The sequence below is a fragment of the Stegodyphus dumicola genome, chromosome 12, assembly GCF_044657685.1.
Source record: "Stegodyphus dumicola isolate Sdum_Otavi_A_Nest chromosome 12, ASM4465768v1".
In the NCBI taxonomy this organism is placed as follows: Eukaryota; Metazoa; Arthropoda; class Arachnida; order Araneae; family Eresidae; genus Stegodyphus; species Stegodyphus dumicola.
This window is the reverse complement of record NC_140779.1, coordinates 2,690,007-2,834,185: the sequence shown is the minus strand read 5'-3', so window position 1 is coordinate 2,834,185 and position 144,179 is coordinate 2,690,007. Positions and strand designations below refer to the sequence as shown.

The window sequence follows — 144,179 nt, the reverse complement described above, 5'->3', positions numbered from 1 at the left end:
CGGCGTATGAAATAGCGGACTGTTGACAGTTTGGGGTGATTTAAGGAAAAACGTTTCCAGGCAAAAACTGAGTGCAAAACAGAGATAAAAGAACTGCGCACAATGCCTCTTCTGGCCTGAAAAGGAGGAAAAGAATCTCGGGATATTTTATTTTATTTCCCACTTTATATATATATAATGTCGAGCTGATGCAACTGGCAAGAGAAAACTTGCAATTTCGCTTGAGAAACCCGTGAACAAGACAATATATTTTTGTTACTTGATTTTTCCCGATTCTTAGAACGATTTAAGTAGGCTTTTATTTCAGCAGAAGAAGGCAGGGAGGAATAGCCTTATGTCTGGTCGATGAAAAATAAATATGTGTTTAAGACTTTGAGCCGGGTTGTTCAATAGGTGGGGATTTTTATTTATTTGAAGCCCATTCCCATATCTGTCAAAGGCAGTGCTGCCGAAGTGGCTACCTTTAATGTAATTTCTATATACTTTAACGGTTTATGGAAGCTCTTAGGGGGATTCAGTTTTATAAAATGTATAAAAAAGTTACATCAAGAACTGATGACGATAGTTATTTTCTAACAAAGGTACACGTAGCTCTAATTTCGTTTACTGTTTGTTTCGGATCTTAGAACAGAAATGATTCTTAGAACATATTCAACAGAGTTGAAGTCATGCTCACCGTTTATAAATAAAAAGTCATTAGAAAGTTAAAAATATTTACGAATGGAAAATCACTAGCCATAAAGAGAAAAACCACATCATTTTAATCTTAATTTATTAAAAGCTTGAGCGTTTTAGAATTTTTGTTCTAATAATTATCACGGTTTATATTTAATTTCATTACATTTATCCCATTTATTGAATAGTTAAAAGCGGATAAAGTGTAGTCAAGTATCTCTCATTGAGGATGATTAAAAAAATGATATATTATGCGGTGTGAGTTTTAAAGTGGAGTTGAAATGGTAAAAGGTATTTCTCCCACTTCCCTAGCGTGCCTTCGTTGTGTAATGGTAGTACGCTGGGCCAGTATTCCAGAGATCTGTGGTTCGCTTTCCGGCGAAGGCGGTTGTTAATTTTATATCTCTCCGGCTTCTCCCCCACCCGAAAAAACCTAATGACTCTACAAGTGGCGCCCGAACTAAGAGGGTTGTTGATGATGATTCTCCGCACTCAGGATTTGACGACTAGGTTCCCTAAAACCCGAGTCACCCTTTATAAAGGGGAGTATATAAGGTATTTCTCCCACTTTCCTAGCGTCCTTCGTGGTGTAGTGGTTCTGCACGCTGGGCCGGTATTCCAGAGATCCGTGGTTCGATTCCCGGCGAAAGCGTTTGCTCTTTTTCATCTTTCCTGCTTCCAATTAGCCTAATGTGTCTACAATGGTTTAAAATTATTTTTATAATTTACTGACTGATATCAAATATTAATTTGCATAAAGAAATCCTTTTCGATTTCAGTTACAAGTAGAATCAAGTACCACATCTTTGTTCACGGGAGTGATAATTCTAATCTATCACTTCAATTAGTGATGAAATATTAATTCTTAAAATATAAATATGAATAAATGCTACATAAAAGCAGTTCAAACCCTAATCTAATAGCGTGCTGAAAGCAGGCACAATGCAACAAAATAAAAATACTAATTAAATACGCTTAATATCCATCCCATATTCTATTGGGAGCAAACTATATGCAAAGGGCAAGAAAACAGAAGCATTGTCACAAATTGCACGATAGGCGAGAAAAATGACAAAGCCATAAATAAAGAATAAAAAAGAAATTTATATCTTTAGCTGAACCTTTATCAGAGAGTAACGTGCAACGGAAAAAGTACATACATTTGTCTGTTTCTGAATCAACAATGATACAAATTAAAGTTCACTACTTAAAATAATCTCAGAAAATTAAATAAAGTATTCTGTGTCTTTATCAGTCTAATCCCTACAGCCCGTAGAAAGTAAAGGAAAACATATCAAGATCGTAGCCTCAAAATTTAAACAGCTTAAAAATGCTTAAATTTTATTTTTTATTTTGAGCAGACCTAGTTCAAAAAACAAAGATGTAAATACAAACAATCCAACCCATGACAGAATAATAATATTAAACCATACAGGCCGAAGCATTTTTTTCAATCTTATAGCATCAAAATCATAAATATCAAAAAGGCTTAAAATATAATGAAATTAATTTTTATTAAAACGCACAAAAACTAAGGAAAAAATGTTATCACAAGCAATCCAACATGTGAAGAAAAACAACAGCCAATGAAAATTTGATCCAAAAATCATAAAATGAAAATAGATGAAAAGAGAAATTAGTTCTTAAAATCTGTAGCAACAAAATTAGAGCAACAAAAGTTTTGAAATAAAAAAAAAAAAAATATTCGATCAGCCTAGTAACAAAAGATTGGTATTAAGCCCAGCACGTGCTAAGTAACGAAATGAGATTTACTACAAATTTAAACTGTTGTTGTAACTTTTCTCACTGTCACTTAACATCAGAATGATCTCTCATGGAAAAGTAGTTGCCATTTCCTTAAGAAGTTCACAGAAAATATTGCTTTCAAACATGATATCTAAACTGTCTTTCAAGAGCCTAACCTGCCCTCTTACATCCCCATTAACATCAAAATAAATCTCGATATCTTGCAACATTTTACAAAAAAGGAAAATATAGATGAACCTGTTAAAAACTGAACCTGTTATCAAGGCAAAAGGTACTTGAACTATTAAGTCCTTTTTCGGGAGCTGATTTGGTAAAAATTTACACGGATGGTTCATCATATGAGACTATCCAACAGGGTGGAGCCGGTATTTACATCACTCTACCAAATGGAGAGCTTATACTCCAAAGCCATGGAGCAGGCATTATCGCCTCCAACTTCACATGTGAATTAAGAACAATACAAAAAGCCCTGAGAAATTAAATCGACTTAAATTATAATGATAAAGCCAGAGGACTTTTAATTTACTGTGATTCTAAAGCTGCCCTAGAGGATATACTACAATGACATTCAACACTCACTCAGAATGTGCATCAACACCTAGAAACTATCAAGCAAATGGGAAAGACATGCACTATGCAATGGATGCCGGCCCACGTTGGAATCTATCAAACAAAGAGGCAGCAGATGAACTGGCTAAAAAAGGCAAGAAATCTCAACAACTCAATCCTTGTGACTCTTGAAGATGCTAGTGCCGTTGTCAGATATAGACTCAAAGAGAAATCTATAAGAAAGACCATCAGATATGTGAGATTGACGCAAACAGATAAATTACAGAGATCATTACTAGACTGAGAATCTGCCATTTTACATGAATGAAAATTAATGAATATGGTACCAGATCATAAAATACTATTAGAAACTGCTCCGAAACGGAGCTTTCGCCAAAATACACCTTCACTTGTCAGCCAATATTTACAAGCTCTGCAAAGCTTTGGCGAATTTCGTTTCCAGGGAGAGCTGTATAGTGTAAAGATTGTAGAATTCGCAAAAGCTGTGACTTCCACGTATGGATCCATTTGATTTCTCAAAGGACACGACACCACCAACCAATCAACTCTACATCAGAACAAGCCCACAAAATACACTCATGTCCATAAATTAAGGATAATGCAAAATCAGGCAAAGGAAGAGTTAGAAGCAAAACAAATTTGACTTATTTGTAAAGCTTATTTATTAAACAAAAGGTAAAGAGCAAAAAAAAGATGCTATATGTTTGATATTATTAAAAAAAAAATTAGCGATTTTTTCTCCCTGAAACAAATTACAAAAAAAACCTATTTACAAAAAACCAATATTACATGGTTGGTATGATTGTTAATACATTGTATGTCTTCCATACGATGCATTACAGTCCGTACAACGCCTAGGCATGATGAGTAGCAAATTATCGATCTGATCTTGGGGGATGTTACACCACTCAAAAAGCAATGCTCTCCGAAGTTCCAGTAGACATATAGGAGGAGGCTGACAGGCTGCAACTCGTCGGCCAAGCATGTCCCACACGTGCTCTACTAGATTCAACTCCGGTCAGAATGCTGGCTAGTCCATACGGGTGATATCTTCCGATTGAAGGCATTCGCTTACGATGTTTGCACGGTGAGGACGGGCGTTGTCATCTATAAACACAAATTGTGCGCCCATGGCACCCCGAAACAAACGTACATGTTGTTCCGGAATGACGTCGCGATAGATTTCGCTTGTCATGGTTCCAATTTGAACATGTAGGTCAGTTCTGGAACCCAGAATAATTCCACCCCAAACGAGCACTTCTGCACCACCGTAACGGTGTCGTTCAATGATGTTTTCTTGGTGGTAACGGGTACCTGGAGCTCTCCATATGAAAGTCCGGCGAGAATCAGACTGCAAGCTAAACCTGGACTCGTCGGAAAACATCACACAAGCCCACTGTTGAGGTGTCCACAATGCATGCTCTTTACTCCAGGCTAACCGCAGGCGACAGTGAGTTGCAGTAAGTGGAATGTATCTGACAGGTCTACGAGCATATAGACCAATCTGCCCTAAGCATCTGTACACGGTCTGCCTTGACGTCGTACCTGTGGCTGAAGAGAGCTGACGAGACAGGTCTGAGGCTGTGCTCCGCCTGTTTCTTTTGGCAGTAACTGTCAAATACCGGTCCTCATTCGGCGTAGTAACTCTGGGGCGATCTGTGCTGACGTCTACTCACATTACCATCATCTTGGAATCGTTTCCAAAGCCTGGAGATGACACTCTGGGCAATTCCAAGTTCTTCTGATACTTCCAGTTGGGTACGCCCACATTCCAGACGGCCGATAATTCTACCACGTAAAAAATCATCCAAATGCGTCCTTTGTGTCATAACTATTCGGTTATTGAACTGAAATGCTTATAAAGCGCCTGCGAACAATTTTACTTCTTTGCCTGTATTCCTTGTATATCACTCTCTCTTACACTCTCGTCATTGTGACGTACCATCGGTGTCATCTGGTTACTTCCTGAAATTTGCATATGATTCTTTAAGATGTGTGTAGTGATTTTACAGGTGATATATTTATTTTAGAGTTCGATTTCCGCGTGACTCCGAATTATCCTTAATTTATGGACATGAGTGTATATTGTGACAAGGATTGCAAGACTGTGCCTGCCGTTTAAAATAGCCTTGAGTACTACGACTTTGCTGAGTTCCGCCCCTCAGTTCTGATGGAAAGCCACCCAGGTAGGTAGGTAGATGAGGAAGGACGCAGACGCCTGATGTATAACATAGGTAAACAGGCATGTGCCCCGCGTCCTCTTAGGGCCGAATCGGGAGTTTTTATTAGTTTTAAAAGAAAATGCATACATTGTCATACAAGGGCGCGATTGACATATTCGTTGTACATTGCTATATTTTTTACATACGTTCAGATGATGGTGCACATATACATACATAAATACATAAAATGTATACAGAACATATAAATAATAGACATACAATTAAGCATATAAATAAATAGGAAGAACAGATACAATAATATAATAGCATAAAATTAACTAATTATATATAAAATAACTAATTTAAATAGAAATCACGCATAAATAGTCATATAAGGCTTTCAGCAAAATATCGAAAACCAGAGTATAATTATTATAAACGCAAATGACATGATGTGTGTATACTAACGATTAACTGTGTAATTTTAATTCTAAAATTTATATTTTTTTTAATTTGTTTTCAAATCCAATAAAATTAGAGAATGTACAGAATAAGTTTTAGAGTAGTTAATATTGTTAATTTTAGGTTTAGGGATTCTGTATTTTATCAGACCTTTAGCCAGGTCAGTGGAAATTTTATAGTCAAAAGGGCTGTTGTTTATGATATTGTCAAGTGAAAGTGTTCAGGATTTGTTTTTTAATGTGAAGATCACCTTCAATTCCGTTAACTAAGTTACTGCTACTGAATATGTTAATAATTTTATTGAATAAGGCAAACGAAGCAAAAGCATTTTTACTTTATTCACTTCCTCGGCAACCGCTTTTGGTCTTAGTTCTGAAAAACTGCAGATTTTCATAAATGCTGGTACTACTGTGCTGTAAATGGAAGTTAGTGTCTCGTCAAAACGGTTACATTGTTTTGAATTTCATCAAGCAATAAATTTCTTAAGTTTTCTGTAGCGTTGGGAATTATCTCTAAGATTTCAATTTTAAAATTGTTCAAAATATGCTGTAAACAGCCGTGTGCTGTGCGTTTTTGAAGTGTAGTAATTCAGCATTGCGGTATGCATTTTTTTTATTAATTTATAATGAGTTATATTCTTTAATTAAGGATGTCCCGTTATGGATTCTAAGACTTAGAAACCCTTTGGTGTTTCCAATGTATTTTAAGTTACAGACATTGAAAATGATGGCATAAATGCAGTTACGACACTCTGGCCCTAGGTTTATTTAACAGTATTATATTTCATTCATATTATAACTCAAAATGCACAAAATGTATATCATTTAAAGAACTATCTAATCGTTGCCACATGTTCTATTCAAATACTATAATAAAGCTAGAATTATGTGTAAAAGAAATTAAGCAAACAAAACGAAAAAGAAACAGTTTTTCACAGACGATTGAGTATTTCTCATTTAATTAATTCAGTTCTCACTTCGCGAGAAGGCAAAAATACATAAAAACTCAAAATATCTATATTAAAAATTACGAAACAGATTTCAAACGCTTATTTCCTCGAAAAAATTTCAGAAAGGATTAAGCATGATTTAATTGGCAATAATAAATGAATGCGTTATGTTTGTTGTTGCGAAGCTAAGTTTCTCTAGATTGGCAACAAATCCGCTAGTCTCCTGTTTCAAATGTAAATATCAATGGCTGCCATTCAAAACAGACTTAGCGGCAATTAAACAACTTTAAAATTGCTGATAATTCTAAAAATATTGCACACAGATTTACTAAAGGCATAAAATCCTTAACGGGAAGATAAAAACAACATAATTCAATCATTTTTAAAGTAAAAATGTACAATTAACAAACATATAAGAGTAAAGAAACCGAGATCACTGAGCCGGGTAATAGAGTGGATATATATATAAATATATTTATATACGTTTGGTGCTGCCGATTGCAACCAAAATACGAGGTGCACATCTACATGTTATAGCAGTCCTATATACAAAATTTCAACGTTCTGAGGCTACTCGTTTTTGAGTTATGCGAGGTACGAACATACGCACGAACGTACATACGTGCGTACAGACGCCACGAAAAATTCTCTTCAGAATTAATTTTAAAGCAGTTTTATAATTTTTTTGAAGTAAAAGAATATTTTATTTTGTCCTTACGTACAGATATGATGCAAAAACATCGTTAAATTGCATTCGATATCGGTCAAAATGGATATTTTCGTTGAAATATGCTGCCTGAAACATTTCGCGATTACAATACTTCCTTTTTACTTCTTACAAGGAAGTAAAAACAGCAATATTTACAGTAAATTAGAAACACTGTGTTAAAAAAAGTATAATGCGTTTTCACATTTTGTAAAATGCAAACCCATCATAATGATATTCTCAAGGAGCTAGTCTATTATTTTGAAGCTATAAAGTTATTTAATTTTTTTAGGCTAGAATGTGTAATATAACAAAGAGAAGTATATTTTCTCATTAAAATTCATGTTTAACACATAAAAACTTTATAAAAAATGCATTTATCAATTATTAAATAGTCCGTCTCCTTACTTGAAGTGTTCTAAACATTTATGTCAAATTGCACAAGATTTCAATGATAAGTTTTAAAAATATTGTATATTTTGTTAGCATTAAAACACGAAAAATTGAAAACAAGATAAACGCATTTAAAGAATTGAAATATTCGATTACCTACTTTTAATCAATTTTTAAACTTAAAATTCCACTGATTTATAACTAATGCTCTCTTCTTTTTCAGAATTTACATTTTTGTTTGCTTTTTCGCAGCTTTTAAAATTTTTCTGTGCTTTTTAAAACCAAATCAGGGAATGTTGTTTTGCATTGTCGATATGATTACCGTCAAACCTTTCATACTCGTTTGCAGTGTAGTAACCAATAGCTATACCTAATTTACCATATCTATACCTAATCTATACCAATATCTATCTATACATATAAAAATTAATGAATATTACTCAGTAATAAATAAAAAACGCTTATCAGCAACGGAAACACAGAATCAAAACGCGAGCGAAAATGCGTTAGTGAATTCATAGAACACAGCTTGAAAATATGATAGAACTTTGTTTTGTTGCTATCATAAAAATACTTTTTGGTCTTTAAAATACAATTAAATAAAGTTTGAAACCCCGAAAATAAAGGTAAACAACTCTGACACACCCACTTTGGCCTTTTTAATATTTACGTCTTGTGCACTTCCGGTATGCTTTTCGAAGACAAGGTGTCAAATATAGTATCATAACTCCGGTTTAAATGAACAAAGGAACAAAATTCAAACAGTTTTGGAAACATTAAAAATATTTTCACGAAAGTAAGAACAAAAGAAGGAGTTTTTGACCAAAATCTCGGTTTCTAAGATATACAGCCCTTTTAACGGTTTGTCATCAGAATTTACAGATTGTTGCTGTAATGTTGGGAATAATTTGTAACGCTTCAGTTTTAATCGTATACAGGGAATGATCTGCTTTAATATATATACAAGGAATGATATGCATGTCTTATTTCCTTTTTGGTTTTGACATGCTTTGCCCCCCTTTTTTTGCAGTTTGCCAGTGTACTTCTGCAAAAACCATCAGAAAGGATCTATTTATATATACTAAAGCACTTAAATAAATTTAATTAATTATTTTTTCTGAAAATTAATTTTTGATATTGTAGTTAGTTCGAAAATTAAATCTTTTATATGTTTGCACATTTTTTTTAATGTTTTTAACTTTAAATTTACCTTTTACGTAGTTACATGTTTGTTAAAATCTAAATTAATTTTTTCTGAAAATTAATTTAAAAAAAATTAATTTATTACTAAACTTTACATTATTTATTTTTCTCAAAATACTTCATTATTGGTATTTTCCTTTTAGACCTTTAATTTTTAATTGCTAATTTCTCAGGATACCACTTTATTGGTATTTCTTTTTGGACATTCTTCACTATGTATTTACTTTTGGTTTTGACTTTTACCCTTGCGAATAACAAAACACGAATTGATTGATTGAAGAGTTAGGTTTGGAGGCAACTTCCCCTTCATAAGTCTGTCTCCTGCCTGCTCAACAGTCATTCACTTATGCATTTAAAAAAAAAATAAAAAAAAAAAAATAAAATAAAATAAAAAAAAAATCGATTAATTTTAATTTGCTAAATTGGTGAATTTATTTTCATTGTTTGTTTTTGCACTTGATTTACTTATGCTATCTGAATTTAAATAATATTGTAGATTAATTCAAAAATTTAATCTTTTATATGTTTGCACATTTTTTAATTATTCTTTAAATTTGCTTTTTACGTACTTGCATGTTTATTAAAGCATATATATATATATATATATATAGCTACGGTTTTTGTATTTTAAAATAGAATTTATTAAAACTGTTTTATATTACCGTGCAGTCAGCACGAGACTTATTTGAAGAGAAAGCTATGAGGAAAAATTAAAAATACAGGATCAATCACACGCACTTAATGAGTAGATATCCCAAAATTGTACTATTTAAATTGTACAATTGTAAATACTATTTAAATTAAATGTAAATTATTTAAATTGTACTATTTTGCTATCCAGAAAAGTCGAGAAAATTCTCGTGAATTTAAAAAGCTTATAAAAAGCGGGAGGAAAACATCTCAGTTCAGTTATTTATTTATTGCTGCTAATGACTGTAGCAAATTCGCGGTGAAAACATACTAGCTTTCTCTGTTTTGAAATAAGTTCTGTTGAGCGTCTAGTAGTTTAAAATATAACTACTGTGAGATATTGCAATATTGTGCGAATATCTGAAGAAATTTAAGCTTTTTGCTTCATTTGTTGTGATAGTTATAAATTTAAGCACTATTCCGTTTTGAGGACCGTAAAAAAGTTGCATCGAAATGTATGCGCAAAAGCACCAAATCTAGCGTAAGCGCCGATTTCAGATTGCGTAAGTTTATATAGTTCTATATTTCTTAAGACGCCATTGAAATACTAGTTTAATTTTTAAATCATTTTTTGATATCCTATGGATTTAACAATTTGGGAATTGCCCATGGCGAAAAGTCTGCAATAGAATTTTTAGTAAAGCGCAGAATCACTCACTGCTTGACGCGTTTTTAAGAATTGCACATACTCGGTATCCATGTACACATCGACCTATTTTCACTTAAAAAAAATCGCACAATTGCACAAAAATGGCACTTAGCACACCCTTGACTTTATTTATGTCCGCATCGATCTATTTTTACTTAAGAAGTAAAAGAAAATTGACAAAATCCAATTGTTTTTACCCTTGTAAAAAGCGGCAAACAAATAAGTGGGCGATTCTGCATTTTACCGAGAAGCAGAAGCTAAAAAGCATCGTTCATTACAGAAAATTATGTTTGAACAACCAACGAGATGAAATTATGCTTTATCGATAACTCGTTATCGAAATAGCGATTCAGGCATCCATTCAGTTACGTTTAGCAATTTTTATATAAATTATAATAATGATCTGAAATAGTTACTTACTCTTATGCTTCCATTCAGTCATGTTTAGCCTTTTTTATATAAATTATAATAATAAAAAAGTATTATATGAAATTAACCTTTCATCTAAATTAAAACATCAATCTTAGATAGTTATTTACTATTATACTTCCTTTCTTGCCTAAGGGTTGCAGCAATTATGTTTGGCAGCACTGGCATCAACAATAATTTGGCGATTTTTTACGGCCCTCAAAACCGAATAGTACCAAATTTTATTCTCTTTTCATCGGACTTGTGCATTCAATTCATAACGAACCCGTACGCACGTAACAATATATTAGAGCAAAAGAAAAAATGTCTCTATATAAGAGCCCTTTTATTATTATTATTATTATTTTTTGTATTTTTCAAGTATTTTTCAATACCGTTATTCAATTTAAAAATGAAAGAATTCTTTCTTCTTAAACGTGGGCCTACTACCTTGGGTATTAGGGGTACTGAGCTAAGGAAAATAAGAACTTGCTTTCAGCCTTTGATAACTTCATTTATTTGATTTAACGTTACGTTCCGATTATTGATTTTCCAAAATATCATTGTGAAAGCTCGTCGATCTTAAACTGTTAACGCCTTTGCTTTAAAATAATTTCTTGCCTGAAATGTTTTACTATATTTCTGCGTTCATAACGACATTTATGATGCAATGAAAACACTCAGAAACGATTTCTGTATAAAAGTGTTATTTAGCGAGTTGAACTCGAACGGTAAACAGGGGCAGGAAAATGGACTACGCTAAATATACGACTAACGGAGACAACTGAGGATTTCGAAGATGTGATGTGATAAGTGGAGTAATCTATCCTCCAAATGACGGATCCTGAATAAGAGATTTGATTGGATAATCATCGCATGTAGCAGTAATTCCTAACCTGTAGTGCGGCATTCATTATAATGTATTCTGCAGAAGCGTTATTGTTCTATTAATTATCATTGGTCCAATCGGTTTACTACATTTCGTATTAGCCGCGGTCTGATTTTGCTCTCATTTTCCAGATTTTGCGGTCTGATTTTGCTCTCATTTTTCAGATTTTGTGGTCTGATTTTGCAGAGTATCTTTATTTTAAATCTTTTATTTTAGCAGCTCAGTATTGCGTATCTTCTGTATGCTATATTTCACTCAAAGTCTTAATATTTCCCGAAGTTACAATTTTTGCTTTCTTGTACGAAACAAAGTAAATATTGTAACCACGAAAAATTCCGCATATCGTATTTCATCCAAAATATCCATTTTCCCTAAACGAATTATTAAAATTGATTTAAAAAGGATTCAGGAGGGATTTTTTTTTTCGTGACGTTTGTACGTATGTCACGTAACTCAAAACCGAATAGCCTCAGAACGTGTATAGGACTGCTATAACTTGTAGTTGGGCACCTCTCAAGTTGATTGCAATCGGTCACACCAAAAGGTATACATACATATGTTACGGTGAAACTCTAGAAATCTGGAGAATATCGACTTTCACCGGTGAATGTCAACATTCACACAGTCGCTTAGTGTATGTCCGAAATATTTTTTAAATACTGTTATTTCTTACTTACACCGGTAAATGTCGACATTCACCATATACTAATGGTGAATGTTGAACATATAAGAATATTACATTTTCTTCTCCGTAATTCAGTCGTGAAAAAACGCATTGCACTTGAGACTTAAGGAGGGTCATACACCTTAAAACCCTTATGATCTTCGAATGACTGTTGCAAGAGTTGGGATAACTTATTTATTTTACAAGCAATTACTTCCATTGTTTTACAGCTGACTACTTAATATAGCTGCTTTGGGAATAAGTAACCAGAAAGTTTGTGTTGCCACAAATATTTTTGTAATTTAATCCGCTTTATGACAAAATGTTTCGTTATGTTTCCACTTTGCGCGCATGATATTTTAAAAATGGCTAGTACATACTTGAAATTTGTTGGGCTTCTTTATATAGGCACTATTCTATAACTGAACCAAAAATCTAATAAATATTTTAATATTAAAAAATTGTATGCAAGAAAACATTACAGATTTATTTAATAAAATACATTTTGTAAACGCAACTCCAAATAAAATAAAAATTTAACACGGAATTCTTAGAATTTTTGGTTCACAGTAGTTTCCAAATGTTATAAAAGCTATATATTAAATATGGAATTAAATTATGCAACAGAATATTTTTAACTGTGCGCGCAAGATGGAAACATGACGAAAATTTTGTCACAAAGCGGATTAAATTATAAAATATTTGCGGCAACACAAAATTTCTGATTACTATTTCAAAAAGCAGCTATATTATGTAGCCAGCTGTAAAAAGTTAGAAGTAATTTCTGTTAAAATAAATAAGTTATTCCAATTCTTGTAGCAGTCACATATTCGAAGATCTTATGGGTTTTATGGTGTATGAGTCCCCTTAAAATAAGAACTTAGGAACATAAGAACTTAAAAAACACAGTACATTCAAAATGAGAAAGGACAATAATAGAAGTTAAAAACTTACTAAATTATGTGATTACGCAATATTTGGTGATAATTCTTTGCAAGACTTATAAAAATCAATTGGATGTATTGTGCCTATCAGTTAATTTTATTATTAAGTATAATAAGATTTAAATTATTAAGAAGCATATTTAATATCTCATTTGGTTAAACAATAACAAATCGATTAAATTTGAAAGATAATTTAGAAACATTTTTTTGGGCGAATAAACGCTTCTACACGCGTATGTACGAGGATGATAAACTAAACTTTCAAGTCGAGTAATGACAGCAGCTTTTAACTATTTGACTACGGATTAAAACAAATTACCCCGTTTTCTATCAAAATAAACAAAATATACCATAAAATAAGGTAAATTTAGCATTTGGGATTTTAGTCAAAGCGTTAAACGGATCAGTTTGTTAATCAGTAATATAATAAGTAGATCTAAAATAAAAATTAAAAGTTTTATGTTTTGTGGAATGACAAAATTTCGAAACTATATATTCGCGAAAGCGAATGAAAGGCAAGTTTTACCTTAAAAAGAGAACTTGGAAGAGCTTTTCTTTTAAGCTCTTTTATTTCGTCAATTTTCAAGACATAGGGGTACCTAGGAATTTTATTTTGTCAGGAAGCTACTTCATATAATAACAGCAAAAAGTATATTCCTCGAGATGTTAAAACAAAATTACCTTCTCTACCTCAAAATGTATAGACATTTGAAACGTATGGAAATTTGAAAAATTTATTTACGACATTCGCAATATATAAAAATATATAAAATTTACAACATATACAAAAATTGATATTGTTTTTAATGTTACAAATTTCTTTACCTTAAGGTTTCAAATTTCTTTACCTTAAGGTTTCAAATTTCTTTACCTTAAGGTTTCAAATTTCTTTACCTTAAGGTTTCAAATTTCTTTACCTTAAGGTTTCAAATTTCTTTATCTTAAGGTTTCAAATTTCTTTACCTTAAGGTTTCAAATTTCTTTACCTTAATGTTACAAATTTCTTTACCTTAAAGTTTAGAATTTCTTTACCTTAAGGTTTCAAATTTCTTTACCTTAAGGTTTCAAATTTCTTTACCTTAAGGTTTCAAATTTCTGGACAGTTACGTTCCCACAAATGTTTCATAATCGGGATTCAGGTTAAGCTTTAAGCGTTGGCATCGTCTGCAAGGTAAGACTCCCAATTCGACGCTATCTTCCACACTCGATGCTAGAATAAACCAGTTTTTAGAATGTTGCCATTCGGTACCAAATAAAATCTTAAAATCTGCACTTTTCAAATAAAATCTTAAAATCTGCACTTTTAATTATGCATGCAATGCATAGAAAATAGAAAATAATTTTTTTTCTCAAGGTATTAATCTGGAAAGCTAATAAACATTTTTAAATTAAAATACCCCCCAAACATTCATAAACTTATCAAGTAAGTTATAAATGAAATACATTTTTAATTAACGTGAATTAGAATTATCATTAATAAAACAAATATTAGCATTGTTGGGAAACGCATTTATTAATTTTAAATCATTTAATTTGTCATGTAATAATAGTTGACAATACGCTTCTTCCGGTGCCAAAGCGAAGGGGTTATGGGCACTTGATAGCGTAATATAATACAACGAAAGTAACAATCCGAAATTTTTAAGAAAATTTCACTGTGAACGTTTTTATAATGTCGAATACTTTGTGTCACACTTATACCATACAGTGTCATTAGCCTTCCTTTTAAGTTTTTAAATATAGTTTAAATATAGTACAGACATTAGGTTAATTGGAAAAGCCGGAGAGATTAAAAATTAGCAACCGCCTTCGCCGGGAATCGAACCACGGAACTCTGAAATACCAGCTCAGTGCGCTGATTACTACACCACGAAGGCACGCTAGAAAAACGGCATAAATCTCTTACATACTCCCCCTTTTAAAGGGCGACTGCGGTTTTTAGGAGACCCAATCGTTAAATCCTAAGTGTGGAGAGTTATCATTCACAACCCGTTTTAGTTCGGGCGCCACTGTAGAGACATTAGGTTAATTGGTAAAGCCGGAGATATTAAAAATTAGCAACCGCATTCGCTGGGAATCGAACTACGGACCTCTGAAATACCGGCTCAGTGTGCTGACTACTACATCACGAAGGCACGCTAGGAAGGCGGAAGAAATACCTTACATAGTGCGCCCGTAAATTCATGGTGCACTTTTGATCGGTCACAGGAAAGCAACAAAACAAGATAGAAATGTGAAATCTTCACCAAACAAAAGAAAACCTCTTAAGTTTCATACCTATTCGGTGCACTTCGATGTGGGCTCCATCCATGCCGTTACAGTGTATTCCGCAAAGAAAAAAGGTCCTATCACTTTATCATGCAACAGGCCACACCACACGTTCCCTTTAGGGCTGTTAAGTTCGTACTCTACGTAGCCATGAGGATTTTCAGCAGGCTATATTCGGATGTTATAGCTACGAACATGTCCACAAACACGGAATGTCGCCTCAATGCTAAACATAATCTCCTTCAGAAATCGGTTATCATTGCCGATCTTATGAAGCATGTCTGTAACAAACGTGAACCATTGGGTCAATCCGCCGTTTTGATAGCGTGGAACAGCTGCAGTTAGTAACCCGTTAAACGTAGGAGTTTCTTTAACACCTTATGAACTCTTGTCTTGCTTAAGTGTGATCGTCGAGTACACACACGCGCTGGTTTTTTTAAGGGGCTTCTTAGGTAACTCTCCCGTTATAGCCTCTATAGAGTCGTCACTGACAGATGGCCTGCCAGAACGAAGTTTGTCCAACAAACTGCCGGTATCCTTCAACTGCTTATCCCACCGATACACAGAACATACTGAACTTTCCTCTATACGGTCCACTACTATAAAATTAATTGCAGCAATTATCGCTTCTGTCTATATGTAATTGTGCCTGTATGTCCTTGTTTATATGTAATTGTACCCAAGTATCTACTAGTATTATCACATATCTTGGCACTGTATAGTTAATATACATCTATTACGCACTGAATACCGTATTTGATGGCATATTTTTTCCTAAATTTGGTCTCAAAAGTTACCTGCGTCTTATACGTGAAGGACACAGATTAACTTTCAATACTGAACGCTATTTTTATCCCGGATAAAGGTCTAGGCACACATAACTTTATCTACATCTGCCATAATTATTTTGCGCATGCGTGAGATATCTGTCGCCTAAAAGCGCCAAAGCTCGAAGCTGATGTCGAAGTTCAAACAGGTCCGACAGTCACATTACGTCTATGGAGCCTTTCCTTCTTTACATAGACTTTCTTTGACTCAGCCGACACACGTGTCGGTATCGGTGCTACTCTGTATAAACATGTCGGTATCGGTTCTTAAAACTATTTGTTAAAAAAAAAAAATACCTTGAAAATATGACTACAAGAAACAAGAGATTAAGCTATACAATTCAGTATAAACTAGAAGTGTTAAACTATGCCAAAGTGCATGTTTCTGTTTTGTTTCTTCATCTTCTGCATGTTTCTGCTTTATTTTGTATTATGTTTGATTGCTTGCCGTTCATTCATTTATTCATTATTGAAATTTACATATCATGTTCAAAACAGCTTGCTGTTTGTTAATTTTTCTTAATAAAAGTATGTTTCGTAATTGCATTCAATGATTGTTTCAGACTATTGAATTTTTTTTTTTCCTTGTGTGCGGCCTTCTAAATAAGGGTGCGTCTGATATGCCAATGGCGTCTTATATGCCGTCAAATACGGTAATCATGTACCTAATGTGTCTGTATATATTTATATGAATTTATGTTCTGTATATATACGATAATGTAACTACGCATCTGCACATTTTATCCTGTAACGTGGCTCCATATCGCAAAAATCAAACTAGAGTCCCACTCTAAAATTAATTGCACAAATTATTTGTTCAGCATTGTATTAAGGACCTATTGTTAATGTGCGTTAGAGTAGCACTTACCTAACGCTTGGGTACCCACTGATTACTGTGTACCTAATACACGTGTTTTAATATCTTTGTACATCTATATAATAATAAAAGCAAGTGTAATGTGTCTGTCTGTCTGTCTGTCTGACCGAGCTCTCCAGCCACCCGATTTTCGATTTTTGAATTAGAAAAATTTTAAAAAAATTATTTATAATTAATTAATCACGGTTTTTTGACTCACTGATATTATTATTTGTTTTCAAATAACGTTCGATTGTAACAATTGATTTCTTTATTCTAGCGTTAGTTTGCTGTTTTGACGATACATTAAATCGATTAATTACAATTCATTTCTTTTTTGTAGCTTGTGGGGGGGGGAAGAGAGAGAGACAGTCTACATGTCCTACACTACTATTCCTGCGCTATTCACTTATCTGCATTTTCTAAATGCACGGGCAACGCCGGGCGGGTACAGCTAGTTGGTTAATATACTTAGGAAACAGCACAAATAATCCAATAGCAAGACACTGTACCACACAGTACTAATCTAGTGTCTAACTTTTAATTCACTGTATTAATTACTTATTCCAGCATAACACTGCGCACCTAATATTTCAGTAAGTATATGTCTTGTGTATCTAATGATAATGCTTCAAAGAATCGTAGTGTACTCAAAATATGAGTACACACGTTATGTATATATGCTATCGTATCCATGCTTTTGCATATACCTTGTAACATGGCAATGTATTATCTACTGTCTAACATTAATTAGCTTTAACGCTACGATAAGTGACGGAGGACGCGAGCACCACCCCTCTACCATAGCGGTTAATTGGTATAGCGCCGCGTTCCTCTTGTCTAGAGCACCCCAAGATGGTATGGGAAAGGTGAGGGGCCACATGAACCCCTGAACCAGTCACCAGTTTAATATACAGTGCCATACAAGGGCTTTGGCAGATAGTACATTGCCATACAATAATATTTTGGTTCATACAGCATGTTACAATTGAGGTACATATTACGTATGATGGCATATTACAAATAAGGTACATAGTACATAATCTTACATATACAAAGACAAATACATTTAAAATATGCATATTATATTACATTAATTTGATTTTGTGCATGGGAATATTTTAGATATAGGAAATTATATCAAGATTTACATGTGATCCAAGGGCAACATCGTGTTGCAATGGTTCGTATGTCTTACATCAGAACTTATGACATGTAAATTATGCATACATTATACGTTATATGCACTATACTAATACATTATACATTATACACTATACTGTTACATTATACACTATGCTGCTATATGCATTATTCTATATATTATATACACTATACTGATATGTACATAATACTGATATATTATACATTTAGCTGAGATACATAGCACAGTTGAATTTTTATTATATATACATGGTTTTATACTGACCATTTATACACCAATATACTCACAATAACTCAATGTGTACTCAATATATGTACATTGTAATAATTGCGCATGTTAGAAATAGCACGAAATATACTCTCTTGTTATATTAAGTACCAAATTTATATGTATGTTTATGTATTAGTGTATTAGCACAATGATCGCGTATGGTTATCTAGATAAAGGTGGACGTGGCGCTATACCGATTAACCGTATTGGTAGAGAGGTGATGCCCACGTCCTCCGTCGCATGACTATACGGTCCACATTTCGACTGGCGTGGGCATGGGTGGGCTGATCTGCTGGTTGGCAGTTCGCGTTGTTGCGTCATCACCTGTGTGCACACACGATTGCACATCATACTACGGAAATTTGGAGAGATCTCCTTTTGTTTGGTGAAGATTTCACATTGCTATCTTGTTTTGTTGCTTTCCTGTGACCGATCAAATGTGCACCATCAAATGATTGTGCACCATCAAAAATTGTGATCAAATGTGCATGACTTTACGGACGCAATGTATATATAAGACATCTGAAATGATCGAAGCATTTTATTTTAGATAATATTTGTGATAATTATATAAAAATATACATATTATGAGGTATTTTCTTCCTCCTTCCTCTATGTCTTCGTGGTGTAAATGTTAGCACACTCGGCAGGTATTCGAGAGGTCCAGATTCGAGTCCCGGCGAGGGAATTGCTCATTTTTCGTATCTCCTGCTTCAAAAAAACCTAATGACTCTGCAGTGGCGGCCGAATTGAAAGGTGGTGGATGATGATTCTTCAACACCAGGATTTGGCGATTGGGTCCTCTTAATACCCAGTCGCCAGAGGTGAGGTATTTTCTCCTTCCTTTCTGCATGTCTTTGTGGTGTAACGGTTAGCACACTCGGCGCGTATTCGAGAGGTCCAGATTCGAGTCCCGGCAAGATCATTGCTCAGTTTTCACGTTTCCTGCTATTAAAAATCCTAATGACCCTACAATATATATATATCAAACGAAAAGCCTCTAATTTTCCAAATTTATATACTTTTTCTTTCTGTAATTTTACAAAAGAGCTATCTATAAATAAACGAATTCAGAGTAAATCCGCTGGGATCAAATTATTGTGAATAAATGGATTAAAGACAAATAAATTACTTCTTCGAAGTAACTTCTAATAGTCTTGTTACGTTATAGACTTCACCAGAAACGCTTTTAACAATTCAGAGTTAACAAAAATTTTATAATACATTTGCATGGTATTTTAAACGTTTATTTATGCTATTACAGAAATTAAGACCGCAGTATAAAATCTCGAAGAGACAAACCACATTCGAACCTAAATTTAACTGTTTTATAATTTTATGCAGTAAATTCCAAGAGGAGAGATTATGGTTGCTCATTTACGGCACCCGAAAATTCCTCTGCGCTTAATTTTCGATTACAAAAGAGACCTAAATTTCTAAATTGTTGTCAATAATCTACCTGAAATGAGGGCTTATACGTAAAAGTTTGGAGCTTGTTAAGCTGAAGGGAACGATGGAATAACGAGCAATTAGTGACAAATTGTTGCCGTAAACTAAATTTTCAGCAAACTCCGTGAACTGTATATGCATTCTTTAAAGTTTATTTAATTGGCCTCGTCTCCTACGAGGATGATTCATTATTTATTTGGTAATAATTGCCCTTCAAATTAATACTCTTATTTAAAATTCTAGAAATGTTTTCAAAAGAGATTATCAACAATAAATGAAAACTGAATGAAAATACATTAATGAGTTCTTTACGTTTCTAAAATTAATATAAAAAGAAATGAAATGACGGTTATCTCGGTAGTAAAAATTATTTCAGTTTTTTTTTTTTTCTGGATTTCGTATATGCTAATTAATCGAATAAATATGAATGTTTTTGTGAAAATATTTAAAGACAAATGCATTTTCGTGTCAAGTCTTTCTGAGGAAACCATGTCTAAGCAGTACCCAAATAATAAACGAAAATAATTACTTAATTTCGTTTTTTAAAAATTAACTACGTGTGTATACTGAGTGTCAGTTGTTCCGATTTTATTTTTGTTGAAAAGCTATGTGACAATCAGATGGATTTAAGAAACGCAAGAAATTTTCGTTGCCAAGTATCTAGGAACAAATCCATCCTCTAAAAGTTGTATTCCAAGTGTCATTCTGATTCCAAAATGGCGTCAAATTACGTTTTAGAAACATTAGGTAGTTTGGAAGCAGGATAGATGAAAAATGAGCAACGCCTTTCCGGGGAATCGAACCAAGAACCTCTGGAATACACATTCAGCATGCAGACCACTACAGTGACAGGTGACGGACGATGGGGACGCCTGGTGTTTAACAGAGGTAAATAGGTATATATCCCGCGTCTTCCACTATCCTGAAGTAACAACTGTTTAAGGCAAGGCAAGAGCGTCCATGGTAAGAGAATTGGTTATTCTACAACATTTAACAATATGCCACCAAATGGAAATTTTGACGACAGAAATAACATTGAACCTAATGGCCTTAAACAAATTAATATAGTTAAGAAAAAAGCACTCAGATTTTCTATACATTTTTACACGCATTTCCTTTTATCCATCAGGAAGAGTCGAGGTTCTTCACATCATATAATCGTAATTGAGCCATCATTGCAATTTTGATTTGGTGCTTACAGAGATAACACAAACTTGAATCAAGAAATTTGAAACTCTTTCTAGGCTCGTTATACGAGCCTGAAGATGATCGAACTAGAAATTAATCGGAGCTAATGTTTCCAGTCATCTCTATATATAATAAAAAAAAGTGTTCGTCTGTGTGCGCTTCTTTCGTTTGTGCTGCGCGTAAGCTAATAGACCCAGGGCTAGGAAATGTGGTACATACAGTGTCTCACAAAAGTGATGGGACACTTGTGCTTTACAAAAGAAACTGTAATAAAATAAATTTAAAAAAACATGTAAAAATTTTTTGTAGGTGTGTTTCAAACTTAAATTTAGTGATAATTATTACATAACATACATTTTCTCAAAATATTAAAATATTAATTTAATAAAAATACAATTGTTTAGAACGGAGCAAAAAATGGCTCACATAAGTGATGGGACACCATTAGATACTACTACGTACTACAATAAAAATATCTTTTGGGATTTTTATTTTTACTTCAAAAGCAATTGGCAATAATTTATAAAATCGTCTTCAGTATTTCTCTCCAGTTTGTTTTGGAATTTTTGTGTTTTTTAGCTCTGTGCAGCCATGAATGCTACACGAAAAGAAACTTTGCCTGAAATTCGAAAATTAGTTATTAATTTGCATATTTAACGTGGAAAATCTATTAGAGAAACTGCTGAAACAGTTAACTTGAGTCATTCAACAGTTTTCAATATTATTAAACGATATAAAAAGAATCATATGATTCAGGATAAAAGAAGACCTGGCCGACCATCAAAGCTATCCAATGGAATAAAGCGAATTATCGTTCGAAATATTAAAACAAATCCAAAAATGAGTGTTTCTAAAGTTGCTGCTGATTTACAAGCATTATATGGAGTAATTGTTAATCCTGAGACTATTAGAAGAGCAATTCGATCTGCTGGATATCACGGTAGAACAGCCAGGAAAAAAATTCTTCGTAAGTGAAAAGAATAGAAAACTCAGACTAGTCGCAAAATCCAATATAAATAAGAATTCTGATTACTGGAATGAAGTTATATTTGCTGATGAGAGTAAATTTAATATATTTGGTTCTGACGGTAGAATCTTGGTATGGAGAAAACCTAGGGCGGAATTTCGCAAACAGAACTTGGTGCCAACAGTAAAACATGGTGGAGAAGGAGTTATGGTATGGAGGTGTATGTCGTCCGCTGGAGTTGGTAATCTCGTTTTTATTGACAGTATAATGGATCAATACAAGTATATTGACACTTTAAATCAAAATTTAAAATCTTCAGCACGAAAATTGAACCTTCATAACGATTTTAAATTCTACCACGACAATGGCCCCAAGCACACTGCTTTGAACGTTAGACTCTGGCTGCTGTATAACTGTCCTGAAATAATAAAAACACCACCACAATCTCCAGACTTAAATCCCAGAGAGAATATTTGGCAAGAATTGGAATCAAGGATTCGCAAACACACCATTTCTTCAAAGCAACAATTAAAATCGGTGCTTCAAGAAGAATGGAGTAAAATCGCTCCAGAAATCATAAAAAAATTAGTCGAATCCATACCAAGAAGATTAAATCATGTTTTAAAAGTAAAAGAAAATCCAACAAAATATTAAAACCTTTTAAAAAGTAAAATTTTTGGATAAATATTTTATGGAAAAGTAAGTGTCCCATCACTTATGTGAGCCATTTTTTGCTCCGTTCTAAACAATTGTATTTTTTTAAATTAATATTTTAATATTTTGAGAAAATGTATGTTATGTAATAATTGTTACTAAATTTAAGTATGAAACACACCCACAAAAAATTTTTACATGTTTTTTTTTTTTTTTTTAATTTATTTTACTACAGTTTCCTTTTGTAAAGCACAAGTGTCCCATCACTTTTGTGAGACACTGTAGGCGCATTTAGACAGAAGCCAGTGCACCTCAAAGCGTTTTTTTCAAAATTTGAACGAGTTTTATTTTTATTTTAGGTTCTTTGATGAAATCGCATCAGATCGATAATTCCCTCACATTTATATCGACAACATTGGCACGCAGCCATTATTGCTGACAGAACACTGTTGCCATTGTTGCTGATAACAGCACTGTTGCCACTCCCTAAAATGTTTTAAGAGTTTTTAGTTGATATTCCTGATTTTAGCTAATTTTGGTTTTGAAAAAAGGTTGACGTTTACCAGGACCCAGGAAAGAACTATAGAAAGTTTGGTGACGATAGCTATAGTAGTGACTGAGTTATTAGCAAAAACACAGATTTTCTTTATACTATTTGAATTCTTAGGCTTTTGAACGGAAGTTGGTTTATTAGGATAATTAATATTTGTATTAAGGAATATTGCCTATTTCTATTTCATTGTTAGTCCAAAGGGATTTGAATCCCGAAGGACTATTAGTTTCATTTTGGCATTTTGCGTCGGACTCATAAATGTCGGTTCACTTTTCAAACTGTTGCCACAAAATGTTAGAGTCCTGCATTATATTTGAAGAAATTAAATAATGAAAAATCTGCATCAATGTATGTATATTTCTCGTATTGTGATAAAACAACGGTACACAGAGTCATCGAATTTTGAATAACGTAATCCTCCAACGAATATGAGCATGTGGAAGACCAAATTTGAAATTTGAAATTTGTTTTATGATCGATTTCCTATTTTTTAAAACTTTGACGAATTTTTGATTAACAAACTCAAGGATTTCAAAGCGAGCAATGGCAACGTTGTGCAGAAAAAACATTTTTATCTCCAGCGCGTGAGTCTGTATCGGAAATTCTAAAGATATGCTCGTTTTAAAACTATTTTGCGATATTGCTGTTGCACTGGATCTTATGGTTTAAGTGCGAGGAACATGATATTTAATAAAGAAAGGTAACACACAAAATGTTAAAAAACGCCCCTTTGGACGTAATTTAAAATCTAAAACATTTCAGATTTTGTTTTTTTTTATTTTTATATTATGTTTTAATTACATATCATTTTAATCATATAGAAAATTTGGCATGTTTTTATTAGGAAACAAATTTCTTAGCTTCATTTACAGTATTTGAATTCATAAGATCTTGCAACGAGAAGTTGCTTTATCAGGATAATTAATATTTGCATTAAGGGATATTGCTTAGTTCATTGTAATCTTTTTCTATTTATTGAAATTTGTGTTTTTTCTTTTTCGTTGTTATTGTTGTTTGTTTGTTAGTCCAAAGTGGCAATTTGCCAAGAAGGACTATTAATTTCGTTTCGGCTTTTTGTGTCGATTCACTAAAAGCGTTGGTTCACTTTTCAAACTGTTGCCACCCAATATTAGAGCACTGTCTTATATTTAAAGAAATTAAATAATGAAGAATCTGCATAAATTTAGGTATCTTTCTCGCATTGTAATAAAACAACGGTACATAGAACCATCTAATTTTGAATATTGAAAGTTTCTACCCGAATATGGGCATCTGGAAGCCCAAATTTGGAATTTGTTTTATTATCGATTTCATATTTTGTAATCCTTTAACGAATGTTTCATTAACCACCTCAACGATTTCAAAGGGAGCAATGGCAACACTGTACGGGAAAAAAAAATTTATCTCCAGAGAGACCGTGTATCGGAGATTCTAAAGATATGCTCATTTTAAAATTATTTTGCGATATTGCTGTCAAAGTGAATTTTATGGTTTAAGTGTGGAAAACATGATATTTAATAATTTAAGGTAGCACACAAAACGATAAAGAAACGTCCCTTTGGGCGTAATGTAAAATCTAAAAGCTTTCAGATATTTTGATTTTTTTTATAAAGTTGTTTCGCAGAGTTAAATTCTGTGCAGTTTTTAAATTTAATGTTTGGTGTTTCCTTTAGACATCTTTCTGGAACATTAAAAAAGCCAGACGAAGACTAGTGCGTGTAGCGACTAGTGCATTTTAAAGGAGAACAAATATGTACATGTCCTTTATCAATATTTATATTATTATACGCTTTGAAGCCATGGTCCAAATATCGTTCATCCAAATACCGTCTGACATATCGTCTGTTATTGCTGTTGCATACATCCATCTTCTACGATGTAGTCGCAAAACTTAGTGCTCCAACTTCAGTATGTTATTAAATATACGACTGAAGTTTATCTTCGGATTTGATAATCATGTGACTGACTGAGCTATTTAATATTTGAAACCAAAACTCTACAATTTATTTCAAGTAATCAACCAGTCATAAATTTTGACATTTTATTCGGCTAAAATGCTTTATTATGCTAAATTTAGGAATAAAATATATATGTCATGAGAACTCATATTTGAAGTAAAATATACGCTAAATATTTTATTCTGTAATCGCATTTATTTTATCCTGATAAAAGATGAAATGAGACATACATTTGTTAAATTTTAAGTATGTTCTTACGAATTTTATTCAGCAGAATTCTCAAAAATTTTAATTTGTTTACTGAGAACGATTTGACATAAATTAAGAACTTCTGTTCCTTATGTAAGTTTCATTTCCATGTATGAATAGCCGAGATCTCTCTTTATTACTCTTCTCGAAGCATGGAAATGAACTTTATGGAAACGAATTCACAAAGTTTAGCTTTCAGTAAGTAACTTTAGAATCTGACGCCACGATCGTTACGTTCTCTGTTCAAACAGAGCAGTTTGTTTAGAATGTGTCTATAGCTGAATTTGAAGACTTAACAAGTAGCAGGTCACAGATTTCGAAAGGCGAATGATGGTGTTGATTTTAGGAGCAGCGAGATGTATTGAATTGCTTGCACATGCAGCTGCATTTCGTCCCTTCCCTTTCAAGATGCTGGAGAATATAGGGGTATTTGGCTAGCCTATTAAGCAACACAGAAATCATGAGTTGCTTTAGGGGACTCGGAACAAACTAACTGCTAAAACACGATTACTCTGACATGAAAATGCGAGTGGAATAGCAAGGTAAAGAGTAAAAGAAATAAATAGGTTTTGTGATTTTCCTTTACATCATTTGAAATACTGGCTGCTAACAAAATCGTAACAAAGATATCTTTGCTGCGTAACTGTTCAAAGGTTTCCAAAAAAATTGGACATACTATTTGAAATCGCGAAATCTACGAATGCATTAAAGTTGGAGTGTAATAATAGTAGCCAGAAGTACTACTATTTTCTCTACATAATAATAAAAGAAAGAGTCTCTGTGTGTGTGTGTGTCTTTCGTTCGCGCTGCGCGTAAGCTAATATAATAGACCCACGGCTAGGAAATTTGGTACATAGGAGCATCCAGACAAGAGCCAGTGCACCTCGAAGCGATTTTTTCGAAATTCGAATCGGAATTGTTTTTATTTTATGTTTTGGGACGAAATCGCGTCATTTTAAGACATAATGGGGTATAAGAAAGCAAAATTTTACTCTACACGCTCCATTTTCACATCGTCATGAAACGTAGGAACTTAGCTATTTTACGAACTTAAAATAAATTTCGTGTTTCAATAAATCGATTCAATACGAATTTATTTAACAAAGTGATCTTAATACCTTTTCAACGGGATTTTTCTAAAATATTTACTTTTAAAAATGTACAGTTTATTTTTCTTCGATTTTTGGACATGTTAAACTTTCCTCTTTGCGACTGCTTTTACAAAAGGAATTTTGGAAAAATGATAATATTTTGTATTTTTAAAATTATTTTTAAATGAAGCTGCCGAGTACAATTCTCACATCTTAAAAATGTGATTTTGGTAACAATTTTCATTTCTTATTTCTGTTGATAGATTTTTGATGAAATCGCATCATTTTGAATAGTTTAATTCTTTTAGAAATATGGGTTTGGCAACAATTTTTCATCGTATTTCTAATGTCACTGTTTTTCACTGTCAGCAAATATTGGGCACACGTTATTTTAATTTGATACTTGTAAGTATCCAGTTAAATAGGGATTGTCACCACAACACAACACCTATCCAAGTAAAAAATTGATAACAATATTCTAAAATCATTCCAAACGGTTATAATTTTTTCTTATAATATGCCTAAAATAAAACAAATATAAGAGCTATGAAATTCAAGAAGTTCAATGCACTAACAAACTTTCCTGCCTTGAAAGTTTGCATTTCATAACTATCAAAACCTCAGAATCCATGCAAAACCGCTGAACACTGATAGTTCAGTCCAACTTTCGAATACCCGTGGAAGGGCTGTCTGCATGGGTATTTTCCTGATTTTACGCATGTGTATCGTGTACGCAGTATCTTCTAGATGCATATATGAATAAAGCGGGCGCAGCCCGCGCAAAACTGCTGAACACTGATAGTTCAGTCCAACTTTCGAATACCCGTGAAAGGGCTGTCTGCATGGGTATTTTCCTGATTTTACGCATGTGTATGGTGTATGCAGTATCTTCTGGATGCATACTAGAAGAGAGCGGGCGAAGCCCGCGCAAATCCGCTGAACGGTGGTAGTTCGATCCAACTTTCGAATCCCGGCGAACAGGCTGCCTCCATGTATGTTTTCATGAATTTCCGCATGTGTAACGTGTATGCAGTATCTTTTGGATGCTCAAGATTATATTTGGTACAACCGCCCATTATCGGCTGAGCGGTAAAGTCGCTGAACACTGGTAGTTCGGTCCAAATTTCAAATCCCGGCAAATGGGCTGGCTGCATGGATGTTTTCGTGATTTTCCACATGTGTATCGTGTATGCAGTATCTTCTAAATGCATACGTGAATAAAGCGGGCGCAGCCCGCACAAAACCACTGAACACTGGTAGTTCGGTCCAGTTTTTGAATAACGGCGAACGGGCTGGCTGCATGGGTACTTTCGTGATTTTACGCATGTGTGTCGTATATGCAGTATATTCTCAGGATGCATACTTTAATAAAGCGGGCGCAGCCTGCGCAAAACCGCTGAACACTGGTAGTTCGATCCAACTTTCGAATCCCGGCCAGCCGGCTGGGTGCATGGGTGTTTTCGTGATTTTCCGCATGTGTAACGTGTATGCAGTATCTTCTCGATGCATACGTGTATAAAGCGGGAGAAGTCCGCGCAAAACCGCTGAACACTGGTAGTTCGGTCCAACTTTCTAATACCGGCTAAATTACAATGGGAAATTATGAAGATTAAGCAATGAAAAGCGGGCTTCAGCCCGCTCAGCTGGCGGGCTTGCCCGCTAGTACATATTTAAAATTTGATGGAATTCTTTATATGGGCAGTATCTTCTAACTGAACCAAAAATCGGATGAATATTATAATATTAAAAAAATTTATGCGCGAAATCATCACAGATTTTTTAATAAAATAGATTTTATAAACACAATTCCAAATAAGCATTTAACATGAAATTCTTAGAATTTTGGGTTCACAGTAGTTTACAAATGTTATAAAAGCTATATATTAAATATGGAATTAAATTATGCAACAGAATGTTTTAAACTGTGCACGCAAGGTGTAAACACGACGAAACATTTTGTCACAAAGCGGATTAAATTATAAAAATATTTGTGGCAACACAAGCGTTCTGATTATTATTTCAGAAAGCAGCTATATTATGTAGTCAGCTGTAAAATGTTGGAAGTAAAGGCTTTTAAAATAAATAAATTATCCCAGTTCTTGCAACACTCACATATTCGAAGATCTTCTGGATTTTAAGGTGTACGAGTCCCCTTAAACTATTTATTATCTAGTAAAATTATTTAGATACCTATATTCCTCAAACAATTTTAATTCTTTTCGTGAAAAATCATTTTGATTGACACGGGATTTATAATTAATGTGACCTTATTCAGACCCTGTAGAGCCCGTTCTGCCTATCGGACTTCGATGAAATTGGTATATACGCTAAATGGACTATCATGGAAAAAATTCTGCAATAGAATAATAGTTCAAATTTTGACCACTAGCTGGCAATTTTCAAACATTATTTATACAAATTAGTCAAACCTATAAAGAGACATGCAGTTAGAGCTTAGACAATCATTCTGCATGCCTTTGCCATCGTCAATCATGCCCCTACAGAAAAAAGATCGAGCTCTACTTGTAAAACTCTTTTATCAGAACGGCAGCAATAGCTTAGTTGCATTGCCTGAATATCGTCGTTTAAAGGGATTGCGAAAAGGGCCCATGTAGCAGAATGGTTTGAAGAAGGTAATTATGGAAATTTTTTATTGCAGAAAACGTTTCCATATAGTCCATATAACATATATACCACATTTCCTCAAAATTCAGCAAACAGAACAGGTTCTAGAGGGGTCTGAATAGGGGCACTTTAATTATAACCACCCTGTATAAGGTAGAGAAAAAGAAAACATAATTATGTGAATTATAGTATTACATTTATATTTGCATTGTCGTCCCATTGCCATGTTTACTTTACTAAACATCCAAGACTCGTAAACCCTGATCAAATTTTAAGTATCACTGCGAGCCTCGATAAATTCCGTACTTTTGTTTAATTTTCTTGAAGTTGAGTCGAAAATAAGCCAATAAAATGAGAAAATTAATTTATTTCTTAAGTTCGTTTTATGTTGGAGCATAAATTTCAAAGCCACTGAAAATATTGCTGCAGTCACAAAACATTAAAATTTTTATTTGCCACTACTATCTAAACCCCGAAGCATCATGTATAAACTTTATTTGTGTGATTCGCAAATTTGATAATACATAATATTGTAACGCCTGTTCGCATTTTAATTTTCTGCGTTACTCTACGAAGATGGGAAGTCTTAAACAGAATATGCATCGTTTATTCCGGCGTATAACACGCACTTTTAATACAAAAAATTAGATCCAAATTTAAGGGTGTGCGTTGTATGCCGAATATAAAAATTATAGATTAAAAATAAGGAGAATAAAAGCAGAAGCAAGATAAAAAATCTGAAAGTTTTCAGATTTTAAAATACATCTATAGGTTTTTTTTAACGTTTTGTGTATTACCTTTATTTATTAAATATCATGTTCTTTGCGCTTAAACCATAAAAATCATTTCAACAGTGTCGCAAAACAATTTTTATATAAGCATATCTTTAGAATTTCCGATACACAATTCCGCGCGCTGAACATGAAAAGGTTGCCCCCCCGTAAGGTTCCGCCCCCGTAGAGTGTTGCCATTGCTCGCTTTTAAATCGTTGAGTTTGGTAATAAAAAATTCGTTAAAGTTTTACAAAATATGAAATCGATTAAAAAGAAATTCCAAATTTCGGCTTTCAGATGCCTTAAAATTACGTCATTCAAAATTGGATGGCTCTAGGTACCGTTGTTTCTATCACAATGCGAGAAACATACATACATTTATGCAGATTCTTCATTATTTAATTTCTTTAAATATAATACAGGGGGATAATACTTGGTGGCAACGATTTGAAAAGTGTTACAGCCTTTTGGATTACGTCATTCAAAATTGGATGGCTCTAGGTACCGTTGTTTTGTCACAATGCGAGAAACATACATACATTTATGCAGTTCTTCATTATTTTATTTCTTTAAATATAATACAGGGCGATAATACGTACTTGGTGGCAACGCTTTGAAAAGTGATACAGCCTTTTAAATTTTCAACGCAAAATCGTAAAACGAAAACAATAGTACTTCATGGACAAAGCCCCTTTGGACTAAAAATCAGCATGCAAAATTTAGATTTTTATGTGTACCGAAATGCTTTTTATTTAAACGAAATGACATTGGCGTCATGTTCATCCATCTTTATATCTTTAAGCACATTACCTAATTCTGTTCCATCTTCACCATCATTGTCCCGCTGATAGATAAATAAATAGTCATAATCCGTTTCATCTTCCCCAACACCAAACTTCCGGGCAGCAATGTGGGGCACTTGAAGCCATGAGATTATTCATCGACTGATATCAAGCGTATTAACTGGCCTTTAGGAATCGTCATTGAAGTCTTTTCTCCAAAACGCAAATACAAAAGGGCCTGCGAGATCAATCCCTGAAACTTCAAAAACTGCAGCAGCCTTTATTCTGTTCTTAGGAAGAGACTTCAATGACGATTCCTAAAGGCCAGTTGATACGCTTGCCATCAGTCGATGAATAATCTCATGGCTTCCGGGAAACAATATGGGGCACATGAAACCATGAGATTATTCATCGACTGATGTCAAGAATAGAAACTGGCCTTTAGGAATCGTCATTTAAGTCTTTTCGCCAGAACACAAATGCAAAAGAACCTGCGAGATCAATCCCTGAAACTTCAAAAACTGCAGCAGTCTTTATTCTGTTCTTAAGAAGAGACTTCAATGACGATTTCTAAAGGCCAGTTGATACGCTTGCCATCAGTCGATGAATAACCTCATGGCTTCCAAGCCTTTTAACTACTTCTTACGTATTTTCTAATATTTAAAACTAGATTGCTGAGCATAATAAAACCTTCCTCCCTCCCAAGAAATATTACGTTAAAAATATTTCCCACATTTTCATAAAGACACATAGAGGCAATTTTGTCTTCTCAGTTCAGTTTCTATCGAAGCAATCGAGCATATTTTGTTCCTATTGGATATTAAAATTAAGCGGCGAGAAACCAGAATCGCGCGTCCACATACCAGTCATTTCTATCACTTCATTTCACTGCCCATAAGAGATTCCACAATACTGCAATTCTCATAGCATTCCACCCCTTCTCTTCTTTGGGAACCCTCCCATCTTTTCTGTTTACCCCCAGAAACTTTCCGGGAAAGTAATAAAGTGCTTCCTGTCACTCAAAGTGGGTCCCCTTTGGGGTTTCCCGGCTGTTGACTTTATCCAGGGAAGTGGCGGATAGGGGAGTGGGTGCGACTTATTTTAACAACGCCACTGTAATGTCTGGAAGAATTTCGCAGCCTCAGGAAAAGGGGGGTCCAATTCCCCCTATTCTGTATTCCGATAAAAGAGTTATGCTCTGAGGATTTGAAAGTGAAATTGTTTGCCACCTCCTTTTTTGTTTTAGACCTTTTCTTATAGTGTGGGAATTGTGAAATTTTCCAACGATGGTAAAAGGCTGGGGCAGGAATAGTTTGAATAATAGTGAAATTCAATAACATTAATATTAAATTCAAATTTACAAACCGGAAAGGTTATATCTCTGCTGGAAGTAAATTTCGTATACTTACAATTAAGAAAAACTTTCCAACTTTCTCCAGAAAGGATTTTATTTTGTGATAAATCACATAACTGTCATTCAAATGTAAAACGTCGCAATTTCTAATTTTTTGGTGTACAAATATCAGTCAAAAGACGATTAACAAATCTGAAAGAAAAAATTCACTCAATAGTTGTAAGAGGTCAATCTTTCCAAGTTAATTTTAACAGTAGGATCGCATGTCTAGCTGTCGTGAAATATTTCAGTTGCCACCGAAATTTTCTGTAAACTTGAAAATAAATGAAAGAAGATTCAGTGAAAGCAGTTTAAGATTTGTTACTTTTACGTTATACTCTATAGAATTGTATTATATATTTAAATGTATAATACAATTATACACAGTTTTAAGCTAAAATATGAACAAATAAAATTCTTTCCTTTGGTAATTTTAAGAACAAAAAAAAAAAAAAAAAAAAAAAAAGCAATGAAGGGCCTTCACATAAAAAAATTTTCTTTTTTTTTCCGCTAAAATAACTATTTCTTAACATAATTTTTGAATTTCTTAACATAACTTTTGAATAAGACTGAAATAACAACATATCATAAAATCATTCATTAGTTCCTGGTTATTAATAATTATCAGTGTTCAGAAATATTATATTTGATCATGTGCATTTTTGTTTCTCAATAAAATTTTAAAAACGTACCGAAAATGAGAGTATACAATCCATAATTTAATCCATAAGTACAATTTTCCCAATATTCTTCGGTTATCATCATCATCATTGTTCATTAATAGCTATAAGGAAATCGCTGCTTTTTACTTCCTTGTACGAAGTAAAAGGGAAGTATTGTAATCGCGAAAAGTTTCAGGCAGCATCGAAAATATCCCATTTTGACCTCTTTCAAATGCAATTTAACGATGTATTTCCATGATATCTGTATGTAAGGACAGAATAAAACACTCTTTTCCTCCCAAAAAAAATTATAAAACTACTTTAAAATGAATTCTGAAGAGAATTTTTCGTGGCATCTGTACGAACGTATGTACGTACGTACGTATCTCGCATAACTCAAAAACGAGTAGCCTCAGAACGTTGAAATTTTGTATATAGGACGGCTATAACATGTAGATGTGCACCTCGTATTTTGGTTGCAATCGATCGCACCAAACATATATAAATATATTTATAAATATATCCATTCTGTTACCCGGCTCAGCGATCTCAGTCTCTTTACTCTTATATGTTTGTCAGTTGTACATTTTTGGCTTTAAAAATGATTGAATTATGTTTTTTTTATCTTCCGGTTAAAGCTTTTATGCCTTTCGTAATTCTGGAAGCAATATTTGTACAATTATCAACAATTTAAAAGCTGTTTAAGTGCGGTTAAGTTTTAAATGACATGGCGGACATATTTGTTTACATTTGAAACAGCAGAATTGTAGATTTGTTGCCAATCTAGAGAGACTAAGCTTCGCAACACAAAAATAACGCCTTCATTTATTATTGCGAATTAAATCATGCTTAATCCTTTCTGGAATTTTTTCGAGGAAATAAGTGTTTGAGATTTACTTCGTAATTTTTAATGCAGATATTTTGAGTTTTTATGTATTTTTGCCTTGTCGCGAAGCGAAAACTAAATTAATTGAATGAGAAATACTCAATCGTCTGTGAAAAACTGTTTCATTTTTGTTTTGTTTGCTTAATTTCTTTTATACATCGTTCTATCTTTGTTAAAGTATTTGAATAGAACGATTAGATAATACTTTAAATGATATAAATTTTGTGCATTCTGAGTTATAATATGAACGAAATATAATACTGTTAAGTAAACCTAGCGCCAGAGTGTCGCTATGGTAAACAAAGAGAATTTTAAAGAATGCATTTATTCTATTGTGGTTTATGCGCTGTCGGTAGGTTTAATTCAATCTGATAAGTTTAAAGGAAATACAAGAAAAAATGCGTATAATTTAATATTCCGTACAAGGAAGTCATGTGGTGTACACATCATATTTTTTATAAATGCACTAAAGAATGTATTACTGAAAGAAACAAATATTCTTTTCAAATGATTTTTCGTTTACGAAAATTATAGTTTTGTGATTTAAAACCAATACATTGTCTCTCGTTATGCACCATAGAAAAGGTATTTTTCATTTAATTAAAAGTGGTTGAGGTAAATAACAGATAGAACTAGATTACACATCTTAAATTCTTTTTTTGAATTCTTTTTTTTTTAAACACCGTAATCTGCCTTTCAATACATCCATTATAATAATGAGGGATTTCACATAATTAAAGCTTATGTTATTGTAAAGACATTAGGATTTTTGGAAGCAGGAAAGATCAAAGATAGCAAACGTCTTCGTCGGGAATCGACTCTGAAATACCAGCTCAGTGTGCTGACTACTACACCACGAAGGCACGCTGGAAAGGCTGGAGAAATGCCTTATATTATACAAAATAAGAAAACTCTGATTTGATTAAATGTCAACATAAAATTTTAGTATTGTAGGATACTTATGCGTATATGCACGAAGCAAAATATGCGAACAATTAAAATCAGCTTACAAGGGAGTTTTTGCAGTATTTTATTTTATCATTTCAGAGAGAGACAACAAAACTAATTAATTAAACGCAATTTCAGCTAACTAAATGAAGTAACTACACGAAATGATTTCTGTACATTAGTCCTTAAAGAGATAATTAACAGTCAAATTCAAAGCAGCATAAAGCATCGTTAGGTCACATTTTTGCAATAACTGAAAAGAATTCCTGTTAATGATCCTGACTATTCCTTTTAGACATTTTTTGGAAATACGTGCGCTACGAACGTATTTCCAAAAATAACGAAATATAGTTCGTATACAAAGTCTCTTAGCTTCAATTTAAAAAAATAATGTATAAATATTAATATAATTCATATTTGATTTCAAATTTCCTCAAATGTACAACAAACCTCAACTACAACATGAATTATTTTATAAAATTTTTATTTATTCTCATTTGTAGCCCAAAGAGGCGTTAGACCCAGGGGACTATTAGCCACAAAACGGCATTCTGCTTCGTTTCACTTTCTGCGTTGGTCCACTTTTCAAACTTTTGCCACCAAATATTATCACCCCGTATTATATTTAAAGAAAGTAAATAATGAAGAATCAGCATGAATGTTTCTCGCATTGTGAAAAAGCAACGGTACCTAGAGCCATCCAATTTTGAATAAAACAGTCCTCCAACCGAACATGGGCACTTGGAAGCCCAAATTTTCGATTCGAAATTTGTTTTATTATCTCTTTCAAATTTTGTAAAACTTTAATGAATTTTTGATTAACAAACTCAACGACTTCAAAGCGAGCAATGGCAACACGGTAAGGGAAAAATATTTTTACCTCCTGCGTGCGAGACTGTGTATCGGAAATCCTAAAGCTACGTCATTTTTAAATATTTTTTGGTATTGATGTTCAATTGAATTTTATGCGGTTTACATGCGAAGAACGCGATATTTAATAAATGAAGGTAACACGCAAAACATTAAAAAATCGCCCTTTTTGCGTACTAAAAAATCTGAAAGCTTTCAGATTTTCTTTTTAGTCCAAAGGGACTTTTTGTCCCTGAAGGACTATTGTTTTCGTTTTGCTATTGTTCACTACAAATGTCCGTTTCACTTTTCAAATTGTTGCCACCAAATGTTAGAGTCCTGCACTATATTTGAAGAAATTAAATAATGAAGAATCTGCATAAATGTATACATATTTCTCGCATAGTGATAAAACGACGGTACATAGAGCCATCCAATTTTGAATAAAGTACGTTTCCACCCGAATATAGACATCTGGAAGCCCAAATTTGGAATTTGTTTTATTATCGATTTCATATTTTGTAAATCTTTAACGAATTTTTGATTAACAAACTCAAGGATTTTCAAAGCGAGCCATGGCATCTTTGTACAGAAAAAACATTTTTATCTCCACCGCGCGAGACTCTGTACCGGAAATTCTAAAGATATGCTCAATTTAAAACTGTTTTGCGATATTACTGTTGAACTGAATTTTATGGTTTAATTGCGAAGAACATGATATTTAATAAGTAAATCTAACACAAGAAATGTTAAAAAATGTCCCTTTGGAAGTAATTTAAAATCTGAAATATTTCAGATTTTTTTTATTTATTTTTTCCCCACACTTTATTTTATTTTATGGAAAGCGATATACTAAAACAACGCTACTTTATCGTAGCCGATTAACTTTTTTTGAAAATGCACGTGGAAACGTAATTATTTAAAACCACAGAAAAAAAAAAAAAAAAAAAAAAAAAAAAACTAATCAAGAAGTTACAAAAATTTACAAAAAAAAAAAAAAATATCCATATTTGGGCTAGTATTTTTGACGTTTTGAAACATCCTTTTCAGAGCGTCAAAAATCGTTCATCTTTCATCGAATCAAATCGTCAAAGATGGTTTATCGAAATATCTTTCGAATGAAAAAAGTTAAGATACGTTTAAATCTGGACAGTAAATTGCTTGGAAACAGTAAAATATTCAGTTTCTCGTACTGGAAATTAAGATGTTGCTTTAATTGCTTGTTATCGCGGCCCTTCAGTTTTCGTAATTAATTATTCTTCCTATCTTTTTGTTCTAATTTCTTTCCATTTATTTTCTTCACTCGTCAGGTTTCCCTGTCATTATCGTTAATATTCGAATACTCATTTTAAGTTTCGTTTTTCCTGCATTTTCTAAACATTCAATATTTAATGAGTCAACTTTGAAGGTCTGGGAGACATTTCATTTATGGTTTATGACTCGTTTTAAGAGCTAACAAATGAACTCTCCTTCTTTTGTTGCCCATTCATCTTATTTAGAAGCACCAATCAAATTTTCTCGACTCTCCGGAAACGAATCTTCTATTTTAAAGTCTTGAAACTATCAATTTCAAACATATTTCCATTTATTTATAATCTCTTTCAACTGCTACTCCTTTTAATTCTGTGTCTGCAGTACGTTCGAGAGACAGTTGTTAAAAATGCTTTGCATTTAAATGTCTTTGTATGCTTTGTATGTTTTTTTTTTTTTTTTTTTTTTTTTTTTTTTTTTGTAAGATGTGGCTTTTGTATTTAAGCTCCTATTAATTTAACTCAGTTTTATAAGCATTAAAAGTTCTTTAATGGTGAATATCAGTAATATTAGCCTTTTACCTACAATAAATCCAAACTTTACAAAATTTGCGTCCAGTCCGTAAAGGAAATGGCGTTCCATTTATTTATAATCTCTTTCAACTGCTACTGCTTTTCATTCTGTGTCTTCTGTACTTTCGAGAGACAGTTGTTAAAGAATACTTTGCATTTAAATGTATTTGTATGCTTTGTACGTGTTTGTAAGATGTGTCTTTTGTATTTAAACTCCTATTAATTTAACTCAGTTTTATAAGCATTAAAAGTTCTTTAATGTCGAATATCAGTAATATTAGCCTTTTACCTACATACAATAAATACAAACCTTACAAAATTTCCTTCCAGTCCGTAGAGGATATGGTGGAGAACTCCGTTCATTCAGAATATTTGAAAATTTTAAGAACTGGTTTAATACATTGGACAAAATATTTTATGGAGCAACTATAAAAACGTTTTGTGTAAATTAAGTGAAATGCAGTGAAAGCTAGTTGGTAGCAAAAGTCAACGTTATTACGTAATCCAATGAAATTCACATTCGTTGCGCAGAAATATGAAGACCGTTCTTTCGTCACGAGTGAAAAATAGTGTTCTAAATTCTAATGAATTGTACAAGTACACGGATAAAATTTTACATATGGAAAAAATGGAACATATCGCTGTGATCTGAATTGTGAGTAATAATATGCTACTGGGAGAATGGAAACGAAACAGACACTGACACAGGTCTACAAAAACCTAAATATAACCACAAATTTTACCCAAAATTTGTCAAGAATCTAGAAAGGTTTTAAAGACACTCGTGATTGATGTAAGAAGATAACAAAGTCAGTTTCCAAAACGTGTCACAATAGAATCTCAGGAAATTTTATACTGTTTAAAAAGTCCATTCTAATGCACATTAACAAATTTTATTTTACCTCGGCATTTGTCCTATACAGAATGTTTAAGAAAGTCAAACTATGGCAACATTTTATTGTTTTGTCCTTTTATTTCATCAATGCTTCGTAAAATAAAAAATATATATATATTTAGAATGTACTGATGTTTAGAATGTCTCCTGATGAATTTTGAAGTATTTTTTAAAAATCTGATTGTATAGCATACTTAATATTATGAGCTATAATGCCAACAAATTATGTTATTAGTACGGAAGGCAAAAGTAACGATAGGACTGGATAAGGGGAAAGCACTCAAGTCCTATATGCCTACGCAAACAGATGTTTTCGAGGTGGAATTTCTAAGGAAATTCGGCTTGAATTCTTGTTAAACACTAGGTTGTGAGTGAGTGTGATTATGGCAAAGCCTCCAGGGCTATTGCCTAAGGGGAGGGATGCTTCGTGAAGGACTAAGGGTTTGGTTTGGTTTATTAGAATACGGCAAAGCACTCGAGGGCTATTTGTCTTAAGGGAGGGATGCCTTCGTGGAGGACTTTTTAAGGGAAACTGGCTCGTATACACGTTACACATGGGGAAAACCACGAAAACGCCCATGCAGGCAGCCCGTTCGCAAGATTCGAACCTCGGACCGAAATATCAGTGTTCAGTGACTTTACCGCTTGGCCAAAAGGTGGGCTCTGTTAAGCACTAGAAAAACCACGAAATCTTTCATGCAACCAGGCGGAACGGAACTCTGATTTAATGATCAGCGTTCATCATTTCCAGTCTCCAGTTCCTAAAAAATTAGGAAATCAAAATTGAAATTAAAAAATCCTCTTCATTTTAAAATTTAGGTACTTTTATGTGTAAATTTAAATTACTTGTTATGGACTTTATTAGTTAGAATGAGAAAAGATAAGAGTTTAAATTTTTTTTCTTAATGAATATTTGTTTTCATTTGAAAACCATTTTCCATTTTGATTTGTTTCTGAACACTGTTACAGCCGACGTAGAACTGTTCAAGTATACTATTCATAAAGTTTGAAATGAACTTTTAAATCTTGAAGAAATATGCAGGAATATTTATGGAAGGTAATATGATTTGAGGAAAACATTTACAATTTTTCTGCAGATAATAACTGTTTAAAAATATACCAGTGATAATACTGACATTTTTTAAGAACGTTATTTCAGCAATTTCCTAATGAAACGTATGTGACATTACAACTTTTAGTACATATTGCTTTGGAATGACATCTTGGAATTTAGAAATTTTTAAAATAAAGATAGCCATGTGTCTATGTTAATATTACTAGTGATTTAAAAAATATAATGGCTTCCGTGTAATACATTTTCAGAAGTAAAATTCTAATTAACTTGTAACTTCATGGCACAGGAGTTACGAAACAATAATATTCTTTCATTATATCTGGCATCCAAATTAAATTAATGAGTTTTTCTTCTGCTAGAAATCTAGGAATCTTTTGTTTATAAAAAAGTTAATTCCAGCGCAAAGTACGGTCTTAACCGAAATACAGACATCGACACACACTGGTGTCAGAATGATTACTTCAATGGGCAGAAAATGTTCACCCCTTGCATTAGGGAAACAGTTTTTTAGCCTAATTTCATGGGGCAGACTTGATTAATGGTCGCTACAAACATTCCGTGGCGCCTGTTTAACAACAGGACTTAAAGGATTAGGTTTATGTCACGCGTAATTATTAATTGTTCTTTTTTTGGAAAATTTACAAGATACGTGCTTTGGATTTAAGAATTAATAGTCTTTTTGTGTTCTTTTTACTTCTCTTGCTAAGTAATTTCTTTTTGCTTCGCTTTGAAGAAAGTCTGTGAAGCTTTTACAAGAAAAACTGGTATTAAATAGAAAGGTTTGAACAAGAAACTGGAAAATTTTATGCTTCAAAAGTAAAGAATAATTTCTGTTATTTTCCTCTTAACTTCCTTTCAACATCAATCGCTTTTCAAGGCAGTTTTGAAAGACTTAGCCATTAAAGAGATTAAACAAATTCAGAATGAGATTAAGTTGGTAATTGAACATCTACGCTTCCGTCCTTATTATAATGGCATGAATGTGTTTTATGGATTACTTTCAATCAAAGATTCAAATAAAAAGAATAATTCACATAAACAGTTTTATAAAGTAATGAATCTATTATGCGGTTTATAAAATATTACATAGGAAAAAAATCTTCAGATTTCCTGTTACGCCCAAAGGGGCTTTTTTATAACGTTTTGTGTGTTACCTTTAGTTATTAAATACCATGTTCTTCGCTCAATATCACAAAATAATTTTAAAAGAGCATATCTTTAGAATTTCTGATACACAGTCTCGCGCGCTAGAAATAAAAATGTTTTTTTTTTTTTCGTAGTGTTGCCATTGCTCGCTTTGAAATCGTTGAATTTGTTAATAAAAATTCGTTAAAGTTTTAAAAAGCATGAAATAGATAATGAAACAAATTCCAAATTAGGGCTTCCAGATGCCCATATTCGGGTGGAGGAATACATTATTCAATATTAGATGGCAACAGGTACCGTTGTTTTATCAGAATGCGAGAAACATACTTACATTTATGCAGATTCTTCATTATTTAATTTCTTTAAATAGAATACAGGGCGATAATATTTGGAACAATTTGAAAGTGATACGCCGTTTATATTTGTAGTTATTCCATGCAAAATGCCGAAACGGAATCAATAGCCCTTTGGGCTAAAAATGAAAACTGGTTTAGATAATTTAAAGTGAAAAACATCTTTTTTACATTTAAATTTAAAATAAAAGAATTTTGCTAAACATTTGAAGTATTTTGAATACGAAATTATGATTAGTATATTTATCTTAAAAGTATATCGTGAAAAATTGCAAATAATAAAAATGCTTTTTCTCTCTATATTGAATCCTTTTATTCGTATTATGGATCTACTGACCTCTTACCTTTTAGTGCACTTTGGGATAGTAGTATACATAATATGTTACGGGAAGTATGGGTAATTTACTCAGTTAATAATGTGTCTCATTATATGCCCGAACATGTAGCCAATATAAGGCAATAAACTCTGCAAATTTCCTGTGATAACAATATGGACAGAGCCGTGCGTGATATAATTTGTTTGTTTATTCTCTCATGCTCTACATGATCGAAGGCGTAGCAGACACTTTAACCCCCTAGAATATTTTGGAAATTTACACGCTTGAGCCTTCTATTAATCATCTTGATCAATTTGCATTTAATCTTCACGAAAGCTAAACATATCAAAAGTTTAAGATGACAGTAGCAGTGCAAGCTTGACTTTTCAATAATCTGTGTAAGGACAAAGCGCCTTAATTTTTTTCTGCGAAATATACGAAGATTAGTTAAAATAGCATTTTTAATGAAATTAAAATCTTCTCTGATACAAAATATTTTTCTTCAAAAATTAATTCAATGAACACGGAAAATAATGCAAACATATTGCTTAATCTCACATCATTCAGAGTTCTTCCACGTATGGATGGTATGTCAAGGCATAAACCCCACTATTAAGAAAGTAAAACCTAACATATTGTTTTAAAAAATCAGTCGATATACATTGTGACCCCCTTAACAATTTCAGTCAAAATATATTTGTTTGTTTCAACTGACTTGATTTTTTTTATGTACTCTTGGTAATTATCACCAAAGAATTGAAAAATATTTTAAGTATTTTATTTTAAAATAGGGGTGGTAATGGTGGGATATATGCATCACATTAGTATTAAATTATTGACACATAAAAGAAAATATCAAAAGAAACTATTTATATTTTTGCAACTTATGTGAGATAAGAAGTAAAACAGCTTTTGCATAGTGATAGATTGCATGCCACGCAAATTATTTTAGTTCTTTTCTCTTGTTTTTTATTGGTACAACTGTACCACTTTCTTCTAGGGGGGCCTTCGATGGATAAGTTGTAGAGACATAGGTATTTTTTCGAGACCTGAGAGATGAAAAATGAGCAATCGCCTTCGACGGGGATCGAACCATGGACCTCTGAAATACCGGTCCAGGGTGCAGAAGCACTACACCATGAAGGCACGCCCAGAAGGTGAGAGAAATGTCTTATATATCCCCCCTTTTAAAGGGCGACTTTTTATAGGACCCAATCGCCAAATCCTGGGTGTGGAGAGTCATCATCCATCTTCTTTTTCGTTCGGGCGCGCCCCTGTAGAGACATTAGGTATTTTTTTTGAGGCCGGAGATGAAAAATGAGCAACAGCCTTCGCCGGGCATCGAACCATGAACCTCTGGAATACCGGCCCAGCATGCAGAACCACTACACCACGAAGGCACCCCAAGAAGGAGAAGGTTAGAGAAATACCTTATAAAGTGATCTCCTATATTCTACAACTTGGAACTGGATGATAGTCTACCATATTGTAGTTGTATGGCACCATATTGTAGTGGTGGTCTACCGTATTGTAGTGGTAGTGTATGATCTATCATATACAATTTTGTAGTGGGGATGTTAGAAATGATGCCTACTACCAGTGGCACATCAACTACGCAGTACATTAATGCATGTAATGCCCTCTAGGCTTCTTTAAACATCGACTGGGACTTATATAACCCAATGGGATTGAAAGGGTTAAAGCTACTTCAGTATATTTAACTGTACTAAGCGGTAGTACTGGGATTCCCTGAAATCCCAAGCGGTAGCAGTACTGTTGAATCGGTTTAGGATTTAAAGCTGTAAAAGATCGTTTAATAGTTTTACTACGTGGTTATGATAAAGGAGACTTTATCAAGCTAAAGCAACTGCTTGTTTATTATTCCAAAAGCGATTGAAATCCTTTTTAATAGTAATTTTGGAGTTAAAAAAATCACTATAAAAATTTTCGAGAACTAGTTTATTAAATATTTTTGCATGAATTAAAAAAACAACAGAGCATAAAGCTTTATTATTGATAATGCTTCAAACTATTCAAACAAACCCAAATTCGGTAATCCAGCCAATGGATCAAGGCGTAATTTCAATGCGGCGCACATTCCGACAATTAATTGACAAAACCGGTGGAGAAAATATATAATTCACTAGAGATTTCTTCAAGAAACTACAAACAATATCCGGATATATTAGACAACATCAGCCTTTTTTGCAATGAGGTGACCGAGAAATGTATGCAAGGACTAGGCAAGAATGCATGGTCGGTGTTGACATAGGATAATTGATATGATCGTTGATATCGACGAAATTGTGAAACTAGCTTATGAAACCGAAATGGATAACATAAATGCGCAGGATATTGAAGAATTTTTGAAAGTTACAACTAGTGAAAATCTTTTCAATGACGATCATAGAAATTTAGTTGCACAACTGCAAGAACATGACGAAATTACAGTTTCCGAAGATGAGGAATTTTCAACGCATTTTTTAAAAAACGTTTAACCAACATAAAGAAAATAATGGACCAGTTTACACAAAAGCATTTAAATTCTGATGGAAATTCAAAAGCAAGTCGATATGCATCAATGATGCATGTCGGCAATTAATTCCTGAATGAAGCAGAAAGAAGGAAAGCGCGCTAAGGTAACTTCTTTACAAAAGGAAAAAAAATGTCGAATGGAGAAGTATATTCCTCAACATAAACATAAATTCTTTACTCGAATTTTCCAATCTTGGGGAAAAAAAACAAACACCTTCATTTCTTTTGCGTGAACGTGTCGAATAGAGAAGTATGTTCCTCATCACAAACATAACTTCTTCACTCGAACTTTTGTTCGATTTTCATGAACATTTTACAAATTAAAATCAATATTAGCAATTACCAGCTCTATAATTGATGTAATAAAAGATTATTTATTAACAAATGCTACAAATAAAGCAAACAATAGCTGATAAATTCATTTTTCTCTCTTCTGTTTCACTTATTCTTTATGTAAAAATGATCTCGTTTAATGCTGGATCTTATCGAACGTATCTCGAGTTAAGCGAGATCTTATTCTAGTATAGTGCAGAAAGAGTAACCTTTAAAACATTTCAAACTAATGTCACAACTTATCTATAAATTCCCTTACTTTTTTGTTTTATCATCAAATTAAACTGAAATAAATCCAACCTTTTTGTTCTAATTTTATAGCCTTTAAATTTAAGTTTATTTTATTCTGTTCACCTTCAATGCCTGTCAGTTTAAGCTATAATCCTTAAATGCGAGTTATAGGACATTTTCAGAAAAATTAAAAAAATATCCAAGTACATTTAAATAAAAAATGCATTAGCCACAACCTACGCGGTTATGAACTAAATATAATAATAGCCGAAAAATGAAATGCTGAGACGCTAAAATTTAGAATACTGGAATGTAGCCATGATAAAATTTCACTCAGCAAGGCATATGTGCCTCGTAACTCTAACTAATTAAACTCAGAGCTACACTTATTAAATGTACCAGTCACAGATCTATGGCTGTGCGGGAAGAAAGTGAATTTAGAATTGTAAACTTTTTCAACAAATGAGCTGGATGCATGGATATTTTAGGTACTTTCCCCATGCTTTGCTACAAACAGTGTTTCTTAAACTGGGGATGGCGGGACCTGCTGCAGGCGGTCACCAAAAACTTTAGCAGTTTCGATATTTCTTATTATAATAATTGTACAATTACCAAACATTTTTACACAATGTATCTGAAAATACATAATGATAAGAAAATACAGACCCCAAAAAAAAAAAAACAAAAAAAAAACAAAACAAAACAAAACAAAACAAAAACGTTTCGACGCATTCTTTTATAAAATAAACGTTCCTTGCTTTGCACGTGACGCTGTCATTTCGTCTGTTACTTTGTAGAGACATTAGGTATACTTTTGGAAGGACGATAATTGAAAAATTAGGAAACACCTTCGCCGGGAATCGAACTACGGACCTCTGGAATAGTGGCCCAGGGTGCAGAACCACTACACCACGAAGGCACACTATGAAAGTGGGAGAAATACCTTATAACTTATTTAAAATTTTTACATTGTTCTATGTCTTAAAATTAGAAATTAAAGTTAATGATCTAAAACTGCAATAGTATATTACAGTACAAGTGAAAACAATTGGCGGTTCCACTCACGCGTGTGTCGGATTTGCACAATAATTATGGGGTCCCACAAAATTTTTGTAAATATTATGAGGTCCTGGGGATCAAGAAAAAATCTCAGGGATAAAAGGAAGGTCGCGACTGAAAAAAGGTTTAAGAAACCCTGCAAGCAATACATAAGGAGAGCAAACTATGCTGAATTCGTTCTTGAAGTTGGTGCTTTAAGAACTGAACCGAATACTTTAACTTAAATGAAAAAAAAAATGACACAAATGTGTTGATGTTGATGTATTTAATTATGGCAAAGCACACTAGGGCTATCTGCCTAAGGGGAGGGATGCCTTCGTGGAGGACTTTCTAAGGGAAATCGTATACACGTTACACATGGGGAAAACCACGAAAACACCCATGCAGCCAGCCCGTTCGCAGGATTCGAACCTCGGACAGAACTACCAGTGTTCAGCGACTTTACCGCTCGGCCGTTGGTGCGCTGACACAAATGTGAACTTCTGTAATAGATGCATCATTTTGGTAGGATGAACAGCTGTGAAATTCTGAAAATTGTTTAAAGCAGGGGTCGGCAAACATTTTGGGAAAGACTCGGTGGGCCCTTCCCCCCCCCAGAAAAAAAGAATAAAGTATCTTTATTTAACATAATAAACAATTGTAGAACACGTCAAATTTTGTACTAATGCCATGAATGCATTTGTTTTCTGAGATAATATTTCATAGTACGAAAGTTCGAAGTTAGTATTTCTTGTCATTAACGCTGTCTGTAAATGATGATCTGTTAATAACGATTTGTATTGTGACTTATAATACTCCGTTTTCGAAAATGTCCTTTCCCATTTAAATCCTAGTATATCTGATTTTAATTGACGGCATTTATCTTCCGAATAATATTTATATAATTGATTTCGATTAATTTCTTTGAACATCATTTTCTGCATATTTGTATTTCTCAGATCAATCACTTCCAGCTGAAGGTCTGACGGAAGTTCCTCGGTTGTTCAATCAAATGGATTTTAAAATATAGAAATGGTTTTTGTACTTGCATAAAGATTCTAAAAACGCTTTTGTAAATTTGTTTGAAGTTTAAGAAATATATCTGCCACTAATGCTTTAGGGAATGGGAAGTTTGCTGATATTTGAACAAACTTGTTTAATGGGATATGTTTTTCAACAAATAACAATTTTTTTACGATAGAATACGTTTCACACAGGAGCACTCTTTCCCCTGTAGGTTTAAGCTAAATTCGTTAAAATACCTTGCGATGCCTGCGATAAATGCTAATTTCCAATGCCATTCCTTGTTCGAAGATAGTGTTTGTGAGCAGTTTTGCTCAGTCAGAAAATTTCTATTATTTTTCCGAGTTCTAAAAATCTCAATAAAACTTTTCCATTTCTGAGTAAAGTTTTGTGTGGTATATTCCAGTGGTTCTCAATCTTGAATACACGTACCAGTACCGGTGCGTAGACAATCAGCTACCGGTACGCGAATGATTTTAAAATTTAAAATGAAAAACTGTTAAAAATCTGTATTACGAAAAAAACGAAAAGACTATAAAAACTAAAACTAAAAATGAGAAAATCTGAAAGGTTTAAAATTTTAAATTACGTGCAAAGGGGCGTTTTTTAACATTTTGTGTGTTACCTTTATTTATTAAATATCGTGTTCTTCGCACTAAAACCATAAAATTCAGTTCAAGAGCCATATCGCAAAATAATTTTAAATTGAGCATACCTTTTGAATTTCCGATACACAGTCTCACGCGCTAGAGATTAAAATGTGTTTTCTGTGCAACGTTGAAATTGCTCGCTTTCAAATCTTTGAGTTTGTTAATGAAGAATTTGTTAAACATTTACAAAATATATGAAATAGATCATAAAACAAATTCCAAATTTCAAATTTGGGCTTCCAGATGCCCATATTCGCAGCAGGATTACATCATTCAAAATTCGATAACTTTAGATATCTTTGTTTTATTACAATGCGATATACATACATACATTTATGCAGATTCTTCATTATTTAATTTCTTCAAATATAATACAGGGCTCTAATATTTTGTGGCAACAGTTTGAAAAGTGAAACGGACATTCACAGTGATTCGACGCAAAATCGCAAAACGAAAACAGTAGATCCTCAGAGGCAAAGCCACTTTGGACTAATAAATAAATAAGTGAAAATTAAAAAAAACAACATAAAATAAACTTGAAAGGTTTCAGATGTTAAATTACGTCCAAAGGCGCCTTTTTTTAACGTTTGGTATGTTATATTTATTTATTAAATATCATGTTCTACATACTCAACTATAAAATTAACTTCAATAGCAATATCGCAAATTAATTTTAAATGAGCGTATCTTTAAAATTTCCAATACAGATTCTCGAGCGCTAGAGATAATTTTTTTTTCGTACAGTGTTGCCATTGCTCGCTTTGAAATCGTTTTCTTAATCAAAAACTCATAATTGCTTTACAAAATCTGAGATCGATAATAAAACAAATTTAAAATTCAAATTAGGGCTTCTACATGCCCATATTCTATGGAAGATTATATTCAAATTTTGATTTCTCTAGGTACGGTTGTTTTATCAAAATGCGAGAAACATACATACATTTATGCAGATTCTTCATTATTTAATTTCTTTAAATATAATACAGGACTCTTATATTTGGTGGCAACAATTTGAAAAGTGGTGACAAAACAATTTGAAAATTTTCAACGCAAAATGCCAAAACGAAATTAATAGTCCTTCAGGGCAAATTGGGCCTTCGGACTAATAATCCATACTGTTTACTATTTTAGTTTACCTTTTAATATTTTAGTTTTTTACTGTTACGTTTTTGTAACAGTTGACTTATGTACTATTTTTTCAGCACCCCGTTACAATGAAGATATATTTAGAGCAATCTGGAAATTCTAATTTCAACCTAAAAGAAGATCAATCACGAGAATTGAGCAATGACGAAGAATCAGAATTACAGAAGCGAACTTGCATCAGGAAGTATGATCTTGATTATCCGAAGTATGGGTTCGCAATGAAATGCGGAACAGAAGCTGAATCTATTCCGCAGCGAGTGCCTATCAAACGAGGCTATGAAGCCAGCTGTTTTAAAAAAGCATTTATATAGCAAACATTCAAGTGTAAAAGACAAAACTCTTGATTATTGTTTTAAAAGAAAACATTCAGAGGTTTTTTTTTTTTTTTTTTTTTTTTTTTTGAGAGCAAAGCTCTGAGAGCAGAACATTCAGAGTTTTCCTCTCAAAAAATCAACTGTCAAAACATTTAGTAGTATAAATACTAATTATGTGACAGCATCATATTTAGCTAGTTTGCATATAGCTAAGCGCGAAAACCCATATACAATTGATGAAGCATTTTTGATGACTGCAACAAAGGATATACTAGTTGCATCTGTCTTTGGAGAGAAAGCGAAGAAATTGACAAAGTAATTGAAGAAATTGACAGAGTATCATTTGAGACTTAAAGAAATTGACAAAGATCATAATCTAATAATACCTTCAAGCGGCGAATAGATGAGATGGCATCACATGCTGAAAATAGTTTAATCCAAAGATTGAAAGAAGCCAATTTTAGTCCCCCCCAATTGGCTGAAAGTACCGATATTTCCAATTTGGCACAACTACTTGTATATATTCGGATGGATTTCACCAATGAAATACAAAAAGAACTATTATTTTGTAAGCCATTAACTGCAAGAACAACTTCGCAAGAAATACTTAAAATAATTAATGATTATTTCGTTACAAATCATGTAATTTGACTCAAATATGTTGAAGTTTGTACGTATGTTACTCGTTCGACGATTGGAGAACACTTTTACTTCACACCGAAGTACGGTGGAAGTACTAATAATCCATACTGTTTAATATTTTAGATTACCTTTTAATATTTAATTTTTCCACTTTTACGTTTTTGTAAAAGTTGACTTACGTACTATTTTTTCAGCACCCGATACAATGAAGACTATTGTCATGGGTAAGGTTCTCAATCGATTGTTTGAGTTACGCGATGGAATTTATACGTATTTGAACAATTTAATATATATGAACGAAGATAATTTGATTGATGGGCTGTGGTTGCGTAGCATACTTATCAGGCTTTTTTCAAGAATACATGAACTAAATTTGACTCTGTGAAGAATTAACAATTGTGTGTTCTACTTGTATGACAAAATAAGCGCGTTCAAGAGAAAATTGCAATTCATGCAACAGCAATTTGAAAAATAAAATATTAGCATGTTTCCTTCCCTCTGTCACTTTATCGAAGAAAATAAATTGTCTATAAAAGACGGTGTGATGACCGACATTAGGAAACATCTAACACCAACTTTTGAACGTTTACAAAATTATTTTCGTGAAGATCTTTGTGCTCAAAATTGGATTCGAAATCCTTTCGCATTCTACAACGGGTTTCCAGACGATGTGATTGCAAAAGAGCCTTTTGTAGACCTTAGCAGTGACAGTGGATTGAAATTAAGCTTTCAGAGTTCCAATCTATTCACTTTTTGGCTACCTATTCGTAAGGAATACTCAGAATTTTCTTTCAACCCAGTAAAATATTTAATGCCATTTGCGATCACATATGGCATTAAAAATTTTAAAATGTGAAAAAGGATTTTCTGCAATGACTGCTACGAAAATTAAATATTGAGCTTTGCTGGCCATTGAATCGGTTGAATCGGACCTTCGCCTTAAACTGACAAACACTGAGCCCGATATATATATTAGCCCGAAGTTAATAATAAAAGGGTCCAACCTTCTCGCTTGTTACATAATTTTAAAGTGATTATTATATTTTATGTATAAGGATGCAGTGTGGTAGATAGAGGAAAGGCAAGTAATCCCATAACATGTTGAAACTTTTTTCAAATAATCCTCCTGTCAATAAATTCTTGCTATCATAAATTAAACTCCAATGAGCTTTTAAGTTGCCTGAGCTTGGATTTATTGTCATAACACCAACTTAAACATTTTGTAGTTTCGTGTCTTTGCAATGATTCTTAGATTTCTTTTGATAAGAGAAATACATTAATATTCGTCAACTCTTCAATATTAGAATGTTTGGCTAATTTCAGGACTGTGTTATAGCATCGACAATCGCAAAATAATATCAACAGGCATCCTATTAAGACGCTTTTTCTTCCACTGGATAACAGCAGATTCCAAAGAACTTTCATGTTCTTTCAAGTGATCTATCTACACTGAGGTGCCACTGAAATAGGGATAAATAGTCAGTAATGAGTTGGGTCTCCTCTGGCCTTTATAGTATAATGGCTTCCAAACGACTAAGCATAGATTCAATAAGTTTCTGGAAGCATTCTACAGGAATGGGTTGCGAAACATCGGATAGAGCTGTCTATAATTTAGGAAGAGTCGCTAGTGTTGTGTGATGAGGTTTCAAACCTTTCTCCAAACCATCCGAAAGATGCTCATTAGAATTTACGTTAGCCAATTTATGACAGAGAAGTTAGAAGAACGCTCATACAAACAGGCAATAGAAAGCCGGGACCTATGAGAGGTGCAGTTATCTTGCTGGGATACTCTATTTCCGTGTGAATGACAGGACAACATAGTAAATGGATGGAGATGATCGCTCAGCAATTCTACGTACCGGATCATATTGAGGAAGTTTGGTTCAAACACCAAAGATCACAAACAATGCCAAGAGAAACAATGCCAAGAGATCACAAACAATGCCAAGAGAATTCTGAATGTGCCGCTTAATCCAGACCATGATTAAGCCAGCCACCGTGGCCTTGTACAGTTCCAATCTGCCATACCGGGTTCATAGCTTCATGAGTCTGACACCATATTCTCAGCCTCCCATTAGTCGAATTCGAGACTCATCACTCCTTGCTACTGATTTCAAGTCCACTAGAGTCTATTCTAGGTATTATCTTGCCCAGGCAAGAAGTGCAGGTCGATGGCCTGCATTCAGCAAAGGTACTCCCGTGGGTATACGGCTTCGAAGCTCATATGTTGAAGCGAGCGTTGCACGATCCTTTTACTGGCTGTACGTCTATCTCCCTGATTCAACTGGGTGGTAATTTCAGCTAATGTTTGGTTTCGTTTACTATGTACAATACGGCTGAGCCGTCTCACATCATGCTTGTTCTAGGTTAACTGTCCTTTGCAATTTTCCCAATGACTAGTTTCTTTTTCCCACCATCCGTGTACAATATCTGGGCTTCGCCGCAACTGTGTGTTTAAGTTCCCGTGCCCACAATCTAAAGTGGCAATACTAACAATTCGCAAATACATGACGTGAATCTCTTAGTGAGATGTGTTATGTCTCCTTAATGATATATGTGCAATTCCTTCAACAGCATATGAACAGTCCTCTTCTTATGCAATGTTAGTGAACGCTTGTGTGCCTCATGGTGCACTCATTGCTGGGGCACTGCCCAATAATTAGTGCTACAACATCCTCGTGCTTTTTTATCAGTGATTTTTATCTATGTTCATAGAGACGCTACTATAATCAACGCCTTGCAATCTAACTGCACTCTTCTGCACACATGAGTATTCATGAACTCATCATTCATCATTCAAGATGTACCTATATTTATATACAACAGAATTTCCCTACACTAACCTTGTGCTCCAGCTTTCATGTGACTTCATGTACTCCTTTTTTCTTTTTGTGCCTTAAGTGACTATGTGTATGTAGCTGTTTTATGTGCTCTCTGTTTATGCATTTTACGCATTGTGTTTTGTGTATTATTTGCCTATGTGTTTTTATGTCTTTTTATGCGTACATCTTATTATACAAGTATTTTTAGTTTAACTACCTACTATCTGTAACACCACAGTTTGCCTCTTCAATCTGTAATACAATCCTACTAATGCCCTTGTAAGGCCATGCACTTCCCTTTGACAACCTCAATAATCTCCTGGTGCAGCCTCGTGTGGCTCCAGGAAGCTTTTGCTGTAGTTAGAGGAAGGCGTAGAACACATGCCTGTTTACCTCTGTTAGACACCAGGCGTTCGAGTCCTCCGTAACTTACCTACCTACCTACCTACTCCTTGAAAATCCTACCCTGCTGAGGATTTTGGAAATTTAATGGCCCATACATGGAGAGCCTACTATCTGTCCGAGATTGAAGCTGTCTAAATCAGAAGTTTTACCCATGCTGGCAACTGAAACGACTGATTAACAACCACCATAGTACTAGCTGTTATGTGCATTTACCACAACTTCCTCACGTGAGCATAGATGCCGCGCAGCGCTGTAATATTTACATAGCCATATCTATCCCTAATTCAGTGGCACTTCAGAGTAATTGTCGTTTACAGACTGATGCCACTTTAAGTTCCTCACAAACACTATCTTCAGAATTACTGCTAACTAATTTTCTCTTTAAAATAGTCAACTCCTTGACAACACCTCCCAACAACGCATTTATTTCTACAACTACTGGGGAATTTTTCAACAACCCTTTCTCTAACTCAGGCGCAGCATTCTGAACATGAGACACTTGTCGATCTATAAGTCTTTTGAGCAGTTCTAAACGTTTTATTAAGAACTGCATAAGGTATACTGCGCAAAAAAAGGAGGCACTTCTATATCTCCCGTTCTCCTGGGTCAGTTAATGGAATTCAAATTGCGTTTTCGATGCCTCGAAAGAGCGACTTAAGATATATATTAAATTTATATATAGATTTGTTCTAACATAGGTATTCTGGTACAAAATTGGACTTTTTCTGAAATAGCCTATCATTTTTTTTTCATATTTCGATTCTACGACTCAGATTATGCCTAGATATTAAATTTTGTAATTTTTGGTGAGAAATTTATGGAGAAATTAAAAAGTTTAACTTGACGAAATTTTTCACTTGGCGAACATCTTAATTTATGACAACCTATTTTCCTTTCCTTTTTTTTTTTTGCATTGCCCACTAGCAGGAAAAAAGGCATCATTCCCACTTTCAGATAAATTTAAAAAAGTGGGTAAACCACATTTTTGTATAAATATGTATAATAATACGCCAAATTTCAAATGTATATCTTAGGGAAATTTGAATGAAAAAAAACTAATTTTTTCAGGTATGCTTAGAAACATATCTACTTTAAGTTGATGGCAAAACTTTTATAGGTTATAATTCAAGTTTTGGAAAAATTTATAAAAATATTTAAAAATACAAATTTAAAAAATAAACGAATTTTATTTGGAATGAACCTAAATTTCAAAATATGAAAGGAAGAATCAATTATGTTTAATAAAAAAGAGATATTAATAAATATATATCAAATTCAATTAACACACATTCAATTAACATTTGAGAGCAATTTTTTTTAAAAACTGCTCATGTGATTTTTACAAAACTTGACAATCTGGCATAATTTGAATCGTAGAATCGAAGTATGGGAAAATATTGGCATATCATTTTAGAAAAAGTCCGATTTTGTGTCAAAATACCTGTATTAGAACAATGTTAAATGATCTAAAATTCACTTATTTCGAATGTATTAGAACAATGCTATATAAAAATCTAATACATATCCTAAGTCGCGCTTTCGAGATATGAAAAACGTAAGCTGAATTTCGACAATCGGGCCACTAGAACGGGAGATACAGAACTGTCCTCTCTTTTTTTTTTTTTTTTTTTTTTTTTTTGCACAGTGTACCTTAAGAGTAGCGTACTCCAATGGTTTCACTTCTGCCATTTCTAAGCGAATCTTTGCCTTAAACACTGAGCTCGATATTACTTCTTTAGTTAATAATAAAAGGGTTCAACTTTTCACTAGTTTACATATTTCTAAAGTGTGTATTTTATGTAAAATTATATGTATAATGATACAGTGTGATACATAAAGGAAATGCAAGCAATCCCATAACACGCAAAACTTTTACGCTAAATAAAAATAAGAAATGCCTATATATTTGAGCTAAAAATATTAGATTTCTACTTAAATACTCTTATATCATAAGACATTAGATTTCATTACAATTTACTAAAATAGTAAAACATGATAATTCATTTTATATTATAAGGTATTTCTCCCGCCTTGCTTGCGTGCCTTCGTGGTGTAGTGGTTCTGCACGCTGGGCCGGTATTCCAGAAGTCCGTGGTTCGATTCCCGGCGAAGGCGTTGGCTAATTTTTCCTCTTGCCTGCTTCCAAAAATTACCCGATATCTCTACAGTGGCGCCCGAGCTAAAAAGGGTTGTGGGTGATTACTCGCCACACCCAGGATTTGGCGATTGGGTCCCCTAAAAACCCCAGTCGCCCTTTAAAAGGGAGAGTATATTAGGAATTTCTCCCGTCTTGCTAGCGTGCCTTCGTGGTGTAGTGGTTCTGCACGCTGAGCCGGTATTCCAGAGGTCCGTTGTTCGGTTCCCAGCGAAGGCGTTTGCTAATTTTTCATCTTGCCTGCTTCCAAAAATTACCTGATGTCTCTACAATATTACCATTAAATATATGATATATGCATGAAATAGAAAAAGCATCAACCGAACAGTTCAACAGCTCCATGTTTTCCATATTTTATGTATATGTTTAGCAATAAAAATATATCCAAAGTCACTTGTCTTTATTACGAATGTTTTGCATTGAATTTTATTCCCCATTTCAAAATTTTCGGTGAACCGATACGCCATTAAATTGTTTTCAACTTACAGGTACGGTACTATAAAAAGATTGGAAATCCCTGGAATATTTAGCTTCGTTCTCTAATTAAAAATGCTTAAATCAACGAGAGTGAATAAAATTAATCGCTGACGCAGCTGGATCAATAACACATGACAGAGATAGGTGTTTCCCGCCAAAAGTCTGGTCGTGAATAATGTGATGAAATATCCGAAGTTTTGAACATTTAGCTTTTTCGCCAGACTTAAAATTTGTCCAATTAATCTGTTTCCCATTCCTCACGTATTTTTACAACCATCATTTGCCACACATTTGAACCGATTCTATTGCAAATTGTATTGCGTTCGCGTTTTTACGACTTCCTCGAAGATCATCGCTTGTAGTCCTTCCAGTTATATATATAGCTAGCGGTCGTTCCTTTACTGTGAGTTTTGAATGTGTCGAGTGCTTAGTTTCCTTACTAAAACGCACATTTTACTCTTTTCGTACAGATTCTAGAGACATTAAGTTAATTGGAAGCCGGAGAGGTGAAAAATGAGCAATCGCCTTCGCAGGAAATCGAACGACGGACCTCTGCAATACCGGCCCAGCGTGCAGAACCACAACACCAGGAAGGCACGCAAAGAAGCTGGGAGAAATACCATATATACTCCCCCTTTTAAAAGGCGCCTGGGGTTTTTAGGGCGCACAATTGCCAAATCCTGGGTGGGGAAAAATCATCACCCACCACCCTTTTAGTTCGGGCGCCATTGTAGAGACAGTAGGTATTTATTTGGAAGCAGGCAAGATAAAAAACGAGCAATCGCGTTCGCCACCGACCTCTCAAATACGCTTCGAGCGTGCTGACCACGAAGGTGCGCTAAGAAGGTGGAAGAAATACCTTATAAGCTATTATGTCTTTACATAATAAACACAATATTTGTCACTTAATTCTATGACAAAATAATTCACACTCCATTCTGCTTTAAAAGCACAACATTCGAAATCCGCGTTTCTGTTTTGTTCTGGTCTTGAAAACGACATAACAATGGTAAGTAATAAATAAAATAAAATGAAAGGAACAAAATATCACAGAGCGCCTATAGTCGGTAAGAGTCGGCTGACGTGATAAATCATACCACGTGCGCCGCTCAAGCAAAACCGAAAAAACAACAACAACACTAAAATCCGAATATACGACGTCAGACGAACCACGTGCAGGTATTATTCATAACTTCTCAACTCGAATATCTGCCGTTGAATAATTTCATTTACTTAAAATATTTTCACGTGAAAAGCAATATTATTAAGCGGAGAGATGGTTTAAAACAGAGGCGGGCTGGATTAACTCGGCGGGCTGGACATTATGCAAAAATTGCGCTTTTGTTCACTTCGAAATAAAAAAAAAATTGTACTCATTCAAAGTGAAATATGAGAAATGTAAAAGTTTAATTTCGGAAAAGAACTAGATGACAGGGTCCATGGAGTGGTTAACTGAGAAAATTTTAGATTACTTGTTATACAAAGTGTGAAGTCTAAATGAGGAACCAAAATAGGAAATTTACTATTTTAAACGATTCTGTTTAAGAAGAGTTTATGTAATTATGGGTCAGAATTAGATCGAAAGAGCTTTTGAGAACTAGTTGATTTTAACAATATATTTTATATTATTTTTGATAAAACAAATACAGTACGATTCCAATTATCCGAACTCCGAATATCCGAATCGCTTTCAGAATTTAAGAAAAAAAAAATAACGCAGTGTTGAAACGAAGTGTTGGACAATAAATGATTTCCGATATCAAAAGAAGCAAACCCATAATTTTAAACAACGTTCTATGGGAAACCCAATTTCGGGCCCGATTCTTTGTGAAAATGCTAAGATTCTTAGCTCAAAAGCAGTAACTTAAATCAAATAACGGCTGGCTAAGAAATTTTAAATGCAGCACGGTGTCTGTCAAACAGCTGAGATGTTCAGAAAGCAATGCCTTTCAGCACATGCAAGTACTGTACAATACGCTATATAATGTTGGCTTTTCATTTTAATTAATTAAAACTCTTTTTCTTTAACTCGAGAGCGCGCGCGCTCATATGAGTTACACGAGCGCGCACACTGGGTCCAAAAGACCCAGTTCTTGTTTTTGGAAAAAACTGTTGTGAATATTTAGAAAAAATGTGACACTTATGTCAATAAAAAATTTTATGATAAAATTTAAAAAATATGCAAGTTAAAATTTTTAATTTCTCCAAATGCTTTTACGAAACAAAATTTCTTAAAGGAATAGAACATTTAATTATTTATTAGCACAGGAAAATAATAGTACTGTATCGATACTCTTTACTCTGTGTCGGTTCTTATTTTCTTTATTAGCACTATAGACACAGATGAAAACGCAACAACAAACGTGAGCAGCACATTGAAGAAAGTGTTTTCGTGTGTTCCAAATATTTTTCACATTCGGCGAAACGCGTTTTCGTTTTTTTTGTGCTTTTTTGCTGAACAAACAATGCATTTTTTAAAATTTATTTATTTATTTGGTTCCGATAATTTTTTCTCTCCAAAAAATTTGTCTTTCTCACACTCGTTTTCAGAATCTATAACACTGTCTGGATCAGAATCAAGTAAATTAAAAACTCATGATCACTTCCATCCTAATTTTCTTCAATACATTCTTCGCCAGTGCCAGTTGATAGCTCTGATAACTTTTGCAGCATTTCTTTGTTGCATAATAAATAACGTGACATTTTTGCCGCTCTCTATACTATCACAAATCAACTATGAAATAGTAACACGAATAGGCGCGCTGGGTCTAAAAGTCCCAATCGCATCAAAATCAGGACTCCAAATAAAGTCCCAACGAAAAAACTTCAGAAACATATAAAAAAACTTGGTCCAAAATCACCATGTATTACTTTACTTCTTGGAAAAGGAACCCAATCCTACCTCAGTCATCATTTGCAGCTCCTTCAGAATTTTCAGATTTCTAAAAGTATTCTTATTTCTGTCAACAGTTTAAACTCTACCAATGTTTCCCTCGAGTCTACAAGCAGATTGCTTCTAGATTTATTTCCTTGTTATCCTATGTGTATTTTATTTCTCCGTAATATTATCAGGTTCTGTGTTCCTCCTTACTTGCTTTGGGAACATTAAATGTCCTGACTCGGAACAGGGAGCTTACTAAAGCTATGTTCAATAAATTTGGGAAGTAGACAATACATACAGGAAGGGTATACGAAACCCTTTATTTTTCTCTCTTTACAATGATTTCCGGACTTCGGAATACAGAGACCAACCACTTGCGGTCTGAACGTAAGAATATAAAAATATTAACTAAACTTAACTTTGGACTAATCAAACAAGTGCCTACTCCAAGATTGGCCGTATATTAGCAAAAAGCCGTATGTGTACAGAGAACTGCTAACACTACGATACGTTTAAAATTATCAAGAGGATTAAACCTCTGGCCTTGAAGGCAACCAGCAACCGAGTAAAACTACTATGGCAAGCGGCCTGCTTCTAATAGCTCCTTCCTCTCTCTTGCTTGGTAAAAAGCCACAACTTAAGTACTTGGCGTTCGCCAAGAAATTTGCATAAAAAAGTTAAAGTTTTTAATTCTGGCCGGAAGTAGAAAATAAGAAGTGATAGTAAAGATTTAAAATAAAATAAACGTTAGTAAAACTTAAGATCCTTACAATATAAACTAGCTTTGTAATAATTCATAGAAACTGATAAAGTCTTTCCCTTTCACCTCATTTTAATTTTGGAACGTTTTCATTCATTCAGAAGCAGTCGAAGAGTTAATGCAGTTGAAATTGCTAAAAGATCTTCTGGATTTGGCTTACATTCCCTTACGGCTGCTTCTCAGATTTTAATTAATAGAACGTTCGGGCAACAAACTTGCGGTTTTAGCTTATGTTAATTCAGTTTTTGTAAACTGTTTTGTTAATTCAGTTTTTGTAAACTGTTTTGTTAATTCAGTTTGTTTTAAAAACTCTTTAACAGTGTGAATACTGACTTTTTTTTATTACAAAATAAACAAAGGGATTCGAAGTTCCGTTAGTATAGTTCAATCGCTCATCCGCGACCATGAGCACAAACACGCATGCGCCATTCGAGCCGAATTATTCTCAAAACAGGCTGGAAGGATGGGGACTTTCTTTCACTCGAGCATATATAGAAGAGAACACTTCTCCTTGTACTTTCCCGTCGCAGCAAATAATAACGCCCCTTTTGGAGAAGTCTATGTGTTTTGGCAGAATGCCAGCCAAGGTTGCGATTGAGGCGGTTGTACCACAGAGTGTACTAGATTTGCGATGTCCAATTATCGAAATCTTAGCTGGATAGCCTCTTAAATGTGGCATTAATTTAGGTTAATTTTACAACAGCAAAGGTGGTAATTAAGCACTAATTGAATATATGTACACATGGGAACAGATATAGTTACTGCTCATCTACAACTTATTATTTATGTAGAAACGTAATCTAAGTGTGTAGAGATATTAGGTTATTTCGAAGCAAGAGAGATGAAAAATGAGCAACGCCTTCGCCGGGACTCGGATCACGGGCCTCTCGAATACGTGCCGAGCATGCTGACCACTACACTACGAAGGCATGCTATGAAGGCAGGATAAATACCTTAGATACTCCACCTTTCAAGGGGACTCATACACCTAAAAACCCATAAGATCTTCGAATATGTGACTATTGCAAGATTTGGGATAACTTATTTATTTTAAAAGCAATTACTTCCAACTTTTTACAGCTGACTATATAATGTAGCTGCGTTCTGAAATAGTAATCAGAAAGTTCGCGCTGCCACAAATATTTTTCTAATTTATCCGCTTTGTGACAAAATTTTTCGTCGCCACCTTCGTTTCCACCTTATGCACAGTTTAAAATATTCTGTTGCAACTTAATTCCTTATTTAATATATAGCTTTTATAACATTTGGAAACTACTGTGAACCAAAAGAATTTCATGTTAAATTTTTATTTTATTTGGAGTTGAGTTTATAAAATGTATTTTATTAAAAAAAATCTGTAACATTTTCGTGCATAAAATTTTTTAATATTAAAATATTCATCAGATTTTTGTTTCAGTTAGAAAAACATGCCCATATAAAGAATTTCGTCAAATATTAAGTCTATACCATTAGCAATTTTTAAAATATCATGCGCGCAAGGGGAAAACGCGACGAAACATTTTCTCACAAAGCGGATTAAATTACAAAATTATTTGTGGCAACATAAACTTTCTAGTTACCAGTTCCCAAAGCAGCTATATTATGTAGTCAGCTGTAAAACGTTGGAAGTAAGTGCTTTTAAAATAAATAAAATATCAAAATTCTTGAAACAGTCACATATTCGAAGATCATGAAGGGTTTAATGTGTATGAGCCCCCTTAAAGGCCGCCTGAGGATTAGGCCACCCAATCGCCAAATCCTGATTGTGTAGAATCATCATCCACCACCCTTTTAATTCGGGCGCCATTGTAGGGACATTAGATTATTTCAAAGCAGGAGAGATGAAGGGGCAACGCCTTCGCCGGGACTCGAGCCACGGGCCTCTCGAATACGCGCCCATCGTGCTGACCACTACACTACGCAAGCATGCTAAGAAGGCGGGAGAAATACCTTATAAGTTAACTAAAACTCTTGCTGTTTGCGCAGTACAAAATTATGTACAAAACCTACTACAGCTAAAATTTACAAACAGCGCATATTGCAGATAAGAAAGAAACTCAGCTTAATGTAACTTTACGAATCGCCTTCCTCCCCCCCCCGCTGCTTAACAGTTGGTGATAATATTATTTCTGTCTAAGCTGCAAGCAGGAATACAGCTGAGCTTTGAATGAGAATATCCTTTTTACCATATTAACGCAATCTATGTAGGAAGAAACTTCTTGAAACTTTTCTTTTCATATTATTTTGTTGGTAGTAGGGCTCTTTTCAGTAAGTACGTACAGAAATAGACTAAGCAACTGAAACCCCCAAAAGTGCTTCTGATTCACTTAATATATGTAGCCAAGTTTCGTTGTTTCTTACATTAAACTGATTTGGACAAATCATTTTTAACTTTCTCAATATCTGTCACTTGAAACATAAGAAATAACTTAAAATTAGACCAGAAGTTGTTGTAAGTTTTACTAAAACATAGATGTTGTTTGCACACATTAGGAACGAATTCGAGAAAGAATTTAAAATAAAGTAAAAGAAAAAAACGAAAACATGAAAGCTTTCAGATTTTATATTATGCCCAAAAGAGCATTTTTCTGTGTTACTTTTATTTATTATATATATGTTTTCCGCACTTAAACCACACAAAGTTCAATTCAATAGCAATATCAAAAGGTTATTCAAAATTTGATGGCTCTAGGTACCGTTGTGCTTTCATAGTGCGAGAAACATTCATGCATTCATGCCGAGTCCTCATTATTTAGTTTCTTTAAATATAATACATGGCGGTAATATTTAGTGCCAACAATTTAAAAAGTGAACCAACACAGAAAGTGAAACGACCCAAAATGCCGTTTTGAGACTAACAGCTCTTTGGGCTGAAAAAAAAAAAAAAAAAAAAAAAAAAAAAAAAAAAAAAAAAAAGGCTATGTTTTCGCGCTTTCCTAAGGAAAACATTTATATGCCATAGTCCAAAAAATTTGTGAAATGTATGGTATTAAAATTTCTGGGTCCAAAATATGCAACATTGATAAATGGAAAAGAAAAACAGTTAATAATTATTTCTACACAGAAAGACGACTCCAAACGAATACCCGATAATGGTACGTACTGTTTCAACTGTTTCCAAAGTTAAATCGTTGGTAACAAGAGAAAAATATGTGAAAAACATGCAATTCCTTTGCCGGTACTCGAACTGTGAACCTCTTGCATACGCGTCGAGTATGCTTCCACTTACACCACAAAGGCATACGAAAAGGAGGGAGAAAGTACCTTATAAAGATTTACGACTTAAAAACCTAAAATACATAATGTTCATCAGTTTTTGCGGAAGCATGTGTTTTGACACAAAACAGATTTTAGAACTCTATGAAAACTAATAGCAGGAAATAAATGGAACTACACTGTGACTCCTGACGAAGCATGGATTTGCCTAAATGACTGCAACAAGAAAAGACCGTTTATTATCGAAAACGAAACGAATGAGAAAAAGGTGAAAAGAAAAAGATGCACAAACCTGGTTTCTTCAATGCAGAGGAAGGTCCAATAAGGGATTTATGCTTGTCGCAGGATTCTCTTAGAATGGAAAAAATAAAATTAAGAAGACTGAAATAAAATGCTAAAATCAACTCAGTGTACTATTAAGAGAACATTCAGCATCCGATAGTTGCCGAAAAAAATTTCATTTCTCTTATCCCTATGACTTCCAAAGAGTGAAGCCTCATCAAGACAAAGCAAAGAAAGTACCACTGCATTCCTTAGGAAAATAAAGACTGATACAGGTATTGCATGTATAAATTTTCAACACATTCCTGCAAAGTCTACCTGACGTCTCACTACTTGTGCACTCCTATGGCCTAAAATAAAAGCCGCTTTGATAAATTTGAAAAGAGCCCTTTCTAATAGCAAACCCAACACGATTGATGGACTGTCGGAAGTTGTGGAGGAGGAATAGAAATTTTGCGAATACCCTTCAATCATGCAAATTATACTCCGGAAGAAACGCAGTCAGATATAACATTAAAAAAAACACTTTATAAATTTTAAGCATTAATTAAACGATCCCGAAAAGTTTACACAAAAAACGATATTTAATAAGATTAATTGACTTGTCAATTCGTATGCATTTAGATACTGATCGAATACATTTAAATACTTTCGTTACTGATCGAAAATTCAGAGTAAATCTGAAAAAACATGTTACTTATGTAGATAATTAAATTATCAAAATTTAATAAAAAAAAAGAATTGCTTATATTTTTATTTAAGCTCTGATCATTTGTTTGTGTTATTTTTTTTACAAACTAGGGTTAAGTAAAGTTACTCGAGTTTTTATTTTCTCACTCAGCCATAGCTAATGATCGCTGTAGTGAATGTGAAACATCAAGTTTAGTGAACACGTTTCATAATCAGCATTAGTTTCAGCAAAACCGTTTTAGCAGTTTTTTTAGAAAACTAGTCCAAGTTCTTAAAATTAACTTCATTATCTCCAGTCCAGCTTCACGTTTGAATCCGGATGATAGAATCTAGTGAGAAAAAATTTTGTCTTGGGGGAGGGATAAGAATAATAAGAATATTAACATTACTATACATTACTTATAACATTTTACATACGCCCAAATGGACTCTTTTTAACGTTTTGTGCGTTAACTTTATTTATTAAATATCATGTTCTTTGAACTGAAACCATAAAATCCAATTTCACAGCAACATAGCAAAATAATGTTAAGATGAGCATATCTTTAGAATTTCGGATACACAATTCCACGCGCTTTAGATGAAAAGGATTCCCCCCCCCTTGGAGTGTAGTCAGTGCTCGCTGTTAAATCGTTGAGTTTGATAATCAAAAATTCGTTAAAGGTTAACAAAATATGAAATCGATCATAAAACAAATTCCAAATTTCAAATTTGAAATTTGATCTTTCACATGTCCATATTCGTAGGAGGATTACGTCATTCAAAATTGGATGGCTCTATGTACTGTTGTTTTATCACAATGCGAGAAATAGACATACATTTATGCAGATTCTTAATTATTTAATTTCTTCCAACATAATTCAAGACTCTAACATTTGGTGGCAACAGTTTGAAAAGTGAAACCGACATTTATAGTGATTCAACGCGAAATCGCAAAACGAAAACAATAGTCCTTCAGGGACAAAGCCCCTTTGGGCTAATAATGTATACCGCAAAAAAATTTTAAAATGAGCATACCTTTAGAATTTCCGATACACAGTCTCGAGCGCTGGAGATTAAAAAAAAAATTACATTATTGCCATTGCTCGCTTTGAAATCGTTGAGTTTGTTAATCAAAAATTCGTTAAAGTGTTACAAAATATGAAATCGATAATACAACAAATTCTAAATTAGAGCTTCCAGATGCCAGTATTCGGTGTAAGATTACGTTATTTAAAAATGTCAAAACGAAATTAATAGCCCTTCTGGGCTAATGCCCTTTGGGCTAAAAAAGCTGCTTGTAATAAATAAAAGTCTTTTACATTTTTTGTCAAGAAAATAAGAAGTATAAATACATGTTATCAATTTTATTCAGGTCGATACAATGGCTGAACTTTGATTATTCTTTTTCACTTAACTGCAAATTTTCAAATTTCCCTCAATAATTTCGCTATGAAAATATCCTTACGCTTTTACGATTTAGTATTAGTAAATACAGAGGGTATTTTTGAAGTGGTATTGATGTACTTCTAATTCATCAGTTTTGAATGTAATTCGCAAGACATTTGCATATAGCAATATAAGCTGGTCGTCTTAAAAATTGCAGCATCTGCTATGCTTATTAATCTAGAAAAGGAAAAGTGCCATAAAGTTATTTATTTGATTAAAAAACAGTACAATAAAATATTTTATTCTGAAACTCTCGAATTTAACCGAGCGAGCATTAAGAATTATAGCACTGATCCGTCTTCTGCGTTTGGTAACCTCGATTCTTATGATCTGCTTCCTGCATCAAAGGAAAAGAATATAAATATCGCCAGACGGACATTCAACATAAAAATCGTTTATTCGCAACTACCAGACTCTTCCAAAGAACCATAAATTGGACACCGCACTTGTGACCAGACCGGAGTTTTCCGGTACTAAAACGGCAGGCGATCTTCTGACAATTTTTGCACTGTCATGGTCAGTAGAAAAGTGTCATTACCGTCCACCCTCCCCGCACCCTCCCACCGGAACTAAATTTATGTGCTCTCAGTAAATAGATATCTTCCAAATATTATCTGGGTTCTACTCTGCTTGTGTTGTTGACAATGGTTTCCATGGCAACGCAAAAGTCCAGATATCTCCTGACCGACCACAATAAATTGAAGATCGCTAGACATTTCGTGGGCTCAAATTTTACTCGGAAAATAGCAACGGGGTAAAGCACTTTACGGTGAAGAGGGAAAATTGCCCCAAGATTTTAAGAGGCTGAATGTATTTGAAGCAACCAACGATTTTGAATTTAAGATGGGACTTTTGTCCATACGGAAAAATGTCCATTAACTTTGCACATCTTTTTTCTTTACATTTTCGAATTATTTTTCCTAAAATTACATACATTTTAGAATATGCTTAAGAAATTTTGGTTTATAAAGTATCTCTTTGGCTTTCCTAGCGTGCCTTCGTGGTGTAGTGATTCTGCACGCTGGGCCAGTATTCCAGAGGTACTTGGTTCGATTCCCGGCGAAGGCGGTTGCTAATATTTCAATCTCTCTTGCTTCCAAAAAATACCTAATGCCTCTACAGTGGCTCCCGAACTATAAGGATTGTGGAGGATGACTCTCCACACCCAGGATTCGGCGAATGGGTCCCCTAAAAACCCCAATCGCCCTTTAAAAGGAGGAGTATATAATAATTTTCATCCGAACGCCAAGTTATTTAGGGTATATTTTTCAAAATCTCAGGTAGACAGTGATTTTGCTTTTACGTTAATTCAAGAGGAATTACGCAAAATTTTGCCGAGCTCGAATAAAATTGCAAAACTAATCCAGCACCATGCAATAATTTTAGTGAGAATTGGCATTTGTTTTAATATTGGTTATGTCTCTTTAAAAGAACGAGCTTTCGAAAAAACACTGTCCATTTTAGCCGATTTCTTCACTGCTCCGGCAATATTTGTGAAAGAAAACCAATAAGCACTATGTTTTATAGGCTGCAAAGTATAAAATAAGGTAATATTTTAGTTCAAACAGTGCCAAAATATTTCTTTTAAATGGATGAGTTTGTTTATTGAATTTGAAAGACAAACAGATTTCGGGTAGCAACACATTTCTTTTGTATCTCAAAGTTTTCTGATTAAACATGATACTTAAATATCTTGTGGTCTGCAGTGTGGCAAAATAAAGTTTTAAAAATCACGTATGACACACATCCTTACCTCACATAGATGCATTAAATACACTCATGTCCATAAATTAAGGATAATGCAAAATCAGGCAAAGGAAGAGTTAGAAGCAAAACAAATGTGACTTATTTGTAAAGCTTATTTATTAAACAAAAGGTAAAGAGCAAAAAAAGATGCTATATGTTTGATATTATTAAAACAATTAGCGATTTTTTCTCCCTGAAACAAATTACAAAAAAAACCTATTTACAAAAAACCAATATTACATGGTTGGTATGATTGCTAATACATTGTATGTCTCCCAGACGATGCAATACAGTCCGTACAACGCCTAGGCATGCTGAATATCAAATTAACCATCTGAACTTGGGGGATATTACATCACTCAAAAAGCAATGCTTTCCGAAGTTCCGGTAGATATGTAGGAGGAGGTTGACGGGCTGCAACTCGTCGGCCAAGCATGTCCCACACGTGCTCTACTGGATTCAAGTCCGGTGAGAATGCTGGCCAGCCCATACGAGTGATATTCTCCGATTGAAAGCATTCGCTTACGATGTTTGCACGGTGAGGACGGGCGTTGTCATCCATAAACACAAATTGTGCGCCCATGGCGCCGAGAAACTAACGTACATGTTGTTCCAGAATGACGTGCCAATAGATTTCGCTTGTCATGGTTCCAATTTGAACATGCAGGTCAGTTCTGGAACCCAGAATAATTCCACCTCAAACGAGAACTCCTGCACCACGCTAACGGTATCGTTCAATGATGTTTTCTTGGTGGTAACGGGTACCTGCGGCACTCCATATGAAAGTCCGGCGAGAATCAGCTAAACCTGGACTCGTCGGAAAACATCACACAAGCCCACTGTTGCTGTGTCCACAATGCATGCTCTCTACTCCAGGCTAACCGCAGGCGACAGTGAGTTGCAGTAAGTGGAACGCATCTGACAGGTCTACGAGCATATAGACCAATCTGCCCTAGGCGTCTGTACACGGTCTGCCTTGAAATTGTCGTACCAGTGGCTGAAGAGAGCTGACGAGACACGTCTGAGGCTGTGATCAGCCTGTTTTTTTTGGCAGTAATTGCCAAATGCCGGTCCTCATTCGCCGTTCTAACTCTGGGGCGACCTGTGCTGTAACGTCTGCTCACATTACCATCATTTTGGAATCGTTGCCAAAGCCTGGAGATGACACTTTGGGCAATTTCAAGCTCGTCGGATACTTCCAGTTGGGTACGTCCACATTCCAGACGGCTGATAATTCTACCACGTAAAAAATCATCCAAATGCGTCCTTTGTGTCATAACTATTCGGTTATTGCACTGAAGTGCTTATAAAGCGCCTGCGAACAATTTTACTTCTTTGCCTGTATTTCTTATATATCACTCTCTTACACTCTCGTCATTGTGACGTACCATCGGTGTCCTCTGGTTACTTCCTGAAATTTGCATATGATTCTTGAAGATGTGTGTAGTGATTTTACAGGTGATATATGTATTTTAGAGTTCGATTTCTGCGTGACTCCGAATTATCCTTTATTTATGGACATGAGTATAATTTTTAGTTATAGGATTTTAATGAAAGCACCGAAAACAAAATTAACTCTTTTAACATGATCATGACACTTTTTTCAATAGGCATGATAGAAATAAGGTATTTCGATTCCCATATAAGAATTGTTTTTGGATATTAATCTAATGGCAAGGAATAATAGAACTAATATTGCAATGATGACATTATCTTAATTTTTTTGACTTTTTTCATATTTAAAATATGCTGTTAGCAACGCCTCATTTATGATCGCAAATATTGTAAAAATGATCTTATATTAAACAGTGTCTTATTTAAAACTGTGTAAGTTAAAAATTATAAATAAATTTTATTCCTCTTTACACTTCAGCATTCGTTACAATATAATTTATAAAATATATATTTTTCCGCTGAATCTTTATAAAATGTATGTTTAGGACAGAAATAAATTTTGCGAAGAACAAATTTACTGCTTACACATCATATACGTGAAGTAATTAGGAAAATATTTTATATGGTCTTTATAATATCTTATAATTTGGCTAAAGCAATTAAATTTTAAACCTACGTTTTCAAAGCGTAACATATTTATTCTAATTTTTAACTAATAATTGTTGAATGTCTTGTTGTATGAGAATATAAACCGACTCTTTTACTCGAGATTAAACTGAATGTATAAGTAATTAATCAGTAGATTATCACTTAGAAAAGAAATGTAATATTTTTAAGAATCGCATATAAGGTGTGATGATACGAAAAAGAATTGGAAAATGGGAATAAGGCATTTTCTAATTGCCATGTTGTTAAAAAAACAAAATAAAACACCAGAGTCGTGAAATTATACACATTATTGTGTTGTTGTGGCCGAAGTCACTTGTCTGACAGTAACGTGAGAACAAGCCCACAAAATTCAACGTGACAAGTAGTATAAGATTGCGCCTGTCGTTGGCAAGAGCACAGAGCATCATGCAGATGACTTTACTCAGTTCTGTCCCCCCCCCCCAATTTTCATAGAGAGCACCCCGGGGAGGACGGATCTGACGATCTTCCAACCCCTTCTTCCATCGTTAGTCTCTCGAGAGGCTATTCCGCTGGCGGCATATTTAGAGCACCCCATGCCGCGCAGTCACTACACCTTTACAAACACCCATTTCTTCTCCAGATTCGATCCCGGACCCCTTGGTGAGCTTAGGTCGCAGCCCGGCCCACCTTGCAAAATAAAGTTTGCCCTATGACCCTATACGGGCTACGCCAGTACAAAAACCATAAACAAGGAAAAAAGAGAAACATAAAATAATTGCAACTAATCAAAATGGTGTGTTAATAATTAAATAAAAAATAAAGAGAAATTAGTATTCACACATCACACAACCATACAAACACACGAATCACACAATGCCAATGGCTTCTTTATTGTTATTAATAATCTTCATAATCTTATGTGCTATTCCTCTTGCCCTAAGTAAATCATTTTTCATGAAATCTATGTTCGCTCCATCAATGCATCTGGTTAACTTACATTCTGTAATAAAGTGGACATTGTCCCCTACTTTTGTACATACTTACTTTTGTACATACAAATACTTTTGCACGGTGACATAATCATTATCTTGAACATGGAATCTTTTCAGATAAAAGGGAAATCTCCCATGACCTGCAATTAACTTAATATTCGTATTTTTCTTAGGAACAAAAATCTTCATGAACATATTTTTATCAGAGTTTTCCCATTGAGCCCGCCATTTATCTACAGTGTCACATTTCATAATGTTAATGCATCTTCTCGTGGAGGCTTATACATTGACAGTTTCAATATCATTACTCATTGTTGCTTCCTTGCTTCCTACATCCGCCCTCTCATTGTCCAAACAACCAGGATGGGCTTTAACCCAATTAAAATTCAATTGATGCCTTACCTCCCATTGTACCACCAATTTTTAATAAAAAAAGTATTAAAAATTTCCAAGGGGTCCGGTATTACTGCCATACCGGACCCCTTGGTATGGCAATAAGCGTCGCTAACCACGATCCCGGTTGGGCGGCTGCATTATTGAAATACTGTTAATTTGCTAATCAAGGGATTCACAGCTGAACTTTGATTATTTCCAAATTACTGATTTTCTTATAGATTACTATAACCTATCAAAAACTCACATACAGGCAATTATGAATTCATTTGCATAATCGGAGAATTTTATGTAAAATATTAATCAAGTGGCGTCAAAAGCAAATTATTATGTTAATATAAACTTTAGGTATTTAAGGAACGTTTGGATGTGAAATAAAATGTAATATTTCTTCAATCCCTCTCGTGTTAAATATTCAGTTTCGTAATTTTTTGTTGTGTACTCCACTTTATGAAGCATTTTATCCAACCTAAACTGAATATACATAAAACATTTGCATTAAAGTTAGAAATCTCTTTATTGCGTTGAAACTGCTGATCCGAAAACTGGCTGCAGTAACCGACACAACGACTATATTCTAATTTAATAACATCCTTGATCCTCGGCATCATCATTTAATAAACTCCGGCATGCTCATGTTCATACTCTTCGCGCCTTAATGGGTGCCATTTTCCCAGCGAAGCCGAAAGTATAAACCTATTTCCTTAGAGTTGAATTGCGGTATTATTTCACATCTCCCACAACCCTGCAGAAACTTCTTGCTCTTTTGAAAGGAGAACCATCTGGGGGCAAGAGCGAGTAGATGAAATAGCAAATACCCATAACGCGAAAACATCTACCTTTACGCACAACTGCCAAAACGCATTACTGCATCGGCGGAGTTAATATACCGCAACGCGGTAGGCTTAGGTTTTGCTCTGAAGGGGACCACATACCATGCTGTTATGCAATATGCCCATGGGTTACCAATCCATGCTGCGAAAAACTAGCGGAGACATTTTCATATATGAAACCCAAGCAGAAAAGAAAGCTATTCACTGCGGCGCTGGGAGGGCTCTTAGATAAAACCCCCTTCTTTACCCAACAATGGTTGGAACAGCGAAAGTGCCTTTATCACTTTTCGGTAGGCTTAATTACACGCAGCGCCACGTATTCCAAGGTGACCTTGCTTTGTTAAGCTGGCTTGCCACCCACAGTGCGAGAGCTATGTTATTAATTATCGTTTCTCATATATATATCGGCCGGAAAATTAATTCTACTGGTGGTTATTAAAGAAAAGCGTACAGCGCTTTGCCATAAAACATACTTAAATGGTGAGTAGGGGTTAAATTTATTTATATTTTATTCTGTCTTCTTTTTATGCGTGCAGAAAAGGGGAAAGATTTTTTTTATTTCAACACGAAAATGGGGTCATTTTTTTCTATCCCTAGTTTTTTTCTTTCTTCTTCTTACTTTTTTTCAATGCACGGTCTTTTGTGAAAATATTTGGGTTTCAACGTTGTTTGAGAGAAGTTCTTCGATGTTATTAATTTCTATCGTCGTTTTCGAGGTGTTTACGATATGGAAAAAGAGAATTATCGATGCAGTCTGGATACTTGTTTTTGCTTTGGAAAAATTAACCAGTGTTATTAGTAATCTGGATTTGTGGGCGATGGAAAAAAATTAATGAATTTTTTTAAAGTATTCGTTACGGCAATATCAATCATAACTAGGGCGTCCTAAAAAATCGTTAGATACGTACTTCTGCTGCTTGTCAAATTTCTGTGCTGCATATTTTATTTATTCATATAATTATTAGATTGTTCCAGAAACTAAAAAGTAATGAGAATTAAATTACGTTTTAAAATAGCAGAAACTGTTTCGAGTTTAAAAGATAAAGACAAAAAATATTTATATTCAAAGCAGCACAGATTAAACAAAGAATAACATTTTTATTCCAATACGGGAAAACGTAAATAAAATAACGAATATAAGCCTATTTCATTATAATACAAATTAAGACATAGAATAACAAAGACGCAACAGAATATAGAAAATATTTTCTTCTTATTTATTACAAAATTTCTGTCAGATATATTTTAACAGTATTTCATAAATACTTTTCGAAGAATATTGAGTTAATGAAACAAATTCTCAGAGATTATTTGTTTTAAATGCGTTAAAAATATGCATCATTAATTTAGAACTAGATGAAATTCACTTTTAAATTACCAATTGTTTAAGAGAAAAGTCTAAAATAAACAATAGCTTCATTGTAAGTTTAAAGGTGGCATGCTTGTCTTAACGGATTTACAAAATAGCGCAGTAGTTCATCATAATATATTAATAGTTAAATCTGTGGTTAGTTTGAAATTTATCTAAACTTTTTATTTTATTTGATAGCAAAAATGCAGTTAAGTGTTATTAAGTATATAAACAAAAGGAAAAGACGGAAATTATTATCAATCTAATCTTCAGTAAAGTAAACTACACTGTATATAAATAACATTAGAATAAAGTATTTATTACAATAACATACAATTAACATTAGAATAAAATAGTTATTACCGTTTATTACAATATTTATTATGATATGGTAACACTAGCGGTAATACCTTCATATGCCGACCAGACAGTACAGTGGCTAGGGAAGCCTACTGAGATATCGATAAGCGATGGAGGACGTGGGCACTGTCCCTTTACCATTTGGGTTAATCAGTACAACACCATGTCCACCTTTATCTTACATTCCATATTACATTATATATTACGATACATGATTTACACATTGCATTATATACTACATATCATATTAATACCTTACTCTAATATTCCACTGCGATATCAAAATGCCCGGATTCGAATACCGGAGAAGACATAATTATTTGTAAATGTATAGTGTCATTGCGGCATCAGGGCACTCTAAATCAATGCTCTAAATGTATGGGAAGTGGGGTGGGAGACTCTCGGACCCGTCCTCCCGCGAGGTGCTATCCTTCAAAATTGGGGAGGGGGGCGGAACTGAGCTCGTGCTTTCACTTATATGGTGCTCAAGGTCAATGACAGGCGCGGTCTTACGTTCCATGTCACGATGAATTTCATGGGCTCGTTCTGACGGTCATAAAATTTCCTATAAATGAACTGTTAAAATTTTAATTCTACTCTTTACTTTACAACATCATCCATTCGTAGATGTCCACCTAATGCTTGCTATAGCTTAAAAATGCAGAATGAATGAGTTGATTGAAATATAGGTTATTGCTTTGCAATTCAGATATTTGTATCACATCGCAAAATAATTTATTATAGAATGTTTTATTCACATATTTCCATATATCCGAATATAGTGCCGTTACTTTACTAATGAAACATAGGATAGAAATTGAAGGATACAGTATGTATATGAATGAGAGATGAAAATTTCCTATAAATGAACTGTTAAAATTTTAATTCTACTCTTTACTTTACAACATCATCCATTCGTAGATGTCCACCTAATGCTTGCTATAGCTTAAAAATGCAGAATGAATGAGTTGATTGAAATATAGGTTATTGCTTTGCAATTCAGATATTTGTATCACATCGCAAAATAATTTATTATAGAATGTTTTATTCACATATTTCCATATATCCGAATATAGTGCCGTTACTTTACTAATGAAACATAGGATAGAAATTGAAGGATACAGTATGTATATGAATGAGAGATGAAAATTTCCTATAAATGAACTGTTAAAATTTTAATTCTACTCTTTACTTTACAACATCATCCATTCGTAGATGTCCACCTAATGCTTGCTATAGCTTAAAAATGCAGAATGAATGAGTTGATTGAAATATAGGTTATTGCTTTGCAATTCAGATATTTGTATCACATCGCAAAATAATTTATTATAGAATGTTTTATTCACATATTTCCATATATCCGAATATAGTGCCGTTACTTTACTAATGAAACATAGGATAGAAATTGAAGGATACAGTATGTATATGAATGAGAGATGAAAATTTCCTATAAATGAACTGTTAAAATTTTAATTCTACTCTTTACTTTACAACATCATCCATTCGTAGATGTCCACCTAATGCTTGCTATAGCTTAAAAATGCAGAATGAATGAGTTGATTGAAATATAGGTTATTGCTTTGCAATTCAGATATTTGTATCACATCGCAAAATAATTTATTATAGAATGTTTTATTCACATATTTCCATATATCCGAATATAGTGCCGTTACTTTACTAATGAAACATAGGATAGAAATTGAAGGATACAGTATGTATATGAATGAGAGATGAAAATTTCCTATAAATGAACTGTTAAAATTTTAATTCTACTCTTTACTTTACAACATCATCCATTCGTAGATGTCCACCTAATGCTTGCTATAGCTTAAAAATGCAGAATGAATGAGTTGATTGAAATATAGGTTATTGCTTTGCAATTCAGATATTTGTATCACATCGCAAAATAATTTATTATAGAATGTTTTATTCACATATTTCCATATATCCGAATATAGTGCCGTTACTTTACTAATGAAACATAGGATAGAAATTGAAGGATACAGTATGTATATGAATGAGAGATGAAAATTTCCTATAAATGAACTGTTAAAATTTTAATTCTACTCTTTACTTTACAACATCATCCATTCGTAGATGTCCACCTAATGCTTGCTATAGCTTAAAAATGCAGAATGAATGAGTTGATTGAAATATAGGTTATTGCTTTGCAATTCAGATATTTGTATCACATCGCAAAATAATTTATTATAGAATGTTTTATTCACATATTTCCATATATCCGAATATAGTGCCGTTACTTTACTAATGAAACATAGGATAGAAATTGAAGGATACAGTATGTATATGAATGAGAGATGAAAATTTCCTATAAATGAACTGTTAAAATTTTAATTCTACTCTTTACTTTACAACATCATCCATTCGTAGATGTCCACCTAATGCTTGCTATAGCTTAAAAATGCAGAATGAATGAGTTGATTGAAATATAGGTTATTGCTTTGCAATTCAGATATTTGTATCACATCGCAAAATAATTTATTATAGAATGTTTTATTCACATATTTCCATATATCCGAATATAGTGCCGTTACTTTACTAATGAAACATAGGATAGAAATTGAAGGATACAGTATGTATATGAATGAGAGATGAAAATTTCCTATAAATGAACTGTTAAAATTTTAATTCTACTCTTTACTTTACAACATCATCCATTCGTAGATGTCCACCTAATGCTTGCTATAGCTTAAAAATGCAGAATGAATGAGTTGATTGAAATATAGGTTATTGCTTTGCAATTCAGATATTTGTATCACATCGCAAAATAATTTATTATAGAATGTTTTATTCACATATTTCCATATATCCGAATATAGTGCCGTTACTTTACTAATGAAACATAGGATAGAAATTGAAGGATACAGTATGTATATGAATGAGAGATGAAAATTTCCTATAAATGAACTGTTAAAATTTTAATTCTACTCTTTACTTTACAACATCATCCATTCGTAGATGTCCACCTAATGCTTGCTATAGCTTAAAAATGCAGAATGAATGAGTTGATTGAAATATAGGTTATTGCTTTGCAATTCAGATATTTGTATCACATCGCAAAATAATTTATTATAGAATGTTTTATTCACATATTTCCATATATCCGAATATAGTGCCGTTACTTTACTAATGAAACATAGGATAGAAATTGAAGGATACAGTATGTATATGAATGAGAGATGAAAATTTCCTATAAATGAACTGTTAAAATTTTAATTCTACTCTTTACTTTACAACATCATCCATTCGTAGATGTCCACCTAATGCTTGCTATAGCTTAAAAATGCAGAATGAATGAGTTGATTGAAATATAGGTTATTGCTTTGCAATTCAGATATTTGTATCACATCGCAAAATAATTTATTATAGAATGTTTTATTCACATATTTCCATATATCCGAATATAGTGCCGTTACTTTACTAATGAAACATAGGATAGAAATTGAAGGATACAGTATGTATATGAATGAGAGATGAAAATTTCCTATAAATGAACTGTTAAAATTTTAATTCTACTCTTTACTTTACAACATCATCCATTCGTAGATGTCCACCTAATGCTTGCTATAGCTTAAAAATGCAGAATGAATGAGTTGATTGAAATATAGGTTATTGCTTTGCAATTCAGATATTTGTATCACATCGCAAAATAATTTATTATAGAATGTTTTATTCACATATTTCCATATATCCGAATATAGTGCCGTTACTTTACTAATGAAACATAGGATAGAAATTGAAGGATACAGTATGTATATGAATGAGAGATGAAAATTTCCTATAAATGAACTGTTAAAATTTTAATTCTACTCTTTACTTTACAACATCATCCATTCGTAGATGTCCACCTAATGCTTGCTATAGCTTAAAAATGCAGAATGAATGAGTTGATTGAAATATAGGTTATTGCTTTGCAATTCAGATATTTGTATCACATCGCAAAATAATTTATTATAGAATGTTTTATTCACATATTTCCATATATCCGAATATAGTGCCGTTACTTTACTAATGAAACATAGGATAGAAATTGAAGGATACAGTATGTATATGAATGAGAGATGAAAATTTCCTATAAATGAACTGTTAAAATTTTAATTCTACTCTTTACTTTACAACATCATCCATTCGTAGATGTCCACCTAATGCTTGCTATAGCTTAAAAATGCAGAATGAATGAGTTGATTGAAATATAGGTTATTGCTTTGCAATTCAGATATTTGTATCACATCGCAAAATAATTTATTATAGAATGTTTTATTCACATATTTCCATATATCCGAATATAGTGCCGTTACTTTACTAATGAAACATAGGATAGAAATTGAAGGATACAGTATGTATATGAATGAGAGATGAAAATTTCCTATAAATGAACTGTTAAAATTTTAATTCTACTCTTTACTTTACAACATCATCCATTCGTAGATGTCCACCTAATGCTTGCTATAGCTTAAAAATGCAGAATGAATGAGTTGATTGAAATATAGGTTATTGCTTTGCAATTCAGATATTTGTATCACATCGCAAAATAATTTATTATAGAATGTTTTATTCACATATTTCCATATATCCGAATATAGTGCCGTTACTTTACTAATGAAACATAGGATAGAAATTGAAGGATACAGTATGTATATGAATGAGAGATGAAAATTTCCTATAAATGAACTGTTAAAATTTTAATTCTACTCTTTACTTTACAACATCATCCATTCGTAGATGTCCACCTAATGCTTGCTATAGCTTAAAAATGCAGAATGAATGAGTTGATTGAAATATAGGTTATTGCTTTGCAATTCAGATATTTGTATCACATCGCAAAATAATTTATTATAGAATGTTTTATTCACATATTTCCATATATCCGAATATAGTGCCGTTACTTTACTAATGAAACATAGGATAGAAATTGAAGGATACAGTATGTATATGAATGAGAGATGAAAATTTCCTATAAATGAACTGTTAAAATTTTAATTCTACTCTTTACTTTACAACATCATCCATTCGTAGATGTCCACCTAATGCTTGCTATAGCTTAAAAATGCAGAATGAATGAGTTGATTGAAATATAGGTTATTGCTTTGCAATTCAGATATTTGTATCACATCGCAAAATAATTTATTATAGAATGTTTTATTCACATATTTCCATATATCCGAATATAGTGCCGTTACTTTACTAATGAAACATAGGATAGAAATTGAAGGATACAGTATGTATATGAATGAGAGATGAAAATTTCCTATAAATGAACTGTTAAAATTTTAATTCTACTCTTTACTTTACAACATCATCCATTCGTAGATGTCCACCTAATGCTTGCTATAGCTTAAAAATGCAGAATGAATGAGTTGATTGAAATATAGGTTATTGCTTTGCAATTCAGATATTTGTATCACATCGCAAAATAATTTATTATAGAATGTTTTATTCACATATTTCCATATATCCGAATATAGTGCCGTTACTTTACTAATGAAACATAGGATAGAAATTGAAGGATACAGTATGTATATGAATGAGAGATGAAAATTTCCTATAAATGAACTGTTAAAATTTTAATTCTACTCTTTACTTTACAACATCATCCATTCGTAGATGTCCACCTAATGCTTGCTATAGCTTAAAAATGCAGAATGAATGAGTTGATTGAAATATAGGTTATTGCTTTGCAATTCAGATATTTGTATCACATCGCAAAATAATTTATTATAGAATGTTTTATTCACATATTTCCATATATCCGAATATAGTGCCGTTACTTTACTAATGAAACATAGGATAGAAATTGAAGGATACAGTATGTATATGAATGAGAGATGAAAATTTCCTATAAATGAACTGTTAAAATTTTAATTCTACTCTTTACTTTACAACATCATCCATTCGTAGATGTCCACCTAATGCTTGCTATAGCTTAAAAATGCAGAATGAATGAGTTGATTGAAATATAGGTTATTGCTTTGCAATTCAGATATTTGTATCACATCGCAAAATAATTTATTATAGAATGTTTTATTCACATATTTCCATATATCCGAATATAGTGCCGTTACTTTACTAATGAAACATAGGATAGAAATTGAAGGATACAGTATGTATATGAATGAGAGATGAAAATTTCCTATAAATGAACTGTTAAAATTTTAATTCTACTCTTTACTTTACAACATCATCCATTCGTAGATGTCCACCTAATGCTTGCTATAGCTTAAAAATGCAGAATGAATGAGTTGATTGAAATATAGGTTATTGCTTTGCAATTCAGATATTTGTATCACATCGCAAAATAATTTATTATAGAATGTTTTATTCACATATTTCCATATATCCGAATATAGTGCCGTTACTTTACTAATGAAACATAGGATAGAAATTGAAGGATACAGTATGTATATGAATGAGAGATGAAAATTTCCTATAAATGAACTGTTAAAATTTTAATTCTACTCTTTACTTTACAACATCATCCATTCGTAGATGTCCACCTAATGCTTGCTATAGCTTAAAAATGCAGAATGAATGAGTTGATTGAAATATAGGTTATTGCTTTGCAATTCAGATATTTGTATCACATCGCAAAATAATTTATTATAGAATGTTTTATTCACATATTTCCATATATCCGAATATAGTGCCGTTACTTTACTAATGAAACATAGGATAGAAATTGAAGGATACAGTATGTATATGAATGAGAGATGAAAATTTCCTATAAATGAACTGTTAAAATTTTAATTCTACTCTTTACTTTACAACATCATCCATTCGTAGATGTCCACCTAATGCTTGCTATAGCTTAAAAATGCAGAATGAATGAGTTGATTGAAATATAGGTTATTGCTTTGCAATTCAGATATTTGTATCACATCGCAAAATAATTTATTATAGAATGTTTTATTCACATATTTCCATATATCCGAATATAGTGCCGTTACTTTACTAATGAAACATAGGATAGAAATTGAAGGATACAGTATGTATATGAATGAGAGATGAAAATTTCCTATAAATGAACTGTTAAAATTTTAATTCTACTCTTTACTTTACAACATCATCCATTCGTAGATGTCCACCTAATGCTTGCTATAGCTTAAAAATGCAGAATGAATGAGTTGATTGAAATATAGGTTATTGCTTTGCAATTCAGATATTTGTATCACATCGCAAAATAATTTATTATAGAATGTTTTATTCACATATTTCCATATATCCGAATATAGTGCCGTTACTTTACTAATGAAACATAGGATAGAAATTGAAGGATACAGTATGTATATGAATGAGAGATGAAAATTTCCTATAAATGAACTGTTAAAATTTTAATTCTACTCTTTACTTTACAACATCATCCATTCGTAGATGTCCACCTAATGCTTGCTATAGCTTAAAAATGCAGAATGAATGAGTTGATTGAAATATAGGTTATTGCTTTGCAATTCAGATATTTGTATCACATCGCAAAATAATTTATTATAGAATGTTTTATTCACATATTTCCATATATCCGAATATAGTGCCGTTACTTTACTAATGAAACATAGGATAGAAATTGAAGGATACAGTATGTATATGAATGAGAGATGAAAATTTCCTATAAATGAACTGTTAAAATTTTAATTCTACTCTTTACTTTACAACATCATCCATTCGTAGATGTCCACCTAATGCTTGCTATAGCTTAAAAATGCAGAATGAATGAGTTGATTGAAATATAGGTTATTGCTTTGCAATTCAGATATTTGTATCACATCGCAAAATAATTTATTATAGAATGTTTTATTCACATATTTCCATATATCCGAATATAGTGCCGTTACTTTACTAATGAAACATAGGATAGAAATTGAAGGATACAGTATGTATATGAATGAGAGATGAAAATTTCCTATAAATGAACTGTTAAAATTTTAATTCTACTCTTTACTTTACAACATCATCCATTCGTAGATGTCCACCTAATGCTTGCTATAGCTTAAAAATGCAGAATGAATGAGTTGATTGAAATATAGGTTATTGCTTTGCAATTCAGATATTTGTATCACATCGCAAAATAATTTATTATAGAATGTTTTATTCACATATTTCCATATATCCGAATATAGTGCCGTTACTTTACTAATGAAACATAGGATAGAAATTGAAGGATACAGTATGTATATGAATGAGAGATGAAAATTTCCTATAAATGAACTGTTAAAATTTTAATTCTACTCTTTACTTTACAACATCATCCATTCGTAGATGTCCACCTAATGCTTGCTATAGCTTAAAAATGCAGAATGAATGAGTTGATTGAAATATAGGTTATTGCTTTGCAATTCAGATATTTGTATCACATCGCAAAATAATTTATTATAGAATGTTTTATTCACATATTTCCATATATCCGAATATAGTGCCGTTACTTTACTAATGAAACATAGGATAGAAATTGAAGGATACAGTATGTATATGAATGAGAGATGAAAATTTCCTATAAATGAACTGTTAAAATTTTAATTCTACTCTTTACTTTACAACATCATCCATTCGTAGATGTCCACCTAATGCTTGCTATAGCTTAAAAATGCAGAATGAATGAGTTGATTGAAATATAGGTTATTGCTTTGCAATTCAGATATTTGTATCACATCGCAAAATAATTTATTATAGAATGTTTTATTCACATATTTCCATATATCCGAATATAGTGCCGTTACTTTACTAATGAAACATAGGATAGAAATTGAAGGATACAGTATGTATATGAATGAGAGATGAAAATTTCCTATAAATGAACTGTTAAAATTTTAATTCTACTCTTTACTTTACAACATCATCCATTCGTAGATGTCCACCTAATGCTTGCTATAGCTTAAAAATGCAGAATGAATGAGTTGATTGAAATATAGGTTATTGCTTTGCAATTCAGATATTTGTATCACATCGCAAAATAATTTATTATAGAATGTTTTATTCACATATTTCCATATATCCGAATATAGTGCCGTTACTTTACTAATGAAACATAGGATAGAAATTGAAGGATACAGTATGTATATGAATGAGAGATGAAAATTTATACAGCTGACTTAAGCAAAATAAATGAATATATCTTCCGAAAGTATTACATTATTTATTTCCTCCCAAGGAAAACAAAGCATATATTTTCAGTTCAAGTCAAAGGAACGAAATCAGTCTCGAAAAGAATGACATTACTACGGAAAGTATAATTGCTTTCCGTAGTAAGGACAACTTAATATATGTTAAGAAAATAATAATAATATGGGTTAGACCATTTAAATCCGGCAATCTATGGGCATGTGATTGATGAAACAAAAAATAATGATGGAAAATAGCTATAGACTCCTAAAAGAAAACTCTTTGTGCTGTAATAAACCATCGCGACCCTTAATAGTCTAAAATAAGAAGGATGATAATCACGGCTCTGTCAACTTTAATTGTTCAGATTCTCTTCAAGTCATTTTCTCACCTTTCAGTGAAGTCCATCATTCGACTCTTAAAGATCCCATCTCTGATCTTAAATTCTTGTAGAATTTAAGCCTATTATTTCAATATTGTTTGACATATATATCGACCAAGCTGAAAGAGCGTTGAAATTTCCCGTTAGGGAGCATAAATAGCGTGTTCTAAAAGGAAAAAAATTATAGCTAATCCCAAATGGACAGTCACACCAGCGGCGGAGGAGTAAAAGCCGATGAGCACTGGTAATTCGGTATGGGGTTCGAGCCCCGGCGAGTGGGCTGACTGAATGTACGTTTTAGTGGTTTTCCCCATGTGTAGCGTGGCTACGAGTCAGTTTCCCTACAAAAGTCCTTCACGGGGTATCCCTCTTGTAGTGCCTAAGGTATCCCTCTTGTAGTGCCTCTTGTAGTGCCTCTTATAGTGCACGTAATAAGTAAAAAAAAAAATCTCAACTGGACACTTCTCTAACCTGTTTTGAAACTTGGATATGTAAAAATTATCCATACAGATTCCTCAGTTGGCAAACTAGATTTAATTGAACCCTTCCATATTGAAAAAAAAAAAATCTTAAATTTTCAAACTTGTAATATCTTAGCTTATTTCCATTACTAGTCACCTCGACAGATCGGGCGTTTTTACTTTGCACTGCCGTTATTTCCCATATAAAAAGTCGTATCACTTCTCCAACTACTGAAATTTTTCTTTCCCCGCCTGAAAAAAAAAAGACTTATGTCTCATGGCTGTCGTACTTGATTTCAAAATCTACGCCAACCTAAGGTTGCTTATTGTAGTTACTAAGGCAGTAAGAATCAGCATAATATTCATAAATTTGCATGACTAATTTCGAAGGTTTAATTATAGAACCTGCTTCTTCAGATGCAGAAGTGCAAATGACAAAAGAGAAGCTAGACTCGAGGATTAGTAACAACAACATCACCCTTTATTTTCATTGTTTGTGTGCGTCATCCTGGCCAGGCATTGACCAGGATGCCACCTTTGGGTAAACGGTACCACTTCACGTTTTACTGTTATTGTCCTGAGCTTATCACACCATAACAGTTTACACATCTAAAAGAACTTTTATTATGTATGTGATGACAACAGCCAGAAGTAATTGAAGAGCAGGAATTTTGATCGCGTAGAAGTGTTGATCCATAATGAATAGGAAATTGGAAGCGAAGGCAGATTAAATAATTTTTTATTCCAGCAAAAATATTGTGGCCAGAAACAAGTTGGTACATTAAATGTGCCTATTCCAAAAAGTTTACATTTTAGGTAAATTTGCAGTAAGAAAGAAGCAGACAGCAATCCAGCTAAGCGAAAGCGTAGGAAGCAAGTGCGTCTCTTAATTCAGACTGAGGTAGTTTTGGTTTTTAAGGCATTCTAATTGTATAGTTAATATTGCTCTAAAATTACTATTGGCTGCCTGAGTTTTAGTTCCATTTACATCACCAGAACTATGTAAGAGTCACATGACAAGGATTAATCTCGAAATGACGCAGTTCAAAGTGAAGTTGCTATTTTTAGAATAGAGAAGGAAAATTAACTTACGCTGCTAATTTAATCTTTCACATAGTCTTTATTTTTCTTACATATTTATGCTACCAAAGAACACAAAACACCACAATAATTATTTTATTTGATATAAAATTAACTACACGGGCCGTATATTTATTGATAGATAATGTATCAATGGATAATGAATGAATAATCTCATTGGTTCCTTAAAACGCGCTATTTTTAGCCCAAAGGAGCGTTAGCTCAGAAGAGCTATTCATTTCGTTTTGGCATTCACTATAAACGGCGAATCACTATTGCAATTGTTACTACCAAATATTATAGCCCTGTATTATATTTAAAGAAAATAGTCTCCATCCGGATATAGGCATCTGGAAGCCCAAATTTAGAATTTATTTTATTATCTATTTAATATTTTGTAAAGCATCTTTGAGTTTTGGATTAAGTTTGATAAGTTTTTGACTTTTTGATTAAGTTTGATTTTTGAGCTTTTGATAAGATTTCAAAGCGAGCAATGATTTTTGTCGCCAGCGCGCGAGACTGTGTATCAGAAATTCTAAAGATATGCTCTTTTAAAGGGTGTTGAAACTCCAAAATCTTCAAAAATTGTGATTTCGGATTTTTGCATTTTCAAATTCTCTACACTTTTATCTTTCTAAAAATACCATTCTTTAGTCTCTATGAAAATTAGAGCTGTAAAAAAATCTAGTTTTAACTTGTCATCTACTGCTTTGATCAATGAGGATTTTTACATAAAAACGCGTTTTTCTCCAAACGTGATTTTTTTATACTCGTTGTACCTTTTCTTAGGAACTACTGCTCACAGGTATCTAAACTTTTCATGGCTTATTTATTAGGTTTCCTAATATTTACCAAAATGAGCTTTTTGTAATAAACTTGGAAAAAAAAATTTTTTTTTTATATTTTTGTGTGAGAAAAGTGCTAAATTTTACTATGCCTAACAAAATATTCTGTAATTTACTCTAAAATTTAAAATGCTTCAAAAGCTCATTCAGTATAATCAAATAGGTATACTTTAATTACAGAAAAAAATTCAAGCTTGTATCTAGAGCAGATTTTGAGAAAAGGTACATCGAAAATGGCCAATTTAACATTGTTTGGTATAGGGGTTTCTGATACCCCTTAAATATTTTGCGATATTGCTGCTAGATTGAATTTTATGGTTTAATTGCGAAGAGCATGATATTTAATAAATAACAGTAACACACAAAACGTTAACAAAATTCCCCTTTGGGCTTATTATAAAATCTGAAGGCTTTCAGATTTTTTGTAAATCCAAAAACGTAAAAGTGTATCTTTATTTTCCAACTAAAAATACCTTTTTATCCCCCTCGAAAGGCATATCGAACTAGGAACTCTTTTCTAAACATACTACGGCTCTAGGAATAGTACCTTCTGTTATGATAATCTACAAAAATTTGATAATTTTAGAGAACAAGATGGAATTATTCCAACAAATAGAAGATACGTGAGCTCCAAATGATTCGATTGCGTATCGAAACAATTCTTTCTCTTCTCTAACATTAAATAAAGACATCCATCGTGAGATAAAACAGACAGCGTGTTTCTTCTGCAAACACCATTCGAGTGGAGAGTAAATAAGAAATAAGTCCGCCAGAAAACAACGCCGAACAGAATATATCTGCTTCTGTTACGCGCCGAAATTACTCCTAACCAGAACCGCAAGTCACTCGCACTTTGCCATCAGAGTTCCTGTTTTTAAGGGGCAGATCAATACTAGAGCACTGAAGGACTCCTACAACTCTGAACATTGTACCCTATGGAAAAAGGCAAGTGTACTAGCATGTGATAACGCAAGCTGCAACATATATATGTGCTGGAATAGCTTTCTAGATTTTGAAGGCGAGGGAAGTTGAAGTGAAATACATATATATGTATGTATACGGTGTTGCGTGGGTGCAGATCTATCCGGAAAATACATTTGGATCAGGAAAAAGAATAGAATTTGGAAGTTTCATCACGTTTGAATGTCGCCGCTGTGAATATTTTTGTTCTTTTTTCCTCTACTTCCGGCTGTGTCTCAATTTTATGCGAAGAGTTCTTTAGCTTCATTTTCTATGCAGCATTTGTCTTATTGGTAATGCAAACTTGAATGCAGTTCGAATTCGTTTCCGAAGGTCTTGTCTGTTTAATCGAATTATTCAGATCGCTCTGTCTGCATGCAAGAAATAAATTTGAATGAATATCTGGCTTCCAGTCAAAATGCGGAAAATTTTGGATGCTGCATCGCTATGCAAGAAATTCTTTTAGCGGAGAGAAAGAGAGTTTTGACATGTTATCAGTTTAAATAAAAATTAAAAAGAAGTGTAAAAAGAGCTATCGATTTTACTTCACTAGAAGAGTCATAATTCCCTAAATCCGGAGAGGGGGGAAAAAGGAGGGATTTTCTAGACTGCTAGAGAAAAGCCCATTATCTTCTGCACAAATATTTTTGAGGGAATTTTGAAGGGTTCGAGGGAAGGAATTATTTTAATATTTAATTTGTCGAGGGACAACTCTAAAAGAAATCACATAATATATTTACGTTTCGAATGTACACATTATTATTAACGAACAATAAAATGAAAAATCTTAAAATCTACGGGTTTAATGGTACTAAGTCATGTACCATTAAAACTATCTTGCAAACACATTCTGCAGTGACAGCATGAGCGGATGAATGTCCCATACAGTATAAGTTACATTAATGAAAATGATACATGACTGCAGCAAAATATTCAACGAGTAACACACAAGAGTCAAAACGTGTAGATATTTACATAAAAATATATAACTATCGTTTCTGCTACTATAGTAAAAATGTATTATTAAAACGCAAAGTTTATTTTTTTAACAATGCGAGATACCCAAACGCGAACAGAAAGATACAGATGGAATTCTAAAGCTTAAAACACATTTACAAGATTTTGAAACTACGTTTTGAGAAATATTTAGATTTCTGAAGACATCATAAGGTATTTGACTTTGTATTGACAATTCTATAGTATAATAGAATATAGTATAATTGAAGTAGAAGACTTAAAATTTTTGCAATATCCTCGCCGGGATTCGAATCCTGGATCTCTCTAATACGCGTCGAGTTTTGTTTTCAATGAGTTCACAAAGGCATGTGGAAAAGAAGAAAGTAAATAGCTTATAAATTTGTAATGACATTACGTATTTTTTTTTTGGAAGCAGAAATCATGAAAAATGAAGCAACGCCTTCTCCGGAAATCGAACTGTGGACCTCTGGAATACGCGCCCAGCATGCAGACCACTACACCCCGAAGGCACGCTAAAAAGGCGGGAGAAATACCTTATATACTCCCTCTTTTAAAGAGCGACTGGGGTTTTAGGGGACCCAATCGCTAAATCCTGGTAGTGATGAATCATCATCCACCACCACCCTTTTAATTCGGGCGCCACTGCAGAGACATTAGGTAATTTTTTTGAAGCAGGCAAGAGGAAAAATTAGCAACGCCCTCGGGAATCGAACCACGGACCTCTGGAATACGCGCCCAGCGTGCAGACCACCACACTAGGAAGGCATGCTAAAAAGGCGAGAGAAATACCTTATAATTTGACTCGAAGCTACCGATCACCAGCTCCTCCCGGTCTTCATTTAAATGTTATTTAGGCATTATTAACCAAATCCGACTTCTTTAAATTGTACACATTAATATTTGATCTATATTCAGGAACACGGACCTTTTCCTTTTATGATTTCCTCGTATTCGCCCGCGAAACCGTCTGCGCAGCAATAGAATTTTGAGTTCAGCATAATACAATCTCTCTACTAACTAAAAAGGTGAAATTTTAATTCGCTTTTCCTAGTTAGTAATCCTTTTATATTTATCCTGTAATTTGGATTGCGTATTATTACTATATTTCTGTAGTTATGCGGTGTTAAATAAAATAATCATTACTTTATTTATAAGGGTTTAATTTTTCTAGGCAAAAATATCGGTACTTGAAGAGATACTTTCTAGACAAAAAAAAAAAAAAAAATCGGTACTTCGTCAAGTACCGCGTAACACCAGTACTTCGCTTTATTAGCGCCCTGCAATAATTATGAGGCGATTTTTTACTTGAAATACTAAACTCGTTTTTATATTCGTTTTTTTTTCGCAAAAATCTACTAGTCTATTAAATCCTACTCAGTGATTAAAACGAACTTTAGCAGATTTTTTCTTACACACTTTTACAAAATTGTGTTGATTAACTTCGTTATTCTATTTTTGTCTAGAAAAATTGCGGAAGGAGAAAGGAGTTCAATACTCTAATCAAGATAGCCTCATCTAATCAAGATATCGATATACTTAGAAGATTTTAAGCCACGACGGAAAAAAAAAAGCAAAAACGAATTTCTTTTCATAGGGTATTAGAAAATAAATCTAAAATTGGAAACATTAAATTCTTTTTAACACATTTTTTTTAATTTTTTGCCAACATTACCTCCTCGAGAGGCGTTTTTCAAGAAGTGCGTCACGATTCACTTGCGTGTTTCGAAATCCCATACATATTAACTAATTACTGTGTACTTTTTATATTTTTATGCCTTTTCTAAAGAACTAAAGAATTGCGTTTTAGTTTAATTATATATAAATGTCTGAAGGCAACAACATTTAGAAGACATCTTCATAAACTGCGGCCCACATGAAGCATGAGCTGTGCATTAGTTGAGTGAATCTTAAGATAGTAATATTCATTAATATTAATATTACTTAAAATAACAATAACCACATTCAAAACTCAAATCAGTGTGTATTGGCAACACTGTTTTCAGTCAACAACGCAAATAAATTTGCAAATATCTGTTTTCTTCTTTTTTCTCACTTTTTTCACTTTCAATATTTTCATGAATTTATGCTTATTTTTTCCCGTCCAATCAGCGATTAGGAGGTCGCCTTACTCTAAATCTTCCGACCGAATTACCCCGTCAGGGCGGGATGGCATTTTAAATGACACGGTGTTCATTTATTTATGATTTTCTTGTTCAAAATATTAAAAAATCTGATGTGTACACCACATAACTTCCTTGTACGGAATGTTAAATTATACGCAGTTTTTCTTGCATTTCATTTAAACATATTAGATTGAATTAAACCTACTTCGCCGACAGCGCATAAATCACAATAGAATAAATGCATTCTTTAAAATTCACTTTGTTTACCATAGCGACACTCTGGCGCCAGGTTTACTTAACAGTATTATATTTAATTCATATTATAACTCAGAATGCACAAAATGTATATCATTTAAAGAATTATCTAATCGTTGCCACATGTTCTATTCAAATACTATAATAAAGCTAGAACGATGTATAAAAGAAATTAAGCAAACAAAACAAAACAGAAACAGTTTTTCACAGACGATTGAGTATTTCTCGTTTAATTAATTCAGTTCTCACTTCGAGAGAAGGCAAAAATACATAAAAACTCAAAATATCTGTATTAAAAATTACGAAGTAAATCTCAAACGCTTATTTCTTCGAAAATATTCCAGAAAGAATTCAGCATGATTTAATTGGCAATAATAAATGAAGGCGTTATTTTTGTGTTGAGAAGCTACGTTTCTCTAGATTGGCAACAAATCCACTAGTCTCCTGTTTCAAATGTAAACATCAATGGCCACCATTAAAAACCGGCTTAGCGGCAATTAAATAACTTTAAAATTGCTGATAATTCTAAAAATATTGCACACAGATTTACTAAAGGCATAAAATCCTTAACCGGAAGATAAAAGCAACATAATTCAATCATTTTTAAAGCAAAAAATGTACAATTTACAAACATATAAGAGTAAAGAAACTGAGATCACTGAGCCAGGTAATAGAGTGGATATAATAAATATATTTATATACGTTTGGTGCGGACGATTGCAACCAAAATACGAGGTGCACATCTACATGTTATAGCAGTCCTATATGCAAAATTTCAACGTTCTGAGGCTACTCGTTTTCGAGTTATGCGAGATACGTACGTACGTACATACGTTCGTATAGACGCCACGAAAAATTCTCTTCAGAATTAATTTTATTTTTTGAAGAAAGAGTATTTCATTCTGTCCTTACGTACAGATATGACGCAAAAACATCGTTAAATTGCATTCGATGGCGGTCAAAATGGATATTTTCGTTGCCATATGCTGCCTGAAACTTTTCGCGATTACAGTACTTCCTTTTTACTTCGTACAAGGAAGTAAAAACAGGGAAATGTTTAAAACTTTAGAGGGCGTTCAGGGGGTTTAAACCTGCTATTTATAAGCCTAGCTCCTTATTTTAGTGACCGAAAGTCGCATCTGATATGCACAGAAAAATATTTTTGTTTGCAAGCTAGTTTTCATAGAAAAATATTTTTGATTTGAACTTAGTCATCAGAGCATATATTGTAATAATACCCAGGGTGGTTATAATTAAAGTGACCCTACTCATCCCATTCTAGAACCCGTTCTACTTAATGAATTTTTATGACATTTGGTAAATATGTTATATGGCCCATGAGAAAACGATTTCTGCAATAAAAACATAGTTCAAATTTTGACCACCAAGCCGAATTGTGGCGCCTAAAGAAGGGCAAAAAAATCTGTCAGAATCATTAAAATTTATTCACTTACAGAATACGTTCAATGTGTGCTCCATTGACACAAACTACTTGTTGAAAGCGCATTATAGCGTGTTCAATGGTAGCTGGAAGTAACTCTCGAAGTGTCTCTGCAACATAAATGCGACTGTTCTGGTTTTTTCCTCCGATTCTTGGCAGTAAGAATATTCATGTAATTTACATTCTTGTTTAATTGTTCAATTGAGTATGCATTAAATGTTTCGCTACAGTTCTTTAAATAAATACTGAATGCGAATATAATTGCTTTAAATAGATCCCAAAGAGGTTTTGAATCTCTATAAATATAACTCATCAGACTCTAAATATAGTCTTTCCAAGCAATTAGTACGATACACCGATCAGTTTCCCTTTTATTCTGTGCTAATTTCGCCGCAACGTAACTTAAAAGGGCAGGTTAAATTTAATGATTCTTTTCACGTTTCCTTTTGTTCAAGTTTCACATTTAATTTCTTTGAATCGTTTTTACACTCAAATATATAAATAATATTTAAACTTTTCGTATAAAAGTATACTTCAGTAGCACTTTTAAAAATATCCAGTTAACGGATAAATTAGCTATAACATTATTTATAGTATATAATACTATTTTCAATAGTTCACTGTCGTATTTAAAATACAAAAAAGGAATTTTTTCCCGTCCATTTATAAATGAAATTACGTATAGTTACTTTTCAAAGCCTGGATTCTGAAGTAGATGTTTAATGTAAATCTCTGTTATTTGCGTGTTTCACAACATGCATTTTACAAAAGGGAAATTTTATGATTTCGAAAAAATAGTTTAAAAGAGATACTTTAGCCACACAAAAAGAAATTAGAAAAAAAAGAAGTAGTCCACAAAGTCGATTTAGTTCAATAAACAAACTCACAAATTTCCTAGAAATGGTTTTGGATACACAAAAACATATTTTCCTCGTTAACCCTCCGTGAATGATAACGTGGGATCTAAAAGGTATCGTATGGTGTAGATTTGCTTACGTACATCTGACCAACCAATAGCTGTGTTATCAAAAGTTTCAAATAGGAGTTCAAATTAGAGTTTTAAAATAGTTCAAAAGGAATAGAAATCTTCAATATCCTGTCTGAGGAAAATGGTGCAGTTTAAAGATTTAATGTCTTAATAGTAATACTGAAATATTCTTTTAGAGTGGTCAAATATGTCAGGTTATGCTTCTTATATGGGAAGTTAAGGGTACTCATACACCTTAAAACCCATAAGATCTTCGAAAATGTGACTGTTGCAAGAATTGGGATAACTTATTTATTAAGCAATTACTTCCGACTTTTTCCAGCTGACTACATCGTATAGCTGCTTTCTAAAATAGTAATTAGAAAGTTTGTGTTGCCACACATATTTTTATAATTTAATCCGCTTTGAGACAAAATATTGCGTCATGTTTCCACCTTGCGCGCACAGTTTAAAACATGCATAATTTAATTCTATATTTAATATATAGCTTTTATAATATTTGGAAACAACTTTGAACCAAAAATTATAAGAATTTCATGTTAAATTTTATTTTATTTGGAGTTGAGTTGATAAAATGTATTTTATTAAAAAAATCTGACATATTTCCATCCATAAAAGTTTTTTTAATATTAAAATGTTCATCAGATTTTAGGTTCAGTTAGAAAGTATTGTTCATATAAAGAATTCTATCAAATTTCAAGTATGTACCATTAGTCATTTTTAAAATATCATGCGCGCAATATGGAAACATGACGAAACATTTTGTCACAAAGCGGATAAAATTAGAAAATATTTGTAACAACACAAATTTTCTGATTACTAGTTTCCAAAGCAGCTATATTATGTAGTTAGCTGTAAAAAATTGGTAATAATTGCATTTTTAAAATAAATAAAATATCCCAGTTCTTGCAACAGCCACATATTCGAAGATCATAAGGGGTTTAATAGGCCCACCAGCGGCCGAGCGGTAAAGTCGCTGAACACTGGTACTTCGGTCCGAGGTTCGAATCCCGCGAACGGGCTGGCTGCATGGGTGTTTTCGTGGTTTTCCCCATGTGTAACGTGTATACGAGCCAGTTTCCCTTAGAAAGTCCTCCACGAAGGCATCCCTCCCCTTAGGCAGATAGTCCTAGTGTGCTTTGCCATAATTAAATACACACACATACACACACACATAAGGGGTTTAAAGTGTATAAAGTATTTGTCCATATAAAGAATTCTATCAAATTTCAAGTATGTAGTACCATTAGCCATTTTTAAAATATCATGCGCGCAATGTGGAAACATGACGAAACATTTTGTCACAAAGCGGATAAAATTAGAAAATATTTGTGACAACACAAATTTTCTGATTACTAGTTTCCAAAGCAGCTATATTATGTAGTCAGCTCTAAAAGATTGATAATAATTGCATTTTAAAATAAATAAAATATCCCAGTTCTTGCAACAGCCACATATTCGAAGATCATAAGGGGTTTAAAGTGTATAAGCCCCCTTAAAACTTGTTATAATAGTAATGAAATCATTAAAATTAACATAACAGAAGCAATGAAAAATGATAAGTATAATACATATTAACCGCCTACATTTAATGTTTCAAACAAAATTTATCAAGGGGTAAGTGTTTGAAACACGAAACTGGTCGATTAAGGAGGGCCGAACAACAAGCTTCTTTCCTCTCGACAATGTAAGATTTTAAACCGTTTTAAATATTTTTTTTAATACTATCCCAGATCGTCTCACAATTGTCGTCGACCTTCTCCGACATGCCATTCGTACTCTAAGAATAAAACAAATAAAAATAAGAACAATGTTTCGACGATTAATACTTAAAAATATAAAAAGATAATACAAAACTATATTTTACGTAGTATTTCTCAAACGATGTATGAAAGATGCTATCTATCCCCCATTTTCACACTGACGTGTAAAGTCATGCTGGAGACGTGAAAAATGAGCAATGCCCTCGCCGGGACTCGAACCTGGTGCTCTCGAATACGCGCCGAGTGTACTACCATTACACCACGAAGGCATGCAGAAACGAAGGAGAAAGTACCCTATATACTCCCCTTTTAAAGGGGGACCCAGACGCCAAATCCTGGTGGTGAAGAATCATCATCCACCACCTTTTTTTAGTTCAATCGCTACTGTAGATTAAGTAATTTTTTATGTGAGGAACCTGAAAATGTGCAATGACATCGCAAGGACTCGAACCTGGACCTCTCGAATACGCGTCGAGTGTGCTACCGTTACACCAAAAATGCACGCAGAAAGGAAGGAGAAAATACTCTGTAAACATAAAAAATAGCAAGTTTTTCATACCAGAAGCTGAACCTAGATAGTATTTTGTGAAACTATTAGATTAATTTATCGGTTTTTCTTATGTAGTTTCAAACTGACTATGAAATATTAAATAATTATCATAATATATTTCACTTGGAAAACTGTATTACAGCAAATGCTACTAATCGTCAACAGACCGAGAAAAGATTTTAAGAAAGACGGAGGACACCGACCCATGACAGCATGAATGTGCGTGACTTTTTCCACCAATATATTCCAGGTTCGTGGATTCCATCAGAAACGCCCCTAGTTCCTGACTTTTAAGATCCCGTGACTGCATATTTTCCTGCAGCATTACTTCAAAGGCAAGAAAAATTGCAGTAAAATCCAGCAATTTAAAAAATCATTGCATTGCTTTCGGTGCTGACGTTTTTCTTCTGATACGTCACATAACGAATAATCGGAATACCATTCATTCACATGTTGTAATGTAAAATTTAACATTTTCTGCGATGCTGAACGCTGTCTCTTACGAATTTTTGATTAATTAAAAGATCTTTGATGAAACTTTGATGTCTTACGAATATTTTGATTTGTAATTTATGCAGGCAACTAGCCAATGTATCCAATGATTTATGCAGAGTACATTTCAATTGCTAAGATGATATTTAAATTTTAAAATTCCTTTTAATATCTCGAATAATATTTGTAAGAATTTGCTTGAGGGAATCTAATGATTGAACATGCAAGTCCCTGCTTTATTAATAATTATCAACATCTGCGTAATGCAGAAATTCAATTAAATGCGAAAACTAGGGTTTCATCCTTAATGAATTACATAGAACAACAATAAAATTGGAAACTTCCTATACATTGCAAGCTGGCTATTAAAACTTTTAATAATACAAATGAACTCAAACTGCTAAACTAACATATGTTGAATAAATATTAAATGCCAAACTTACCGTACGAAAAATATGAAACAAACCATATGAAAAATAAAATGCCAAACTTCGACTCACTCTAATTATCTGTGAAGCTTTAAATTATTTAACTTTTCTATTTACGTATAGATAATTTAGTTATTTAATATTCTTTTACATATACATATTTTATATATTTAATACGCAAATTACAAATATGAGACAAACATTGGACATATTTATCATTGTTTTAGCAGATTTTGCTAAATTATACAATTCTCTAGAAATGGTAAATTCAGATAAATGTCTAATTTTTCATTTATCAATAGAAATCATGTTTAAGAGAGTTTGTACCTGACTTAGTTTGTACAAAAAATGATAAAACTGCTTTAAAATTAATTCTGCTGAGAATTTTACGTGGTGTCTGTACGTACGTATGTTTCTCGCATAACTCAAAAAATGAGTAGCCTCAGAACGTTCAAATTTTGTATCTAGGACTGCTATAACATGTAGATGTGCACCTCGTATTTTGCTTGCAATCAGCCGCACCAAACGTATATAAATATATTTATATATATATCCACTCTGTAACTCGGCTCGGTGACCTCAGTTTCTTTACTCTTATATGTTTGTAAATTGTGCATTTTTTACTTTAAAAATGATTTGATTATGTTGTTCTTATCTTCCGGTTAAGGTTTTTATGCCTTTAGTAAATCTGCATGCAATATTTGTAGAGTTATCAACAAATTAAAAGTTGTTTAAGTGCCGCTAAGCATAATAATTTTTTTGATGACGGTCATTGCTTGTTTTACATTTGAAACAGCAGGATAGTGGATTTGTTGCCAATCTAGAGAAACGTAGCTTCTCAACAACAAAGATAACGCCTTCGTTTATAATTACGAATTAAATCATGTTTAATCCTATTTACTGCCGCTGATTGAAATAATCTTTCTGTTATTCCTGACAAATGAAGAAAGCACAATACAGCCTTATTGTACTTCCTTCGGCACTATATTTTAAGAGATTTTATGAGATTTGATTATTATATTATTTGGTTAGATAATTTGAGATCAAAGATTTTATGAGAACGAAGAAGAAACGTTCGTTCTCATAAAATCTTTTTCATTTAATTTTTTACTTCTTCATTTAATTTATTTTTCTAGTTGGCTTTATTTGCAACTTGCAAAGGTTCCATAAAAATAGGTGGTGATTTTAATTTTGTTTCCTACGGATGAAATTACGAGACAAATACAGTATTCAACCAAAGCAAATAATCGAAATTAGCATTTCTTCTTTTGATAAGAAGACTGCAAACAGTAAAAAATTAACTAACCGAGAGACTTTGTCTTACAGTTAAATCCGATTTGGCTTGTTACAAATTCTCACCGTTTTCTACCGCTCTCAATGTAGAGTGTAAATTTATACATTTAACTATTCCACATTATTTTTTCTGTAATAATTCAGAACGAAGAAAATATTAGATTTGTTGGTAAATGTACTAGAACACTGAATATTTATAAAAATATATCAGATCTAGTACCAGTGTACTAATAGCGGTCACCGTGGCTACCACATCTTAACACCGCGCAAAGGTCTTTCAGAATGAATGAAGCAGAAGTCGTAAAATCATGAATGAAAGTTTTGCTAAAAAATATGATGTGTACACCACGTGACTTCCTTGTACGGAATATTAAATTATACGCATTTTTTCTTGCATTTCATTTAAACTTATTGGATTAAATTGAATGTACATCGTCGATAGGGCATAAACCAGAATAGAATAAGTGCACTCTTTAAAATTCACTATATTTGTTTACCATAGCGACACTCTGGCCCTAGGTTCACTTAACAGCGTTATATTTCGTTCATATTATAACTCCGAATGCACAAAATTTATATCATTTGAAGAATTATCTAATCGTTGCCACATGTTCTATCCAAATACTATAATAAATCTAGAAAGTTGTATAAAGGAAACTAAGCAAACATAACAAAATAGAAACAGTTTTTCACAGACGATTCAGTGTTTCTCATTCAATTAATTCAGTTCTCATTTCGTGACAAGGCAAAAATACATAAAAACTCAAAATATCTAAATTAAAAATTACGAAGTAAATCTTAAACAGTTATTTCCTCGAAAAAATTCCAGAAAGGATTAAGCATGATTTAATTCGCAATAATAAATGAAGGCGTTATCTTTGGTGTTGGGAAACTTAGTCTCTCTAGATTGGCAACAAATCTACTATTCTGCTGTTTCAAATGCTATTACGCCATGTTATTTAAAAATTAGGCTTAACCGCACTTAAAAAGCTTTTAAAATGTTGATAATTCCACAAATATCTGCAGATTTCCTAAAGTACCTCAATCGGAAGATAAGAACAACATAATTAAATCATTTTTAAGGGGAAAAATGCACAATTTACAAACATATAAGAATAAAACCGAGTAACAGAGTGGATATATATATATACGTTTGGTGCGGCCGATTGCAAGCAAAATACGAGGTCCACATTTACATGTTATAGCAGCCCTAGATACAAAATTTCAACGTTCTGAGGGTACTCGTTTGAGTTAAGCGAGACACATACGTACATACAGACACCACGAAAAATTCTCTGCAAAATTAATTTTAAAGCAGTTTTATAATTTTTTTTGGAGGAAAAGAGTCTTTTATTCTATCCTTACGTACAAATGTCAAGCAAAACTATCGTTAAATTGCATTCGATAGCGGTCAAAATGGATATTTTCGTTGATATGATACTTCCTGAAACTTTTCGCGAATACAATACTTCCTCTTTACTTTGTACAAAGAAGTAAAAAAGGTTAAACGTATGTTGACGAATTCTTGATGCAACCAACAGGTATTTTGATGGCTAAATACGCAAGTTACCTGTAACAACATTTAATTAATATAAACTTTAATTGGAAATTATCATAAATGTTTGGTAATTTCAAAAACCTACGAATGTAAGCTTAATCCTAACACGCTATCTAATTTCACTTACTTTACCTTCGGAACTCATGGCGATAAATTATCTTTAAAATAAACAGGCTTCTGTTTATTAGTTTAGTTATTAATTTAGTTTTATGCGACTCAATTTCATTAACACAAACGAGAAATGAAACTGGACTAAAATGCGTCCTTGTAGTTTTTTATTTAAAATTAACAAATACTGAACGTCGCTGCTTGCCACGTTTCAATGCCTCAAGTGTATTAATGTCCAAAAGGTAAGCATCTTCGATTCTTAACTTTTGGGGGTAAAAAGGGAATAAAAAGAAAATTAATCCGCCAAACTCATTCAATTTTTCTCTGATCTTTGAATCTAACAAAATACACTAGCGTGGATAAACTAAAAGTGAATGATATGTAAATAATTAAAAACTCAAATAATAATGGTAGACAAAATCAAAATATTTTCGGTGGCAAACATTTTCTGTAGTGAAAGTCTATGAATATGTGATGATTTCTATCGAAATGTGCAACTGTTAAACCTGTTCAATTGATTCCGTAGACACATTCTTATCTTGTTAAGATCTAGGGAAGTTTTGTGGGTAATTTAAACATCTTCTAAACATATTCAATACCGACGGTGCATAAACATATATTCAATATGTCTTTCTAAACATATCCAATACCCGAAGTGCTATGATCTCGGTTATTTAATAAACAGTGTTTCCTATTCAACGTACGGGACGACAACGAGCGCTCTTGCAACTTGCGCATCACCATCGATTTGAAAGCCTCAGTATTCATGGTGGCAAGAAATGGGTTGACTGACATTACTGAAAAATTGTCATATTTTATTAATAGAAAAGCCTGGGAAGATGTAGTGATCGAAGCGGCAACCCATAGCAGTCACTGTTTATTATTATTATATGTAAGCATATTTCAGAATATCTCGAAATTTTGCCAGACGTTCTTTGTATCAATAATCGTCGGAATAAGTTTGTGGTGTAAAACATATACTACACACACCGTAAAGAATATGATATTTCATTGCTGTGGAATACAGAAGTGATCTCGAGACCTATTTTAGTGGACCCCTTTGTGCGAGGATATCAGTGTGATACAAACTAATTATCGTCCGGCTAGCACTAATACGTACGTGCCCAAATAAACAGACTGGGTGTGTACCTTTTTTACAGACGCTGCAAAGTTGGAATCAAACTGATTTCAGTGGTTGGCCTGTGGCAACAGGCTTCCATACCTGAAAGCTGTCACTATGCGCATGGAGCATTTTCGTTTACCACTTTTGAAAGTAATAACTCTAAACTTGGTGGTGGAGACGATGAAACTCCGTAATATTGTACTTCATGTTTTTCGGTAGAGTTCTCCATTTAATACATGCCACGTAAATGGCACTCACTATTGCATTTTGCGTGCATTTGATAAGTCCTTCTAAGAATAAAGTCCTTTTGCATTCTGCTGAATGACCACCTCGTTTAGCAATGGACAGAACGATTACGGACACTTTGCATGCCATGAGATTATGCTCTCTATTTCCTTCCTGATTCATTCTTTCATGTCTTCCCACTGTGGTTGGACATGCCAGTTCCTTCAGGTGCCTTTCCTGGGAGAAGACCTAAGCACTTAGGTCGGAAGATCTAAAGAATCACTAAACGTAACCGAAACGCAGATGTCTTCCGTCGTCGTCTGTCCACGCAATGAAGCCAATTCTCCATTTCCAAAAATTTCAAAATGTATTCATTTGGTAGACATAAAATTTCAGAAATAAACTATAGCAGATGCACACAAAGCACAGTTACACAACCTACGTGGCATATACGTAAATGGAGAAGATAGCGAAAAACTATGATATAAAATATTTGGAATATCACTGTCTCCAGATACGAATGTATTATTTTTAAAAGAGGTAATTGAAAATGATATACTCAGCATAAAGGAATATGAGCCAACTGCGTTCAGAAAGACCATTTACCATTTAAGTGCGAAGATAGGAAAATCTGAACATATTTGATTATTTATTCAGGTTTTATTACTATCGTTTAAAAATGATAATATGAAAATAAACTATGCATAGTATTAAGATATATAAACGTCATCAGTTAGGAATTAACAGAAGAATTTACTTAATGAAGCAAAATATCAGATTTTACTGCTTTTACAAAACAAATTTCTATCAGGCGCACCGTTCCAAGGTCGTCATTTAAGGACATGTCATATATAAAAGTTTCTAATCATAATTAGAAATGGTAAAATATTTATTTATTTTCTCTCAGAATATTAGTTTCTTTGCTATAAAATCACGTAAAACTGAAACAAGAGAAAAATGCATACATAACCGTTTTCATATGTAAATGCTTCTGAAATATCATGAATGCATTAATTATTTTTCCTAAAATTTAAGCAAACTCTGAGTGAAGTGATTACAAATTTCGGCTCTCCCGAAAACATTATGGAAGAAAACATCGCAGAGAAACAACGTACGGCGAAAATGACGTCGTAGAAAACATCATGGTGAAAAAGAAGACAAGGAGAAAAAATCGCAGTTCTAAAACATCGTCATCAAAAATAAAGTGGTTCAAAAACATCGCAGTTTAAAAATACCTTCGTCGAAAATAAAGTGGTAAAAATCATCACCTGACGATAATGATGCATTCAAGCGTTTTTTGGCTTTAAAAATTCGCATAATGATTTGTGGGCGCAAGAAGGAATGAGGAATATTTTTACTTCTATGCTTCATATTGAATTTGCTGAAAATTAAGCATTTAAAAACTGAAAATGATCAGAAAAATAATGCTAGATATAGAAGTTAACAAAATTTTAAACTTTAATAGTAAACTAATAAAAGTCATCGATTAATTTATCCCTTTTATAAAGCTTTATTGGCAATTTTTCATGAAAAATACAGTTTAAAAAAAGATTAGGAAAAGGAAAATGAGTGACTTCATGTAGTTACCTCACCTAAAATCGCTTAATTAATTATAAAATAATAAAACTCTGCTAACTAGAATAAGTAGCACTAATTTTCTACTCATTTAATTTCTGAATACCTTTGTTTCCTTAATTGTTCATCAAATTTATCAGTTAATTATAAAATATAAAACTAATTCCATCTCGCACTCATATCATGCGAAGATAAATTTACGACATTTAAAGTATGAAAAACGCATGTCTGTGATGTTTATCGTTCAAGCGATGACTTGTGGAGGCTTATGTTTTACCTCGATATTTTCGATGAGGATATTTTTAAACTGTGAAGTTTTTTAACCGCTTTGTTTTTGTTTTGTTTGAAAATATTTCAGGAAGTGTATGCTTTTTCCTTGCTTTCTTTTCCCCTACAGTGTTTTGTACGACGACGACGGTTTCCCCCCATTGCGTTGTTTTCTCCGCGATGTCTTCATTCGCGATGTTTTCACCTGTAACCGACGTTTCAAACCAGTTCTTTAGAATTTTTAAAGTATCGATGTACTTACTGGATATTCATTTTTAATAACATTTAATCTGCTGATTTTAAATTAAGAATTCGTGTATTATGTCTGAAATAAATACTTTTACTAAAAGCAATAACAAGCCTGACGTTGACTGATACTGAACATACTAATGAGGATTTGAATTATCGAAGTATATTACATACTTCCTAAAATTTTTGTTTTTAAAATTCCACTTTTGTTGCCATCTTTATACAGTTCATTTCAACTAATTTTCAAATTTTTTATTCGAATTCCAACCATTTTCTGATTTTTTAATTTTTAGGAGTTGCTTTAAGCAAAGAATAAATAATAATAATGAAAAAGATAAGATGGGAAAAATAAGAAAGAACATACCATTTACGAATATTCCTATCACGACACGTTCCAATCTGAAATAATGAAATAAGATACAATAAATAAGAAATATTAGATGATTTCTAGTATTTGATTAGATTTATTTTTCCTTATTTGATTTCTAACATGAGTAATATAAGAAATAAAATAAGGTACTACAAAATTTCCCAATCTCTGTGTACAGCACGCATATAATGAATAGATGTAGGGCATTTTGCAGGTACGAGCGTATCTGCAAAACATCTGGATTCTTCCAAATTGTATAAATAATTATCTTTTTCTTTTTGATGCCGAAAATGTCTTTAGAAAAAAAAATTCCCAAATTTTTCATGTTTCATACAGTTTTCATACCTTCAGATTTATAACTATATATATCAAAAAGATTATAACAGTAAGATAAATAAAACTGTTTGTAAACACAGATTCAAAGGAAACGTAAGGTAAAATGATGATTTGATAATCGTAGTTTCTAAGAGCGTAAAATACGATTAAACTGAAAGACCGCGTACATTGAAACGTTTTTTATACGACTTGCTATTTCAGATATAACATTAATATTTTATTATTTTGTTTCCTGTTGGAAAGTTACTAATATCATTTCGGATTTCTTAAAATAATTACCGATCTATAATACCTATTGTTTCGAAACAGAATTTTTTAACTTATTAGCAAATTAATAATTCAATACTAAGTAAGCGCAGATTTAATTTGAAAAATTCAATGTATTTCGAGAAATAAAGGATGCGATTTTTGAAATATACTAAACCTTTTTGTTTAAAGTACAACATAACCTAATGTCATAAACCTTTTTGTTAAATTTAGCATAGGAAAGTTTACTACTGAGAAACGTGGAACGATTCGTTATAAATCCGAAATACAGTGGAGGTAAATGGAAGAAAGTATGTTTTATTTTTCTCGTTTTAAATTATAAAACATATGCATACTAAAGAAAATGTTGTCCTCAAAAGTTCTTTTCGAATTCAGCATTTTATGACTATCAGACTGGGAGGTATTTTTTAATTTCATAACAGTTATTTTAAGTTAATGCTTCTTTCCTATCTTTTCTAGCTCCAAATTGCAACTCCCTACCAGAATGAACTTTTAAAATCGCTTTAAATGCAAATGAGAAGTAGAATAGTGTTTAAGTGAAGTTCAACTGACTTCACCAAAGATTCCTGAGTAGCTCGCGTTTGCCTTTGGGTTACGTCTGTGTAAGCTGTTATTACGCGCGGTCGTATTACATGCATTTAAATAGTTCCCTGGTAGTTTAGTATTACTTACCAACTAATTTAGAACTGTGTTAGCTTCGGATAAATCTCTTTAGTTAGGCATTAGTTAGTTCTTATTTCTTACATTTCCAGTTTAAGACAAAGTGGAGGCTTCGCTGTATGCCCTGAGCAAAGGGCCTACATTTAAACTTATTTAGAGTGAAATAAAGTGTAATTAAACCTTCTTGAGTTTACGTTTCTGGTTTTAGACTTACAGTGGTGGCCAAAATTGTGAACACTTTTGGAAACTTTTATGTTTTTGAACTTTGTATGCTTATAGAAAACGTTACGTTTCGCAAAATGCAAACTTGTATATATCATTTTGAAGAGAATTTATTACTGAATTCAACACAAAACACAAAATTCAATTATTTTGAATACAAAAAAAGTTATATGTACTTTAATATAAATAAAAAACACAGTTATGAAGAGGTTTGTAAAGTCTAGCTTTCCTGGCCAATCACTATTCTTGTTCTGAGAACCAATCAAATGTTAGTAACTACCAGTAGAAGCTGACATCATGTTTACTCTTGAAACAATTCATTATTTTGCTTTGTTCTGTAGAAGGAGGACCTGTTTCTTATACACTGCAATTACAAGTAGGAATTTTTGTAAAAATTTTTAATATTTAGTCAAGAAGCAATGACATCAAATAAAGGAGTAGATTGGACACCTAGAAAGAGATGTAATATTATTGTGTTACGAGAAAGTGGTCTTTTCTATGCTGAAATTGCAAGACAGGTGGGTGGTTCTACCTTCCATCAGAGATCTCTTTCCCAACAATGCTTCGTTTATTTTTCAGGAGGATTCTGCTCCTTGCCACACGACCAAAATATCGAAAGAGTGTTTTCGTACAAAGAGCATTAAATTGTTGTCATGGCCAGGAAACAATCCTGACCTCAATCTTATCGAAAATTTGCGGCACCGTTTGAAAACTCTTGTCCGAATGAGGCGCCCATCAAATAAAAGGAAATTAATTGAGGCTATAATTGTTTCCTGGCATCATGTAATAACGAAAGAAGAGCTTAAAACTCTTGTCAGCTCAATGAAATATCGATTTGAAGCTGTAATCAAAAATAAAGGGTACCCTACTAAGTACTGATAACTCACTGCAATCATCACTATCTAATGTATATCGATAACTATTATTGTTTAACTTTTTTTGTATTGCAAATAATTGAATTTTGTATTGAATTCACTAATAAATTCTCTTTAAAATGACATATACAAGTTTGCATTTCGTGAAACGTAACGTTTTCTATAAGCATACAAAGTTCAAAAACATAAAAATTTCCAAATGCGTCCACAATTTTGGCCACCACTGTAAGCGATTTTTTCCTTAGCAGTTCTCTAGGTTCCTCGACATTTAGTTTAACAGAATAAAAGTGAGGGACTCTATAAGATGGTTACCGTTTTTGTTTAAATACCTATACCATAAGATTGAAGAAATGCATCCGTTTTGTTTCTATTGTTCAATATTCAACAGAAGACTGTGCTATATTTCAGTGGAAAATTCAGGATTTAGTTAACATTATTGATTTCTGTTGCCAAGTTGATTTATGTAATGATAAATAGATTATAGATAAATTAGTCTTTAGTAATGAGACGCTTATAACTCACGGAACTCCTGAATCGTTGAAATGTGAAGAACGTGTAAGTTGATTGCATTGCTCAAAAACGTTATGCTTTGTTCTTTATCTTTTTATATGCTTTGTAAGTCACACTATAAATATTGAAGCGTAAAAACTGCTGTATTTGCTGACGTATAAGACGTATTTTTATTCTTTGAAAATAGGTCTGAAAAACGGGGTGCCTCTTATACATCAAAACTGCGCCTTAGACGTCGACACTCAGTTTTTGATTGCATTCATTTCTGGAAATTTCCTGCATTCGGAGCTATGCTATTCTTGCGGAGTATACCAGTGAATGCGCATGCGCTATCATCGACTATCGCAGCTTAGTTCGTTTAAACTTTCCAATTTTTGTGAACGACTTCTAAGTGTGTGAAATTTCTACTGTTAAATTTTCTTAAATTTGTTGGCAAGTTATGGCTCAAAAACAACGTCGACATTGCTATAACATAGCATACAAGCTACGTGTGATTGCGTATGCTAAAGAACATGGAAACAGGGCTACAAAGAAGCATTTTGGGCCACCCTCGTCTGAGAAAATGATAAGAATTTGGTGGAATCAGGAAGAGGATCTAAAAAAAGGGTTGATCTTTACAATATGGTAACTGGTAGTTTGGCGACATTTTGGAGGCGATAAAGGTTACTACCTGGCACTTTGGTAATAATGTGAGCAGTACTCAGTTCCGATTACGCATTATTTTGTGTGAGGGAAATGAGAGATCATGGGATATGTCATGTGATATTAATGGACGAATTACGGTTCTTTAATCGGAAAAGGGGGGAAATCGGGAAAAAATCTGGAAATTTTGTATTTGGCTTTATTCTGTGTTGTGTGAAACAGTGTTCGTGAATTTTTGGATCCCATGGCCGTAACTAAAGTGAATTCGAAATGGGTATTTATGTATGTATTAATTTAATGTATGTGCTCATTTATATTTTAAGTAGTGTTTTTGAATTTAATTATATTTTAATTAAATGATAGTTATTTTGTGAATTTTATGTTTGTAGGAATTTGGTATACGTTTTAGTTGAAGTAAACGTGCATGGAAATAATTTAAATATCTGACAATAAGTATTTCTAATGGTTGCGGTATGAATTCGTTGGTGACGTGCATAATGTAATAGATGATTTAGAGGTAAACGTTTTTGGATATTTTATTTATTTTATATGTGGAAATGTTCATTACTTTTTCGCGATCAGGTAATTTCATATATGTTCTTTTTACCGGGTTTAAAGATTGAGAAAATTGTCATGTATTTTCGTGAAATTTTTCTAATTTATGAGAAAAAAGCAGTGTACATGGATATAGTGAAGAGTGTGCGCAATGCCATTTTTGTGCAATTCTGGGATGTTTTTTTAAGTAAAAATAAGTCGGCGTGTACATGGTTTATGTGTATGTGTTATTTTGAAAAACGCGTAAGGAGTATGGTATTGTGCACTTTTTCCCAATTTTGCAGTGAATATTTGTCATGATTAAGCAGTTTTGTTAGATAAAATTTCTAGCATAAGTGTAATTCGGCTAGTAGATTGTTGGAAGAAGTGTTCAGTAGATAAAAAGAAAAGAAACATGTCTTTACTTCGTGAAGACAAAATGGCGGCGAGAAAAAAAAATAGAGGGTTGCTGTAAGAGAGTTGGTCGCCAAATTTTCGCCAAAAAAACGCCAAGTTACCATAATGTAAAGATCAACCAAAAAAAGCAACTCATTGATTGGGTATTTGTAGATAGTATTACTTTGTATTTGTATTAATTTATATTTAAAATACTGTAAGTTCATTCCAAGGATCAGTAATAAAGTTTTATCCTTCAAAAATGTGTATAAAAAAGGGGGGACTTCTTATATGCCGGCAAATACGGTAATTGAAATCAGAGTAAACATTTGTGCACTTCTTATTCTAAGACATAAATATGATAAACTAAAGACATAGCAATCACATCGAAAATTTAAAACTCCTAATAAATAAATAAATTAGCTTTATAACAAAAACTTTCTACTTCGTCCTTAATAATAATGGAATAAAGCCTTTCTTAGAGTGCCACTGCATCAAAATTAGAAAAAAAAAAAAAAAAAAAAAAAAAAAAACACTGAGGGAAAATTATGAAAAAGGCTTGCACAAATTTCGAACAAATATTGAGTTCCATTTATTTCCGATATAATTTCCAAAAATCAATAATTAATATCACGATTCTTCTGAAATATTTTCAGATATAATTCACAAACGAAAATAAAACATAAAGCATTCTTTTTATTAGCCTTTATGATTTCTATTCCATGTAATAAGTTTGATCATCAAGAGTATTCTACGGAAGCTCGTAATAATACGCCAAACAACTCCTTTCAAATACGACATTATTGGGCCAACTACCAGACTAGAAAATAATGATTCGGTCGTTAAACAAAGCAGCTGAATTCAAGCAGAAAACGTGAGAAATCTTGGAACTATATAATAATAAACCTTGCATTTACAAATGAATAAAGCAGGGGGGTAAGGACGGCAGGCTGACCCTGCTTGTTAGAACTTCCATCGAGCAAGGGATAGGAGGACTGGGCAGTTGATAATTAAGCCCGTATAATTAAACGCCACGTACTTTGCATGTTCTAGTATAAGCTTCAGGTACACTACATTGAATGGACAGTTTAGTCGCACTAATGGTTAAACACTTTACCAAGTGGCATCAATTGTCGAATTGCGGGGGAAGGGTTAAAATCCGGTTGTATTTAAGATAGTTCTACATCTCCTCTTGTCCAGTACCGCGTGACTAATTACGTTGTTATTCTGTGTGGACTAAGTTTGAGAACGTATTCAACAATTCCCGCTGAGAACCGAGATGCCTTTGTTAGGCTGAGAAGAATTTCGTCGAGCATCTGATAGAGAAGGAATGGTATTTCCGAGTGAATGTTTAATTGGTAACATTTTCTTTGTGTTATGTTCTCGAAGAAACACTCCATTAATCTCGTTTCAAAATTATGAATTAAATGTTATTTAAATATATATATATTTCAACAGTTTCAGTATAGTAGCTGATATTTGTATTTGTCCTCAGCATCACAAAATATTAAAATATTTAATAACATTTCATGCAAAAAAAGTTGCGAATCTTTTAAAAAATTCAATTTTACCCGCATTCTGATATACACTTATCCCTCAATTTAGTACACGGTACTCGTTTTGCATAATTTCGACTTTTCACGGTTTAGAAATTAACGGATTTCAAAAACTTGGTAAAAATGTATATTTAAAGTAATTTTTTAATCTCATTCCTTTGGTAACACTGGTGGTAACAACAAGAACGGAGATTCCCCGTGTTGTCAAAGGGGAGTCCCCGTAGTATGTATATGTATTTTCACAATAGTAAGCCTATTTGGTTAATGTGACTTTACAAAACTTAGATAGACTTAAGATTTTACAAAAATATGGGGTAAGAATTTTAAACAATCCCCAAGACTTAAAAAAGCAGTCCCTGAGAAATATATAAAGTTAATAGAGGTTCATGCGTTCTATTCATGTGCGGGGAATGTGCAATATCTGAAATCCACTAAGTCGAGTATAAATTTAAATGTAGTTACTTTACTGAAGATTACGACACAGTACTCAGTCTCACAAACGACGACTGTAAATTCTTTTAAACACAGATTATTCTTAAACTAATATACTGAATGACATCCGAAAGCTAATAGCTGCTTTATTTTAAGAAAATTCCAAATTAATTCCGAAGACAGTATTTCTTTTGGAACTAACAACGATCTTGGAAATCTGAAAATAAATAAAATACATTTATCTAATGCAGCGTTTCTTAAACTGCCGGTTGCGACCCCAAATAGAGAAGCAAAGCAAAATGTTGGACGGGGGGGGTGGGCATTTAATTCAAACGTATGAATTTAAATAAATATTAATCGCAGTCTTTTCAATATCTTCAGTTTAATATATTACGTTTTCTTTGCATTGCTACTATAAAATAGCGATACTTTCCACAATCAGCTGTAAATTACATTTATGTATTGAAAAGTACAATGATGTATTATTTAATACAATACATTTTACTAATTCAGAAATCAAACAACAAAAATCAGCGTTATATTTTCAAATTTTCACAGGACTAGTTTCGATGGTTTTACCGAACCAACATCCTCAGCTGGAAAAGCGCAAATGAACGAGATAGGATATAATGATCAGATAAGATAAGAAAGCCTGGACAGAAAATAAGCTAGTGGCGCCATCTGTTGATGAAACCAGAACGAAAACATAATTTCTTTAAAGGCCGACGGCAAAGATGGATTGGAATTAGGATCGTTAACTAGAACAGAAAAATCAATTGTTCGGCGTTTTATTGTTTCTTGACAATACATTATTTTATTTTACTGTTTTACGTGACTAAAGTTGGCATTTATTTGGATAATTGCTATGAGATATATTATTTTATCCATTTTTCAGGATAAAGTATTTTTTACCCATGAATAAATGATTGAATTTGAGTCACAAAGGTAATAACACACATGACAATGTCGCGAAATCTCTTTAAGCAGGATATGCTTCTAATATGCGAAACAGAAAGTCTAATGAGAAATTTCTTCGGTTTGGCTTTACTTTCGATTGTGGAAGGCAGTGAACAACCTCTTTGCTTAGTCTTCAATAAAGTTTTGGCTACGAAACCATCAAAATTATAAAAGCATTTAGAATTTAAGTGTCTTTCGTAAAATGAAACCAAAATATTTCGGACGACTGTTAAAATCTTAACAAAAAGAAAACAATATTTTGAGAAATTTACGACAGTTAACAAAAAATACTTGCTCACGTTATATGAAGTTTAATATCTGACAGATAAAAATAAAAAGGCCATGCATTATTGGAGAAGATTTTATATTTTTGTATTTTGAAGATTTGTACCTGCTGCTATTAAAATAGCAAATATGGAAATGAAATACGGAAAATTAATTTGTCCAAAGACACCATTGTCAACGGAATTTCTGAAATTAGCAAAGACCAGTTAGAGCTGCTTTGTACTAGACATAAAGCCCAGACATAAAATTTTGCTGGATAAAAACCACTGATATAGATATATATATATAGAGAGAGAGAGAGAATACATATAGAATATATACAGAATATATATAGAATATATACAGAATATATATAGATATATGAACAATATAGAAGAAATATTGAAAAAGATACACAATACACTGTTTAATCCAGCGAAAGGCGCTTGCAGCAGAAGCATTAGCAACGGAATTGAACGATCTGCTTCAGGATGCTGTCAAAATCAGCAGTTTATTTCAAAACTCTTCAAAAACATGGAATTTGAATTTAAAAATTATTATTGCACGCAGTAGTAAGATAAATGACAAGAGGGCCAAGTAATTTTTATATCATATTTTAGAAAAAGATTTATCATGATAAATCTTTTTCTGAAACACACAGGCAAAGAAAAAGCCGTTCTGAAAGTCAACCACAACTAGAAACTCAGCTACTGAATTTCAGTTTCACAAGTTAGGAATATTCCACTTTTATGTAGGAGTGGGGTATGATACACCCCACGCGCTTTCCCGCGGGTTAAGTAAACATAATTCTAATCTCCCTGTTGAGGTAAGGTATAGTGCAAAGTATTGCATAATGTAATCTGTGTCAAATAATGTAAATACTATGCAAATTAGTAAAATGTGCAAATGTAAAGCTTAACGTTAAATGTGCTAAAGTATTGCAAGATGCAGTATAATGTAATGTCAAGTTTTTAAGCATTTTAAATAGTGCGTTATTCATAATTCAATGTATGTTTCTATGCTTGAATATGTAAGGCAAATGTATAAAGTAATCAGAAGTATGGTAAAATGTAGTATATGGTAAAACGTACATTGTTAATCTGGTGAAATGCACAAAAGCAAGGCATCATATATAATGTGCGACGTAATATAAGGTACGGTTTAGTGCAAAGTATTGCATAATGTAATCTGTGTCAAATAATATAAATACTATGCATATTTGTAAAATGTACAAATGTAAAGCCTAACGTATAATGTGCTAAAGTAATGTAAGATGCACTATAATGTAATGTCAGGTTTATACAATTTATATAGGGCATTATTTATAAACATTTATAATATGTTCTCAATGTATGTTTTTAGGTTTAAATACGTAAGGCAAATGTATAGAGTAATGAAAAGTATAGTAAAATGTAGTGTATGGTAAAACGCACATTGTAATTTAGTGAAATGTACAAAAGTAAGATAACATATATAATGTGTGACGTAATATAAGGTACAGTATAGCGCAAAGTATGACATAATGTACAATATACAACCGTATATATTGTAACGCTTATATCTATACATGTTTATTTTGGTAATAACCAAGAATGTCTAGCAGATCATCGTCGTGTAAATCCTATGCAACAATAACAACAGTCTGTCATACCATGTTGACAAAGCCCTTATATGGCCATATATTGATTGATATTGTTTCAATAAATGCTGGGCCCGGGCGATTGGATGAGGGTGAATTCCTGGGGCCATTTTGGTCTGCTCCACTGCAGACAGGATGCTCTAGGCACTGGATCTGGGAGTCTTGTGCGAGGCTCTCGTGTGGCCAATCCAACTGGCCAACTCTAGATAAGGGTGGACGTGGTGCTTTACTGATTAAGCTAATGGCAAAGAGTGCCATGTCTTCCGTCGCTTATCGCTTATTCTTTTTCAAAATGTTAAGACTATGAATTCTGTGCCGTTTGTCAGGTACGTTTGAGAAATTAACGATGTCAGCTTGTCTCTTCGAAGAAAAATTAACAATATATTTAGAGTAAGTCACATATCGTCCCAAAAAAGGTATCAGTCGACAAAAAAATTGTAAAATAAAATATGAACATGTTCTGAAAAAACTGAAAGTTGGATGAAAGAAGAAGATCACCATGAAATAACCGATGAAGAAATTATTGCTTCGGTCAGTTCCGATGAAAACAAAATTAAAGCTCGAGATCAACCCCACAGAATTTCATATAACAAAGGAATAACAACTTTAGAAACTGGAATTATATATATTGAGCAACAAGAACAAGCTACAGAAACAGACATAAAGTGACAAAATTTGGCATCGCAGAAAGGGCAGTCGTGAAGAAAGCAGACTGAATGTTTTTTTCACTTATCACACAACTTAACTGCTGAAGTATGAAGTACTGTAGTTATTGTATTTAATTTATTTCATACATTTTGGGGACTGTAAATTAATTTTTTAGCCATTTTCTCCTGTTTTATTGTAAATCATGGTTATTACGCTGAAAATGTTCCACATTAATAACATACACCTCTGCTCAGAAAGTAAGCAACAAAGGCCAAAAAAGAAATAAAACAAAACCTATTTAACAGATAATGCGTGAAACTGATCCAAGAAGTTGCTAGTGCATCCTTAAACCACGCAACAAACAAGAAAGCAAAGACATACAAAAACGCGTGTACTACGACCATCACATTGCAAAAGATGAAATGGGTCAGACGAATGTGCGATGCAAACATTACACTAATGACGAGTGTGGTACCCTATGACTGAAAAACATGTTTGACAAAGGCGAGGCAAACTGTCAATAGTGTCGTTGATCACCTGTTCTGACAGTAGCGCCCATTCCTGTAATAACGCATGTCGGAGCTGTGGAGAACGCTTGATGGCACACTGCGAGCTGTTATCCGTCGTCCCAGTACATCCCACACATCCTCTATGGCAGGGGTTCTCCACCGGTGGTACGCAAAGAGGCAAAGTATTTTTAATTACTAAATTCAAAAAGGCATTCTAAGCAAAGTGTTTTTAACTACTAAATTCAGGCATGCTCCTTTTTATGGCGTTGTGGTGTGACTGCGGGTTTATATTTTATGCTAATTTTGCTTGCCTATTTGCATTCGGCGATGCAACCTCATAGGTAAACTGTATGTTATAATTCCCCTTCTTACATTCGTTCCTTGTCTTTCAACATTTGTTGCTTATTTTTCGAGCACGAGTTTAATACGTTTGGTTTCCCTTAACACCTCCTTGTTATCCCAAGTGCATATCATTTATCAAAAAAAATGAACTATTTATGGGGACATATTTATTTTGATGTCTTTTTTTATATTCAACTAGGTGTACCCGCCCGGCGTTGCCCGTGCATTTAGAAAATGCAGATAAGTGAATAGCGCAGGAATAGTAGTGTAGGACATGTAGACTGTCTCTCTCTCTTCCCCCCCCACAAGCTACAAAAAAGAAATGAATTGTAATTAATCGATTTAATGTATCGTCAAAACAGCAAACTAACGCTAGAATAAAGAAATCAATTGTTACAATCGAACGTTATTTGAAAACAAATAATAATATCAGTGAGTCAAAAAAACCGTGATTAATTAATTATAAATAATTTTTAAAAAATTTTTCTAATTAAAAAATCGAAAATCGGGCTTCGAGGTCTGGTGGCCAGTCCCTTTGTGCTTCCGTATAAAAAATTCCAGGTCCCTGCGTGCGATAGATTTGGCTGGAGAGCTCGGTCAGACAGACAGACAGACAGACACATTACACTTGCTTTTATTATTATAGATATCTGGCTTTTAGCTTTAGTGTGTGTGTGTGTGTGTGTGTGTGTGTGTGATTATGGCAAAGCCTCGAGGGCTATCTGCCTAAGGGGAGGGACTCCTTCCTGGAGGACTTTCTAAGGGAAAATGGCTCGTATACACGTTACACATGGGGAAAACCACGAAAACGCCCATGCAGCCAGCCCGTTCGCGGGATTCGAACCTCGGACCGAACTACCAATGTTCAGCGACTTTACCGCTCGGCCGCTGGTGGGCCCCCTATTCAATATCTGGAGTTGCGAAGAAATCTCGGTGTTAAAAAAAAAGAGTCATTAATGAAAAACGTGAAAAAGCGTTGACCTAATGAATACAGTTGATTGTAATTGGATATCGATATAAGTGAAGCTAAAATATTGGTTTTAGTAAGCGTGTTTTTCTGGCTGGTTTTGGGAGAAGTTGGAAAAGTAATCATGTTGTTGACGGGCATCCGATAACCTCGGATCTTCCAAATGCTTGCCGGATGTGCGACCAATTATATTACGGCATTTACGTTTAAGTTTTACCACTAAATATTATATAATTTACAAATCATTCCAGAATTTATGTAGATTTGAGTAAGTTAAAAGTTTGAATCTCTGCCATGGTCTTAGGTGATTTTTGTATCCTCTAATCAGATAATTTAAAGTGTTTGAATTAATACAGGTTTAATAGAAACTTTGTGTTTCAGCCAGATACAGGCGACTGGTAATTTGCATTATCGAATTTAAATTTCACCCTCAAAAATGGTGAGATAGAATAAATTTAAAGTAAATCCTGTTTCTGTCCTTGTTTGTTTTAGAGTTTAGAAATACTAGTGGTGAGAATTCACCCGTTGGATCCGTGTAACACCCAAGCAGATTATAAGCGAGCTATCTAAGTTTACCTAAACCCACGATAGATCTTATAACATTAAGAAAACGATCACATGGAAGATAATAATCCCTTGCATGTTCTTCCTCTTAAAGGTTGACTGAGGAGACGGGGAAGAGGCTCAGTCGGTTAAATATAGATCGTGGCGAATTATAGTCACAATATGGTAGGATCTATTAAATCCTTTCGAAGTACGGCACACGAAAAATCAAATTTGCCTTTGAAGACACAAAAGCAAGCACAAAAGGCAAAGCCAAATCGAGTCCATAAGACCAAAAATTCCCAGCATTTGGGGCACTACCTTCATGTCGTAGTTTCCAGTAGTTTTAACACGAATACATGTTAGTTTCTTTCAATAGGTTTACAGCTCTTTTCTCAAGAGGCAACCATCGAGTACTTTGCCTTAAACAGTGTACCATCAACCAGATGCCAAATCAAATTTCTGCCCGATAAACATATTTTACGATTTTGTAATTAGATAGGTAATTTTAGTAAAATTATAAGTAAAACTGTTATATTTCTCTACGTAATTTAGCGCGAGACATGTATTAAGAGAAAGTTATGCCGGAAAAGTAAGAATACAAAGGCTAGTGAATTTAGCATTGAATAATTGGGTATCTCGGTAATTTGGCGAGGAACCGCCAAAAGTCGCCACATTTGGCGACCATTTGGAGACATTTTGGTCATGTCTCTGTATAACCTTAATAAGTATTGTAACTGAATAAATGTAATTGACCAGTATGTTAACTGTAACCGTAATTCCACCCTCGTATTGCTTTCCAGTAATTTCCAGAAGTAGAAAATGGTAGAAATGTTTCGGTGGCCGGTTGAAAACTATAAAAGCCCGGTGAGAGAGCATCTGAGTTTGTTGTTTCGAGTTGTGGTTTAGTGTGAATTGAGATAAATCCGAGTTAGCTTTTCCTTTATAAGCCCTTGCATTAAATTGTGTTTAACGTTCTTGGTAGTTTCAAGAGTAGCTACTGATTATACCGTGAGCACATGTACGAATATTATTGTGGAAAATTCCAGAGAATTGTGGAAAATTCTGAAATATTTCTTTCGATATAAATAAATTTTATTATGGAACTTATGAATTCAATCTATTACGAACCGGTACGCACCCAACAATATATATTTCGCATTCATCTACTAAGGTAAACAGCTTCGAGCTACTAATAATTATTTTCTACCAAACTATATCTACAAAATTTAATGCTTCATTAATACAGAGATTTGACGAGACACTGAATTTTTCCATCTATCCTCTCTCTCATCTTGAAAGATTAAAAGGTTTCGCTATTATCCATTCTGTCAGTTCAAAAATATTATCTTGCGAGTACTTAACTTTCAAAAAATGCGTTATTTTACTCGATTAAGGTAATTAAAAATTAGCAGTCTAATTTATGTTTACATCTTACACATAATTAGTAGACACATTTAAAGACTCTCGGAATTCCAATAGAAACACTGAATTCAGTTTACTTAACAACCAACAGTATCGTGAGCAAAGATTTTTTTCCTTTTCTATTACTGAAATGCTGCAGACATTAAAAGTGATCAAATACATGATACATCAGTTGTACGTCTCTGCGAAATTTACAATTTTACGATATTTTAATATGAATTATTCAATAAAGTTTCAAATGGGATCAATTTGATTCATTCTGAATGCAAATTAGTCTGCATGTTCTCTTTTTTCTTAAAGATGTCATGCTATGTCATCGTTCCGTCGTTTGTCATTTACAAAAAATATTCAGCACCATAATTCATATTTTATTGACTTTTAGTCAAACAGCATTGAACGAATTTGAAGCTGAAAAAACTTCACTCTAGTAGCATTTATTTCCATTAAAATATTCTCCATCTTTAAAGAAGTCAAAAATAAAGTACATGCGAAAAAAAGCATCCGAAATTCTTTCAAATGACATACTTTATTGAACATTCTTAATGGACCCCTAGCAAATACGGCTTCTAATGTATCCAGTGCATAACGATCAATATCGATGTAAAGGTCTCTGTGATTGGGTAAATACTTTATGATTTTCTGAGAGAAACTTCCGTTTAACATCATTTATATCTCAATATAAAAGGCTGTGGTTCGTTTTTCAGTGGAAGGAACATGTATATAAAACGGAAAGCAATTTACTGGAATAACATTTAAATAAAGATAAGTCGATTAAAGATGTTATGTGTTGCATTCTACTCGTTGTTTTTGTAGATTTATGTAAAATACATTCTCCAAAAGTTAAAATTTTACAATATGCTATACATTTTTTTTCCTATCTCTCTTTTTTCCTGATGTCCGGATTGGGTGGCATAGAGATACTTTAATCATTTTATTTAGTGCTACAATTCATCATAGCTGTACTTACGTTTTTACGAATTAGCAGTTTAGAAATGTTACGTGGATTAATTTACATATTTACCACGGCTACAGATTTTAATCATAAGTTAGTTTATATATTTAGCAAGGGGAATACCGTTTTTAAAATTATCCTTAGAGTACTGATCGTTAAATTTAATGCTGATTGAGTTACGAGAGAATTTTTGCAGAATTGTAGCGTTTTAATTTTAAATAATAAAATTATATGTTAGAAAAGAATATTGTAAACCATAAGCTTTTTTTTATAAAAAATTAGCTATTATATAAATCTGTAAGCTAAAATTTAAAATCAAATTTAGGCTTCTTAATCTCACTGCTAATTAGAAAATGCTTCCTTTGAAAAATTTAATGTTCTCTCTAAAATACCAAGCACTGTTTAACGTCAGCAAAATTTATAACTCAATAATTATCCTTGGAAAACTCGTAAGTAAAACATTAAACAGTATATTACAGTATATTTTTCACTGATTTTTGGCATCCTCATAAATGTTTTAAAATGACCTCCTAGTACTTAACAAGGACTGAAATTTCGGTCTAATCCCATACAAACTTACATCATTGCTAGTCAGCAGGACAGGTAAAAGTATGGGGAACACCAACGACGTAACATGAGTCAGCGAGTAATGCCTTCCCATACTGACTCTTTAAAAAACAACAACAACAACAACAACAAAAAAAAAAAAAAAAAAAAAAAAAAAAAAGAGCTAAAACCAAAGAAAATAAATATGTAAAAACTAAAAGGTCTCAGATCTTATATTACGTCCAAAGGGACTTTTTCTCTAACATTTGGTGGACCAATAATTTAAAAAGTTATTCGCTGTTTATAGTGAATCAAAGCAAAATGCCAAATTTAATTAAACGAAATTAACAACGCATCTGAGCTAACACTCTTTGTTAAAATAATGCTAAAAAAACAACAGAAAGTTGAAAATGAAATTCTGAAAGCTTTGAGATATTATATTACGCCCCAAAACGGCGTTTTTTTAGCGTTTTGTGTGTTACCTTTATTTATTAAATATCATGTTCTTCGCACATAAATTTCAATTCAGCAGCAATATCACAAGATATTTAAAGAACAGCAAAACAGCTTATCTTTCGAATTTCCGATACAGAGTCTCGCGCGCTGGAGATATTTAATTTTTTTTTTTTTTTTTTTTTTTTTTTTTTTTTTTTTTTACATACGGTATTGCCATTGCTCGCTTTGAAATCGCTGAGTTTGTTAATGAAAAATTCGTTAAAATTTTAAAAAAAATTTGAAAGAGATAATAAAACAAAGTCGAAATTCGGGATTCAGAGTGCACATGCTCGGTTGGAAGACTAAGTTATTCAGAATTTGATGGATCTAGGTTATCGTTGTTTCTTCACAACACGAGAAACATTCATGCTGATTCTTCATTACTTTGTTTCTTTAACCATTTGCGGCACAGTGTGTCAGGTAGGGACACACTTAAGAATTTCCTTCTGTACGCCCAGAAAAATTGAATGAAAAAGGATTTATAGGTTACTTGGAACCTTCTTTATTTATAGTAGATGACAGCTCAACATAAACAAGTCCATATATTTTAGCCATGGTTAGTTTTTTAAGACCCTCATTTTTCAAAGAAATCTTGCAGATTTTTTTAGGATATAAAAGGAATTGTGTGAAAAGGAATGTCTATGTTATTTTTTTTTGGTTGTATGCTAATCTCCTTTATCTATATTAGTTTTAAATTTTTACCTTAAAATCTTGCCTAAAATCAAACGGCGAACCCTAGGTGTGTCCAGACCGGGCTCACCGAAAATCTAGGACAACTGAGAGTCTGTATTCTTTGTTTCTCCGCATCGTATCAGTCAGTTCATTGACAACAATGCTTGTTTCAGCACTCTTTTCGAAGCTCTATTCAATCAGTGCGCCACTTTGGGCACACCCATAGAATTAAAACGATAAGTGCTATCCTCACAAAATTTTATTGTGTACTCCTCTAGGCCTAATTAGACTGCCTATTCCCCCCCCTTTTTTTTTTTTTAATCAAAACTCCGACTTTAAAATGTAGCGTGCCGGAAAGGGTTAAATATATTACACGGCGATAATATTTGTTGGCAACATATTTGAAAAGTGATCCAAAGCAGAAAGTGAAGCGATGCAAAATGTCGTTTTGAGATTAATAGCCCTCTGAGTCTAACGCCCTTTTTTGGCTAAAAAAATTAGCTTTATTATAATTTATAAAGAAATGGAGGAAAGGGGCAACTGAAGCTTTCCGAATGATCTGGAGCAGGGGTTCTCAACCGGTGGTACGCAAAGGAAAAGTATTTTTAGCTATTAAATTCAAAAATGTCGTCGTGAAAGAAAAGAAAAATTGAAACAAATTTCTTGTGATCGAACTCGAACTGTAGATTTAAAAAATAATACACTTGTTAACTTTTGCCTGAACCGAAAAATAACTTTAAAGTCATTTCAAATAAAGCTATTAAATTTTTATTGCTTTTTTCCACAACCTACTTGTGTGAATAAGGATTATCTTCCAAGTCATATTTAAAAATTAAATACAGAGCAAAATTAAAAGTGGGTCCTAATATACGGTTAAAACTGAGTGATATAAGACCAGACACAAAAAAATGTCGCACTCAATTTAAGAATTAAAGTATTATAACTTAAATTTTGATAAAAAAAATGGTAACTCGTTTTTAATCTGCAGTATTTTTATGTGTGCTTATTTAACACAAATAGCCAATAGGTTGTGCAAATGGCAAAATATATTTATTTTTAATATTTCTATTGAGAAATTGAAAAATAATCATTGCTAAATGTAGCGGTGGTACTGAAGTTTCTCAATTTTTATTTAGATGGTAAGCGTTAGTCGAAAGGTTGAGAACCAATGACCTAGAGTTTACCTATTACGGTACATTCGGAGGTTTAAAATTCAGAAATAAAGCGGAATTCTTGAGAGGCTACAGACGTTGTAACTAAAATTTGATATTTTGAATGCATCTGTATAACATTAAGGGAACTCATACACCTTAAAACCTATAAGATCTTCGAATAGGTGACTGTTGCAAGAATTGGGATAACTTATTTATTTTAAAAGCAAATACTTCCAACTTTTTACAGCTGACTATATAATGTAGCTGCGTTCTGAAATAGTAATCAGAAAGTTCGCGCTGCCACAAATATCTTTCTAATTTATCCGCTTTGTGACAAAATTTTTCGTCGCCACCTTCGTTTCCACCTTATGCACAGTTTAAAATATTCTGTTGCAACTTAATTCCTTATTTAATATATAGCTTTTATAACATTTGGAAACTACTGTGAACCAAAAGAATTTCATGTTAAATTTTTATTTTATTTGGAGTTGAGTTTATAAAATGTATTTTATTAAAAAAAATCTGTAACATTTTCGTGCATAAAATTTTTTAATATTAAAATATTCATCAGATTTTTGTTTCAGTTAGAAAAACATGCCCATATAAAGAATTTCGTCAAATATTAAGTCTATACCATTAGCAATTTTTAAAATATCATGCGCGCAAGGTGTAAACGCGACGAAACATTTTCTCACAAAGCGGATTACATTACAAAATTATTTGTGGCAACATAAACTTCCTAGTTACCAGTTCTCAAAGCAGCTATATTATGTAGTCAGCTGTAAAACGTTGGAAGTAAGTGCTTTTAAAATAAATAAAATATCTCAATTCTTGCAACAGTCACATATTCGAAGATCATAAGGGGTTTATGGTGTATGAGCCCCCTTTAAAATGTAAATGTGTAGAGACATTAGGTAATTTGAAAGCAGCCAAGATGAAAAATGAGCAATCGCCTTCGCCGGGAATCGAACTACGGACCTCTGGAATACCGGCTCAGTTTGCTGAACACTATACCACGAAAGAAAAGCGGGAGAAATACCGTATATACACCCCCCTTCTAAAGGGCGTTTGGGATTTTTAGGGGACATAGTCGCCAAATCCTGGGTGAAGAGAATCATCAACCAACACTCATTTAGTTCGGGCGCCACTGTTGAGACATTAGGATTTTTTTCCGAAGCCAGAGAGATGAAAAATTAGCAATCCCCTTCGCCGGGAATCGAACCACGGTCCTCTGGAATACTGGTTATGGTAAAGGAACAGTGTCCACGTCCTCGATCTCAAACTCACTCACTCACTCACTCACTCTGGAATACTGGCCCAGCGTGCAGAATCACTACACCAAGAAAGCACTCTAGGAAGGCAGGATAAATACCTTATAAATGTATTATTATTGATCTAGCTATGGATTACATTCTTAACATGACTTCTAAGTTCCCCATTCTGCGATTTTTTATCTCAAGTTATAAGGTATTTCTCCCACTTGCCTAGCGTTCCTTCGTGGTGTAATGGTAACACGCTGGGCCGCTATTCCAGTGGTCTGTGGTTCGATTCCCGGCGAAGGCGTGCAAATTTTTCATCTTTTCTGCTTCCAATTAACCTAATGATTCTACAAGTGGCGGCCGAACTAAAAGGGCTGTGGATGATGATTCTCCGCATCCAGGATTTGGCGACTAGATCCCCTAAAAACCTAGTCGCCCTTTAAACAGGGGATTATATAAGGTATTTCTCCCACTTCCTTAGCGTGCCTTCGTGGTGTAACGGTAGCACGCTGAGCCGGTATTCCAAAGGTCTGTGGTTCGATTCCCGGCGAAGGCGGGTGCATATTTTTCATCTTTTCTGCTTCCAATTAACCTAATGACTCTACAAGTGGCGCCCGAACTGAAAGGGTTGTGAATGATGATTCTCCGCATCCAGGATTTGGCGACTAGATCCCCTAAAACCCTAGTCGCCCTTAAAAAGGGGGAGTATATAGGGTATTTCTGCCGCTTTCTTAGCATGCCTTCGTAGTGTAGTTGTCAGCACGTTGGGCGCGTATCCAGAGGCCTGTGGTTCGATTCCCGCCGGAGGCGATTGCATATTTTTCATCTTTTCTGCTTCCAATTAACCTAATGACTCTACAAAGTCTAGGAAATACGAACTATTGTTATTGTATCTGAACGACTAGATAATTACCTGATGGTTCTGAATTCCGATTAAAAATAGAAGTTTCTCAGACGCGCTGACATCAAAACAAGCAAAGATACAGAGAAAATATATTTTCTTGTTTTCTGAGCGTCTAAAACAGAATGCTCAGTAAACAAATATACTTCCATTTTTCTCGAGCTTAAAGGATATACGAATTTCCATTTATAGGACAAAAATAAGAGGAATATAAAAAATCGCTTTTCAAGTATCAGAACACAGGTCATTATGAAATTATGCAATTAACGTGAAAAACGTCCAGAAGTTATATCAGATAGTACGTTCTACTGTAATAATACTTCATATCTCTTAGAAAATTTCATGTACAGGGCAATTATTTGCATGTATATAATTACAGTTTTATTACCAATATGTAGTGCTTAAAAGCTTCTCTAATTATCAGTAATAATTTTAATTTGTTTCGTTGGTCGCGTTTCAAAACTTTCCCGGTAATTTGTTAATATCGTAATTAGCGTTCAAAATCATAACTTTCGTTTTGGAAAACTGGCGCTCGGAAATATATATAATGATGAGACAGATGAAGCCAGACGGACATTTGTTGTTCTTTTACAGACAGGTTACCAAACTTTTAACTATAATGAATTTAATATGAGGCTAACTATTATACCCTGCGGCAGATGTTAAGTATATATGTGACTCAAATTTCAGGTGAAGTATAATCTTATATTAGCGTCGCTGATTTTAAACAGAAGCTCTCCGATATAATAATAAATCAATCTATTTTAATAATCAAAAATATTCTGATTTCGGTCATCAGTTTTACAGCAAAACTTAAGTGATCATTTAAAAACATTTTCGGGTAATTTTAACAAAAAAAAAAAAAAAAAAAAAAAAATAGTTATGTATTTCCTATTGGTAAATATTAATGGTAGATTTATAACGTTTGATCTTTTTAGTTAAGATGTTAGTTACTTTAAAAAAAAACGTGCTTTAGCTTAGTTCATGTAAATTAAAACATTAAAAATAAAACAAAATTCTCAAAACAAAATTTTTCGCACTTCGCATGTCTTGAAAATGCTCCTTGCGTCTCATTTTTAGTTCAAAATGAATGATATTTGGAAGAAACTATCTTGTTATATGTTACAATAGAACTGTGTATGTATTTTTGGATATGAGGTTATTAAGAAGTTTAAACTTGTGATAATGTTTAACAAAAGGTGAAATTTTTCCAAAAACTGGGTTTAAGTTCACAAAAATGCTTTTTAAAAGTTTCTGATCCATCATATTCAATAACTGATACACAAAAACTTTTGTCAAGTCTTTATAACTAACTTAAAGGAAAAATTAGGAAAAAATATTGAAAATTAGCGCGCAAGGAGCATTTTAAATCTTTAATTAAAATAATTAATTCAAAAAATCTTCATTATAACTAAAGCTTAAAAAATCGCTGAATATTAATAATTTCAAATTTAACATAATACAAGCAAACATTTGACGTTTCGTGAGCGTTAACCGTCTATATATTAAATATGGGAAATTTATAAATACACATAAAATTTCAGAAAAAAATGATCAATTTATGATGTGAATAAATTTGGCAATAAATGAATTACATATTTTATTACCTTTATGATAAATATTTATTGCAAATACAAGAGAACACATTATATGACACTATTCGGTTTATTATTTACAACAAACGAATGGGTTACTATGAAAATTATTGGAATATGATACAAATTACAGATAAGTAATTACAGTTGAAGTAATGACGTTAAACGACTGACTGTAAGCTAGATTTAAAAAAGCCTTCAGTATACAAATGCCCGATTCACGAAGAGAAATAGAAAGAGTTACTTTTTTGTATTTAACATTTTCGTTTGCGGTTCATCAAAATTTTCAAATTACTTGAGGAAATAAATGGAAATATGATAAAATCATGCATAGATTGTGCTAAAAAGGATCAGCGGACGTTGTAGTATAAAGAAGAATCAACTTAAGTTGCAATAATTTGCAGAATTATGGTTTCGAAGGTTTAAGGGGACGGTGGACTTAGCTAAAAATCAACCAAAATTTCAATTAAATTTGAAAGCAGGCAGCCTGCTTTCAAATCTTTAAAATAGCTAAAATCAACCAAAATATTGAATTCGTTTTTTTACTCTCATAATGTTTCATATACGTAACTACATCGTATGCAAAAAATCGAGTTCAAATATTCTAATTTTTAAAGTATTTACAAGCATTTAAAATGTGTAAAAAACGTAAACTTTGCCCTTTAAATTTTGGAGAAAAATCTAAAAAAAAAAATGTATTTCAACAGTTATTTACTGATGTAATAATTTATATATTTGCTCAAAAGACGTGCTTATTTCTGAAAAAAAGAGCTAAAAATGGGAGTATTGACAAATATTAATGAATTTAACTTTGGTTGTGTGAATGTTATACGCCTAGAACAGGAGAAAACAATCTCATTTTCTTTACTCATTGCAAAAACGCGTGATCAACGTCGCTTGAAACAAAGCAAAAAGAGAAGTTTACCAGCTTGGTAAAACCAGAAATAGTAAAAAATATTGTAAAGCATTAAAAGATAATGTAAATGTTAACAGATGACGGTAAAACATATGATGCGAGTGAATTTTAAAAGTCCATTGGATATAATGCATAAATTGTTTCTAACTCAAACTTCGAATCACGAACCAATTTGCGATATGTTTATTATTCTTGTATTAATATTATTATGAGATTAAAAATAGTTAAATGACACGAAAATGTTATCCAGTGTTTATATATTCATATTTCGAACTGGCTTATATATTCATATTTCGAACTAAGTTAATTTGATGTTTCTCATGACCATGTATTAAAGGTAAGTTTGAAGAAAAACTTTAAACTCTGTTTTCTCAAAAGAAAATTTTTTGCAGTTCATATATCTTGAAAATGCTCCATGCGTCTCATTTTTATCTAAAAATGAATGATATTTACAAGAAACTACTTGTTATATGTTACAATAGATCTGTGTATGCGTTTTGTGATATGAGGTTATTAAGAAGTTTAAACTTGTGATAATGTTTAACAAAATGTGACATTTTTCCGAAAACTAGGTATAAGTTCACAAAAATCCATTAAAAAATTTCTGATCCATCATATTCAATAACGAATACACAAAAACTTTTGTTAAGTCTTTGTAACAAACATAAAGAAAAAATTAGGAAAAAATATTGAAAATTAGCGCGCAAGGAGCATTTTAAATCTTTAATTAAAATAATTGATTATTTAAAAAAAATAATTTTAAAATAAATTAAAATTTTGAACATATATTTTATAAACTGATGTTATAATACGTATATGTATAAAATTTCTTGTTGATAACATAAAAAACTAATTTTTAAAGGTCCACCGTTCCCTTAATAGACCCTTCTCCTTCCGTTCGCGAAGAGTAAAGACCAAGCAAAAATATATGCTCATGCGATAGCAGTGGGTAAAACATTCGGTGAAGATGAAGTACCCACAAAACATCTACGAATGGTAAATTATAATTCCAATCAGAGGCGTTTCACATTTGTAAAATTCTTTCAGTTCTAGATAATAATCAGAATTATAATCCGTCTTTACCTTCATATTTGGAAGAAATTATTTAATGGTTGTTCTCATGTTGTGCCAATTGATAGCGTCTGTGGCCTTTGTCTCCTCTTTCTTATCCGGGGCATTTTCGAATTTTTTGTTTATCGTTATCACGTGAGCACATATTCCTTCTTCGTATTTTCAATCCCGTAGCTCAAGAAAGGTTCCATTTAACCTACGAAATTATAGTCCTGTAACTTTCGAAACTTACTCCGATTTTCGCTGGTGCAGTATCTTTATTCTTTGCCCTTTGGCACGTTATAAAGTTTAGATCGCATAAAACGAACGGCTTTAAAATTTAATCTTTGAGAACAGTATTATTTATAAAATATACAATACAGCCTTAAATATGAACTTCATATGAAACTCACATCAAACGAGCTGATTAATTTACAAAGGCAGCAATTCAGCGTTCCATATAATATTTTAAAAGTTATGCAATATGCAAAACAACATTTGCGAAGAACTGTCATAGACTTTGAAGAATTAATTTTATAGTTGGCAATATATTGCCTTTAATACCAAGACAATCTTAATTAGAATTTCTCTTTCATATTATTACACAGATCCCTTGTCAGCCAAACAAAGGCGTCCACTTAGAAATATTTCCTCTGTCAATTGCATTCAGGACTTTCTTTTAATCAAATATCGAAGCAACATTTGAATGGAGAGAGTTCCAGAATTTCAAATGAAAGATCTTTGACTTGCAGTGCTATTCGCAGCGTGAAACTCATTTCCCTTATCTCTTTTATCGTAAGTCACAAATCAAAATCGCTGTCTTCAGAAGCAGTCACAGAATTTGCAATTTCTAAAACTGTTTGCCGGTCTTCATAATATTAGCAGAGGGTGCAAATTAGATCCCTTGTCTTTCCATTTATTTTTAAGCCAATATAACTCTTAGGAGAATTTAATTCATTCGTAATGCGTATCTGATTAAAAACAAGCCACATATCTGTTGAACTCAGTTTATTTGAAAAAAAAACGAAAGCTATTTTTTACAAATTACAGATAAGTAATTTGTAAAGGGACTTTTCATTCCAGTTCATTAAGTTAAAAAGTTATTTATTAAATTCAAAAAATATAACATTAAAAAAATATGTAAGGTTTCAGATTTTAAATTACGTCTGAAGGGGCGTTTTTTAACGTTTTGTGTGTTACCTTTATCTATTAAATATCATGTTCTTTGCAAACAATAAAATTAAGTTCAACAGCAATGTCGCAAAATAATTTTAAAACGAGCATAACTTTAGAATTTCCGATACAGAGTTCTGAGCGCTGGAGATAATTTTTTTTTTTCTCTTCGTAGAGTATGGCCATTGCTCGCTTTTAAATCGTTCAGTTTGTTAATCAAAAATTCGTTAAAGTTTTACAAAATATGAAATCGATAGTAAAACATATTCCAAATTTCAAATTTGGGCTTTCAGATGCCCATATTCGCAGCAGGATTACGTCATTCAAAATTGGATGGCTCTAGGTACCGTTGTTTTATCACAATGAGAGAAACATACGTACATTTTTATGAGATTCTTCATTATTTAATTTCTTCAAATATAAGACAGGGCGATAGTATTGGATGGCAACGATTTGAAAAGTGATACAGCCCTTCGAAGTTTTCGACGGAAAACGGAAACAATAGTCCTTCTGGGACAAAGTCTCATTGGACTAAAAATATAAAAAAACTAACTTTTCAAATGGAAAATAAGAAATATCTTCACATTGAATATACAATTAGTGAATGGAGCTAAAAAATAAATGTAGATTTTAATGATTTCTATCTCCTGCTAGAATTTCACAGATTTGATAACCTTGTAGAGACATTCGGCATTTTTTGGAAGGAGGCAAGATGAAAAATTAGCCACGCCTTCGCCTGGAATCGAACCACGGATGATGATTCTCTACACTCAGGATTTGGCGATCGAGTCCCCTAAAACCCCTGTCGCCCATTAAAAGGGGGAGTATATAAGGTATTTCTCCTGCCTTTTCAGCATGACTTCGTAGTCTAGAGACTAGTAGGCTAGAGGTTCGTGGTTCGATTCCCGGCGAAGGCGTTGCTCATTTTTCACCACTCCTTTAAAAATAACCTAATGACGCTACAGTTTTGGATATTAAAATTATATTTCAGATAGAATATTTAGAGATATAAATTAGATTACAGGATTTAATAGAAATAAAAATATTTTTAAATCCACTGTAGAGTCATGAAGCTAGAAATGTGAAAAATGTGCAATGCACTCGCCGGAACTCGAACGAGGACCTCTTACGCGCCATGTTTCCTAAAGTTACGCCACGAAGGCATGCTGGAACGAAGGAGATAAATACCTTATTATCTCGTTTAAAAATAACTTATTACCTTTGTTATCTCGTTTATGGTAGTAAACGAGTTTAGGAAAATTGTTCACCTTTTTGAGTATCAATGACGGACTTTCGTGCGTTACAGTTTTTTGTTCTTGAATTTTTTTTCTAGCGTTAATTTGAAAATCTATTAGCAATTTCATGTAATAAATATTAGATTATACATTTAGATCAGTTTAAGAAAAGTAAATATAATCTCAGCTCTTTTTTCTTTTAAAAAAACATTGCGGAAGAATATTTCTTTTTTAATACTGATACCTGTTTACAATTTTGTTTTCAATATTTTTCGAAACAAATTAAAAATTGGACAAATGAAAACTGATGAACATGAGTACTAGCTTTTTCAGAACATAGAAAATAAATAATCTCCAATTTGAAATTTACAGAAAGAAGAAGAAAGTTCGAAGAACAGCTACTATTTAAAATTTAAAAAGCAAGTAAATAATATAAAAATTATAAGAATGCTTCATTTTTCTTTTTAAATAAAAGTAATGTCTGCTGTTTCCAGCTTATAAAACAAAACATTTAACGCCTAATAAATATAAAGTTCAAGTCAAAAACAACTGCAATTAACAAAAACAACTGCAAGTTTTAATTTTATTTTTTAACTTTTAAAATTTCACTGAACTTGCTTTACCCAAATATACAAATATCCATGTATACAAAATCTATCTATATTTGGTAGACAGTTTTCAAAAACTGCATACTCGAGGTAAAATTTAAGCTGAATATAATCAATATCGTTGCTTGCGTACGGATTCGTAATACGAATAGATTGGATAAACACAGGTTTGGATGATATACTGACAAAATTTATTTTGTCAAAAGAAACATTTCATATTTCTGGAATTTTCCGCAGAAATGCTCGCACAGGTGTTCACAGTGTCACAGAATACAATCAGTAGTTACACTCCAAACTACTAAGACTGTTAAACACTGCGTACATCTCAGTGATTCGATCTCACGCTGCACCAACATCTCGCAACAACAACTGAGAGGGGATGCTGTCTCTTATTTAGTTTACACCAGCCGCCGAGATATTTCTAGAACTTTCTTCTCGAAATTATTGGAAGGTAATATGAGGGTCAAATTTCAGTTACAGCTAATACAGTGGTCAAATACATTTATTCAGTTACGATATCTATTACGGTGATACAGAATCGGGGAAAATGTCGCCAAATGGTAGTCAAGTTTGGTGATTTTTGGCGATTTCTCGCCAAATTACCAAGATACCCATTTACTTAAAGTTAAATAGACTTGCCCCGAGTATTCTTACCCTTCAGGCATAGCTCGTGTCTCTTGAATGTTAAGTTACGTTACACAGAAAAATACAACAGTTTATTGAAAAATACAACAGTTGCACATAGAATTTGCACTAAAATTTCTATAACATGTACAAAATTCGTATTCAAAATTCGTTGCATATTATAATGCAACAAAAAGAAATCTATACGAAGCACAGCGCAAGTGTCCTGAACAGAAAATAAAATACTTTCTTATACGGACGAAACGGCTCCATTTAGTATTTAATAGGCAGTGGTTTATGTTTCCTATACCTAAAATTTAGTTTACTTATATAGAAGTAATCTGTCCTTCAATTAAAACTAACACGATTTTTTGCAATCAGTGTTAAGTTTTAGCATGATTTCGATTATTTCTTTACACAATTCTTTACATATGATGCTAAAATTATTGTCAACTTTACCATTGGGGTAAAAATGAATTTATTTTTAATAAATATGGTATTGGTGCAAATATCTGTGCATCCAATATATTTTTTATTTTTTAAATTTGAATTTGTAATTTATGTTTCACAGGCATAGTTAGAACAGATTTTCATTCAAAGAATGTAGAAAAATATTGCCATTTTATATTAATAAACAACTGATATTACAATTAATGCATGCCATGGATTGTGAGAGCGAGCTTAGAAAGAAGAAATGTAATTTTTTTAATTTGAATTTGTAATTTATGTTTCACAGGCATAGTTAGAGCAAACTTTCATTCAAAGAATGTAGAAAAATATTGCCATTTTATATCAATAAACCATTGATATTACAATTAATGCATGCCATGGATTGTAAAAGCGAGCTTAGAAAGAAGAAATGCAATTTTTTAAATTTGAATTTGTAATTTATGTTTCACAGGCATAGTTAGAGCAAACTTTCATTCAAAGAATGTAGAAAAATATTGCCATTTTATATCAATAAACCATTGATATTACAATTAATGCATGCCATGGATTGTAAGAGCGAGCTTAGAAAGAAAAAATGCAATTTTCTCTCTTCTCTGAATATAGACGACTTTAATATACATTTCAATCTCAACTATAATTTAGTGCGATTTTGTATATGATTTCCATATTGTATACTTTTAGAAATATTCTCATCTTGCAAGTTCTCAGCTTATTGTTTGAAAATCTTGCAAAGTTATAACTAAGAATCTTGCAAAGTTCAGAATAAATTCAGAAGTTATGAGAATCGTGAACAGTTAAAATTCGTAAAATCTAATCCATTTGTTTTTAAATACATCAGCAAGTGGTGTATTTTTGTTTAATCGGAAAATAAATGCAGACTAGAGCTTATATATTCCAAATGCTTTTAACCGGCAAATTGAAAAATAAATTTCAAATTATATAACATTATTTTGAAACGATGATATTTAAATTATCTGAAGTTACTAATTCAGAAGTCAAACAGCAAAAATCAGCGTTATACCTACAAAATTTTCACAGGACTAGTTTCGATGGTTTTATCGAACCATCATCTTCAGCTGCAAAACCGCAAATGAACAAGACAGGAAATAATGATTAAATAAGATAAGAAAGCCTGGACAAGAATAAGCAAGTGGCGCCATCTGTTGGCGAAACCAGAACTAAAACATAATTTCTCTAAAAGCCGAAGGCAAATTTGGATTGGAATTAGGATCGTTAACTAGAACAGAAAGATTTTTATGAATGTGAAATGCCTCTAGAAAATCCAGTTCTCCAATGGAAGATGTTTTTTGAATAATTTTGGCAGCAGAAAAATTGAAAGTGTGATTTTCGGACCAACAATGTTGAGCAACAGAAGACTTCTGTGTTTCCTTTTTTCTAACATATGCCTCATGTTCTTTGACGCGAAATTTTAAGGCTCTCTTAGTTTGGCCAATGTAAATTAAACCGCACGGGCAAGGAATCCTATAAATACCACAGGAATTCATATCCGGAATGGGGTCCTTGAGTATAGAAGTTGGAATTTTATTGATGGGAGAATAAACAACCCGAAAGTTAAATTTCCATCAATTAGCTATAAAGTTGCACATATTTTGCTTTCGGGCAAAATATGAACTAAACTTTAACTTTCGGGTTGTTTATTCTCCCATCAATAAAATTCCAACTTCTATACTCAAGGACCCCATTCCGGATATGAATTCCTGGGGTATTTATAGGATTCCTTGCCAGTGTGGTTTAATTTACATTGGCCAAACTAAGAGAGCCTTAAAATTTCGCGTCAAAGAACATGAGGCATATGTTAGAAAAAAGGAAACACAGAAGTCTTCTGTTGCTCAACATTGTTGGTCCGAAAACCACACTTTCAGTTTTTCTGCTGCCAAAATTATTGAAAAAACATCTTCCATTGGAGAACTGGATTTTCTAGAAGCATTTCACATTCATAAAAATCTTTCTGTTCTAGTTAACGATCCTAATTCCAATCCAAATTTGCCTTCGGCCTTTAAAGAAATTATGTTTTAGTTCTGGTTTCGCCAACAGATGGCGCCACTTGCTTATTCTTGTCCAGGCTTTTTTATCTTATCTAATCATTATTTCCTATCTTGTTCATTTGCGGTTTTGCAGCTGAAGATGATGGTTCGATAAAACCATCGAAACTAGTCCTGTGAAAATTTTGTAGGTATAACGCTGATTTTTGTTGTTTGACTTCTGAATTAGTATTTATTCGGCGTGTTATTGTGTATTAATTATCTGAAGTTTTTAATGAAATGAATCAAATGATTTATATATATATATAGGGGTATTATGCTGGTACAAAAATTATGCATCTCATTAAATTAATTCTGTATTGGAAAATCCTCTAAAATGAAATAAATAATCCTCTAAAATGAAAATAAGTTGGGATTTCGTTTCTTAAAATAAAAAGGAACTCGTTGATTTTTTTTTCTTTCTGCCCTCTACTTAAATTCCCATTTTCTATACCTAACTTACTAGTATCAAATTGTATTTTGTTTTATTTAAAGCACTGTAGATGTTCTGAACAAATTTCTGTTTGCTTAATATTAGGAAACAGAGTAAACAGTATCCCAGGCCAAGCTTGCTTTCTTTAAGGGGGCTAATACACCTTAAACCCCTTACGATTTTCGAATTATGTGACTGTTGCAAGAATTTTGATATTTTATTTATTTTAAAAGCACTTACTTTCAAGTTTTACAGCTGACTACATAATATAGCTGCTTTGGGAACTGGTAACTAGAAAGTTTATGTTGCCACAAATAATTTTGTAATTTAATCAGCTTTGTGAGAAAATGTTTCGTCGCGTTTTCACCTTGCGCGCATGATATTTTAGAAATGACGAATGGTACAGACTTTGACGAAATTCTTTATATGGGCACTATTTTCTAACTGAATGAAAAAACCTGATGAATATTTTAATATTAAACACTTTTATGCACGAAAATATTACAGATTTTACTAATAAACTATATTTTATAAACTCGACTACAAACAAAATAAAAATTTAACATGAAATTCTTAGAATTTTTGGTTCACAGTAGTTTCCAAATGTTATAAAAACTATATATTAAATATAGAATTATATTATGCTACAGAACGTTTTAAACTATGCGCGCAAGGTAGAAACACGACGAAAAATTTTGTCACAAAGTGGATTAAATTATAAAAATATTTGTGGCAACGCAAACTTTATGATTACTATTTCAGAAAGCAACTATATTACGTAGTCAGCTGTAAGAAGTTGGAAGTAATTGCTTTTAAAATAAATAAGTTATCCAATTCTTGCAACAGTCAAACTATTCGAAGTTCTTACGGGTTTTGAGATGTATGAGTCACCTAAATGTTAAGAAACAGAGCTTTATGCGGGATAATAAAACATACCATTATTTTATGCAGCAACTAAATGAATCATTTCGCGAGAAAGTATTCCTACCAGATCATTCTGATAATTTCAGAGCTCCATTATCAAAACATCATCTAAACTAGTCCACTTTCCTTTCAGGGTTTCAGTGACCTCTTGTTAATGTCGCTAAAACCCAGACCCAAGAAGTCTTATATTATATAGCATTCAGAATAAATGGCATGTGGATGCCGATCGTCTTTAGCTAATACTTGTTTGCTCCAGGACCGTTCAACTGATGGATCTTTCACGGCGGGAGATAGATCCAGATGGATTGCCTTTAAGGTCAACCAATATGTTCGTTGCCCGATCTCCGGAGGGGTCGGCTGCAAACCGAATGAAAAGGAGATTATTTGGGGAGCTCGGAGATCAGGAATAGACCACGATATCCTCAACGGGTTTCTTTCGGCATTCATCAAAGTACAAAAGGGATTCTTGTAATATATGACAACAACAGACTTGGATGTTCAAGTAACATGCTTTCTTTTTTTATAAAGTTTCTTAAACTGCATTTCATTCTTTCCAAGAAAACTAACGTATTTTAACTCGGGATCATTTCATTGACTCTGCAGACAGATTATTTATCACCGTACAGCTGATAAGGTCGGGCTTTCTCCACTTCTTATATACCACTCACTAATAATGATTTTCATTTAATCGATAATGAATTTACGCCATCCATTTCTAATGAAACAAATCAACTTTGAAATAATTCACAAAACAATATAAAGCAACTAATGTTTATTAATATAGAACCTACGCAAAGGGAAACTATTAATTAAATTTTGCATTTCATAGTATAAGGTATTTCTCCCATTTCCCTAGCGTGCCTTCGTGGTGTAACGTTAGCACGCTGGGCCAGTATTCCAGAGGTCCGTGGTTCGATTCCCGGCGAAGGGCGGTTGCATATTTTTCATCTTTTCTGCTTCCAGTTAACCTAATGACTCTATAAGTGACACCCGAACTAAAAAAGGGTTGTGGATGATGATTCTCCGCACCCATCATTTGACGACTAGGTCCCCTAAAAACCCCAGTCCCCCTTTAAAAACGGGAGTATATACCTACTTCCCTAGCGTGCCTTCGTGGTGTAACGGTAGCACGCTGGGCCGGTATTCCAGAGGTCCGTGGTTCGATTCCCGGCAAAGGCGGTTGCATATTTTTCATCTTTTCTGCTTCCAATTAACCTAATGACTCTACAATAGTACTGTAGACATACACTACGTAACAACTTAATATTTACAAATGTCAGACAGTTATAATTTAAAAGTAGCTATTTATTATGGAAACTACTTAAACTAATATAGAAATACGTCCACCTAAAATTAAAGCTCTTACCTCCGTTCTAATTAAATATTTAGAAGCATGAGAGTAATAACTAAATATCAATACACACAAATACATATTTACCAACATCTGATCAGCTACCCTGTATCAATACCAATAGTTTATATTATAATTTCTTGTCATTTATGTTATTTAATTTGTATTACATTTTATATTAAATTCGCAAGAGTATTTACTAGCATCTAACATTTAAAATGTAAAAGTAGCTATTTATAAGCATAAAATGAGTCAAACTCGCAAAATAACTCCATCCGGTTAGAGTTCCCACTCATTTAGAAATCGCTGATAGAATTTAAGTTACTACTTTCTTTTACTTCATGAACTGATATCAGCCATTATATAACAAAAACAGCTTGGGGTGTTAAGATTCAGTAGCAGTAATTGTTTATAAATTCCCGGAGCCATGTTGATATTTAATATGTCATAAAATAATGAAGATATAAACAAACTTATGGCATTTATTGATGGAATAACTTATATATTTTCCTTTTCAGGTTTGAATATCTTTACTTTTGTAAATATCGTTTGCGCGTGTGGTTAATTTCAGATAATTTCATTTTCCAGTCTAAATATCTGTACTTTTCTAAATATTGTCTGCTTATTAATTGCAGTTTTCTCTCTTTTGTTTTTGACATCTTTCTGGCATTGTTAATCGCCATAATGTGCGCATATGGGAATCTGAAAACTTCCATGAATACCGTGAGGCACAAAGGGATTCCCCAAAGGTTAATGGCTGGTGTGAACTAATGCACGAGCGAGTCACTGGGCCTTTCCTTTTTTTACAGAAAAGACGGTCTCATCAGTCGTATGACATGTTGGAAAACTTCGTATTTCCACAACTAGAAGAGCTTCAGTCACCCGTCGTTTTGCAACAAGATGGTGCACCACCTCATTGGGGTACCATCGTTCGTAGTTCTTTGAATGACCATTTTACAGGAAGATGGATTGGGTGAGGAGCATTTATTAACTTTTTATCGACTTGTGCATTCAATTCATTACGAACCCGTATGCACAGAACAATATTATATAAATTTACTACTTAAAGGACCAGAATTATAACAACGTAATTAATCAAGCCATGGCTAATATAAGTCGCGATACTTTATCGACCTCTGATTCTTTATGTATGCGTTCGCAGTGGGATTTATTAAACAAAGTAAAAACATGTCATTCATTTGTTGTTTGACAAACATGCCGATGAAGAAAACATTATGAATATTGCCATAAATCTATAATTAAAAATTAATCTGTAATATAGGATTATCATTCAGATTTATAATGTTTCAGCAAAAGAATCAACTGGCACACGTTCACGAATTTATGTTTAAAATTTTGTCAAGGAAAATGAACTATTGCTGTCTGCTTTATTTTACACAGGTTCTTAGTAGGATTTAAATCCCTTCTCGTCTTTCTCCGATTCTTATTTATATTATGTTTGCGAGAGTTTCTGCATCGTTGCATTCTTCACATGTTATTTTCTCATTCTATGTAAACACATTCAAAACAAATATGAAAGACATGTTTTTTGAACACTCTTGGTATTTCAAGAGCGTCAAAATTTCTTTAAACTCGGATTCATGTTCTTCAGTAAGGATTGGAAGTAAGACGAATATAGTTATTTATAGCAACTGTCTGTACGACTACAGACTGTCTTAAATCATCATTATTCCGAACTGTCAAAATCAGACAGCATATGAGACATAAATAAATGATATAAGATTTTCATCTTTTGTAATGCCATTAATAATGTTCTTAAGTAGACTTTGAAGTTTGTAATAAATATCTCGATTTCTCAACGAAAATTTACTGATATAATATTAAGCAGTAAATTCCATGTAGTAGATATTTAAAATTAATTTATGATGCTAAAACATTTCTAGGAAAATACTGCTTGCTGTCAGAATTGTTGAACAAATTTCTACTTCACATCTTTTACATTTCAATGATAATCATTTTTAACATTAAAATAAAATTATCTAACATTTCTGATAGCAAAGGAAAATATTCTTTTTGACTTACAATACTAGTAATGATGAAGTCATTTACATGATTTTTCATAAATTTTAGTTAGGTACATATTTTTGGTATACATCACTATATTTTTTTAAAAATAAATCAGAATATTAAGAATTTTAGAAAATTGAAAGTAAGGCTGTTTAATACGTGCTTTTTGTTTACGAACATTTTCATCCAACCATTCCTAGGAATGGAATGCGCAAATGTTCTGGCTAAGATATCTAAAGCATTCTTTTCATTGCCACCTACTGGAAATTAAAAACATATTTTTCTAATTAAAAATTAGGGTGAAATTATGGTTTAAGTTACATTACAAAACTTTCTTAATTATTCCACTATATGATACTTTCTCCTTCCTTCCAGCATGCCTTCATGGTGTAACGGTAGCTCACTCGGCGCGTATTCGAGAATTACAGGTTCGAGTTCCAGCGAGGGCATTGCTCATTTTCATTTTCTGGTTTTTCAAGAAAACCTAATATATCTACAACTCAAATACTAATTTTCCCTCTTTTAAAAAAATACATAAAAATAATATTTCCTCTTTTACGATTGTGAAAGCAATTTCTGGAGTTCAACTTCCGAATATCAACTTCCGAATCACTACTACATTACTTCAGTGACGGAAATTTAAACACGTTTCTTATACAATGGAACAGGAACACAGGATATGTAAGGTTACCAACAACGAAGGAACTTCTAACTAATTGAAAATATAATGTTTGCAAGTTCGACTACTTAGTTAATGTCTCAGAAAAAAATGTTTTAATGAATGGAACTTTGCACCTAACCTGGAAACTTTGCACCGTTTTGAAATGTCCGCAACAAAGTCAATTATTTAAACTAAATCAGTGACGCAAATAAAGTAACAAAAAAAAAATCTGAAAGGTTTTAGCTTATAAATTACGGCCAAAGGGGCGTTTTCTTAACGTTTTGTGCGTTACCTTTGTTTATTAAATATCATGTGTTTTGCACTTAAACCATAAAATTCAGTTCAACAGCAGTGTGGAAAAATGATTTTAAAATGAGCCTATCTTTAGAATTTCCGATACACAGTTCTACGCGCTAAAGATAAAAAAAAAAAATTTTTCCCCGCAGAGAGTTGCCATTCCTCGCTTTTAAATCGTTCAGTTTGTTACACAAAAATTCTTTAAAATTTTACAAAATATGAAATCGATAATATAACATATTCCGAATTTCAAATCTGGGCTTTCAGATGCCCATATTCGCAGTAGGATTACGTCACTGGACGGCTCTAGGTGCCGTTATTTTATGACAATGCGAGAAATACATTTATGCAGATTACATACATTTAATTAATCTTAATAATCATTAATAAATTTATATTATATATATATTATACATAATATATTAATACATTTAATTAATCTGCATAAATACATACATTTATGCAGATTATTCATTATTAAAGTTCTTCAAATATAATGCAGGACTCTAACATTTGGTGGCAACAATTTGAAAAGTGTTACGCCGTTTATAGTGATTCGACGCAAGATCGCAAAACGAAAACAAAGTCCTTCAGGGACAAAGCCCTTTTGAACTAATAATATAAAAATATAATACATATTTCTGTGGTTTGACATTTCGCTTTCTGTTTTACGTGTTCAGATGCTCACGATGAAAAAAATCTGATGTGTACATCACGTGACTTCCTTGCACGGAATATTCTACGCATTTGTTCTTGCATTTCATTTAAATTTATTGGATTTAATTAAATCTACTCGCCGACAGAGCATAAACCACAATAGAATAAATGCATTCTTTAAAATTCACTCTAGTATTTGTTTACCATAGCTAAACTCTGGCACTAGATTGACTTAACAGTATTATATTTCGTTCATATTATAACTCATAATGCACAAAATTTATATCATTTAAAGAATAGAATTATGTAACCGTTGCCACATGTTCTATTCAAATACTATAATAAAGCTAGAATGATGTATAAAAGAAATTAAGCAAACAAAGGAAAAAAGAAACAGTTTTTCACAGACGATTGAGTATTTCTCATTCAATTAATTCCGTTCTCACTTCGCGAAAAGGCAAAAATACATAAAAACTCAAAATATATATATTAAAAATTACGAAGTAAATCTTAAACACTTATTTCCTCGAAAAAATTCCAGAAAGGATTAAGCATGATTTAATTGGCAATAATGAATGAAGGCGTTATCTTTGTTATTGCAAAGCTAAGTTTCTCTAGATTGGCAACAAATCCACTAGTCTGCTGTTTCAAATGTAAACAATCAATGGCCACCGTCAAAAAAAAAAAAAAAAAAAAAAAAAAAAAGGCTTAGCGGCACTTAAACAACTCTAAAATTGTTGATAATTCTAAAAATATTGCATAAGATTTACTAAAGGCATAAAACCCTTAACCCGAAGATAAAAACAACATAATTCAATCGTTTTTTAAAGCACTGAACCGGGTAACAGAGTGAATATATAAATATATTTATATACGATCGGTGCGGCCGATTGCAACCAAAATACGAAGTGCACATCTACACGTTATAGCAGTCCTATATACAAAATTTCAACGTTCTGAGGCTACTCGTTTTTGAGTTATGCGAGATATGTACGTACGTATGTACATACGCACGTACGTACATATGTTCGTACAGACGCCACGAAAAATTCTCTTCAGAATTAATTTTAAAGCAGTTTTATAATTTTTTTGAAGGAAAAGAGTATTTTATTCTGTCCTTACCTACAGATATCACGCAAAAACATCGTTAAATTGCATTCGAGAGCGGTCAAAATGGATATTTTCGTTGAAATATGCTGCCTGAAACTTTTCGCGATTACACTTCCTTTTTACTTCGTACAAGGAAGTAAAAACCTTTTAAAGAAGTGAAATTCAAAGTAACAAAATAGGCAAAAATGGTCGATAATACTTTCTCAAATCGCAAGTTCGAAGTTTATGCACAGATGTATGCGTACGTCGTATTGAGTTCAAGTTTAGACTCATAGATATATGCCTTAGTTGCGCAGAATTTAACTTTCAGAAAAAGGTCAGTCTATGAAATTTCATACGTCAAACTGTAAATGATGAATGCGGAGCAAGAAAACAAAAGTTAGAGTTATTTTTAATCCCAGTACTCTTGCGTCCTGGGAAGGCATAAAAGATGTCCTTTTTTATTTAGTTTTTATTGTGCGAAATCTCATTAGGACAATCTCGGAAACTTTTTTTATATATACTCTTCCTCTCCTTTGTCGACGTCGTATGTGTTTTTATGGTTCAGGTCCTGTCACTGATGCACATCCAACGAAAAAACTTTGAATGCAGTGATCAATAATCTATCGATCGGGCTCTTGGTTTTTAGATGCTACATGAGGTAAGCTTCGGGAATTAAACAGAACGACTGAAAGTAAATCGAATTATGACTCAAAGAACATATTGGAAATATGATTAAAATATTTTAATTGACTAGTATACATCTTTATTTTACCATTCTGTTTGAAAAAGTGGTTACGACAGATTAAGCCGAATTAAGTGGAAGACGTGTATATTATATGTACTCTGCTTGGATAGATCAATAGAAACATCGCAATATTTAGAACGTAAATCGTAGAGCTATAAAGAATATCTTCGAATATTTTTAATAAAAAATCTGTAATTTTTTGCAAGTATGCTTAAAAATACATTTACTTTAAGATGACGGTAAAAATTTTATAAGATATAATTCAAAATCGTTTTAGAAAAATTTATAAAAATTATTTCACAATACAAATTTTAGAAATAAATTATTAAAGATAGGCGAATTTTATTTGGAATGAACCTGAATTTCGAAATGTGAAGGGAAGAATAAAACAAGTTTAATGAAAAAAAGATTGAAAAATGTATACCAAAGTGAATTAACACTGAGGAGCTAAAATTTTGGCAGCAATCTTTTTAAAAACTACTCATGTGATTTTTACAAAACTTGGTAGTCTGGCATAAATTGATATATGGGAAAATATTGGCATATCAATTTACAAAAAGTCCTATTTTGTGTCAAAATACCTGTATTAGAACAATGTTGAATGATTTAAAATTCACTTAGTGCGAATGCATTAGAACAATACTATATACAAATCTAATACATAGCCTAAGTCGCACTTTCGAGACAGGAAAAACGCAAGATAAATTACGTCAATCGGCCCAGTAGAACGGGAGATACAAAACTATCCTTTTTTTCCTCCGCAGTGTACGCCAATCACTTTATGACTCTTTCGTGCATGTACAGGGTACGGCAGAGAAACGTCCTTATTTGAAACACGTGCCATCTAGCGACATTTATTCCGAGAAGTGTGGGGTGGCGCTCATTGAAAAGAGCGGAATCTAAAGTTTCATATCATGTAGGTTTAGAACCGATCATGCAGTGGACAAGAAGTTAGGTTAGGTTGTAGAGACATTATTCGAAAACATGTGCACTGCATTAAAACTCAAAATTTCCACTGAGAAATCCATGGCCCTTGTCATCCCTAGGACAGGTACAAAATCCATCACGCCTTCCTTGTATCAAATTGCACAATCAAAACATCAAGATAGTCTCAAAACTTAAACATCTAGGCCTTCTCTGGGATCAAGGACTCACGTGGCTCCCGCACATTCAAGACATCAGAAAGAAGACTATTACCATTGCAAGGAAGGCACGCACCTTTCAAGGGCAAATTTGGGGGCAGAACCATCATATACAGAAGATCCTATATCACACTGTGGCAGAGAAGATCGCCACGTACGCTGCCGCTGCCTGGGCCCACCCAATGGGCGCTCGTAAAATCACATTACTGACTAACGTCCAACGCCCTTTCGCCCTCGACCTCACGAAAGCCTTTGGCACAACTGCAACAAGTGCGGTGACTGTCCTTGCGGGGTTGCTGCCTCTCCACATCAAAGTAGAAATGGAAGCGGCATATACAACTCTAGTATACTTGAGAAAAGACGTCACATTCTACAATAGCACCTACAGCCCAGTCCAGTTTGAAACACCTGGACACGATCTCCACACACCCCCGGCAATTAAAGGCAAAGGAATTTCTGTCATCATTCCACGCACCCCTACCAACACTGGAATGCAAGTACCTTTACAAGGTACTCACATCTTTACAGATGGTTCTAAACAGGAGGAAGGTGTAGGCAGTGCCTACATCCACTACCAGGATGGTCTGATAGAACAAGAATGGAAAGGTTGTTTGCAAAATCACAACAGCATCTTCCAAGCGGAGGTCCTGGCCATCACAGCAGCAATGCAACACATTGTCCATAATGATCTAACTCATGCCACACTTTATACAGATAGCTACTCAACACTTCCAGCCCTGAAGGGCTGGAAGTGTTCTGTGCTGATGGTTCTGAAGAACCATCAGCACAGATCTCCACTAGTCATCGCCCTTCAGCACCTCTTTCAGCAAAATTCACATATGCACACGACGCTGATGTGGATAAAAGCACATGCCAACAACGAAGGCAATGAGTCAGCAGACCGTTTAGCCAATCAGGCAGTAACCTACTCAAATGCACAGCAGATCCACCTTCAAGCCCCACCTTCCTACCTAAAGGGACAGCTCCGGAGTAAAGGGCTCCAACAATGGCAGGAGGAATGGAACAATAGCACAACTGGCCGCAGCACCTACGATTTCTTCCCCAAAGTCAGCACGGATCGACACATCGCAATCGCTCCGCTGACACGATATATCACGGGACACGGCCCATTCCCCAGCTACTTCCAAAGGCACAACATCTCATCAACAGATATATGCGTCTGTGGAGCCCCAGGCAACCCAGACCACTATCTTTTCACCTGCCAGCTGACAAAAGACCATCACCTCCCATGTCCAACCATGAACAGAGATGCGTACCACCGCTTTATCATCACTCACAAGCCAGCCATAACCAAAATCTGCAAAGCTATCACTCAAATCGGGGCAATGGGCCAAGATATCTGCGCACCGCAATAGACCAAGATATATCCAGCAACTCTTTAAACACGATCATCTTTTGGTCCCCCCTATCCAACCTTTTCAAAAGCTTTTCACTAAGAGGCCACCCCCACAAGTTGTTAAACAAAAGCTCCCCACCACCAAGCCTTCAACTTTATGTGCACACGTCAATCTTCTTTAGAACTTACCTTACCGGTGTGCTAGCAGAGTACCAACTGTGTCAACTCAAAGTGCCTTCGAATGCCTACATCACCTTCCAACCTATTGCAATGAATGGTACACCGCACGTATACCCAGGGAGTTGTTATTCCTAGATAGGCGAGGGCGTGGGACACACGCCTGTTTACCTATGTTAAACACCAGGCGTCCCCGTCCTCCGTCACCTGTCACCTGTCACCTGTAGGGACATTAGGATTTTTTGGAAGCAAGAGAGATGAAAAATTAGCAACCGCCTTCGCCGGGAATCGAACTACGGGCCTCTGGAATACCGGCCCAGTATGCAGAACCACTACACCACGAAGGCACGCTAGGAAAGTTGGAGAAATACCTTATAAGGTTAGGTTATTTAATTACGGCAAAGCCTCGAGGGCTATTTGTCTAAGGGAAGGGATGCCTAAGGGAAGGACTTTCTAAGGGAAACTGGCTCGTATACACGTTACACATGGAGAAAACTACGAAAACACCCATGCAGCCAGCTCGTTCGCGGGATTCGAACCTCTCAGTGGACGAGAGAAGAGCGCTCGTTCTCCGTGAAGTCATATTTTTCAATGTACTGCATTTTCGTCCACATAAACTGGCAGTGGCGCAAAAACTTAATCCACGCGATTAATCACGAAACAATGCATGCAAAGCATTCTTGACAGTATGCCTCATGATGCCCTTGTGCTCTTTAGCGAAGAGGCTCATTTTCATCTTTCCGGTTGCAGCATGCATTAAGCAAAACATGCGAGAATGGAGTGGCACGAATCCCCGAGAATTTCATGAGCAGCCCCTTCATACAGAACGTGTGACTGTTTACTGTGCATTGTACAGAATCGGCATAATTGGACCATGAGTTTTTGAAGAACAGTTCCCTGGACGCCTTATCTCCTTACGAAGCGATTGTCACTGGCCAGCGCGTTCGCCTGATTTAGCCCCGTGTGATTTCTTTTTGTCGGGCTATCTGAAATGTCTAACGTCCAAAGACCCTGGCTCAACTTCAGAACATTATTCAAGCTACTATCGACAACACACCCGGTGATATGCTGCTAAAAGTGAAAGGAAACTTCAAAACTCGACTATCTTAATGCATTGACTAGAACGGAGACCACTTTATGATATTATTTTTAAACCGTAATAAGAAACTTTAAGTGTCTCTGCATAACTTAAAAAAAATAAATTGATATCGCTTATACTATTTGTGTTATTCATTAAAAAAAAAAGGTAGGGTCCCTGCCGCACCCTCTATTACATTAGGCAAACACAGGTTAAGTATTATCTGTAAAGATTGTTACAAAGCAATGTTTCTCAACCTGCTTTGCTCCGTGCACATATTTCACCCTTGCTCGAAGATCAACCTCCATCCTTTCCAAAACTCTAAATATACATATATAATTCTATTTATATTTAGATCATTTCTTGAACGTATTTCATAAATTAAGTAATAAAAAGTAGAGAAAATGTTCATAAATGCCAAAACTTAAACAAAAGTAGTCTTTTTTATATTTATTAACTAAAATTAAATGCATAACAGCTAAATAAAAGGCCGACAGTATTCACCGCATGAAATTCCTCAAAGGGAAATTCTCCCATCGAAGGTTGATAAACCCAGCTATAAAGAAACACTTGTCGTCGGTGCTGTAAGTAAACAATTTACGTTTCCCTTCAAGTCTTTCTTTTAAGTTTTGGGGTCCAACGCGGTATTTGTGTCTCATCAGTTGTTATAGACTTTGTATAAGAATTGCTCAGAAATTTTTAAACAGATTTTTAGAAAAGATACTATTATAAAATTCCCAAAAATAGTTTATTATAATGAAAATAAAATTATATTCTTTAATAAAAGCCTAAATACAATAAAAAAGATCACTTTCATATTTTATCGCATATTCCAAGAATTCATTTTCACACGGTTGGTAGTTTCTGATATTTTTTGTAGTTTAATGCAAACAAAAAGAGAAACACAGACATTGCATGAAAGGTATTTTAATTAACATCAACATTTATTTATAAGATATCAAAAATAATTCAGCCCAAAATTTCATGTCAAATTTATTACAGCCGCATTGCGTTGGCCAAAATCAGAACACTCTCTTTGTTTAGGCAAGATTTGTTAACACATGTTGTGACGCTTTTATATAAGTGTTCTTTTGGGTGTGTAAATATCATTCACCAAAGATAACTTCAGTTAGATAAATTTTGTTTTGCAAGCCAGTGGGTACTAATGTGTTCCATTCTAGCCCCATTATGAAAATGGTAATTACAGATGAGCACATTATCACGTCATACTTTACAGTGTAAAAATGATAAAAGAGAGATAAAATAGTAGCAAATGCGGTAATCTATAGATTAAGGCTAAGGTAAAGTTATTTTGAATATTTTGCAAGTGCCAATGCTATTAGCGAGTGTCTGTTATAAATTTTGACAAGATAACCCTAGTTCAAATGGTGGCAGCAACTGTGGACGCCCTGTAGTTTTTGATAACAATTCTTGAAAACTACAGTCATAAGAATAACAAATCCATACGCAATTACTGAAAGACGGCAGAAGAGAGTAATTCATCATTGTCAACAGCATATCTCCACTTGAAGGAAATTCAAATTAAGTTTAAGGGGGTTCATACACCTTAAACCCCTTATGATTTTCGCATATGTGACTGTTGCAAGAATTGGGATATTTTATTTATTTTAAAAGCCATTACTTCGAACTTTTTACAGCTGACTGCATAATATAGCTCCTTTAGGAACTACTAACCAGAAATTTTGTCTTGCCACAAATATTTTTGTAATTTAATCCGCTTTGTGACAACATATTTCGTCGTGTTTCCACCTTACGCGCATGATATTTTAAAAATGGCCAATGGTACGTACTTGAAATTTGATTGAATTCTTTATATGGGCGCTATCTTCTAACTGAACCAAAAATATGACGAATATTTTAATATTAAAAATTTTACGCAAGAAATCATTACAGATTTTTTTAATAACATACATTTTATAAACTCAACTCCAAATAAAATAAACATTTCACATGAAATTCTTAGAAGTTTTGGTTCACAGTAGTTTCCAAATGTTATACAAGCTGCATATTAAATATGGAGTTAAATTATGCAAACAGAATGTTTGAAACTGTGCGCGCAAGGTGGAAACATGACGAAACATTTTGTAACAAAGTAGATTAAATTATAAAAATATCTGTGGCAACACAAACTTTCTGATGACTATTTCAGAAAGCAGCTATATTATGCAGTCAGCTGTAAAAAGTTGGAAGTCATTTCTTTTAAAATAAATAAGTTATCCCAATTCTTGCAACAGTCACATATTCGAAGATTTTATGTGTTTTATGGTGTACGAATCCCCTTAAACGTCGTAGGTGGAATCCACATAAACTTTAC

The 144,179-nt window shown here is 33.2% G+C and overlaps 1 pseudogene; it reads right to left on the bottom strand.

Moving 5' to 3' along the window:
• Positions 1–50,109: 50,109 nt before the first annotated feature.
• Positions 50,110–110,054, bottom strand: LOC146993492 (E3 ubiquitin-protein transferase MAEA-like; annotated as a pseudogene).
• Between the last annotated feature and the right edge of the window lie 34,125 nt (positions 110,055–144,179).